This window comes from Typha angustifolia, chromosome 12 (assembly GCF_048772165.1).
Source record: "Typha angustifolia cultivar Huaian chromosome 12, ASM4877216v1, whole genome shotgun sequence".
Taxonomy (NCBI): domain Eukaryota; kingdom Viridiplantae; phylum Streptophyta; class Magnoliopsida; order Poales; family Typhaceae; genus Typha; species Typha angustifolia.
In genome coordinates, this window is record NC_133250.1 from 3185865 (window position 1) to 3330043 (window position 144179).

Genomic DNA, 144179 nt, shown 5'->3' on the forward strand with positions numbered 1-144179 from the left:
CTCATGCCGTTGGGTCCTAATAGGTTCTACGCTACCAAAAGATAGGCTCTGATACCAATGATAAGGCTACGGAACGATTCCTTCAAGATCTAGATTTATTATAAGAAGCAGTTCGTGCAACCGAGGAAAAATATTCACCAAATATTCTTCTGTAGTCAGAAAATTACGGAACCAAATGAAATAGATCTGTAATTCCCCGATCTACTTTTTTCGTATTTATGCACTTCACAAATTTGAACATCAACTAGGATGAAAACATGATATATTACGGATGATGGTGGTGATGATGGGTGGAGTGGATGTTAGGGTTATAGATGATAACGGAGATGAGGGTGGATGGTTGATGTTGTTTAAGCGATAAAGAGGAAGGGAAAGAAGTGGTCGAGATCCGAAGGAAGAGGGAGACTCGATAGACGAGGGAGATTAAAAGTTAGGAGAGACCTGATCCAATAGAATTGGCTCTATGATCTCTGTCTCCTCTAATGGCTCCGATAGAACTAATCCAACGACCTCATAATCTCCAATCTGCTCCCTCAGCAATGAAACATAGAAAACATAATACACTCTCGACCCCTCCGGCAGCTCCAAATGATATGCAACCGAACCAATACACTCTAAAACCCGAAACAGACCGAAGTAGCGATGTGCTTACTTCTAGTTTCGCATCGGACGCAAGGTCATCTGACGATACGGTTGGACCCTTACAAACACCCAGCTGCTAATATCGAACTCCTGCTCCCTATGACTGCGATTATAAACTTGCTTAATGTGGTTTTGAGTAAGTTTAAGATGGGCACGCAATCTCCTCATTGTCATGTCTCTATCCATCAAAGTTAGGTCCACCTCCGTTCGATCTGCAGATACCATTAGATCATAGGTGCGTAATATTGGAACCATGTGTCCATACACCACCTCAAATGGAGTCATGCCAATACTGCTATGATAGGGGGTGTTGTAAGACCACTCCACCCATGGTAAAAACTCCAACCATCGTCTCTGCATCTCTTCAACAAAACACCTCAAGTACTACTCAATGCCTCGATTGACCACCTCGGTTTGACTGTTTGTCTGTGGATGATAAGCCGAACTAAAGTTCAATAAAGTCCTCTGCAATTTGAAAATCTCTACTAGAAAGTCACTCATAAATACACTGATACGATTCAGACTTCGCTAATGTCATATCGAGCATGGATACACTTTAGGAGTGTCTTTGTTTCTTGTTTTAATGTTTAATTTTCAAGAAAATAAGTTTTCTGTAAGTCGCGTTCAAACGCGGGTGGAGTGCGTTCAAATACGGTTGTGAATGCGGTTGTGAACGTGGTTGTGAGAGTGTGCATTGTGCGTTTGAACTCCATGTTCGAACGAACTGTGAATGCCTGCATCGTGTTCGCAAATCCAGAGAAGTGAGAAACAGGCACGTTCAATCGCGCGTTCAAACGTCTACATGGCGTTCGCAAATACTTGCCCTAACGCTTCCATCAACCATAACCTTTCCGTCACCACTTTTCACCGGTGCCACCTCATAATTGCCGGTCCGCCTCCAACCACCATCACCTAGGATCTCGTGCCTCCATCCACGGATCCTAAACAGACCACCATGACATTTGTCCACTAATCGGACGATATCTCAAGATTCCCACATCCAATTCATTTGAAACTTGATTTCTTGGAAAGCTCTTTTATGGGGCTACAACATATCCAAATTTCACGTTGATCCGATAGCGGCATCTTTTAGGATCTTATTACAAAGTTTCGTGCCAGATCTAGTCCAGATCAGTGAATTGGAAGAGATCGAACATTAGCCTAAGGGGAGATCATATCAAGCTTAGTATCAGAGCCACCGTTCCTCAGACACATACTTCCTATGACGACAACCAGAGCCATGGCTACACGGCGAGATGAAGAAGAAGAGATTCTGCCAATAGAGGAGGGGAAACAGTTGTAGGGACTTCTACTCGCGGAACCGCCCGATCTAATCGGAATACGGAAGAACCTAGTGTTCAAGCCGTGTTGGGGTCTCTTTCCAAACAAATGGCCATCAACAACCAGATGATGATGGAGATGATGCAAGAATTACGGGCGACGAGGGAAGCCATGGCGAACGGGAACGCACCATCGACTCCACGACGCGAGTCCACTTCCATGAACCCACCGCAGCCGGTTCAGAATTTGCAACCACAAGAGTCGTTGCTGCCACCACCCTATGGGCAGAGGCAGGCAAGGATGGTTCCACCAGACCCAGTTGTAGGTGAACCCATCCGACGAGCAAACCACTATGGAGATCATCACCTTGGAGATCAAGATCCGTGGACGGGTCAATACGATCCGGAACCACAGCGAGTTAATCAAACCCGAAGGAGGAATCATCAACCTTTCATGGTGCATCCTCCCCCGGTTAGACAAGGACTTGGACATGCTCCGGCACAAGACAACGGCATCCGTCGACATGTCGTGCGTCTCGAATTTCCCAAGTTCAAAGATGGCGACCCGATCGATTGGTTGTATAGGGCGGAGCAATTCTTCGCATACCAAAGTACAGCGGAAGAATACAAGGTGACGCTTGTGAGCTTCCACCTTGAGGATGCGGCGCTTCATTGATTTTGAGCAGCCAATGCCATTGAGGCTATCGAAACTTGGGCTGACTTTTGCACCGATATCACACGGCAATTTAGAGCGTCGGGGTACGAAGACTTTGATGCTCACCTCTCAAAAATAGTGCAAAAGACCACGGTTGGGGCATACCAAGAAGAATTTGAGAGAATAAGTAGCCGATGTCATCCACCATAGGCAGATCAGCAACTTCGTAGCACTTTCACCTCCGGGCTACGGGGAGACATACAAGCCGATGTGAGGGCTTTAAGGCCTAGAACCTTAAATGAGGCCTTCGAAGATGCAGTGCTCATGGAAGGCAAATATAGGGCCATGAAGTTACACCTGAAATAGAGTTGGATGAGCCAAGGAAGCCGCAATCAAGCTCAACCAACCATAGCGGTGGAAAATATTACTAGAGTATTAAGAACCGCTGCTGCGATAGTGCCTCCTCGAGTACCCTTAAAGCCATCCCAAGATGTGAAGTACGCACCTAGAGGTCCAGGACGAGCACTCACACCTGCTCAAGTGGAGGAACGAAGAGGCAAAGGCTTATGCTTCCGTTGTGATGAGAAATTTGTACCCAGGCATCGCTACGCTAAACTAATGGGATCGGTGATGCTAATCAACAGGTTAGAGGAGGCTGAGGATGAGTTTGTAGCTAAAAATGAAGGTGTGGCTAGACATCAAGGAGAAGAAGCTAAGGAGCAACCCATGGAGGACATGATAGCCAAAATCTCCCTCCACGCTTATTCAGGGACAGCTGCGCCAAAGACTTTGCAGGTTAACGGTGTAGTCAAGAAAACCATAGTGAGAATCTTGATTGACACTGGGCCCACCCACAACTTCATCAACAAGAGGCTCCTTAGGAAGATTGAGCTCGAGTCGAAACCCACGGAAGGGTTCGATGTGACGATTGGAGATGGCACCACATTGCGAGTAGATTTTATTTGTGGAGGTGCCGACATTGAAGTTGCAAGGCCAAACTTTTACATTGGATCTTTATCCGTTGGCCTTGCGAGGTGCCAATATTATTTTAGGGACTCAATGGCTTCGAAGCTTGGGGCCTATGGCATTTGATTTTACAAGCCTCATATTGACATTTTGGAGGAATAACCAGAGAGTGCTGCTAGATGGAAGTCAATCACTGCTTGAACTTTCAAACGAAGGGGACACAAGGGAGCTCGCTTCTTTCTTGGTACCCATCTTTTCTTTCTTCTCAAATCTGCAGAGCCAGCGCAGAGGATAGTGATCTGATCCGACTCATAAAGGAGCTGAAAGAGAACCCATCAAGTCACCCCGAGTACGAGGAGCGTGGCAGGTTAGTACTAGAGCTCGGGCGAATCAAGGTACCCCGGAACGAAGAGCTACGGAGACTATTGATTGCGCACTTCCATGATACTTCTATAGCAGGTCATGAAAGGGTATTACGTACCTACAAGCGGCTGGCCCAAACTGTACATGGACAGCGATGAAGTTGAACGTGAATGCCAAATCTACCAACAAGTCAAATTGAAGACGCTCAAACCCAGCGGGTTGTTGCAACCACTACCTATACTAGAGCATATTTGGGAGAACATCTCCATGGACTTTATCGAAGGGCTGTCGGAGGTCTGAGGACAATCGATGGTGTTTGTTGTGAGGATAGGCTGAGCAAATATGCTTATTTCATAGCATTGTCTCACCTATTTTCAGCAAAAATGGTTGCTGAAATTTTTGTTCGGAAAGTGACACGCTTGCATGGGATGCCTAGAACGGTCATGTTAGACCGGGATCGCATATTCATCAATGAGTTTTGGTCCGAGTTCCTCAAATTACAAGGGACTCGAATTAACCTTAGTTCAGCTTATCACCCCGAGACGAATGGACAAATTGAGGTGGTGAATCGCAGACTGGAACAATACTTGCGATGCTTTGTGGCGGACCGACCAAAGGATTGGGTCAAATTTCTTCCATAGGCTGAGTGGTCAGACAATACCACTCATCACTCTAGCATCGGTATGACCCCATTTGAGGTGATTTATGGGTGCACTACCCCGGTCTTACGTACCTATGATAGACTTGCGACGGGAGATAGAACCGAGCTCGACTTGGAACTTGCTGATCGAGATGAAACATTGAGACGGCTCAAGACTCACCTAGCAACAACCCAAAACCGCATGAAGCAAACTCATGACAAATGCCGGCATGAGTGAGAATTTAAGGTGGATCAATAGGTGTTCGTTTGAGGTCAACCGTATCGACAATCCCCGTTAAGGCCAATTTTGAACCAAAAGTTAGGTTACAAGTACTATGGTCCGTACCGAGTGCTACAACAAATCGGTCTAGTAGCTTATCGGTTGGACATACTTGAAGGAACCAGGATACATCCGGTCTTCCATGTATTGGCATTGAAGGCCCAGATCGGGCCTAACCATGAGGTGGGTTCGGCCATACCCGAACCAATGGAGGAAGATGGCCCCACTGAACCGGTTCGAGTCTTAGGCCGTAGGAGAAGACGTCATGGGTCTAGATTAGAGACTGAAGTGCTGATTGAGTGACCTGGCAAACCTACTGACGAGTCTACATGGGAGCTAGAGTCAGATATCATGGATCGCTTCCCAAATTTCAAACCTTGAGGACAAGGTTACGGAAGCGTGGTGGATTGATACAATTCGGACTTCACCGATGTCATCTCGAGCATGGATACACTTTAGGAGTGTCTTTGTTTCTTATTTTAATGTTTAATTTCCAAGAAAATAAGTTATCTGTAAGTCGTGTTCAAACGTGGGTGGAGTGTGTTCGAACACGGTTGTGAACGTGGTTGTGAGAGTGTGCATTATGCGTTCGAACGCACTATGAACGCCTGTATCGCGTTCGCAAATCTAGAGAAGTGGGAAACAAGCGCGTTCGAATGCCTACATCGCGTTCGCAAATCTAGAGAAGAGCGAACTCGCTGCGTTCGAATACGGTCGACGAAATTGTATTGTCTAGGGTTAATTTTGAGTTTTTTTGTTAGCCTTTAAAAGGGATGTGGATGGCAACCAGAGGTCATTATTGAAGATTTGAGTTTTGCCTTGTCTCCTTCGTCTTCTTCGCTTTCGTTCTCTCAATCCACGACGACGCCGCTTCCAACCTCCCTCGACCAGCCAATCACTCTAGACTCTTAGAGGCGGCCCTCTCCTCCCCTTTTTTCCAATCTATCCAGCATTTGCCCTAGCCCTTCGATCAACCATAACCTTTCCATCACCAATTTTCACCGGTGCCACCCCACAATCTCCAGTCTGCCTCAAACCATCATCACCTAGATCTCGTGCTTTCATCCACGGATCCTAAATAGACCACCCTGACGTTTATCCACTAATCAGACGATATATCCAGATCCCCACATCCGATTCACCTAAAACTAGATTTGTTGGAACGCTCTTTTCCGGAGCTATAACATATCCAAATTTCACATCGATCTGACGGCGACATCTTTCAAGATCTTATTATAAATTTTTATGCCAAATCTAGTCCAAATCAGAGAATTGGAAGAAATCGAAGCTTAGCCTAAGAGGAGATCGTATCATACACGATCACGATCCGAGACAATTGTGCGTGGCATGCCAAGTAACCGAGCAACATCTCTAACAAAAATATTAGTCACTGACTTGGCTAAAAATGGATGTGACAATGTCGAAAAGTACGCATACTTACTCAATCTATCAACGACCACAAAGATAACGGAATAACCACATACCAGCGGAAGACCCTCTATGAAATCTATAGAAATATCTTCCTAAACACATACCCGTATAGGTAAAGGCTGTAGTAATCCAGCCGATTTCAAAATGATTGCCTTAGCCCTTTGACGGACTTCGCAAGCACAGACAAAACTCCTCATAACCCGCCTCAATCCTAGCCACATGCAACTCTGAGATATCCTCCTATAAGTCCTCAAGACACCCTCATGGCCAGCTTCTGGAGTTTGTTGGAAGTACTCCAATAATTTCTACCGCAATCCATCATTTGCGGGCACCCGAATGCATCCGCAGTTTAGTAGCAAATCGTCTCGATTCTCCAACTCTGGATGGCGCTACGGATTATCCATCACCTCCTATAACAATCTCAAAATATCTGGGTTAGATGTACATGCATACCTCAGCTTATCAAGAAAAGAAAAAGTGGGAGAATAATAGGCCACAAGTTCGGCAGTATCGAGTTGGCGTGATAATACATCTATCGCTCTATTTTCCGTTTCTTTCTTGTATTGAATTTCATAATCATACCCCAACAATTTTATGACCTATCTCTGCTGTGCTAAAGTGTGTATACATTGTCCCATAAAGTATGGAAGGTTTATTTGATTGATTCGAATAATGAATCGCCTATGGATCAAATAAGACATTCACTTTGTCACCACATGCAGAATTGCCAACATTTCTCTATCGTAAGTCGATAATTGCTGATATTTTTATTATAAAGGTTTGCTAAGAAAGGCAATGGGACATCCTCTTTACATTAGTACAGCTTCTATGCCAACTTCCGACGCACCACAATGAACTCTTTGGTGAAGTCCGGTAGCACTAAAACGGGCACCGTCGTCATTGCTGTTTTTAATTTTTCAAAGGTTGTAGTGGCTTCATCCGTCCATCTAAAACAGTGCTTCAATAAAGAAGTGAGAGGAGCAGCAATCTTGCCATACCTAACGATAAAGCGACGATAATATCCGATCAACCCAAAAGATCCTCACAATCCTATGGTGGTAGTAGGAATAGGCCAAATGATCATGCATACTACTTTCTGAGGATCTGCTGCTACACCTTCCACTGAGATGATGTGGCCTAAATATTCCACTTGTGGTACTGCCCATAGGCACTTGGACTTCTTGATCTTCAGCTAGTTTTTTTTAAACAAATTTAGCACATCTTCTAAATGCAGGCAATGCTCCAATTCCTTCATACTATACACCAAAATGTCGTCAAAAAATACCAAAACGTACCTTCGTAATAGAGACCAAAATATATAATTTATGAGGCCTTGAAAAGTAGCTAGAGTATTGGTTAGACCAAAAGGCATCACCCGGAACTCGTAATGCTCGTCCGGAGTCTGAAATACAGTCTTATGCACATTCGCCGTGTGAACTCTAATTTAATGATACCCGACCCTTAAGTCAAGCTTACTGAGTATAGTCGCCCCTACATTAGGTCCTTTATAATTTGAATGGGAATGGGATACCGGTCCTTGACGATAATAATGTTTAATGCCCGATAGTTAACACAAAAACATCATGTCCCGTCCTTTTTTGCACCAATAACATGGGCGATGAGTATGAGCTATGACTTGGTTGAATGAGGCCTTGTTCCAACATCTCGGCTACCATCTTGGAGATAACTTCCTTTTACACATGTAGATATCAATATGGCATCACTTTCGCCAATGTAGCCCTAAGCACAATCTTTATGCGATAGTCCACCGTTCTCCTTGGTGGTAACTCCTTTAGTTCCTCAAATAGATTTGTCTAATAAATTAGACAAGTCGATGGTAATATCTGGACTCATTTGAGGATCATCTCCTACTCGTCCTAACTAAAGAAGATAGGCCAAATCATTCGCATATGGCAGCCCCACCATCGACTGGGCGGAGATCGAACGCCATCAAATCGCATATCTTTGTTTCCTTACTTAAATTTCATCCACATGCTTTGGAAATTAAAAATGACGAGGCCTAAGCTTTGTAACCATTGTGTTCCTAGGACAATGTTTGTGCCGCACATCTTTGAGCCGTCTCCAATAGCCACGTCAAACCCCGTGGTCGATTCAGCTTCCAAACCCAATCTCGTCACTAACCTCTCGTCTAGAAAGTTGTATGTACTCCTGAAATCGATGAGGATATGCACACAATGCTTCCTAATGAGTTCGTCTACTCGTAACGTCATCGACGCGAAGTACCCGAATATGCATGCATTAATATTTCAACTTGGATATCTTCCTCATGGACCTCTTCTGAACACTCTCCGTCATCAACAACCTCATCATCCTCCTCGAGACCGTCGATGAGCATCACACTCTTGATCAATTTGGAACACCAATGACCGGGGGTGAAACGTTCATCGCATTGAAAGCAAAGGCCCTTCGCTCTTCGCCCCTCCACTTAGGCAGGTGTGAGAGTTCAGACAGTGGGTCTTGTGCCTCCTCTAATATCAGAAGAAGGTCTCAAAGGTGGTCGTGGTCTAGTACTCGCAGCCGCTGTCTTTGAACCCGTAGAATTTTCAGACGGTGTTCTAGGCGCAAACCGCCCATCTCGGTTGCCCTAACTTATTTTTGCTACCATCTTAAGAGCCTTATATTTTTGCTCCATCCTCACGGTCTTCTCAAGGGCTCTTCAAGAGTGGTAAGACAAAGAGCACGAACATCTGCTTGTACCTCATCCCGCAGTCCTGAAATAAATGTGCTCATCAATGTCGGTTTGGGCCAAGGTGACTTACATCGACTACTAACTCTTTCAAATTCTACTCCGTACTCCAATACGGTCGTCCTCTGAACCATCTTGCTTAATGTGGTAGCAAAATCTTTATATACCGTTGTCCCAAATCTGCGTATAATCCTTATACAAAAGTTAGCCCAACCGGTAAATCCTCCACCACGAATAACTGATCTATACCAATATAATGTCATTCCTTAAAGATAAAAGCTTGCCATCTAGACCTTGCCAAAGAAGATGGAGGACTCGACAGACGAGGGAGATTAGAAGTTTGGAGAGACCTTGCCAACGATTAAGGTGGAAGGTTGGTGAAGAGGGAGTAGGGAGAGAGAATAGATAGAAGATAAGAGGCAAGAAATTAATAATCCAATAGAATAATAAATTTGGCTCCCATCTACACCTTTATAGAGGCTAGCTAATAAGCCCTAATAACAATAACTAACCCTAATCCTAGTGGAATCCCGCCGATCAAGTTCGTACGCACCCGAGCGCGTTCAAACTCACAAAAGACATCATTTGTATTTGCAAATCTAATGCAGGCATTCATAAGGGCGTTCAAACACGACCCTTCCTGCGTTCGAATGCGACCTACAGAAATTTTATTTTAATAAAAATAAACAACTAATGCAATAAGAAAAAACTCTAACAAAGTGTATCATATGTTGACTAATTTAGTTGCTTATACGTCTTGTCAAATGTAAAGATACAATATATCTCAGTTTTAGAATCAATTATTTCATTAGTGAACAAGATGCTACAAGCACATCTAATTTGGTGATACCCGACTCTCAAGTCAAGCTTACTGAATATAGTCGCCCCTACAACCTCGTCCAGCAACTCCTCTATAATCGGAATGGGATACCAGTCATTGACGGTAATAGTGTTTAGTGCCCAATAGTCGACACAAAAATACTATGTCCCGTCCTTCTGTCGCACAAAAAGCACAGGTGATGAGTATGAGCTATGACTTGGTTGAATGAGGCAAAGGGCTAACAACCACCTTGAAACCGACGGATTACTACAGCCTTTACCTATACCAGACCGTGTTTGGGAAGACATTTCTATTATGTCAATATTTTTTCTTATTGTAAAAACTATTGTATTTTTACATTTTGTCTTATTATAAAAACTATTGTTCTTGCTCTCTATTCTCTATTTCATGCCACCGAACAGCCCGAAGAAGGCCACAAACCATCAGAGCACCGCCAGGCCAATCCAACCCTCGATCCAACTATAGGTCAGTTCCTTATGCTTCATCCTTATCTTACTCATAGTAACTACAATTTCCTTTTCTCAATATTCATAACATAACTTCTATCAAAGCTGTTGATATAGATTTCAAAAACAGAAGACAGAATGACATTGACAAACAAGTTTTTTTATGATAAATATCTAGAGTATCTTTAATTTTCTTAACCATACGAGTACTATATTTTTCGGCAAATGCTTTTCGATAAAAATAAAATTTAGCTATCTTTTGCCTTGTCATCTCCACTAAGTACTATATAGGCATAGCCTTCGATTCATGAATAATATTGTTTAAGCTTTAGGACATATTAATTGTTAGTGTAGAGTATCTTCTATCCGGAAAGCAATAATTAATCCACATACTTATATAAATTTTACTTATGTAAGTATAATGTTGACAATACTTGTGTTGCATCTACACTGTTAGATAATTGAACTCCATCTCCCTATAAACTTATGTTGCTGCTCAAAATTTATTATATTGAGGAAAACCTTTTTGAAGCATTTAAAATTTTTTGAAAAAATATAGCATAAAAATGACAACTTTTCGAAAATGCATCATTCATTGCATGAGTCAATCCCTTTTGCCTATCTAATAATATCGTTATCCAGTCAAATGACTCAATTGATACCCAAAAATTTATAAAACCCAAGTTCATGATTCAGTGTTTCAACTTCGGCCACACAAAATGTTATTAAAAAGATTTGATTATTGGCATCCAAAGTAGTCGTAACAAGTAACATTTATACTTGCCAATTAAAAAAGTAGCATTTATGCGAGCAATGGCTGCAAATGTGATTTGAATGAACACAAACATGTACCAAAAACCCAAATACGTGCTTAAAATGTCCACAGTCAGCCTATTGAAGTTTTGTTACTGTATTAGGATCTTTCTTTTTAAGCGCACAAAGGTAAACCTTACAACCACTTGTAAGATTCCTCATAGTTGTCACAAATTGTTTATATTGCCTTTTATTTAGCACAATATGCCTTATAGTAACCTACTAAAGTACCAAAATTTTTTCTCCGAGTCAATTTTAATCATCTTTGGTGTGTATGCTTCAGTATCTACTCAAGCACTTCATCGCATATGAATAAATTTATAAATTGGTTATGATCCCTCCGAGATATACCTCTTCTAGATGCATGTTATCCAATAAGATATTTTATCTTGAATGTAGCAAAACCTGGTATCATTATAGCATTTACCTCCCATGGACAATCCTTTAAACTGCATCAAACAATAATCATCTCACGATTAGTTTTAACAGGCCTTTGCAAACTCTGATGAGTTTTGAAACATCTGCTATATAAATAAATCATTTGCTACGATAAAGGTAAGGAATTTAAAAACGAATTGATACAATCAATAATAGGAAATTTTTCACCAAGATTCACATTGCCATTATGAGAGTCAATAACATTTGCTGTGACAATGTTGTGAGGATCACGTACAAAAGAATCAACCTAACTATCAGGTACATATTGTCCATTTAAGTCAAAGGACTGATCACTAAGATAATTGAGATGAGACAACCCTCTTGCCCCTAAATTATTCAAGTTAATATTACTAAAATTTGAAATAATAGACTGCTCATTAATCGAATTTTGTATTTGAATTGTCCTAAAATAAAAATAATAACCTCAAGATGTCAAATATTAAGTATTTCACCTTTCCTTAATGATAAACAGAAATTCAATGATGAATTTCACGATAGCTAGCTTTATTTAGCTTAATTCAAGGTCGACAATATACCCAAAAATAACAATAGAACATGTGAGCAAACTACTAAATAAAGACTAATTTATCCTGACATAATTATGTAAATTAATGTATTGATAGAAAAAAAATATGACTAAATCTATGAGTATATCTAATACATAATTATCAAAATATATGTATCACGAGATAAAATAAATTACCATTTAAAATTATGTAAAAAATCTAAGATTACTAGATTGAAAATAAATTAGAAGACAACAAAAGTAGAGGAGAGAAATCCCTTAGTAACACCGATTTGATTAGCTACCCGTAGTTGCTCCCCTCTTTTTTGCTTTTTTTTTTCTTTTTTCCCTTATCTTTTTCTTTCTATTTTTCTTTTTTTATCGACGTATTTTTCACTCTTACCCCAACTGTTTATTTACTTTTTTTTTTAGCATCTCATGAGTCCAAAGGCTAGATACTTGTCCCAAACCGTATTTTTCTTTGGTCTAAGCTTTAAATCATATGTGTCGCCAAATAATTATTTTAAACCAAACCCCACTGATACTTGCTCCAAACCGTTACGTTGTCGAGCTATTCCTCTAAGCTAGCTAAGCCATCAAATATGACCTCCTTGGTTATGGGGAAGGTACCTATTAACTCTACTAGAAGAAAAAAGAGGCCGAATCTCAAAATAAATATGATCAAGATTTGCTACAAGGCTAGTTGCATTAATTTGGTGCAACCGATAGCAGTGATTCAGGTGTGATCCGGTGCAAGGCTAATTAGAGGAAAATTATGCTGAACGAAAGGCAAGCCTACGCATGGACCTCCACATGGGCTCACGCGTAGGTTTGCTCGCACGTGGGCCTATGCATGGACTCTGCCAAGATCTAGTGCTGCTATGGATCTAGTACAACTGTCGCATGAAGTTGGTGCATGTGCATTCTAAGCCTAGATTTGATGTATTTATCGTCTGAGAACTTAAATTTTTATAATTCTAGAATATGTAGGTTTAGCCTTAAGCTTCATTCTAGTAGTAAAGAGTGAATTTTTATCAATATTTGAACATTAGTAAAACTTAAGTGTATAATTTACATTTTTAACAACAAAAATAACACTTATGATTTAACAATTAAACTAGTAAAAGTAATATTCTAAGGGTATTTTCATGCACTTATTACACTCCGTAACTAGCTTATTACTAAACTCTACCAATTCAAGCGTATAAAAATAAGAGAAAATCGTCAAATATATTTTAAAAGAAACTATGCAGCTTCTTGTGAAAAAAGTAAGTCTTTTTGTTATTAAAAAGTTCAGTATACATTGAGGGACTTTTTTTGGTTGGAGGTTTTTATAAATACTGTATTAATAGATACTTGTCTAACCCAAAAACCATTGTTTGGTTTCGTGTTTGAAATTTAAAAATTATATTTTAAGAAACTGGTTAAACAAATATGCAATTTTTCAGCATACATTTGATCCAAGTGGATGCCAAAAGACTGCATCTAGCATAAGTTGACTCATCTCTCTTTTCTCATTTCAACTAAAATTTGATTCTATTTTAATTGAGAATATAGTTGCAGTCTTTTGGTTTTAAGAAATACAATCAAATACTTATAATTATAATATCAAAATAGTATTATAAACTACAACAACTAAATACTTATTTACCAAATACATTATTATAAAATAGAACAAACCAAACATGTGTTTAACAAATTCAGTATTATATATTACGATCAACCAGACAATCTATATCTCTAGAAATAACATCTAAAGAAATATGTATTTCTTAATGCATATGTATTTATAAATATAAGAAACCAAAGAGCTCCTTAACTATACTTCATTAAATGCTCAATACTAATCAAAATTCACACCTTATTGCTTGAAGGTTAGAAGTGTTGTACTAAACCTTAATGTGCTAGAATTGCAAAAATCTAGGTTTTTAAAAATTAAATACATAAAATCCAGACTTTGGATGCACCAACTTCATGCAACCATTGCACTAAAATCCATAGTAACACCGGATCCTTTTAGAGCCCATGAGCAGCGTCATCCATCATCTAACCCAGTTGCACAGTTTTCCTCCAACCAACCTTGCACCGGATTCCACCAAATACATGCAAACTAGCCTTGCAATAAATCTTGATCAAAATTTTTTTTAAGTTATTCCATGATCTCAGACAAAGGTGGTTAGGCTACCATGATGATAAAGATGGATATGGAGAAGGCATATGACCGAATCAGTTGGCCAGCGGTAGTAGGCTCGCTCCGCGGTGGTGTGACTGGGTGCTTGCGTGCATCTCTTCTCCTCGCTTCACCCTGCTTATCAACGGGAGTCCAACAAACCGGATAACACCTCATAGTGGACTTCGGCAAGGGGACCCGCTGTCCCCCTACCTCTTCATATTGGTCATTCAGATTCTAACGAGGATTCTAAACGAGAAGGTGGACAAAGGGCTGCTGCAGGGATACAGGGTGGATGAAGTTCAGTTGTCACACCTGCTGTATGCAGATGACCTGCTCATGATGACCGAGGCCTCTATCGAGAACGCCCAGTGCATCCTAGCTAGATAGCCTAAGCCACTATGGGAAGATCACCAACCAAAGAGTTAACTTCGACAAGTCAGAGGTTTACCTGCCAGCGCGGATCGGCGTGGATGCTAGCAAACAATTAAGCGAGAGGCTCGGGCTGAAGGTGGCAACCATGCCATTTAAATACCTAGGGGTGCTAATCTTGGGTAAGAGGGTGAAGGCAAAGGAGCACCGAACCATGGTGGAGCGCATCGACAAGAGACTAGCTGGATGGAAAAGGAAGCTCCTCTCCCAAACTGGCAAACTAACTTTGATCAATGCAACGCTGATATCGATTCCGGCATATTGGCTGGGAAGTACCCGGCTGCCGGATGCAATTCTTGATGAGATGACCAAAAAAGCATGTGCCTTCCTTTAGGAAAGGAGCGCCGACCGCGGGCTGCACCTGCTAAACTGGGAAAAGGTCACAACTGCTAAGCGGCAAGGTGGACTCGGGGTTAGAAGACTTAGAGATGCAAGAACCGTCCATCTCGACAAGCTAGTATTCAAGGTCCTCAACAAGGAGCAGGCTCTATGGGTTAAACTCATGCATGCTAAGTACGGAAGACTGCACCCGTGGGAAACTAAGTGCCCTACTAGTGCATCTTGGGTGTGGTGAGCTTTAAGCTGCATAGTAAACCAACTAAAGATGGGATGCCGCATTCTGGTTGGTAATGGCAGGCCCACGAGAGCAGCCAATGACCCCTGGACCCACGAGGTTTCGTGGAGCAGACAGACCAGGGAGCTTACAGAGTCTTTGATGGATGAAAATCTAATGGTGGCGGACATCATTGGCAATCATCACTGGGCCACTGACAGACTATGCAGGGAGGCGGGTATAGAAATGGCTTATGAGATATCTACCTTCCCCGTGGGTGCCACCACCATTGAAGATAGGTGGATATGGTGGCTGCACCCAAGGGGAATGCAATCAGTGAAAACTATATACACCTTCCTGCAACCTCGGCAAGAGATCCAATGGGAAGGGTGGAAGACTCTTTGGCAGCTACCGGTGGCTCCGAGGATGATAACCTTCTGTTGGAAACTGTTCTGGGACAGGCTACCAACGAGAGCATACCTCCATTACATCCACATTGGAACTGACAAGTGGTGCGCCATGTGCGGGTTGTATCGCCTAGAGGTATGGGAGATACTAAGGCTAAACGAAGGAATAGAGAGCGCCTTGATAGATCAGGACTGGATAACTAAAGAATGGAAATCAAACAAATATGAAGACTTAAAGGTTAAAGGCGTGATAGCTTGCACTTAGTGGATAATCTGGACACAGCGAAATGCGGTGGTTTTTGGTGGAAAGGCAGCGCCAAGTTCAGTAGTTGTGAGAAGGGCAATAGCCTTAGCAAATGATCACAAGCAAACTATCAAGAAAAGCCAACCTAAGGCGAAGAGAGAAATAATAAGAGGTGGGAACCACCTCAGCAAGGGTGGATAAAAACTGACGGGGGTGTTCACTGTGGGAGCCTGCGAAGGAGGTGCAGCGGCAGTCTTTCGAGACACAAATGGTGATTTGAGGGTGGCCAATAGAGATTGCAGGTTGATTATTGAATCAGACTGCCAGGAGGCCATTAAAAGCTTGCACAAGGTGGAGCATAGTCCTTGGCGCATCAGGAACATGGTGCATAAATGCCTCAAACTAGGAAAGGAATTTTTGGAAATTAGGTTCATACACGTAGGGAGAGAATGTAATATTGTAGCTAACTGGGCAGCGGCTAGGGCTAGCATGTCCTCCGAATTTAGTTGTAATAATCGGTTATGACACACACCCCAAGAATTTTGTAACCTTATTGCTACCGATACGGCAAATGCGTCGACAGCTCAGTAATATATAGCTGAAAATAGCTCCTTGGCATAAAAAATTTTAAAAAAAAAATTTTGAAGTTCACAGTTTTTTTTTTCTTCTTGTAAGCAAAAAGAGTGAGGGTTGAGAGAAAAATACACTGAAAAAAAAAAGAAAGAGAGAAGGGAAAGAAAAGAAAGAGAAAAATAATATAGTAAAAAAAGAAGGAAGCAAATCATATCAACGGTAAGAGCAACTCCAACCGGACTCCAAATTTAGAATTTGGAGCCTGCTACACCTTCCAACAGGACTCTATTAGAGCATCTCCAACTAATTCTCCATATTTGGAGCCCAAACATATTCGAGCCAAGAGCCCGGTGCACTCGGACGCACCGGGGTCCATATTAATTAAAATAATAATATAATATATATATTTATATTAGTAATTTTAAATTAGTTAATAGGTCCTCTTAGTGTTATTATTTTTTAATAAAAAATATATAGTTAGCTCGTCGAGATCTTTATAATAAGACTAATATCCAATAGTTTCAGAAGTAAATTTTAAATTACTAATTTTTTAATTAAACGTATAGAAATTACATTACACAGAATAAACATCGAAATAAGCATTACATGTTATTGATTAGAAATATCAAAATTATATTATATAAAATAAGCAAAAATTAATATTTCATAATAAAAATAATAGATATTTAATAGTCTGATAAGTCATCTATATAGCCACCCATTCCGATTCCACCTCCTCTTTCTTAACTGTATCTACCTCCTCTATATTGATGTATTTTTATTTGATATATTTCATATCTGATGTATCTTATTAATATTTACATTGGGAAATATTTTTGAGTAATTATATTTTAGGACACATTGATGTTAAATAATAATAAACATATTTATTTTATAGATAATAAAATATTATACTCATTTTTATAAATAATAAAAAATTTAAAATTTAAATTAACTCAAAAATAATTTAATATTAAACTCATTTTAAATATCTCGATAAGATACTGATAAAATTAAAATTGTTAAATGTAATAATTATTAGATAAATTTAAAATTTTTAAAAAGCTTAAAACAAAATGGAGTCAGGCTCTATTTTTTTTTGTGGGGCTCAATTTGGAATTTGAAGCACCACTATTGCTAGCATTGGAGCCTGGTTAGAGCTCCACCTAGCTCCAAATTCCAAAGTTGGAGTCTCTTAAAAAAAATGGAGCCTAGTTTTATTTGTCTTTTCAACTTTTTAAAAATACCAAAATTTGTCCAATAATTATTACATTCAATAATTTTAATTCAATTTATATCTTTTATTAAATAATTTAATTAGTCAAACCAAATATATAATTAGTTTTACTAATCAATTTTTAATAAAAATAATACAATTGAAAGGTTTTATCGAGTATCAAATTATTTTTGAGTTAATTTAAATTTTAAATTTTTTATTATTTATAAAAATAACTCTAATAAATTATTTGTTTTAAAATCTAATTACTCAAAATTATTTCTCAACGTAAATATTAAATATTAAAATATATTAAACAGGAAATACATCAAATAAAACTTATATTTTTTCATTTCCCGTGCTTCCATGAGAGACTTGCCAGACATTTCCTACCAAAGCTAATATTATTTTTATTATGAAATATTAATTTTTGCTTATTTTCTGTAATATAATTTTGATATTTTTAGTTAATGACATGTAATACTTATTTCGACATGTAGTACTGTCGGAAAAGTTTCATCGAGATTTTAAAATAAGTCTCATATTAAATTATTTTAAGTTAATTTAAATTTTAAATTTTTTTTATTATTTATAAAATGAGTCTAATATTTTGTTATTTATAAAATAAATATTTTTTATTACTATTTTAAAATTAATATGTCTTAAAATATAATGACTCAAAATTATTTTCCAATGTAAATATTAAATATTAAAATACATCATATATGAAATACATCAAATAAAAATTACATTAACAATTATATTTCTTTATTCCTGTGCATCTACCATAAGTGTTTAATCAGTGCATTTCGAAACTCAACATGAGCCTCTATTTTAGATTTTCTAACCATATATTTTTTATTAAGAAATAATAACACTAAAATGACCTATTAAATAATTTAAAATAGATAAATATAAAAATATATATTATATTATTATTTTAATAAATATGGAGCCCGGTGCGTTAGAAAGCATCGAGCTATTGGCTCCATATTGGCTCCATATTTGGAGCATAGGTCGGAGATGCTCCCCTACTTAAATGTGGATTTATTTTATTTCAAAATACATATATTCTAAAAATAATGTATTTTGAAATAAGCATTGTCACCTTTAGATACATCATCGATCTCGGAGTAAGCTAAATGGAATTACCTACATGCTTAGTAAATATAAAAAAAATTCAATAAAATAGCTTTAGATTTGCTTTCATAATATAATGTTAAATCATCAGATTTTAGGGTTTGGAATATGAAACTCCTAAATTGAGTTATAAATGTTGAATTTAAAAATAGATGAAATCTAAAAAGTTTAAGAGAGCTAACTCTTTTCCGAATTTGTATTACTTGCTTATTATTTTTATTTAACTTTTTATAACAACAATAATCACTTGTATTTCATTATATTCTTTCAACATATTCTTTGCCACCCTATTCATATGGAATCAACAATTCTACTTTATCTAGACTTGATCAAACGGCCGCTGGGCCCGGCCTAAGCCCGAACTACCCATGGGCTGCACGGGCCAGCCCTGTGCTCGCCCGACCCAGCCCGAAAGCTCACCCGTTTGGCCCGCAACTAGGCCCGCCCGTTCTGCTACATACCCATTCTGCTACAACAACTAAAATTTTGGTACTATATCGTTTTACATTTTTTTAAAGCATACATTTAAAATTTTCTAATTTATTATTTTATTTTTTAAATAAAGGGACATAAATATTTTTTTAAAAATAAGCTAATAGTAAAACAAATTCTAAAAATAGCTAAAATATGGGTTCGGCCGAATGATAGGTCTTAGTACTCTTTACTATTTCAGCCAAGAAAAATAAAAATCCTATCAGAAGAAAAGAACACTAACAAGAATCAGAGTAGCTACCAAAAAATTGGTCTTAAAATTGTTGGCGGTAATAATCTAATTTCAAAAAGTCACAAAAACCTCTTTCAAAAATTAAATTAATTAATTAAATAAACTTACAGATTACAGAATATAAAATTCTGAATAATCGAGTTTAGTGTTGAACACTATATCCTTAAGACCAATTCGCCCTCCACTGATTGCTTCTAGAATAATGGACGTCTTTCTCGTAGAATACAACGACTGTCTTGCACTTGAAAGAAAACAGTTATTCAAATGCCGTATTAAACCTAAGGTTCTGAACCGTGCTGTGCGCTCTCTCAAATACAGACTCAGACTTAAGACTCAACCCAAACTTAAAAGAAATAAACCAATTTTTTGTATGTAAAATTATGTAGACTGTCAGCCTATTTATAGAATTAAACAGGCTCGACGAAAGGATGCAAATGGTCACGAATGGATACACCATTTCAGATCGAATTTAACCAACTAAATTACTGATTAATTGTTCATTGAAGGAACACACCACTTCAACTTCGGATAGGTTCAACCAACCAACCAACTCGAACCAGACCAAATTTGAACCCGTATCAGGTAAAAATTTAAAATTGGACTTGACCTATGCATGCGAACCGAACCAAGCCGAGCCGTGCCGGACGACGCACGTGTGAGTTAAGTTGCATAGTAACTTTTACCCATAAAATAGGTACCCCTTTTGGGATCCAAAACCCATAAAAAGTTTATTGTTTATATACCATACTAATATTTCTCAAATATCTAATATGATACTAAACTTATTTTTCTTTATTTTTCATTACCATGATACCCACTTTAAAGCCAATTTTCATTCACTTCTCTCTATGGATTTGACTAAGTGAATATATAACAATAAAATACTCTTTGAGCTAAATTAATTTTACCATTAAATTATCATTAATAATGTGTGGACCTATTTAAAACTTAACTCAAAGTTAATAGAAAATTTATGTCAAATGCATGGAATCAGTAACAATTTTATATCCATAAAGACTACTTACTTAGCCAAAGCATGGCCATCTGTCGCCGGTATGCTGGCCAATAACATCACGGAGATTGACCAGCTATGTGGGGGTTGGTTTCACAATGCTATATGACATGGTTATGAGTATCTAACGTGTCCAACTTAGATAATCTTAGAGGATCATCGCACCTAGATCATGTAAAGTACAGCACTACCGCAACTCTTACAATTGAAAGACTACATACTTAAAGTAAAAAAAACAATGAAAGCCATACATTACCCTTAAAATATGAAAAGCATTTGTAAAAATAAAAAAAAAACATCATATTCTCAAGTTTAATATAACAAGCATGGATGCAAACAGGGTGATATCAAAATCTTAATACAAAGTAAAAGCTTGCTGGAAAGAGAAGAGCATATTGTGCCAACGGCCAAATTGAAGGAGAAAGGAAGCAACAATGACATGAAGCATTACTTAGGTTTACTTAATTTCACTATTGTTACAAGAGATGATTCAACCGTTGGGAAGAACAGAGAACTCTAATTCTTACGGAAATATGGTCGGTAGCAAAATAGCCGTCCGATTTGTCACATAAGAAGGCTCAGAGGATTTACCAGATAGCAGCTATTCCTTCTTCTTACTACTGGGTTTGTTATTGAGCAGCTCATCTGGAATAACCTTAAGAAGCTTCCTCTGCTTCGACTTGGCGATCTTCTTCAAGGTCTTAGGGTTCGTAATCTTCTGCAACTTCATACCGGACCTCAAAATGTTCTCCTGCTTCTTCTTCTCCCTCTCCTCCCTCCTCTTCCTCTTGTCCACCTTGTTCTGTCGGATCTCCTCCTTGAGCTCCGTCATCCTCTCCCGGTACGCCCGCTTCATCTCCTTCTCTTTCGATCGGAGCTCGTACGACTTCCCACGCCGGGTGACGGCGGTGGCGGACGCCCGGTGGGCCCGCGCCTGCTTCCACTTCCGGCCGGAGACCTTGCCAGCGATCACGCCGTCGTAGGTGGGGCGACCGAAGGTGGGTTTTTCCGGGTCGTCAGCGGAGGGGAGGGCCTGCCTCTTCGCCGGCGGCGGGGCGGCGGCGGCGACAGCGGAGGAGGTGGCGTCATCGACGTCCATGGAGTCGGGGGCATCGAACTGGGGTCGCTTGCGCTTATTCTTAGCGCCGCCGAGGCCTTCGTCTAGGTAACGGAAGTCGAGAGTGGAAGCCATTAGGGTTAGGGTTTTGGGGACGGAGGCAGAGTGAGAGAGAGAGATGGGGCGATGAAGCGAGCGTTTATTAGGGTTTCGAACGGGAGTAAGTTCGCCTCTGGGCTTCTGGGCTTCTGGGCCTCTGGGCTTCTGGGCTTCTGGGCCTCTGGGCTTGTTACCGCTGACGATGACTCGAACAACTTATTAAGTTCGCTAACTTATTTTTGGATAATTAGTTAAGTACAATTACACAAGTGACAAGACCCATGAACTTTGGCCCGGTTTCACAAACACCAATATTTATGTTTGGTGACATTGACGCATTTTAACATATATAAAACCTCCCAAATGCTTCTTTTTTCCATTGGTTTAAATTTTTTTATTAAAAAAATTTAAAACTTATATATATACCATATTTTAGGGAGGGGAAGATTTTACAAGGATATCCTTTAGGGAGGGAATATTTTATATATATATACCATAAAAAAAATACGATTAATATTAGGGAGAGAATATTTTACACTGAGTTTTCTTTGCGTGCATACCCTTCAAAAATCCCATATTTACTTGAATGCCCTCTCTAAATTCGAAACTTATATATATACCATTCAGAACACATAATTTTTGCCTATGAATGATATATCTTTGAAAACCTTTTTTTTTATTTTACAAGGATATCCTTTAGGGTTAACTAACCGTTAAAATTTGAATAATTTTAGATATAAAAATATGAAATTATCCTTATTCTATATTTCATAATCTTTGTTAGTTAAAAGTATTTTTATCCTTTTTCTACCAAATTATTGATGCTTAACTTAAAAAATAACTAGACTAGTATTATTACGAATCGGTTTGATCCGATCCGTAATGGTTCTATACTAGATTGAAGATGTGACTTTAGAAGGAAGTTGCAGATAATCTAACCGTTGGATTTTTCCTAAATTTTGGATATGATGTCGCCCTTGAAAAGAGCTTTCCAACGAATCCAAGATCACAAGATTTGAATGGCTAAATCATGAGATATTGGCCGAATAATGGTCGAAGCTCAGATAAACTCTAGCTTATTAACCCTTTAATGGTTAGATAGGTGCTAGATTAATTCCTTAGTGTGAAGGGGGAGAAGTTGTTATAGAAGAGGGGGATTAAGTGTTAGAGGAAGCCGACCAAAAACTTGGGCAATGAAAAGAAGAAGCTGGGAGAGGGCTCCAATAGCTAGAGCAAGTAGAGAAGTAGATAAAAGAAAAATGCCATCTCCAATTATCAGAAAAATTTCAATTAGAATTTCCTTCATATATTATAGAGGCTCACCCTAGGAACACATCAACTAAGTTAAAAATCCTAACAAACCAAAAAATTTCGCCGCGGTGCATTGGAACGCGCCTGATCGTGTTCTAACGCAAAATTATAGTTCTCTATCATAGTGAATGTATGCAGGAATTTGAATAATCACATTCGAACGACTCGAGTCTGTTCCAATGCATAATTCGTGTTTTATGTTTTTGTGAATGTGTGCAGGCGTTTGCATAGCCCGTTCAAAAGCGGTCCCTGCGTTCAAATGCCCCCCGACAAAAATTCTTTCATTTCTTCAAACAAAAATGAACTAGATAAATAGGTTCATCCCAATAAACCCAATGTCCTAAGTGGAGCCAATATGGACCAAATTTTATCACTCCACCATCCTTCCGTCCACTGTGCATCATTGCCACTCTACCAAAATCTCAGTCACCCACTTGTCTTGGACTTGAATGCGTCGTCTGGCTAGGATCCAAACTGTAATAGGAGTACTGGGTTCGGCTTCTAACTCATCGGAATCAGTCCTTATTAGCTTGGGCGGAACAGCTCCAATCGGCTTGGCAAGGGGAACTCGAGCTTTAAGGCTTGAGACATAAAAAACTGGATGTATTCGTGCTAAGTCTAGACGATATGCCATGAGTCTAATCCTTTCGATCGCCTAATAAGGTCTATAAAAGTTTGAAGCCAACTTATGATTAGGAATGAGCCTAATCGAGCTTTACTGATATGGTTGGAGTTTGATGTAGACTGAATCCCCAATTAAGAAGGACCTCTCTTGATGCCGCTAGTCATAGACTTGTTTTATTTGATTTTGGGCAGCCGCTATGTGCATCTTGAGTCTTCTCAATAACCTTATCATGATCTCACAAAACCACATCCACCTCAGTTTGGTTGGCTTGAGTCGATGGCAAGTATATATGCAAGGTCGGAGGCGGCTAACCATAGACGGCCTCAAACGATGTTATGCCAATGGTTGAGTGAAAGGTCGTGTTGTATGACCACTCTGCCCATTTCAAATATGATAGCCACTACCGCGGTCGCTCACCAACAAAGCACCGCAAGTATTATTCTAAACATTGGTTCAGTAATACACTTAGTTAGGATCTTTTCTTATTGTATTAGGTGTTTATTTTTATTATAATAAAATTCATATCGGTCGCGTTCGAATGCAAGAGGGGTCGCGTTCGAACGCCCTTATGAATGCATGCATCAGGTTCGCAAATATAGAGAACGTATATTGTGTGTTCGAACGCCGTCGGGCAAGTTCGAACGCCCGTGTTCGAACGTTGGTATCGCGTTCGTACATCTAGAGATGGAGCTTTTTAAGTGCGTTCGAACTCGATCGGGTGCGTTCGAACGCGATCGACTAAAATCCTCTAGAATTAAGGATTCATATTACTTTAGAACTTGTTGGATAGTCTCTATAAATATGTGGATGGCAGCCAACTTTATTATGCTATTGAATTATTGATTTTTGCCTCCTATCTTCTCTCTAGACTCCTCTTTCCTCTCTTTTCACCATCCTTCCACCTCTATCGTTGGCAAGGTTTCTCCTAACTTCTAATCTCCCTCGATTGTCAAATCACCCCTCTTCTTTGGAATCTCGACCACTTCGTTCCCTTCGTCTACTTTCCTTTATCACTTCCACAATCCACCCTTATCTTCGTATCCATCCATAAACCTAACATCCACTCCACCCGTTACCACCACCATCACCCACATTATTTCATATTTTTATCCCTGCTATAGTTCGAATCTGTAAAGGGTGTAAATACAAAAGTTGTAGATCAGAAAGTTAAGATCTAACTAAATTTGTTTTGTAATTTTCTGACTATCGGAGAATATTTGACAAATATTTTTCTACAGTTGTGCAGACTAATTTCTGTAATAAATTTAGATCTTAAGGAATTAATCGTAGCCGATCGTTTGGTACAAGAGCCCATCAATTGGTATCAGAGCCTATCAATTGGTATCAAAGCTTATCAATTGGTATTAGAGCAAGCAAACCTCAAACCTTCATTAATAGTTGAAACAAGGAAGATAACATCAGCAAAGAGACCTATAGAGAGCACACCGACAAGGGAACACTCAATCCACGATGACCCTAACTGTAAGATCGATTCCTTTGGAGCGACCATGGCAGGACCTCATTCAACGCTCATCAGTTCGAATATGGATAAACTTAAAGGTATATTGCAAACATTATTGCATAGAGTTGACAACATGTGAAAGGATCACAATGAATTCAAGAAATTTGTCGTGAATCGATTGGGTTCGTCATCTCCTCAACGACAAACAGAATTTCAAGAAGGACCAGCGGTAGGACCTCATTTAACTGATATCCCACAGGTTCAAGTGCGTCATATGAGTGTCAATGATCCCCTCCTACCTATGCCTACACATCATCTTTCACCTCCGTTATAAAACCCAAAACCGACAGTGGTGAAACCTGAGAGGCGTGCGGTACCGGTGCGCTTCATCGATGAGGAGGATTGGCATTATGAGGATGAGGTTGATCCTTATGGAGAAGGTGATGGACATGCTCGAGGATTTAGAGAAGGTGATCAACATGCACAAAGCTTTAGACCTGAACTAAGGAGTTTTCGAGAACCCGACAACGCTATTTGGGGGAGAACCACATGTTTGGACTTTCCAAAATTTCAAGGCGATGATCCAACGGATTGAGTGTTTCAAATTGAATAATATTTTGATTGTCAAGGTACAGCAGAAGATGCAAAAGTCTAGATGGCAAGCTTTCACCTCCAAGGAACGGCATTGCATTGGTATAGATCGGTTATTCGTGGTAGTGGATTTATCGGATGGGCTGATTTTTATAGGAGGATTTCACGCAGATTTGGGACAGTGGTATATGAAGATTTTACTGCCACATTAAGCAAGGTGGTTCAAAGGACGACCGTATCGGAGTACCAAGCTGAGTTTGAAAGAGTTAGTAGTCGTTGTGAGCCACCTTGGTCCGAACAGATATTGATGAGCACATTTATTTTGGGGCTGCGAAAGGAGACACAAGTGGATGTTCGAGCTCTATGTCCTACTACTCTTGAGGAGTCCTTTGAGAAGGCCGTGAGGATGGAACAAAAGCATAGGGCTTTAAAGATGGCAGTAAAAAATAATTGAGGCAACCGAGATGTGCGGTTTGCATTTAGAGCGTCGGCTGAAAATTTTGCAGTTTTAAAAACAACGGCTGCAAGTACTAGACCACGACCCTTTGAGACCTTCTTCCGATGTTAGAGGAGGCACAAGACCTCGTTCGAACTCTCACACCTACCTAGGTGGAGGAGCGAAAAGCCTTCACCTTTGCTTTCGATGTGATGAGCATTTCACCCCTGGTCATCTGTGTTCTAAACCGATCGGGAGTGTGATGCTTATTGATGGTTCAGAGGAGGATGATGAGGTAGTTGATGATGGAGAGTGTCCAAAGGAGACCGTTGAGGAGGGCGTGGAGGAAGATATCCAAGCTGAAATATCGATGCATGCATATTCGGGTACTTCCGTGCCGAGAATGTTACGAGTGGATAGACTCATTAGAAAGCATTGTGTGCACATCCTCATCGATTCGGGGAGTACACACAACTTTCTAAATGAGAGGTTAGTGAGAAGATTGGATTTGGATGCTGAATCGACTACGGGGTTTGACGTTGCTATAGGAGACGGCATGAAGCTTAGAGCAGAGAGCTTGTGTCGTCGAGTGGTATACAAGTGCAAGGACACGACATCAAAGTGGACTTGTATCCGTTGGCGTTGTGAGGACCGGACATTGTCCTTGATGCTCAATGGTTACAAAGATTGGGACCTATTACATTTGATTTCCGGAGCATATTGATGAAATATATACAAGGAAACAAAGATGTGCGGCTTGATGATGTTCGAACTTCGCCGATTTCTACGATGTAGCCTATGGTGGGGCTGTTTGGTGCGTATGATTTGGCCTATCTTCTTCAGTTAGGACCAGCAGGAGATGAGCCTTAAACGAGTTCAGGTACTACCATTAAGTTGTCTAATTTTTTAGATAATTTTTTTGGACTGTTTGAGGAACCGTAGGAGTTGCCACCAAAGAGAGCGGCGGACCATCGCATAGAGATTGTACCCTAGGTTACACTAGCGAACGTAAGGCCATATCGGTATCCACATGTGCAGAAAGAAGTTATCTCAAATATGGTAGTTGAGATATTGGAGCAAGGCCTCATACAACCAAGTCATATCTCATATTCATCCCCTGTGCTTTTGGTGCAAAAAAAGAATGGGACATAGCATTTTTGTGTTGACTATCGAGCACTAAACGCTATTATCGTTAAAGATTGGTATGCATTCCGATTATCGAGGAGTTGCTGGATGAGCTTATAGGGGCAACTATATTTAGTAAGCTTGACTTGATGGTCGGGTATCATCAAATTAGAGTTCACTCGGTAGATGTGCATAAAACTGCATTTCGGACTTCGGACGGGCATTACGAGTTCCGGGTGATGCCTTTTGGTCTCACCAATGCTCCAGCTATATTTTAAGGCCTTATGAATGATATATTTTGGCCTTTATTGCGAAGGAGGTAATGGATGATTGGAAGCGCCATCCCGAGTTGGAGAATCGAGGTGGTTTGCTGCTGGATCGCGAATGCATTCGAGTGCCTGCAAATGATGGATCGCGGTAGAAATTGTTGGAGCACTTCCACCAAACTCCAGAGGCTGGTCATGAAGGTATCTTGAGGACTTATAGGAGGATATCTTAGAGTTGCACGTGGCCAAGATTAAGATGGGATGTGAGGAGTTTTGTCCGTACTTGTGAAGTCTGTCAAAAGGCTAAAGCAACAACCTTGGAACTAGCCGGATTACTACAGCCTTTACCTATACCGAACTGTGTTTGGGAGGACATTTCTATGGACTTCATAAAGGGTTTTTCGCTGATACGTAGTTATTCTATTATTTTTGTGGTGGTTGACAGATCGAACAAGTATGCACACTTTTCGGTATTGTCACATCCGTTTTCAGCCAAGTAGGTGGCTAAAATTTTTGTTAGAGATGTTGCCCGATTACATGGCATGCCTCGCACGATTGTCTCGGATTGTAATCGTGTATTTATGAGTGACTTTTGGACTGAGTTTTTAAGATTGTAGGGGACTCGATTAAACTTCAATTCAGCCTACCAACCATAGACGGATGGCCAAACCGATGTGGTTAATCGAGACATTGAACATTATTTGAGGTGCTTTGTGGGAGAGATACCGAGACGATGGTTGGAGTTCTTACTGTGGGCGGAGTGGTCTTATAACACCGCCTGTCATAGCAGCATTGGCATGACTCCATTTGAGGTGGTGTATGAACGCACGGCTCTGACGTTACAGACTTATGATCCAGTGACATCTGCAGATTAGATGGAGGTGGACTTAACATTAATGGATAGAGACACCACATTGAGAAGGTTGCGTGCTCATCTTAAACTTGCTCAAAATCGCATGAAGCAAGTTTATGATCGTAGCCATCGGGAGCAAGAGTTCGACATCAGTAGTTGGATATTTGTGAGGGTGCAACTATATCGACAGGTGACCTTACGTCCGATGCGTAACCAAAAGTTAGCACATCGCTACTTTGGTCCGTTTCAGGTATTGGAGTGTATTGGTCCGATTGCAAGGTTTCTCCTAACTTTTAATTTCCATCGACTGTCGAGTCACCCCTCTTCTTTGGAATCTTGACCACTACGTTCCCTTCGTCTACTTTCCTTAATCACTTTCATAATCCACCCTCATTTTTGTATCCATCCATAACCCTAACATCCACTCCACTCGTCACCACCACCATCACCCACGTTATTCCATATTTTTGTCCCTGCTATAGTTCAAATCTGTAAAGGACGTAAATACAAAACTTGTAGATCAGAAATTACAAATATAACAAAATTTGTTTCATAATGTTTTGACTATCGGAGAATATTTGACGAATATTTTCTTAGGATTATGCGAACTGATTCCTATAATAAATTTAGATCTTAAGGAATTGTTCCGTAGCCAATCTATTAGTACAAAAACACATGAATTGGTATCAGTGCCTATCAAAGTGGTATTAGAGTTTTTCATTCAGCACCTCAGATTGGCCATCCGTTTGAGGGTGGTTTAACTCATACGAAAGATAGTCCCTTGAATAGCAAAGAATTCCTACCAAAATTGACACATAAATATAGGATCACAATCTGAAACAATTGATTTTGGCATACCATGCATCTTGGGCATATCGCGCACAAAAACCTTCACAGCCTTCCTTGTCAGATAGGGATGCGCCAAGGCTAAAAAATGTGCATCCACGATCATGAAATGTCATCTAGCCTTGGGTAGATCATCGATGAAATCCATAGCGACATCTGCCCAAACCTTTGATGGAATTAGAAGCGGTTGTAACAAGCCGGTAGGTTTTGTCGATTTCGTCTTTGCTCTTTGACACACCTTGCAAGCCTTGACGTAGGCTTGTATATCTTTCTTCATTTCAGCATATGTGTAACTCTGGCTTAGCCATTTCTAGGTGTGCAACACCCTTTCATGTCCAGCCATAGGGGTGTCATGGAAGTGGCACACAAACTCTAAGCGCATATGGCAGTCAACTAGAACAATTATCTTACCTTTAACCACCAAGAGTTTGTCTTCCACTACAACTCCTTGCATATAGCTAGGATCTGCAACAAGATCGTCCAATATCCTCATGGTGCCCGGATCCTTCTTGTAGGCATCTTGTAGCTACTGGAAAACTCGGCTTGATTTAGGTGCCTTATAAGGCATCGGTGGTGATGTTTTCGGTCCTCTTCTTGTACATCAATTCGTAGTCGTATCAAAGTAGCTTGGACACCCACCTTTACTGTGCTGGTGTGTGTATGCGCTTCCCAAGGAAGTAAGGCGAACTCCTTTAATCGGTGCGAATCATGAAACGTCACCTGATGAGATAAGGCCTCCACTTGGTGATAGCATGGATGATGGCAAACATCTCCCTTTTATAAGTGGATAGCTGCTGTGAACGTCCGAAGAGAGCATTGGTCATATAAGCCAATGGGTCTGCCCTCTTGCTTCAAAACAGCCCCAACGCCCACTCAGGACACGTCGCACTCAATGGTGAATAGTTTGGTGAAATTGACTAAAGCAAGGACCTGGGTTGAGATCATCTCTTTCTTCAAGGCTTTAAATATTTTCTTTGCTTTGTCTATCCATGTGAATGAACCCTTCTACAGTAAGACTATGAAGGGAACCACAATATTGCCATAATTTGCCACAAACCGAAGATAGTAGCCGGTTAGGCCAAGGAAGCAGCGTAGCTTTTTTATAGTTTTGGGCAGCAGCCATTCCACTATGTTTGGGATCTTCTTAGGGTCAACTTTCATGCCATCCTTAGATATGATGTGGCCCAGGTAGTCGATCATTTGCTGCCCCCATAAACACTTAGAGTCATTGGCTTTCAATTTGTGTTATTGCAATAGGCTAAGTACCGTCCAAAGATGTTGCAAGTGCTCCTCCCATGTGCGGTTGTATACCAATATATCATCAAAGAATATCAGCATATATTACCTCAAATGAAGCCTAAAGATATTATTCATTAAGCTCTGAAAGATGGCCGGAGCATTAGTAAGACCAAAAGGCATAATGAGAAACTCGTAGTGCCCATATGAGTTCTAAACACCGCATTGTCTACATTGGATGGTTCTACTCTGATTTGATGGTACCACACCCTCAAATCTAACTTTAAAAAGTAACATGCACCCGCTAATTCATCCAGCAACTCTTTGATCATTAATATAAGATACCGATCTATGATGGTGATGGAATTGAGAGCTCAATAGTCCACACAAAACCACCACGATCTGTCCTTCTTCCACACAAGCAAGATCAGTGAAGAATAAGCGCTTCAATTTGGTCTTACCACCCTGCTGGACAACTTCTCTTAGACCATCTTTGTTATAGCCTCCTTTTGGATAGAGGGATAATGGTATGGCCTCATATTTGCTGGACCCGCCCTGGGCATGATCTCGATGCAATGGTCTTGTGTCCTAGGTGGAGACAATCCATGTGGCTACTGGAATACATCTTCAAATTCTTGCAAAATACCCTTTAAGTCAGTGGGTAAGTGCGTTGGATCGTTAATATCCTTGGCCCCTTTGATGAGTAGCATGAGGAACCTACAGCACCCCTCTAGGGACTGTAGTGCTCCCTTGGCTTCCTTGCTTGATACGGCTAGTAGCTAGATTAGTTAGCCTTCATGACTGAACTCCATCGTCATGGTAGTGAAGTTGAAGGTGATCGGTCCAAAATTCTGAATTCATTGCACCCCAAGCACTAAGTCAACTCCTCATAGAGCCAACGAATATAGATCAATTCGGAAGATATGGCTTTGAATTTGTAGCTAGACCTTGTGGCATATGCCCTCCATTCTCAACATGGTGCCATCACCGATAACCACATTGAAGCCGTTGGAAGGCTCCAACTCCGATCCCAAACGCCTCACCATTCGAAAATCCATAAATTTATGGGTGCTTCCTGAATCAATAAGAATTAGGACTTTATTCTTCTTGATCATACCTTTAACCCGAAGAGTTTTCAAAGTCGACTCGTTGGCGAAAATGTGAAGGGAAAGCTCGACTTGGATATCAAGCGGATTGTCCTTTTCGATCTGGCCACCTTCTTTCTCTTGCTGCTCCTCAAGATCTTTAATGGAATTATCCTTGATTATTTCCTCCATGAGCATGATGGCAGCAGGCTGTTTGGAGCATTTGTTGCCTGGTGTGAAGCACTCATCACAATAAAAGCATAAGCCCTTTGAGCACCAATCTTCGATCTCCACTAGTGTGAAGCGTTGTCCCATCATCCGTGGTTGTCCCCTAAGGTCTGGGGCTGTCCGTGGTGGGGGTGGCCAATTGGAGTTTAGCGGAACCCACCCCGAACATGTGCCATACCCGAGATCGATAGTCTAGGGTTAGAGCACGGATCGCTAGTTCTCCATGTTGGACAGTGTGTTGCCTTCAACTCCCTTATCTTCTTTTTAATCATTTGAGCCGCTGAGAAGGCTTTCAATAAAGTAGTAGGACGAGTCACCTTGACTTTCACTTGGATATCACAACGAAGCTCCAAGATGGAAGTGCTTTTGAGAGCTGAATTCGACCACCTGTGGACTCGATTGCTAATTCTTTCGAACTCCTCTTGGTAGGCTCTTATAGAGGTATTTTGGATTAGCTTCGTCAAGGTGGCTTGGAAGTCTTATAGTTGGAGGGTTCGAAATGCACACAAAGTGCATCGGCAAACTCCTCCCAAGTGATGAAGGAACGTGTGCAATGTGCTGCTTAAAACCATCTCATCTCTACGTCTTCAAAGTAGAATGAGGCCAGAAGCACCTTTCAGTGGTCAGGTGTCCTTTGATAGGTGAAGAATTGCTCCGCTCTATAGATCCAATCCAACGGGTCACCCCTACTGAATTTAGGAAAATCAACTCGAATGGTGTAAGATTTGTAACAACCTATCCTTAAAAATAAATAAATAAATAATAAAATAAAATAAAATTAAAATAATCATAATAAAAAAATAAATAAATATAATAATAATAATAAGTTTTTGGGCACGACGTGGCCGGCCACACTATAGCCGGCCTCGTGCCTATGAGCAGCTTGCATGGTGAGGCGCCACGCGCCCACCGCCGTTGTCGCAGTCAACCGGCTGCGACCAGCTGGCCACGACGGGCCCCGACGCCACCGCCCTTTTATCCCTCCACCGCCTCTCTTTCTCCCTCTATAGCTCTCTCTCTCTCTCTCTCTCTCTCTCTCTCTCTCTCTCTCTCTCTCTCTCTCACACACACACACACACACACACACACATACACACACCAAGCTCGAGATCGTCAGAATCGAGCCACCGACGAGAGGCCGACCGCTGGCTGGCCAGCAGCAGCCGGTGCCCTCTCTGCTGGTCGGGTCCGCACTTCCCTCCTCTTCTCTTTCTTTCATCTTCTTCTTCTTCTTCTTCCTCTACTTCTTCTCTTTCTCTTTCTGCACAGTGCTAGGCTCGGCCCAGCACTGTAGCAGGCAATGCTAGGCCGAGCCCAACACTGATGGCAGTGTTCTAATTAATTAATTAATTATTTATTTATTTTATTGATGTTATTTATTTAGGTTTTTCCTTCTTAATTAATGCAAATACATTATTTAGACATTAATTATTTTAATAATAATATATATTCTTCTATATGATTATTATTAATTATAATTTGTATAGTTAATGATTAATTAGGTATAAATATAGGTAATACTTATATTTATTTATTTATATCTCTATTAGATTAATATATAGATTTGTAAATTATAATTATCAAATTTGTAGAATAAGATACATTTTAAGTAATTCTAATAGTTTATGATACATTATTATTTTGTAACAAATAAAATACTAGGCTTATATATTTATTTATTTATTATTTTATAAAGTAATGACTACATAATCCCTAATTAATCAAGATATAATTTAATTATAATTAGGTTTTTATCTATATTTTTATTTTTATTTATAATTAAAAATCTAGCTAGTTATAAAGATAAGTAGAAATTCTAAAACCTAATAAATCATTATATATTACATGAACGGATTTAATTAGATGAACGGCTAACTTCATGCTACTTAAATATTTTTAGATCCCGAACCCCTTATGTGAGGCCCCGTGGACCCTATTAGGACGAGTTGTCGCTTGGTTGCCGGATGTGACGGATACGTGAGTTGTGTCTTCTCATCAAAAGTGAGTAGTCTTATCCCCTAGACACCTTTCTCAATTAGGTTATATTATATATTATGTACGTGCATGTTTTGACCTCCAACATTATTATATGACTTTATCTAGAGACGATTATAGTCGAACATATTTTTATCATGCATATAGTTAGGCTGATCTTGGATATGAGTATGATGATGATAAATAGAGATGATGAGAGTTGATTATACTATTATAATTTTATGTCCAATGATCTGTAGCATGAGTATACAGGTAATAGATTAGCACGGTTATGCATGTGTTGGCTATATGGTTAGAGACTATATTACATTATTTTTCTCTTGATTTCTGTTCCACCTAAATGCATGTTATGCATTGACTTGTTATTGTACTGGATATATGTATATGATCTATCATTTAGAAGGAAAGCATGACATGTGATTAATAGGATAGTTGATAGAAAGCATAAGGATACCCGAGTGGGCACGAGGGTTAGGGCGTACCTGGAGATGATTGATCACTCGACATAATCGCGATCCTGTTGGCCTTACGTCTGAGGTCGCTAGTCTATATGCGCAGCAGACATTCGGACATGCCATTCGCTAGGGCATATGTGACGAGTTATCCTCACGAGGTTTCTATCAACTAGGAGAGTGCCCGGTTTGGATGGATGTTGATACTCTAGCAGATGGCGGGGTATCATATTTGAGATACTCTTGTGGGTGACGGAGTATGCTTTGAGCCTTTGGACATGATGTTGAGACTGTGTACCAGGTGTTGACTGTGCACAGTGTTCTAGTATGATGATATATAGAGCTGACATTGATGACTAAAATATTGAGAAATGCATATAATTTTATTATCATTTGATTATCTGATTATTGAGTGGTCAATATACATCATATATGGTTACATTTGATATCATAGCATGATCATGGTTGGCATGCATCATGTGTCATATTTGAGAAAGAGTCATGATGATAGTATGACATGGAGATTTGTTTACTCATTGTCGATGATTATATACTTTTATCAGTTATGACATATTATCTATTTTTTATTTATATATTATTAAGGATACATTCATATACTCATTCATGACATGATGCTTTTTCTGATTCATATTATTCAATATATGATTTACTCTTTGTTTGGCATCACTGATTCGGGGTAAAGTCTATTTGTTGAGCCTTTTGTTCATGACTCTATTTATTTTTTTTTTAACCCTTCAGATATGTGGTACGTGATAGTGACTTGAGATATCTTGAGATATTTTAGAGCGATGATGAGGTGAGCTATAGATGCAAGATGGTATAGATGATAGTTTACATAGAAATTGAGTTTCACTCTTTTGTATTAGACGATGATTTGTATAATACAGGTCGAATCATAGTGTACTCTTGCACTAGTTATTTTAGTTGTGTCTTGATGTTTTGTTGTGGCTTGTGTGGGTTATGCTAGATTATGTAGTGGTCTAGTGTATATTATTATGGACTTAGATATTCATATATTAATAGGTTTATTTTGTTAATAGTATGATTTATTTGGTGATGGATTATGTGGTCATGGATAGGTTAGCAGGTTTTATTTGATGATGTTATGATTATATATGCACAGGAGAGTATCTGTGCATGACAGGTCCTGCCCGACGTATCGCGTGCGCGTGCCGTATGAGCACATGAGCGTGCACGTGCCTATGCCGGGAGGGGGCGTTACAGGGTTGTAGCATGTGGTCGCGTCCGTTCTCGCGTCCTTAGTGAAAGTGGCTCATGTTGCTAGACCCTTGGTTGATATGGGGGCTCTTCCCACTCCTCCCAAAGTTCCTCCTCTAAGTATAAGGCCATAGGTGTCCTCGGGTGCAATGGTGGTAAATCGGTGCGGCGCCTTTGTGGTTCATCGCATTGTTACTATGGTGCCTTCAAGATCGGTTCTCGCTGGATCCTATCTCATGGTAAGGGACGATCCTCTTGTCTTTGATAAGGCTCATGAGGTGGAGGTCGACGATTTGGTGGGGCAATAATCGGTGGTGGAGCTAGAGAAGCCGCAGCCCTGGCTAGATCTTTCTCCTGTTTCTAGGAGGGATGCTGCCTTGACTAACTTCCCCACTATTAATTTGCTTAGTGGTACGCCTTTGGCTCATGTCCACAGGTCACCTTGATCTCTAGCATTGTTTGTGCCATGGAAGCTATGGCTTGAGGTAGATCGGCTAAACCCGCTAGGTACTCCATGGAATATCGCGGACGAGGTGGGGATGATGACCTCAACGGAGCCATGTGGTCCGTCTCCAAGCCTTGGTTGCTTGTTTGCCTTGCTACCTTCGATCTTGTAGTAGCCATGATAGTTCAAGGAACATTAGCTCTGATACCAAATTGTTATGAACCGGCTTGATACGATCCGTAATGGTTTTAGACAAGATTGAAGATGTGACTTTCAAAAGAAGCTATGGATAATTTAACCATTGGATCTTCTGAAATTTTGGATATGATGTCACCCTTGAAAGAGTTTTCCAATGAATCCAGAATTGTAGGGTTTGGATCTTGAGATGTTGGTTGAATAGTGGCCAAAGGTCGGATAAACCCTAGTTTGTTAGCCCTTCAATAGTTAGATAAGTACTAGGTTAATTCCTTAGTGTAAATGGGGAGAAGTTGTTGTAGAAGAGGAGGATTAGGAGTTAGAGGAAGCTGACCAAAGACTTGGGCGGTAGAATGAAGGAGGTGAGGGGGGGCGTCAATGGCTAGAACAAGTAGAGAAAGAGATAAATACACAATATCGTCTTCAATTATCAGATAAACAATAATTTTCATCGCATCGATCTCATTCGAACGTGGAATTATAGTTCTATGTCGTTGCGAATGTGTGCAGGCATTCAAACAACCCAAGTCCTTTCGAATGCACAATACGCGTTCTCTGTTTTTATGAACGTGTGCAGGCGTTCACATAGCCTGTTCGAATGCGGTACTTGCATTCGAACTCCCGCCGACAAAAATTCTTTTCTTTCTTCAAAGAAAAATCAATTAAATAAATAGGCTTATCCCAATAAACCCAATGTCACGAGTGGAGCCAATATCGTATCAGTATCTATACAAATAACATAAATTTCAAATGATAGACATATAAATACCAATTTTAAAGGGTATATAAGTAAATAATAGATTTATTTTCCAATGTAAATACTAAACATTAAAATACATTAAACCGGTAGCTTTGGAGATAACTTACCAGACCATTAAATATTAATTACTGCTTATTTTGTGTAATGTAATTTTGATATTTTTAGTTAATAATGTGTATTACTTATTTCGATGTTTATTTCATATAATGTAATTTCGATAATTTTATTTTAAAAATTAGTAATTTAAAATTACTTCTGAAACTATTGGATATTTATATTATTTTAAAGATCTCGATGAGAGTTTTCTAACCATTTTAATATTTATTAAAACATAATAATACTAAGATGACAGATTATGTAGTTTCTATCAACTAGTTGGATACTTAGCTCTTGATGATGATGATACCCTTAACGGCTGGCTGGGTATAATTATTTGATTGAGATATCCTTAATAGTTGGCAGGGTATGCTTTAAGCCTTCAGGCTGGAATTGAATATTGACTATGCATAGTGGTCTAGTATGATGATATTATACCGAGATGTCAGTGATAATCATGATGTTGAGAAATGCATATTATTTCATTATCATTTGATATACCTAATTTTTTAGTAGACAATATACATCATATGTGGTTGCATTTGATATCATAACATAGTCATGGTCGGCATGCATTATATGTGTCATATTTGAGAGAGAGAGAGTTATGATGATGGTATGATATGGAGATTTGTTTATAAATTATCAAGAATTATATACTTTAATAAGTTATGACATAATATCTACATTTTATTTATATATTATTGAGGATACATTCATACACTCATTTATAACATAATGCTCCTATGCGATTCATATTATTTAATACATTATTTACTCTTTGTTTGACATCACTGATTCAGAGTAAAGTTTATTTACTGAGCCTTTTGCTCATAACTCTCTTTATTTTTTTTCTAACTTTCTCAGATATGTGGTATATGATATCGATTTGAGAAATCCTGAAAAGATATTTAGAGCAATGATAGGGTAAGCTATAGATGTAAGACGGTATAGATGATAATTTATATAGAAATTGAGTTGTATCATTATTAAATATTTGTACTCTATTGTATTAGACGATTATTTGTATAATACATGTCAGATTATATTGTACTCGTATGTCAGTTGTTATAAGTTGTATTTTGATGGTTTGTTGTGGCCTGTGTGGGTCTTGCTAGATTATAATCTGCTAGTTTATATAGCTATCTAATATGATTGTTATGAATTTAGATATGGATATATTACCAAGTTTATTTGGTTAATAGTATGATTTATTTGGTGTTGAATTATGTGAGCATAAGGTGTATCTGTGTATGGCGAGCCCTGCCTGACCTGTTGTGTGTGCCGCGTGCGCCGTGTGGACGTACATGTGCCCGTGCCTGGCGGGGGTGTTACACAATTATCTCTAATTCCCTTCGATTGTCGGGTCCTCCTCCCTCCTTGGGATCTCGACCAACTTCTTTTTCCTTATCCTTATCCTTATCCCTTCTGCACTTTATGACAACCAAATCCATCACCATTACCACGACCTTCATCATCATCAACACCATCACCCGCCATCTCCACCTCCATCGCAATATTGTTTATTTTAGCCCAAGAAGCAATCAAAATCTGCCAAGAGCGTGAGTATAAAATATGTAGATTATGAAGATACGGAACGATCCCCTCTAGTTTTATAATTTTCAAACTTAGAATATTCTTCTACGACTGGGTGGTTTGCTTTCCTAGATGCACAATTCATTACATAAATAATTTCAAGCCTAAATCAATTCAAACCTAAATCATGCATGATTAAACTTAAAAGTTTGATTTAGAAATAAGGCCCAATTCAATAGTGAACTTGTAAGAACTAATATAGTACTATGAGCCTTTAGATCTTAATCTAAATATTCTCAATACTATATTTATTATATATTTATAATATTATATATTATATTATTATTTTTAGTCTTATTGAGCCGAGTTTGATGGATCTGGCTCATGATCAAGCTATGCAGAAAACTAATTTCAAGCTTGGCTCACTTTTGAACCGAGTTTGATTATGCCTTAGCGAGTTGAACTCGAGCTGAGCTTGAGTTGACTTAGATTATTTTGACAATGCTAATAATAAACTAGACATAGAGCTCTCTTCCATATATATAAGTTAGAGATATGAGCCAACAATTCTAAGAAACATGCCACAAATGGGTTAAATCATGAGATATAACGGTCTACAATAATTACTATAGGTGTAATTACTATAGCTGTAATACATTTTAATTTCCTTCATGAAAAAATTTGCTCTTACATATGCTCAAATTCGTAACTTCTTGCTACCAATGGGTACTCTTCTAAAATTGTGTTACTATGATGGTTATTTACATCTTGCGAGGTTTGCCTCTCTTTAGCGAGTATAGATTATTTCATTATTAGGCCTCCGAGTATGTTATATAATTAACTAACATGGCAATTATTATTTACTCATTTTCTTAATAATTGACTTAGTATACATTGTATATATAAATTGTATATACTTATAATAAAATATGCATCAATTATTACAGAAAACTCATGTACCTAGTTTTATTGAGTTTTTAAGCAAACTAACCTCCTTTTTACTTTTTTACCGAAATAGAATATGTATTAAACTTTTAAATGTATATCAAATGGGGTCAACTTATATCAAATAGGATCTAATTCACTATAGCCCTAATAAAAATACTAAATTAATTAGTGTTTTTAAAAATGCTAATCAGTTCAATGTTTTTATTGCCAAACAAATTTTTTTCTTAACCGTTGAAAAATTAAGTTAAAGAGATTTATATATATAAAACGCTAGTCAATTCAGTATTTTAAGATCGGACAAAAACACGAAACTAATTAACGTTTTATTTAGAGATAAAATATTAATTAGTTTAAAATTTTTATTAGGACTATATTAAATTAGACTCTTAATAAGTTGAGGAGTAGTTTATTTTAGTAAAAATAAATTAAAATAAGGCTATTTGGTCCGAAACTCAGTTTTACTCTTAATAAGTTGAGGAGTAGTTTATTTTAGTAAAAATAAATTAAAATAAGGCTATTTGGTCAGAAACTCAGTTTTATATGCTAAATAAAAAAACTGAATCTAACTAAATTGCAAAATCCCCACCATAAGCCCCCTCAAGGCTAAAGTATAAACTTTACCCTTTCTACTTTGTAAAGAATTCCAAATAGGATATTGGCACGCTTCTCAAAGCACCGCAGGCCTCGTCCGTCGTCGTCTCTCGATCCCTCAATCCCCCCTCCCCCGGCCCCGTCACCCCCTCACGTTTAGCCAAATTATACCGAAGTCCGAGAAGAGAGATAAGGAAGAAGAGGAGAGATGGCGGCGAGCGAGATCAGCCAGTTGCTGGAGAAGTCGAAGGAGTTGGACCAACTCCGGAAGGAGCAGGAGGAGGTCATCCAGGACATCAACAAGCTACACAAGAAGATCCAGTCCTGTGAGTTCTCCGTTTCATATGGAAAAAAGATTCGAATTCTTTGCTGCTTTGATCCTAATTTAAGCATCGTTGTTTTTAAACATGTAGCTCTGCTCGTATTTAGTGATTCGCTGCAGGTTGTTATTTGTTGTTTTGTGATTAATCGACTAAAGCCGGTATTAGGCAATTCTCTGAAAGGGGCTCCTAGGAGTCCACACCCATTGGCTTTTAACAAATGTGCTTGCTTTTACAACCAAGTAGAGTTTTTTATTAGATGATTAGTTATTGTAGGGATACTTGCTTCTCTGCCAGGTTTTGGTTGTTGCCATGTGATTAAAGTCTGACAAGTGACTAGTTGATTAACTAACAGCACTTTGGTTGTGCGGCTGAGCAGTTTGTTGGAAAGTTATGATTTTTACATCGATTTGTTGACAAGGATGGTATGTGCAAAGTTAGGAGTTCTTGGATGATCAAAAAAGACCATGGCTTATTGTAGTCTTCATGTTAGAGCGTCTAGATTAGGTTGTTTGTGAAGACATTTATTTTCCATTGCATTGATGGGTTTTGAAAGTTCGCCTCTGGGTGTATCGTTATTAATTAAGCAAGCACTTTAAGGTGCAGGTACGAAGATAGGAGTTGTCAGATTATCTACAAATAAATGATGGTATATTACAGTCTTCGTGTTAGAGCATGTGGAATGGGCTGTCTTTAAGATCGTCATTAATTAAGCAAGCACTTTAAGATGGCAAGTACGAAGATAGGAATTGTGGGATTATCTACAAGTAGATGATGGGATACTGCAGTCTTCATGTTAGAGCGTGTGGACTAGGCTGTTTTAAAAATCGTCATTAATTAAGCAAGCACTTTAGGATGGCTAGTATGAAGATAGGAGTTGTCGGATTATCTACAAATAGATGTTGGCATATTGCAGTCTTCATGTTAGAGCGTGTGAATTAGGCTGTTTTTAAGACATCAATTTTCTATTGCACATGACGGGTTTTGAGAGTTCGCCTATGGGCAGTTGTCATTAAGTAGGCATGCAATTTATGAAACCAATTATAATTTTATATTTCATTGAAAGTGGCAGCCAGAATGTGAGGTTTCAACTTTCAAGGAGAATTCCTATCTGTTTAAGACTGCTAATTTGAGCTTCTAATGGTAGAAAAATAGATTTTAGATGAGATCTTGAATGAGGATGGAATTTGACCCACCTGAATAAAAACATGGACCTAGTTTTGTAACTTCTAGATTTAGGTTGTCCCTAGGAATATGATGTTACTTTAGCAGCTTAAATCAGCTCAAATGTTCGTCGTATTTTGGCAGTTCCATCTAGGCTGCTCATAAGACATATCAAGTACTATTTTAGAGGATTACATACACTATCTTTACCTGGGGCATGTTGACTAGGTGCTTATAAGACAAATTTTTTGCTTTCCATGTGATGGGGTTTGCAACAGAATGCGAGTTCTGCGATACCTAATATCACCATATCAGTGGGAACCTAGTAGACATTGGAAAGCATTTGTCGTAGAGGGTGGAACTTGACCCACTTGAATCAAAACATGAACCTAGTTACAGTAGCTTCAAGTCTCAGGTTCTCTTATTGTGATTTTAGCAACTTAAATGAAATAACTATGAGTCATCTTTAAGATATGATTTTCTTATTTCTACAGTTAGAGAATTAGATATATGGTATTCACCTAAGAGTGTGCTTACTAATCTGGTTTTAAGATGGTTTGCATGTCTTATGTTTTGGAGATCTTCTTGGTAGTTGTTTACATTTAAGAAATTGAAATTGTAAGTTGTGCCACTAATGACACTCTTCAATGTTGCATTGTAGAATGACAAGTTCTCAGGAAAAAATATAATATCAGTTAAAAACCATAGGTGAACTGCTGATGCCAGAAAGTTTTTTTTTTTGTTTTTGAGCAAGGATGAATTCAGTCACTTCTTGAATTAAGATGCTTTGATGAGTGTGTATTAAATTAAGATGTTTTTTTTTTGCACCTGATGGGCTTTCAGGAGTGTGCCACATGGAATTTGTCATTAAATTAAGATTCTTTCTTTGACAAAAAAGTTGTGTATTGCATCAGTATTTACTATCTTCTTTGTTTTGTAGAGGAATTTGGAAATTTCAGTCAAATTGATTAGTTAAAACCTGATTTGTGGTATATGGGACTTCACTCCCTTGGATCATATAGTAACTTCTAATTACAGATTACCTGTTGGAATAGCAGGGGAGTTAGACATCTTCAATCTATTAAGGATAATTTCTCTCTCTCACCACTATATGGATTTGTGGCTGGAGATGCCAAACCTGAACTCAACCTGACATTTTATTTGTCAAATGCGCTTTGGCTTCTCAGCAAAGCATTTACAAAGACTTATACCGGTTATTGGCGGCTTTTGCATTTTAATTGCATTGATTTTCAATTTGCAGTAATGAACTTTAACAAAATATGCATCGACTATATAAAATATATACACTCAGTTTTATATGCTAAATAGAAAAATCAAAGGCAATTAAATTGCAAAAACCCCTTGGTTATGTCCAACCCTGCATAATAATAGTAGAATGAATTTGTTACAGATAATTATTCTGTGACAATTTTGACTGAAATATACTGGATTTTTTCAAGAAAATGTGTGCTAAGAGGACAAGAAATTATAGTGAGATCAAATAAGATATTTGATGAGAGCTATTTAAGCAGTAGGAAAAGATTAACTAATGTGGCAAATTCTGTTAGTTCCGTTTTCAGATGTGCCATCATTTCATTTGCAAACAGTATGTTTCTTTTCTGTAGATCTGTTATATTCATTATACCATTGATATTTATTTTACATTTTTACCTCTGTCGTGTTATACAAATTTTCTGCTTACGAATATAGCTCCAGATGTTATTGAGAAGTCAGCAGAGAGCACTTTACACAAGCTCCGAGGATTATATGTAAATGCAAAAGAACTTTCAGAAAGTGAAGTGAGGTATGTCTCCAGAATGATGAAAAATATCTCAGTAAGTTTTCTGATGTGAATATCAATGCTGTGGTAGAACTATGCTTTGGCAGCTTAACTGCCTTTGTGATTTTGTAAGTTTTGTTTTGTTCTAGAAAATGGAAAGAAATAAAATCAGTCTACTTGAGGATGCTCGCACATTTGCAAATTTACATGCTTTTAGATTGTTGTATATTGGTTCCTTTTTTGTGCCCATCGCTCTTGTAAGTCTTCTTCTTTCATAACATGTGTCACGACCCGAAATTGGAATTCTGCCGATCATGTATCCTAATAGAACTTGAGATACATGAAACCTTAACACTACTTTTCCAAAGTCCACAATATAAAAGAATTGAATGTAAATAACTCCAACTCAATAAATAAAAACTCACAAGGAAATAAAGAGGTTCAAGTTAGACAATCAATGTCTTTAAAACAAATAATGAGACTAAAGGGGAAAATTGAATCCTAAGTAGGGGTAAATGAGTCCCGTTATGCCACGTTGAGCAACATTTGAAATGGTAAGAGCAAGGTACCAAAAATCGGTATCGGGATTGGGATCGGGATCGGTCGTCCGGAAAAACGATACGTATCGGCTGTATTGTCCATATCGGCCGTATCAACCGTTTGTATCGGATCAAACTATTTTAATTAAATAAAATTCTAAATATTTTTAAAAATATTGAGAATTTTCTAAAATTTAGAAAAAAATTATAAGAAAATTAGAAATAATAATTACTTAAATATAAAGCCTAAAAAGTAAAAAATCTCTCTTCCTTCCTCTCTTCTTTTTTATCCCTCTAACTGTTAGTCTGAGCTAACCCACTCTCTCCCCCACTCTCTCTTTCTTTTTATTTTCCCTCTCCCTTTCGCTCACACACACTCTCTCTCCCTGACTCTCTTTTCCTCTTTTCCTCTCTCTCCTTCTCTCTCTGCAGTTGCTGGCGGCTACTGTCAGCAGCCTGCTGCAGCCGCTGATTGCAGCTGTTGTAGTTGGCCTGCAGACCCAAATCGGGATCGGCTATAGCTGATCCGGATCCGTTTCGATTGATCCCACTTGGGATTGGCCGAAACTGGGAACTATGGGTAAGAGAGTTTTATGAGCTAACAACTTTAGCTAAGTTGGTGAATCTATGCAAAAGCCAACAAAACTAGATTTTGTAAAACATGGTTTAGGAAAACCAAAGCTCAACAATTGATAATAAATAGATAATATTAAGCATGTTCATAACAAGAATCATAAAGCATGAGTAATAATAATATGAGTAATAAACTAATGATATGCTCAAGTCTTATTATGTGAAGCTTCTTAATTTCAAATAATTGGTACATACCTCATTTTGGGTCTATGCCCGTGGATCTACATCAACTAAAGTTACCCTCTAGATGACGCTCGAATTTTTTCTTTGTAGTTGATCTGATTAAGGTTATAAGGAATCATTATGTGATAAATATTGAGAGATATTAGAATTAAATTAGAGAGATTTTTGTTCTAGCCTGAGATTGGTCCCTGACTCTGTTAGAGTCACCAAAATGGATTACCATATAATCAGGAATATATCTGTCCTCTAGACTTCAATGTAGAATTGAGAAGCAATAGGAAGATTTTCGATCTAGTTTGAGATTGTTTTCAAAGTCCAACATACTCATAATTAATGTTTTGCAAGATGCACGAAGAATAACATTGCATGAAGTATAATATTGCATGAATGACAAAATGGTATGAGAATAATATAGCATGAAGAATAATATGATCATATGACAACATATACATATTTTCACGAGATATGAGATGAATTAAAATGTGAGTGAATCCACTCACCTGAAAACCACATGGAACAACTCAATTCAATAATCTAGGTACTAGTAAAAATCTTCATCTTTATCCATAGCAATCCTAATCAAGATTGGTTTCGGCTTGGTATCGGACGATTCGGCCGATACCCGATTCATTTCGGGTCGGGATTGACTGAAACCAATCAAAATTGAGAGAGAGAGAGAGAGAGAGGGATGGAGGAGAATAAGAAAAAAAGAGAGAGCTTATTGGAGGGAGTGAGAAAAAAGAGAAAATATCTTGTTGGAGCTTGTCGGAGAAGAATCGAAGAGGGAGAGATCCCGAGAGAGAGATGAGGAAAAAAATAACAAGAGAGAGTTAGTGGGAGTAAAAATTAATAAGAGAGTTAGTGGGAGTAAAAATTAATAAGAGAGTTAGTGGGAGTAAAAATTAATAAGAGAGTTAACGGGAGAAAAAATTAACAAGAGAGAGAGTGGGAGAGAGTGTTTGATAAGAGAGTGAGGGAGAAAGTAAGAATTTTTTTATTTGTATGAAAGGGAGAGAGAGTGATTGGTAGAAAGAGAGAGATTGAGATTGAGAAAATAGTATTTATTTTTTAGTTTTTAGATTTTATATATGAATAGTTTATATTTATATATTATTATTTTTTTAAAATTTTAGAAATTTTAAAATTATTTTAAAATACAAACTGATACAGATGGTTGTTATTGTTGATATCGCCGATACGGCCGATACGTATCGTTTTTTTGGATGACCGATCTCAATATCAATTTCAATACTTGGAACCTTAATTGTAATTTAACAATTAACCAAAATTTCTAAAATTAAAAACTAAATGAGTTTGGGCAAAATTAAGTCCAAAAGGTTGGGCCAGGTAGTGGGCTACACATACGAATGGGTTATAAAAGAACCAAAACCAACACGGGTTATTGGGCTAAAAGAGGACCACACCCTTCCATTCCCAAATCGAAAAGGAAAGGTTTGCTGTGGGAGAAAGAAGAAAAGAAATAAAGAAAGAAAAGAATAGAGAAGAAGGTATGTCAGTTAAGGGAGGTGGTTCCAGCCAAGAAAATTATCTAAGAGATGGAGGGAGAAGATATGAGAATGATGGCTACAATGGTTCGTCGGCCATGGAATGATGAGGAAGATAAACTCCAAGGTCGGCGACCATGAAGTTGCCAACTCGGCCAAAAGTGCTACATGAGCAAGAGTTATAAACATCAATGGCTTCTACAAATGGAGGAGGTCGTGATTGGTTGAAGCGATAGGTAATGGCAATGACAAAGATCGGAAACATGGCTGAAATTGACGAAGGGTGGCTACATGGTGTAGCCACCATGAAGAGTTTTGGATGTAGATCGAGAGTACCCACACAATAAGAATAACGAGATGGAGCTGTTCAGACTGTTCGACAACGACCCAAAGTTGTCAGCCGGCAAAAAAATTTGCTGACAAAACCAAAAATACAAAAAGATGAGGCTATACACCTAGATACTCAATTAAACTAAAATTAATTATGGGAGGTGGAAGAGTACTCACTGGCGAGGCGTTGGGTGGTCTTATCTTGCTTCGACAGTTCGAATCCAATCTTAGTAAGGGAGGAAGAAGTAGTAGGAGAAGAAAGAGAGAAGTGACAATATGAGGAGAAGAGGAGTATTGTTAGGGTTTTACAGAAAAGAATATTTAGGGTTGGGCCAACGACATGCGATAATCTTGGCGGGATCATCATGATGGTGGATCTAGGGTGGTTAAGAAAAGAAAAGAGGAAAGGAAGGAGAAGGGCACATGCAATGCATGTGACCCTCCCCTCTATATATATTTTTTGTTATTACAACATGCTAAAGTGGTGAAAGTGATTGTCTCAACTCTATTACTTATTATATAAGAGGTATATCTATCCGAGTTACTTGATAGAACTTATGCAACATTGGTATCTCCAAAATCCGTAACGGCTTACAATAGCTATTCCATATTCTACATCATCTTAATGGATTTTATATTGTGGTTGAACCATTAAAGGATAAACTTGTAGAATCTCTAACTCCAAAGTTGTTTATTTGTGCATGTCATTTCTTCTTGTAATTTTCCTAGATAATTGACTTGGGGAATTATATTATTACAATTATTAAGGGATTGATCTACAGGACCTACCAATTACTAATCACTGATTTTATTTTCTAAGTCTATCTGTTCAGAATTCAAGTTTTGAAACACAATTAGGGGACTTTGAAAAATTGGTTTCCCACCAAATTGTCCCTAACTTCAACCTTATATGGATGACCCATTAAAGGGTAAATCTACAAGATATATACTTTAGTAATCAATAAGTGTACTTATTAAACCAGTCTCTTTCATTTCATATTTCTAGTAAGAATTAGGGGATACAGGATTTATTGTTTTCTTCGATTTTCCACACTTGATTCGAGTGTCTTATGATTTTGGAAGTGATCCTAAGCATGGTTCGCCACCGATCCAGGCCTGATCCGAATTTTCTCTCGCGCTTTTTCTCTCTCTCTCTCTCTCTCATTCTTTCTTCTCACTCTCTCTTATTCTCTTTCATTCTTTCACTCTTTCATTCCTTTTTCTCTCTCCTTGCCATATAATTATTGTTTTTCGTATGGAGAGATCTAGCTCCAGCGAATTCCAATAAACTTTGGCGAACTCCTGCGAGCTTTGACGGTACATAATGTTTCAATTTATTTCTTTATTTCTCTCTCAACTTTTCTAATTTCTTCCACTTTTTTCTTTTTGCTTTTCTTTTCTTCTTTTTCTTCATTGCACCATGGTTTTTCTTTTTTTTGTTTGATTTTTTTTCACTCACTCTTTTTCTAATCTCTTATTCTTTTCAATTTTTATTGCACCATAGTTTTTCTTTCTTTATTTTCTTATTTTTGGTAAACTTTTTTCTAAATTTTTAGAAGTTTTCCTATATTTTTCAATAATATTTAGAAGTTTTTCTGTATTTTTAAATAATATTTAGAATTTTACGTAATTAAAAAGTCTGGTTGGATTAAAGCGACCGATACGGTCGATACGTATCGTTTTTCTTGGAAGGCCGATCTTGATCCATACCAATTTTTCGAACCTTGATCCTAAGTTTATAAGCTGCCCTTGTCTTAAAAAACCCCATATTGGGCGAGGGTATCATGGGCACCCCCAAATTGTTGTGAATTTGGGGTTGCATAGTTTGTGCCATAACATGCCGACCTGATTGCATAGGTCGGCACAACCAATCTTTGCTTGAAATAGTTGCTTGTGCCATCCTTATTACTAGCATAATGAAAGTCAATCTTGATTCTTCTTTTGTTTTTTAGTGGACTAGATCTGATACTAAATGTGAAATATGTCAGTCTTTTATTCATGACTGCACATTGTCTGTCCCAGTGAAATAAATGGAAATTTATTCTTGAGGATTGTTCAAGTTTAGCAAAGATACTTAATAAATCTATTTTCTTATCCATGTCTGTAGTTTCCATATTGATTTGATGATAATTTCAAGTTTCTTCTCATGATTCTTGATGGTTTTGCTTTAAAGATTGGGTATCCACTGGTTTCGGTGTTGCCTCTGCATATTCCCAAGGTTTATGATGATCCATAATCTTCCTGTATACTGTTAATTTGATATTTGTGTAAATTTCTTCTCTCCTTTAGTGCTTCAACTGCATTGGTAGCTATGTTGGACGCTCTACTACAACCTGGACATTCTGTTCCACATAGGAAAAAGATAGGTGAGCATGAAATGTTGGAAGGATAATGCATCTTCTTTCATTCCAAATTTTGATTGTGTTATATTCTTTTGCTAGGAATAATAATGTTATTCATCATATATGATTTATAATTTTTGACTACACTATTAAATTTCTTGAAATTTAACCTTATACATGCGCTCATGCAGTTATAATTTCTAAAGAATAAAATGAGACAATGTTATGGTCATTAGTTGAGTTTCATGTTGTTTGTGTCTGTGAAATTAAACTTTAGAATATTTTAAACATCAATGGTCTCAATTTTCCATACCTGTTTGACGAATTTGCAATCAATTCATTTGTGGATCTATAACTTTGCATCTCTATGGTTTTATATGTCATGTAATTATATAATAGTAGTACTTCCAGAAATAAGAACCATAAAATACTAGATATAATGCCCTCTTATAGCTTTTACCATTTTAACATGATGCACATGTTGATTTATATCATGAACTTTTATCTTAACCAGGATCATTAAGCTCTTTTTTAGGTTTGAGAAACCCTTTTCGTCAATCTTCATATTAAGGGCAACATTTGATGTTCTGACATTTAAGAATTTTGACGAAAGAACTTTTGATTTGGAACATTTCCTTTGTGTCTGCTGTCAACCAAATGTTTATATCAGATCTTTCTTACTGAAATTGGGAATTTGCAGTGCTTTGCGATAAACATCATATGTTGCTTCTAAGAACAAAGTAATTTTGCAGTTCTGTGCAAAACGGAAAGAAAGTAATATATACATGGATTAATTCTGGGATGAATTTCTGTGATCCCAGTTCCAGCATATTCTTAACAATGTTACTTCTTGGAGGTCTTATGCTGAAGCTTGGCAGTATTATCTATCTTTACCTGTGGAAGAGAAACATCTATAGTTGATCATAATATCAAATTGCATAGGAGTTTCTGCTATCAATAATGTAGGAATTTCTGCTATCAATAGTGTAGGAATTTCTGCTTTCAATGAGAGCTTTAAAAGTAGATTGATATGAGAAAAATAGCAAATCTGATCTATGCAGAGTGGTGGTCTTATGTGGCAGTTGCACTCGATGTGACATGCAGACAAAAATGCTTATTTCATTATAGCCTTGAATAAGAAGATATCCACAGATTCTTTCTTCTATCTTCTATTTTTACCAAAAGAGCCATTTACTGTGCAGCACTTATTGAGGATATATTTGTAGGTTATACCATTGAATATGGTAGTATCTGCTGATGAAAATGGTCTCAGGAAGCTTAAAGCATTTATATGTTAGCAGATCCAGCATCGTCTTATTTGGAAATTTATTTAGACTATATCAATTCATTTGGTGAATAACTCCAGAATTTCTATTTTAGTATATGAACGTGTAACATAAAAATTCCAGATGAATAGCTCTGATTTTGATTTCCTAGATGGCCAGGCCTGGAATTCTAAGATCATCAACAAAATTGACAAATAGACTATCTGTTAACATTTGATGAGTAATCTGACTATTGACAACTAAGACGGTAGCATTCAGTTTTTCTCTGATTTCACTTCTGGTCTATATTTAATAAGCTTTTGTAGTTATTGATCTAGTAAAATATTTCAGGCAAAATAGTTAGGTCTGGATGAATGAAAAATGATATTATGAGTATAGCTGTGAATCCTTCAGACAAACTTCACATGCATATTGACAGTCTAACTAGTCAGAATTGTGGAACTCTTTTTTCCTTGTATTCATACTTATTAGCATATATGGTGATTTGTTGCAGAAGTTATTGAGCCAAAGAAGAAGCGGATGAAATCAGATTCAGACCTTGCACGTTTTCCATCTACTGCATCAATGAGAAGCCAACTTGACCATGCAGCTAGTCTGAAGGGAGAGCAGGTCATTGAATTAATGAACTTTAAAAGAAAGTAGAAAGATTTTTTATTTTTTATTTTTATGAAGATACTACATAACTTAACCTCAGTTTCATAATATCTATGATTAGTCGTAAACTTGTAAACATTAATGTCTATGAAACAATGTCTATTCGTGGTCATTTTAGTTAGTCGCCGCTCCTGCTATATATATTGGTTTTGGCATGTCAGAATATTTTGGTCTTTTGGCCAATTTGTCATCAAAATTTTATATATGATGGTCCTGTATAAATAATAGTTCTGAATCGAATCTCTTTAGGATCCATCAACCTGAGAAGAAGAGAGAGAGAAAGGTCTATATACAAATATTGAACCCATCGAAAGGCAGTTCAAAACTTCCAATCAGAGACATGGGAAAGTGAGGGCCTTTGTACCTTACACAGAAGGAGGTTTCACTAAAACTGAATTAGGACGGATAACTTAGAATAGAGGTTATGGTTTGGGCTTTTCAATGATTGTTCTTACATAATTTTGTAATATATTTCATACTAATAGAAAAATAAGTTACCCTGATCTATCTTTTATGCGGTATGAAGGACTAAACACTGTAGGACACTAGATATAGAAATATCAGAGGCAAATCTCATATGGTACATTATACTTATCAAATAGTTGTTTTTATACTTCATTCAAAGTATCAATTTTCCTGATAGGGAAGTGAAAGTATCTATGTTTTTGCATACTTTGGCACACTTTAGAAGTTTAGTGCACTAAATGCATCTATATCCAAAGGATAAGGTATGGTGCTTCTCAGATATTTATCTTGGTACTTCATTCCAGTGTCCATTTTTCTGATATAAAATGAAATATGAATTTACTTGGCTACACCTAGATTCTTTTTCAGTACTTTTCTGATGGGAACTATAACATTCATTAATTCTCACGAGCTCTTTGGATACAGGAGAAACTGAAGATACTTCTATTTTTAGTTTTACTTAGCTTAGAAGGATATTTTTCTGATAAATATTAGTGCTGTGAGTGTCTGTGACAGTTCTATGAGTTGGTCTCTCGTTCCCTTTTATTTAGGAGCTTGAAACAGCTTATCTTCTCCCTAGCGCATCCCTTAGTTAAGTCCAGTCCACTCCTAACCTGCCTTAACTCACCCAGTTGTCTGAACTACAGTGACTTCAATCTGAGTTCAGGTCCTGAGCTGGCTGCCTCAGAGAGGGGTAGAAACAATGAATCGAGTATATTGACTCCATTTCTTGGCGTGAGGGCCATTAAGGTAAATCCTTACTGGACTAAACAGGCAAGAGAATGGAACGATTTCATCCTTTTCATGGAGCAATCGGCCACAGGGGGGATGGCTATTGTCTCTAAATTTATTTCCATTTCCAAAGATCTAACATGCTACTGTTTGTCCATCTACCTTTTCCTTTCTTTATGTTTCCAATTTCTAAAGATACTGATACTTCTTCAGAGGCACTAATGTCACCTATGATACAATGTACTAGATAGGCCTGTAACTCCTACATAGGACTTTTACATGTGATCCTATATTATTGGACTATCAGAAAAAGCCCTCATGTCTTCTACATATTCATAAATTGACTCTTCTTTTCAAATATTTTGCAAAAAGCCACTCGTTATTTTTCTACCGTTAGTAAGAAGAAAAGTTCATCTTTTGACTAAAAACAGTACTTCTTAAGGTATTGGGACCCATTGCGATATATGATGCAGTTGGAGTGGCTCTTAACTAGAGCTACTTGAAAGCAGCTGCTTATTAGTTTGTGATAGCTGCCTGTAACTCTCCAACCATTAGCTAGAGTTCGGCATATTAACTATAACATAGGAATATTCCTTCTAAATTGATGGCGATAAATTATTATAGGTAGGTGTTCTTGCAAATTGGAAGAAGAGATTTTTTTCTCAGTTAGCCTATAGTTTAGATGCTGATATGCAAATCTTTTCTTGTAAATTAATCTATGCTGGTCGTTCTGATGCAATACACACTGGTCTGGAATATAGTTGTTTACCAATTCCAATTTAGCATTATATTGTGCTTTTGTGTTTTAAGCCTCTTCTCTTTTCCTTTTTTTCAATGATATTTGATAGTCTACAAACATGATAGAAGGGGTCTATTGAATTGCATTCATTAACCAGTAACCTTAACCAGTGGTGATCCTACAGGAACCAAGATTCAGTGATTTGGGAATGGACCTTGTATTATGACTTTTGTGAATCTAGGCATGAACCACCTTTTCTGAATGCAGTATAGTACTGAAGGCTTTCATATTGTTCTCCAAAGTTGTCCTAAAATTTGGGCCTATGAAGATCAAATGATTTCTTGGATAGGCTAGGAGCGAAATGTTTTCATTTCGCATGTGGAAAGTGGAAACTGTTGTCAAGGCTATTCTATTTTATGTTTGTTTTTCCTCCAGTATGGTGAAAGCAGCTTTGAACTTGTTCTTTTACTTTCTGCCTTCCAGGTCTTCCTAGCTAATTATGTTTCTTGTTCTATCATGGGAAGCACTTAATGGACATCAAATTGATGTGGTATTAGGATACATTAGGAGGACATCTGAATAATGCATGCCACCCCGGATTAGTAACCTCGACATTTTAAAGTGAGATATCCTTAAGACTTCCCATATGACATATCTAGATTATGAAGCTTAATGAATATTGTAACATATGGCATCTAAACTTGCTTTGGCAAACATGGGAAAATGAATTGCCGTGCCGATTGGCGCGGGTCGATATGTATCATATCAGTGAATTATTGGCACCAATATAGATACTCCTTCATGGCCACTTATCGATGTGTGCCGCTAGAATTGAGCATATCTTTCTTCAAATATACATAATTTGTAGTCTTTTTTTATTGCTTTTGATATTTCTTTGCATTTTGGTGCTTTATTTATATAAATTATATCTCAAATTTTAGAAATCAAAGGAAAATTTCAGTTTCTCTCAAGATATCTGCCTATCAAATAGGATCTAAGAAAAACTGGAGAAAATCATTAGATTAGAATTTAATTGCAAATGTCACACAATTACACTAATATATATGTTGAAGGACTTTAATTTAGCCCCCAAAATATATTTTTAGGCCGTAAAAAAGTTTAGAGATTGTTTTTCTCCATGTTAAGACTACTCAATGTGCTAACGGCACACTGGCTTGGTATGGCATGTGCTATATGTACTGTGTCGAGCCAAAATCGACGTGCTTTGTGCTACTGGAATGTTAATCCTTGCTTGAGCAGGTTGGTTGGGAACTCACGGGATCCGAATGCTGATAAACCAGAGGTTGTTACAGGTCATAATCAAATGAATGCATCAAAATTTTCCTCTAATTTATAGTTAGTTCAATGAGATAGCTTTAGTTGATGATTATGTTAAAGTTTGCATAATTTAGTGCATCAAGAGTTTGAACCTCTAGAATGAGGATCTTTATATTATTAACCATTTATACGGGAGGAACTTTTTATGAATCATGTCAGAATATAGAAGTTTCCTTGAGCTAGTAGTGTGGGTATAGTTATCTAACAAGCTTGTCAAAAAGCTCAAAGGGACTGACATGCAGAGCTCTAATTTCAACTTAAAGGGATGATGGAAAAATAATTTTGGGGGGCAATCTGTGAAGAAAAGTAGGTTAAATTTTTAGGTCTTAGACTGCTCTTAAGAGCACAGACAAGCACTTCAATTACAACCTCTTTTCCTAATGAACATAACTACCTTTTAGAGGGCAACAATATTCCTGTTCTGCTGCTACCTGTACCACCTTTTTCAGTTTTGCCGTAGTAATGATCTGAGAATCCCACTGTAACTGGTGTCTTCCCCAATTCTCCTCAAGGAAAAGAATATGATGTTTGAAAATATCCCATCTAAATTATTTCTTTATACCTTTAATGCATTTACTCAAATTTTATTTGATTATTGCGTATGTCATAGGATTTATTTTTAGAGTTACTTTAACCAATATATATTGCTTTTCAGGTGGCTGCTAGAGTAACACCTGATGATGCTGAAAAAGATGAATGGTTTGTTGTGAAAGTAATACATTTTGACAAGGATACTAAAGAGTATGTTCTTCTTCATTTATTTTTAGAATGCTTTTTTTAATATATAAAATTATGTCCTTTCATCTTTAAAACGACGATGGAACAATTACTTGATATCACTATGCATAAAGCCAATAGCTCCACAATTCTTCTTCCATTATCAAGATGTTGTTACATACTTAACCTATTTTTTATCCTGCTTATAGATCGATACATAGATATGTGCCAAATGGCTCTTCATGCTGTATATTATGACCATGGAGGTGATTCAATTCCATCTTGACTTAATAGAGTAATTAAATGATTCTTGAGCATTAGATTTTCTTGTTGCTCTGATGCATATTACTTCATGCTATATTTTGGTCTCTCTCTTCACTTTCTTCATGTGTTACATAAATTAAGCACCTCTTACAGTGGCCTCCTTATGTTATCAGCATATGGGCCTATTTGGACAAAGAAGGATTATCACCTTTCTTACTGATTGAAATGCTCATATCATCTTCAGCATTATCCACCAATTTGACTACAATCTATTACCTCATATTCTCACTTTCTGAACTGCTGTTTTTTTCTTTCTTCCGTAGTTCTCTTATGTTCTAATTTGTTGTGGTTGTTTCATAGCCCAACATTTATAAAAGCATGCATCTTAAAACACCCTACAGTTGACTCTTTATGAGGCACTAAAGTGAAAATGGACAAGCTGTTTCTAATGAAAATATATTTATGCCGTTATTTAAGATTGACTCTTCAATTAACTCTAATGTGCTCCAAGCACTTGAAATTTAACTCTTCAAACAGACAACCTGATTCTGAGTAGCTTGTACTCAGCTTGATATAGCTTTGTTGCTAGGTGAATAAGCTGAACCTCACTTTTTGAGGAAGTATGGACAGAAAAATGGTACAAATAGCTGGCTATAATCTAGGTTGATTAGCTCCATAAGTAAATTTAACTTGATCCACTTAAATGCAAATGTATTTTCCGTCAATATTTTTATTGTAATTGTTGATGTATGTACTCTCTATGTTGTGCTTGCACGGCATGTATTTTGTATACATTTCATGAGGAGAAGAGAGATTCTCTCATAACATGGTATCAGAGCCAAACTATGGCTTCCTGTCGTTCTTTTTTTATTTCCTTTCGTAGCCATCAGAGTCTATTCCTCATGTGACGTCATCTTCAATCTTATCAGTTTGCTGCTATGTGTGAGTAGTGTGTACTCCCTACCATGAATTGTTGTCATTTTTTAATGATCATGATTGCTGTTCTTGGACAAACTCAACTGTGTATTTTCACTGACCTTTTTGCGCTCCTCTCTCCTACATATGAGTCATCTCGTCATGTGATCTTCCTGATAAGTCATCCTTCCCTCTCAATCCTGGTCACAAGTCTCTGTCACACTTCTAAATGCCCCTTTTTCCATCTAAGCTTTGTGTCGCCCGCAATTGGCCATCACACTACCACAAATGTCCTTCTCTTTATCATAGCTTTCTTCGGGGAAGTTCATCTTTTGCCATATAACTGCAACTGATCTAGTCCTCGACTATTTTCCTTTCTTGGTCAACTCCATGCTTGTAACAACTATTGGTTGATCCTATTGGTCTGCTACCATGACAGTGCATTTGATGGTTGTGATCTTTCTAGTCACCTTGATAAATCCTCTCATATGCCTTCTGACATGCTGATAAAGGGGATTTGTCTTCAAGGAATATGCTGCCTAGAGGACTAGTGATCGTCTTTGTGCAGGCATCTCATTGAATCCGTTAACAAGGATTTTTGTCCTGATCTTGTCCGTTTTACCACTGCAACCAATCGGTGGCTATCTTCAATCCTGCTTTGCGGAATTCACTAATGCTCAAGAATATCACCTTTTATTTAGTGCTCTAAGCCTCTAACCACCCAACGATGTGATTGATCTATATAGAAATTTTATAGTCATATGCTACCCCTATTGGCATGAGTGTAGGCCTTATAATCTCTTATTCCTCTGCATTTTTCTAGCATATTTTTTTCCAGCAGATTAGGAGGCTTTCTGGGATCACCATTAGCCATATTATTTTATGCACGTTTTTCTCTAGAGTTTGCTTCTCTAGGTAACACTTATATTGTAGCTCTCTTCCTATCTATAGTTTGTCATGATTGAACTTGTTGCAAAGAAAACATGTCTACAAACTGTTTCGCCTAGTTAATATTCTTCTATCATCTGTCCTATCAATTGAGGTAGACACAATTCTCACTGTTGCTGTGTGTCCCTGTCTTAGTATTGGTTTATCTCGTCTGTCTTGTCAACTGAGCTGTCATCTAATTAAGAGTTGGAAGAGCCACAAATAAAGGGTCATCCTCATTAGGCTGTGCCACCGGCCATTGGGGTTTCCAACACAATATCCATACTGTTCCTGTCACTGTTGCTTCACCGGTTGCATTTACTCGTACTATTTCTCTGTTATATTTCTCAACCATGTTTGTCCTCTATGGCATTACTTGTGAGTGACATTTGGATTGTGGAGTCTAGTGTCACACAACATATGGCTCCAAACTTGTTTGCTTCTACTTTGTCTTCGCTCATATCTCAGTTACCACATATCTAGATTGCTACTAGGTTTCTCATTCCCATTTGCTAATTTGGCATTAGTATTACTACTTCTGATCCTTATTGCCACCTTACAATACCACATGTTTTACATGTTCCTCGTCTGAGCATGAACTTCTTTTCTTCTAAGCTGTTAGCAGTATTTGTGATTCCTGCTATCACATTGTATACTACTTGTGTTGTACAGGAACCACATACTAGACAAGAGATTGTAGTTGGTTATTTCCATCAAATTTCATATGATTTTCTTTGGCCTTTTTTTTTACCTATTTATAAAGATAAGGTTTAGATAATCAAAAACTAGAATTTCTTTTCTTTCTGGATAGCAAAGTACCATATACATGCCTATTTATCATATGTTTTCATGGAAAATGTATATATGGATATTTTCCTGTTTTCTACTATTTTCCAATATCTCAGTTGTTAATAAACAAGATAATTACTGAGTATAGTGTTTCAGGGCTTGAAATTATCATATTTCATAAGGAATATACAAAAATATAGTAGTATTTGTAACATGTTTTATTCATCTTCTTAAAAATACAGATTTGAAGTACTTGATGAGGAACCAGGTGATGACGAAGAAAGTGGGCAAAGGTAGGTTTTTAGGAAAAACCTCTCCTTCAATTTCTCTTTTATGCTACTTGCCGATGTACTTACTATAAGTGGAGAAAACAGTATGTAGTTGTGCACTAGTTACATGCTTGATGTACATTAGGTTCATAATAGTTCTAAAAAGAATATGCAAGATGGAATGGACAAATAAGTACATTTCAGTTCTTCTACTGCAAATTCTCAAACTTCATCCTTTGGTAATACTTTATAGAAAGGTTGTATAGCATTGTGTCGGATCATTTCAAGGTTTGAAAAATCGGGATCGGACTTCCGGAAAAATGATATGTATTAGCCGGATCGGCCGTATCGGTTGTCTGAATCGGATCGGATTTTTTTTAATTATAAAAAATTCTAAATATTTTTTAAAAATAAAGGAAAATTTTAAAAAATTTAGAAAACATGACAAAAAAATAAGAAAATAATAATTATTCACATATGAGCCCTAAAAATTAAAAAAGTACTTACTCAAAAGTTAAAACTTCGATGAATACCAAGTTAGCTCTCGTAAATCCCTGTAGTCATCTTCATCATAATCACTATAAGTTTGTAAATAATAGTGTTTAGGGACTGGTGCTCCAAAAAGTGATTGCATCAGATCATTCATATCAAATAGATTTTGTTGTCTCTAAGGTGAATAATAATCAATATATGGATCTTCTGTCTGAGGATACTGAAGATACTGAGGAGGATAATAATCAGCATATGGATCATATGATGGTTCGAAATAATGAATACTCGATGAACCATAGTCATAGGAAATAACATTTTGATAACGACGTCGTTGATTTGTATGTACATCCTCAGTTTCTTTGTCTTTAATCCTATGTCTTCTTGACTTCCCTCAGCAAATGTGGAAGGAACGTTCTCATCACTAGGTGTATTATCAGGATCATTAGGATTATCGCTGACACTAGTAGCTATACTATCTCTTGTTGCCGAACGACTTATACCAGTCTCTGCTCTAGTCGTGATCTCTCTCAATGCCTCATCTAACCATGGGTTATATCTATCATCTAATAATCTATCTTCCACTTCTCTGATCAATGGAGTTAGGGGGTCTTCATCAAAAATATGATTTAAATCAATCAATTGATTATTTTCTTTTTTTCTTTTTAAATTTCTCCCTTAATCTTATATTATAATGGCAAAATACTAATTTTTTTAATCTCTTTATTGCCAATTGATTACGTGTTTTGGTATAGATAAAGAAGAATGTAGTTCAATATCTTTCACACTGTGATGAAAATACAATTTGACTTAAGATCTTTACTATTGGTGTCAAATTTGGCGCCTCCTCCCATCCATAAATGGACCACCATTCAGCTGGATTATTATGAGATATAGCTACAGTAACTTTAGTAGTACTAAATTGGCTAGATCTCAATCTATATTTCTCCATCTGAAATATATAATTGAATTCATTTTATAAGAAATTGAATATATTGAAACTTGAAACAAATAATAATAAATTATTTAATTGAATAATATCTCATTTCTTTTTCACAAAGGATTTGCTTATGAATATCAGGTTCTAGTCTGTTATTACTTTTCTAACTCCCAACAAGACTTCAGTATCATTATTGACATTTGTAGAGAATTGAAATCTGAGATTCAGAAAATATCTTGTGGAAATTTAAAATTTAAAATTGATAAGCATTCAAATTTCAAAATATTTAAAAAATAAATTAATTAATAAATCAATGCTTACCAGCAGTGTGTATATCTCTATGTAGTTGTTTATTCCACCTGGAGTCAATTAACTTCCACCATTTTTTATAACTTTTGTTCACATTTTTTTTTGTTGACTCTTTTGCTAAGTCCATAGCCTCGTATAAGAAACCCATTTCAGACTTGTCATCACTGTCTATAAATTGTAATACCTTGATAAGAGGCTCAAATATTGCAGTGACAATTATAATATTATGCCAAAATGCATTTTTAAGAGCCATGTTCTTCAAAGCTTCACCTAAACTTTGATCTACAGGTTTCATATTCTTAATTTTTGTAGACCACTCTGCTGATGTAAATACCCGTATAATCTCATCTTTATATCACATTATGCTTTTCAATGCCAGAAAATGAGTAGCAAATCTGGTGAGGCCGGGTCTGATAATCTCTCTACCACCAGTCATTTGCCTAAGCAAATTAAGAACCCAACCATGATTATATATAAAGTTTGTTAACATCTGATCTTCACGTATTACTATATTAATTTTAGAATATTTGGTAATATCTTCCAACATGAGATCAAGACAATGTGCAGCACAAGGTGTCTAGTATAAATGTTGTCTTTTCATCATAAGTAATCCAGCAGTCTTATAATTTGCCCCATTATTAGTAACTACTTGGACTACCTTTTTTCACTAATTTCTTTTATTACCCCGTCTATCAATTGAAAAATATAATTTATACTTTTAAAATGAGCAGTAGCATCCACAGACTTTAAAAATATTGTCCACATACCTGAGTACACCTAGCAATTAATATATTTCTTCTGTTTTGTATAGTCCACCCATCACATATCAGTGTACAACTAAATTCATTCCAGTACCTTTTAAAAGCCTCAATATAAGTGTGAAGCTCATCTATCTCTGAGTCAAGATATTTAGTAGCAATATATTTTAAATTAGGAGGTGGAACATCAGGTCCTATTGACTGTATAGTATCCACCACAGTGTGATAATAAGAGCTATTAGCTACATTGAAAAGAATATGATTGTAGAAGAAAAATTTAGAAATAGCTCTATCAATATATTTCTTTGTATTTTTTATCCTTTTGAGAGCTGTCTTGATAGTAGTTTGTGTACGACCCTTTTTTCTCTGAAGATATATATCCATCGGTCTAGTATTCTCAGACTCTGCTATAAAACGCGTAACACCAGGAGTTCCAGAACTACTGCCTCCGGATTCTCTTTCTCCTTGTATATGAACTAATCTAGATCTTTGAAAGCTACCACCAGGTCCACCACTATTTCTTCTCATCTCTCATTCTGTATTTCTGTTTTCTTTCATTGCCTCCTCATCTGTCTCTCCTCATCATCCTCCCCGCTGTTCACTATTATTATCATCAATATTTTTATGATCATGTATCAATTCTTGACGAATCATTGACTCTCTTTTTTGTGCAGTTTGTTTATCCTTTTTTTTACCTATTAGATGACCCAATATTTCTCTTTTGACTTCCAAACTAACTAGAGTGTAAGCTGCTACATTTTCTTGTCTTTCAGCCAAATGTTTTTTCAAATGGCCGACACCGTCATTCATTTTTTTTCCACACCGGTTGCATTTGACATGCTTTCTGTTTTGGCTAAGAATAATACAATATTGCCAGCCAATGTCTGTATCTTGTGACTTTTCTTTTGGAGCTATTTTAATTTTAATGTAAATACCTACACAGAGATCAAATTAAAAATATAATTTAGCAAATATTTAATCTCAATTTCAGCAAATTAAATAATTCAGCAAATATTTAATCTCAATCTCAGCAAATGCAAATATTTAATCACAATTTCAGCAAATTAAAATATTAAGCAGATATTTAGTTTCAATTTCAGCAAATATTTAATCTCAATTTCAGCAAAATAAATAATTCAGCAGATATTTAATTTTAATTTCAGAAAATTTAATAATTCAACAAATATTTAATCATAATTTCAGGAAATTAAATAATTCAGTAAATATTTAATTATAATTTTAGTAAATTCAGCAAAGAATAATTTGGATTTTAGAGAGTTATTATGTGGAAAAAAATCTGTAAACAGAAGAAAAAGAAGAAGAGATTAGAGAGAACATCAAAAGAAAAAGAGATTAGAGAGAGAAAGGAATTATGAAAAAGAAGAAGAGATTAGAGAGAGAGAAAGAAAACCAAAGAAAATAAAAAATTATGATGCAGTGAAGGAGAAGAAGAAAGATAGAAGAAAAGAGAGAGAGAGTAAAAGAAATTAAAAAACTGAGAAAAAAATTTAAGAAAATTATAAAATTATATACTGGAGTTCATCGGAGTTTTCATCAGAGTTAGATCTTTCCGTTAGAATTTAGATAAAGTGAGAGTTTGAAGAAAATGAGAAAGGAGTGAAAGAGAGAAAGAGAGAGAGAGAGTGAGAAAAAAATAAGGTAAAGTCGAAAAAAGGTAAAATTGCCTGGCTTGGGTTGGAGGTATTAATAATTGATGTCTCCGGGTCGGATCCGGGTCAGATCCATTATGAATTTGACCCGGTTTAACTAAAACAGGCCGATCTTGGCCGATCTGGATCGAGATCAGCCTTGGATCATTCTACTATTCTTCAAGTATTAGGTGAAATGACCTTTATATGGAACATAATGTAAATATTCATCCATATGTGTACGCATGAGGGGGCTAACCCATAGTTTGCAAATGTAGTAGATACAATAAATTATTATCTGTATTCTCTTTTTACAGATTGACAAAACCTAAATTACCAAGAGTTTTCTACTAAGATACTGAAAGTGCATGGACCATAGGTCTTTTGTGAAGAAGTCAACAATCCGCTCTATATTTTAGTGGGAGGAGTAAAAGATAAGTAAAATCAAGTTGGCAGTAAAAACATGGTTAGAAATTGAAAATGCATGTGACATGGTTATTTGCAAGGAATATTGTGAAATCTTCTATAGATCAAGAAAAGAGTAGAAGGATAAGTAAGACAATGCCCGCAATAAGTTTCTGTCTCCTTTTTTCATCAATGTTCAAACAGTTTTTCATTTTGCTGGTACTATTAACTTTCAGCTATATAAATCAGGTTATCTTCATTCTGCATTGTTTCCCGCGTTTGGGATTTCATACCTTGTTATTACACCTGATTTAGCTCCTATATATAACAAAATTGGATGGGAATGTATGCTTTACATTAGCCATCAAATTTTTAATACAATTTCTATGGTTACTTTGTTCTCCCTGTATATTTGTGAGATAATTGATGGAAGTGCCTAGTTATAAGTTTTGATTTAACCAAATACAATTTTTTGATTCTTTATAATTTAGTTTATGGATTATCATTCAGTCAAGCTTTATTCTCTATCTAATATTTATCTTCCCATTTCTAGGAAGTACAGGCTTCAAATGTCACACATTATTCCTTTTCCAAAGAAAGGGGATCCTTCTAGTGCACCAGATTTCCCCCAGGGCAAACATGTCTTAGCTGTTTATCCTGGAACCACAGCATTGTATAAGGCAACTGTTGTCAATTCTCATCGTAAGGTATAGTAAGTTTGTGCATGATCTGGTTGATATGTTCTATTATGTGACCATTTCTCATTTATGCTTGTCATGTCAGTATAAGTTACTATTTGTACTGTAGCTGTCTGCCTAATTAGCATCGCTGTTGATATTCTTTCTGGCCATTGATGCTGTGCTAATATTACAAACTCTGCAGGATCTTTTCTTTTCCAACCTACCTTTTGGACTCAACCTTTTGAGTTGTTTTTTCACTTATAAAATCAGTCTATTGGAAATCTCTTGCACAATCTGTTTGCACGTCCATCTTGTAACTAAGTTTTGTTGATTTATCTTGCATATCTTCCTTAGGGTTTTGAAAAACGTTTTTGGCGGCCGCCTTGGCGGGGCGGCACACCGGCCGCCCCGTTAACCTGGTATGCACCATCCATACTAGGGGTTGACTGTTCCTTGGCGAGCTGATTTGTCACCTGATGGGCCGATTTCACCTCGTAGGCTAACTTGGCAGGCTTTGTGGGTTGGGTAGAGAGAACGGATTGGGCAGAATAGTTAAGTTCACTAAAAAAAAAAACCTTTCTTCTCCATTCAATCTCCGACGAGCCCTAAATCTCTAATTTCTCTCCATCCCTTCTCTCTTAAGATCTTCCTTTTCCCAACATTGGATGGCAAACAGCGGGCGTTGAGTGGCATATGTCTGCGAGTATCGCATGATGACGACTGGCGCATGACGGTGAGCAGCGCATGAGGGGTGGGCTAAGGAGAGCGATGGATGGGGATTGGCTAGCCAGCAAGTGTCTTTCTCTATTCTCTCTCTATTCTCTCACTCTCTCTCTCTCTTAAGCTTGAGCTCTTGGTCTGATCAATATCTTCGGCTAGGTTGAGAAGAGAGATGATGTGGAGTGAAATAAGTGATTAATGGCCCTTTCTATCTTGCTATTGGAGAAAACGCCCTCACATTCTTCTTTAATTACTGAGTTTGCCATCTTAATAGGATGCTGCCTAAACTTATCTGCTGTATAAGTGCTGAATAGTGTGAATCTAATAGTATAATTTAATTTGATAAATGTGAATTAGACTAATAAAATTTATATATAATATATATTATATCATATATAATTATTTTAATTTTTTATATATTAAAAATGCTAGATCACCTTGTTGTCCGCCTTTTGCCTAGGCGCTAGGTGGTGGGGTCACCGCCCACTACCCACGGGGCCGCCTTTCAAAATATTGATCTTCCTAGAGTTTATTTATTGGTATTGACACAATGGCCTAGCTAAATCACTTAATGGAATGCTATCGCTTGATATATATATGATCTCCTATAACTCTTGTCTAGTTTAATCTCTTCTCACAACTTCGTAGCAAGAAAAAGCATAAGGTGTCTACAAGAAAAGGATCTCCTTAATTTGTGAAGTGGCAGGGGACATGTTGATACTGGCTCAGCACAGCACAGCCACAGCATGTGTCATGTCGAGTAGGCATGCCCTAGTGTCGCTGCTCATTGGCGCGTCCATTAGGATGCACTAAATTTAATATTAAAGGTTTAGTAGAGCTTTAAATAGGTTTCAAAGTCTAGAGAAAATATATTTTAATACCTAGATATTGATGTAACATCCATATTTTCTTAGAAATATGTCATGAAGCTAAATTTGTTTCCTTAATTTGTCATGAAGCTAAAAGTTGCATATCTGGTTAAATCAAATTAGAGGATAAATGTTGAAATTTCAGGTAGATCCATCCTATAAGAAGATCAATTTAAATCATATAACAATTATAATACAATTTGATGATTTTCTCCATTTTCTTTTTTTCTTCTTAGGATTTGTTCTCAAATTAGCAAAGAAAAAAGTTAGATAAACCTTATTATGTATTTGTGACTTCAATTTCAACCAAATGTTAAATTTACAGAAGAAAACAGCCCATATGGAGTAGATCTACTTGGATTGTACACCAATTAGACTCCAATTTCATGGTTTCAATATTTTCCGCGCTTCCAAAATTAGGGTAGAAAATTTGGGGATAATTGTCATTTGATAAATATTGGTGAAATTTCGGTAAATAATTGCAATTGTGTCGAGTTTAATCCATATGTAGATCTACTTAAACCTATAACTGTTGAGCTCCAAATTTATGGCTTTTTAATTTTTAAAATATTTCTTAACTAAGCTCGATAACTAGTGGTATCAGGAATATTTTCAGCATGCCCTTGTGATTCTTGCTAATACTCCAGCATGACAACCCTAGGTGTAAAGAAATTAGTCAAAAAGAATATTTTCCTATAACCATGTATCTTATGCATATTATTATAATCTATAAGCTTATAAAATTAATGTTCATTCTTTTACTATGATAAGTAAAAGCTCATAGATGGTAATGAAGTTCTGCAAATATGTTTGAACATACATGGGCTTGCATCTTCTTTATACTCTTCTTTCCTAGTCTCTCTGGAGAAAGCTCTTCATGTACTTTTTTCCTTTAGAATTTTTTTTTTGCAAAAATTAATAAAAAGTAAGTTTTCATCTCTTTTTTTTTTTTTCCTATTTGAATTTTGTCAATTGTATTGAGTATTCTCCAAAATTGGCTGAAATTGGCCGTTTAAGCAAAGTTGCTCTGCATGCCATGCATCAGGTCTAATATTGAGAGTAAGATAAGAAAATCAATCTTGTGTTGCAGTATATATATATATATATATATATATATATATATATATATATATATATATATGTATGTATGTATGTATGTATGTATAAAGAGAGTATGGCTGAGGTTGCTTACCTGTACTATTTTTTTGTGATGCAAGGATTCATTGAAGTTGAGTTGTGCTTTTAACCTTTTTTAGTCCTTATACCATGGAATAATGTTTTCCTTTTAATTGTTTTATTGTATTGTTAGTCACACATGACATGCTGGGGTGTTGAGTAAGTTTAGTCCAAATAATAATATAAAGACATCATATGGTGATTGAATGGATTGTTGAAATTTGAAAATCTTGGAAGAATTAAGATGTGCCAAAGAGTGATTCTTCATAAATTTAAAAAGGACAACATATGTTTTAAGTTCATGACAGCAGGTTGAATGAAACAATGAGATGATGTTGATTGCTTTTATTTCTCTTATGTGTTGTACCAATATATGGTATGAGGCCTTCCTCAGGTTCTAGGTCTTGATAGAGTTTAAACTTTCGGTTGGTTTCAGTTTTGACCACTAGAGAAAATGAGAATTTTGGGCAGACATAGATTGGCTTTAGCCAACTGTGGTCCATAACAAAGGTGAAAACCAGAAATCTTGAGTGTCAGTATAAGTTTCAGCATCTAAACATAAAACCTTTACTTTCTTATATTGTATTTTGTTATTTTCTTTATGAAATACAGTAACCATGACTTTTTTCTATTTCATCATTTTTATTGTTACAACAATTGCTGGACCTCTAAAAATCATGGTCCTTGCAGTTGATGCAAATGACCTGTTTTCATTTCCTTTGAAGTTTCTCAACTTCTGTTTTACATTTTTAGTGAAAACTCTGCTCTTAATGAGATTGTAGCAATACCATGAGTTTGCTTCAGCTTCCTAGTACATCCTTTCCTTCATTACATCAGAAGCCTTTTCTTGCCGTAGTGGTTATGCATGATTATGTGTTGGAAATTTAGCAGCTGCAGTTTATGCATAAAAGAATTACTGTGAATTGTGAAGTACTCAATCATGTAATATTTTTTTGAGTTTGTTTTTGAAGCCCAACCATATGCGTATGATCTTGTTGCATACATTAGTAAATACTTGTTTTTCGAATCTTGTCTGACATTTATATATTTTTCTGCCTGCATACACCTCATGAAACAGAATTTCTCTATCTTCTTTCCTTAATTTCTTCTTTTGGTGTGCTCTGATATACTGACTAACTTGTATGTGTTTTTTTCATCTCATGTGGTGCTTCAAACTTGTCTGCTAACTTCAGAGGAAATCCGATGAGTAAGTATTTTATCCTTATTTTGCTGTAGTTCACCTTTAGTAGTCAATATGTGCAAACTAGTTGGCTTTGTTACTTTGCAGTTGAACTTGTAACTTGTAAGCTTCTGATGTTCTTGACTTATGAATAGACACATAATGTTCTGTGCGGATAGCACCAAGTGACCATCAGTTAGCTTCTGAGGTTCTGTACAGTGTACATCACAACTTCCACTGTTTAATGCCTTAAATGTTGTTTCGGGACTGTACTTTTGAAATCATGAATCATCCATTATTTCAGCCTTATTAGGGTAAGATCTGCTAAGTATTATATCCTTATCTGTTCTGTGAAGTTTCATCCATTTGTATTACCTCCATCTTCCGATTGATAACTCTGGCAAATATTTCTATCTCAGTCAAGCTGAAAGCTTTGCAATAATATCTGAACAGTATTTTGTTGGTTGTTGATGTACTTATTTTGCACTAGACTTTCTTGTTCTACCAAAGTTTGCCCAGCTTCCTACATCTCTTGTTGCTTTCTTTTCTTTCTCTTTTCTGTCCTTTATGCCCTTCTACTGCTCTTTAGCTTGAGATTATGTATTTAATACCATCTTGCAGACCCTTTATTTGCTGTATTCAGGATAACATAGTTGAAGCTAATTTAACAGTGACAAAAAGTACTAATATAGGTTTTCTTGTATACATTCTCTGGATAACATTCTGTGTCTTGTATAAACTAATTCAACAGTGGCAAAAAGTACTAATATAGGTTTTCTTGTATACATTCTCTGGATAACGTTCTCGGTCTTGTATAAACTACAGAATATGCATAACGGAAACACCTCTTGAAGTTATTAGATTATAATTACAAGAGCTATGAGCATATGTAGTAACTCATTTAACAGTTCAATCATGATTAGCTGCTACTTGGTTTTTCTGTTACTGTTTCTGTTTCTATTTCTTTTTGTTTCTTCTCGTTTCATATATTTTTGTATACTTTGTGGCTATGACTTGTTGACATACTTATTTAACTTCGTCGGGCTGCACCTTAAGCTATTGTTTCCATCTATTGTGAAGGTAACTTAAGTATGACCATCTGATATTCTTGTTCTGATCAGCTATGTGCTCGAGTTTGATGATGATGAAGAAGATGGATCTTTACCGCAAAGGAGTGTACCATTCTACAAGGTTGTTCCCCTTCCGGAGGGTCACCGCCAATAAGTGAACACCATTGCTTTGGGCTACTATATGAACCAATGGATCCTGACAAGTTATTAATAAAATTCTTTTATGCACCTTCACGGTTCACAATATCTTGTAACTTAGATCTCTAGGTAATACTCTTTTATGTACATATGTTGTAGAATATCTTATTTAATCTGATATTTGCCACGAAGCAACATATCTTGTGAAATTGATTATGACCATCTTGATCTATAATGAGTTTGATCGTGCTGTTTATGAAAAATTTACGTGCGATAGCATATTAATGTCTAAATCTATGTCTATTGTGAAATTTGGGCAGAAATCATTATTGAAGAAATGTGAGAATATTGAGTTTAACACGAATCTCTGAACTTGAAGGTTTAGCATTAACAAGAAGATTGAGAAAAAGAGGAAAAAAAGAGATCTTTTCATCTAGTGAATTATAAGGATAAGGTGATGCTTGTCCTGGAATTCTTAGGTTATAGAATGTTGTTGTCAATGTAGTTGCTTATTGTGCTTAAACGCTTAGTTTTATCCAAAAGCAATAGGGGAACCATAGTAGAACTATATGCACTGTGATCTAATAAATGTTTTGCTAGATCATTTTCTTTCAGAATAAAAACATTTGTTTTTGTGATCCCCATTATCCTCAAAAATTCCTTCAAAAGTTTTGCGGTTTTGGTTTCAAATTTTAGTGCTATAAGACTGATAATAAAATCAATACCCCTTGGATCTTGTTTGATAATTAATAAAGCAGCAACCGATAAAGATCCAATGATTGAAGATTTTATTACCCCCTCATAGTACTTAAGATGGTTGAAACCAAAATTGCAAAATTTTTGGATGACCTTGGGGATTTTTATTTATTTATTTATAATTTTTAAGATGCTGAGAACAGCTAGAGGCTACAAAAGGAGGTCAAATTAAAACTCTCTATCTTGCAGGAGAATGACATCGAAATCCTTTGGCAACAGAATTTTCTTACCCTAGCTCACATACCACGCAATATTTTGCCGAACTCTACTTACCCTATTCACCGCTTTATTACCCTCTGTCAATGTGTAATTGAGCTCTACATCCCTATATTGACGCATCAAGATCCCACATTTCTCTATAGTGCCCCTTAGTTTCCATGGCATCGCTAAGTCACCTCATAGAATCTTGACTAAATTAGCTGCATTGATTTCTACTATAGCTTTCACTCCGTAACCTCGCTTTTCTCGGAGGCCCAAGAACATTGCTTGGGCTTTGCTAAACAAAGGGGATTCATTAGCTATGGCTTCAACAATTGCCTTGATTAATTGGCCCTTTGCATCCTTGATGACTATGCCCCCTTGATATTCATTATAAGCAAAGCCCCCATCGGTATGGATCTTGACCCAGCCCATAGTTGGAGGCACCCACCTCACATCTGTAGTTGGCCTTCTTGATCTACTTTGTTGCAATTTCTTCGCGCCATATTTCATAGTCATATAGACTGCTATCACTGTAGCAATCTCTCGGCTGGCCCTACTTCCTTCGAAGATCTGCTCGTTCCTCACCTTCCAGGTTTATCCAACTGGTCATTGCAATAGCTACTTTAAGGCAGGTGTCTTAATTTGCTAACCTTATGGTATTAATCCAATCTTTATCAATCCGCTCACACATATCACAACTGACATTAAGGAGGCCCACCACATTCACCCAAATAGCCTTTGCGAATCTGCACCCATAGAATAGATGCTCTACCATCTCGCATGCCCTCACGTGTGCCTTGACGTCCTTCCTTATCCTGGCCCATATACAACTATAAGATAGCCTCTTGTAAGTCCTTAGAATACCTTCATGACCTACTTCAAGAGTGTTGTGGAAGTGTTCTAGCAGTTTGGACCGCAGCAATGCATCCACGAGCACTCGGATGCACCCGTGATTAAGCAATAAACCGTCTCTGTCCTCCATCTTGGGATGGTGCTCCAGATCAGCTCAAATCTCCTGCAATAACCCTCTTATGCACGGGTCAGCGGCACCTACGCTCCTTAACTCCTTGAGGAAGGGAAAAGAAGGCATGAAAAAAGCCGCCAATTCCGCTCCAATCAGCTGGCTAGCATGAAAGAGCATCCGTCGCTCAATTCTCCGTTCCTTTTAAGTATTGTATTTCATAGTCATACCCCAAAAGCTTTGTCACCCAGTGCTGCTGCGTCGGTGTGTATATCCAATAACTCATAAAATATGGCAAACTCCTCTGGTCAGTACGGATGATGAAGTGACATCCCACCAAATACGACCTCCACTTTGTCACAGCGTGAAGAATTGTCAACATCTCTATCTCATAAGTTGAGAGCTATTGTGATCTACTGGATAAAGCTTTACTTAAGAATGATATAGATCTGCCCCATTGCATTAGGGCAGCGCCTATTCTCACTTTGGATGTGTCATATTCAACAACAAACTCCCTTTGGAAATCTGACAACGCCAAAATTAGGGCTGAAATCATAGTAGATTTTAATTTTTCAAAGGCTGCCATCACCTTATCGCTCCATACAAAGGAATCCTTCCTCAAAAAGACGATAAGTGGTGCTGCAATTTTACCATATCCAGCCATAAATCTGTAGTAGTAGCTTGTTAACCCAAGAAACCCATGTATCTTGTGAACATTCCTCAGAATTGACCAATCGGTCATACTCTTCACATTGCTTGGATCGACCGCTACACCTTCTGTTGAAATGATATGCCCCAAATATTCCACCTTTCTCTCGCAGCACAAACATTTAGACATCTTGACTTTTAAAGAGTTTTCTTCTAGCACCTATAGCACTTCATATAAATATTTCAAATGATCTTCAAAATTTCTACTATATACCAAGATATCATCGAAGAACACCAACATATACCGGTGCAAGAGTGGCCTAAATATGTCCTTCATTAAGCTTTGAAATGTTGCCGGAGCATTGGTCAATCTGAAGGGCATGACTTGAAACTCATAATGGCCGTCATGAGTTCGAAAATCTGTCTTGTGCATGTCTTCGGGATGAACTTGGATTTGGTGATATCCAGCTCTAAGGTCCAGTTTGCTGAAATAAGAAGCCCTTGTCAATTCATCCAATAACTCTTCTATCACCGGCATTGGGTATCGGTCCTTGATAGTTATGGTGTTGAGTACTCTATAGTTGAGATAAAAACACTATGAACCATATTTCTTGCGCACAAGAAAAATCGGTGAGGAGTAAGCACTATTGCTTGGTTGAATGATTCCTTGTCCAAGCACCTCGGCAACCAGCTTTGTTATCTCTTCTTTTTGTATATGAGAATACCGATAGGGATGTTGATACATTTAGTTAGGATTTTTTTTATTGCATTAGTTATTTATTTTTATTAAAATAAAATTCCTGTAGGTCACGTTCGAACGCGAAAGGGGTCGCGTTCGAATGCCCTAACGAACGCCTGCATCAGGTTCGCACATACAGAGAATGCCTTTTATGTGTTCGAATGTGATTGGCGGAAATCTTCTAGAATTAGTGTTAATAATTATTATTTTGGCTTGTTGACTAGTCTCTATAAAAGTATGGATAGCAATCAAAATCATTATGCTATTGGATTAATGATTTCTTGCATCCTATCTTCTCTCTATTCTCTCTACCCTAATCTCCCTCATTCTTCTTCACCAACCTACCACCTCTACCGTTGGCAAGGTCTCTCCTAACTTCTAATATTTCTCGTTTGTCGAGTCCCCCCTCTTTCTTTAGGATCTTGACCACTTCTTCCTCTTTGTCTTTATCCCTTAAACAACATCAACCATCCACCCTTATCTTCATTATTATCCATAATCCTAACATCCACTCCACTTGTCACCACCATCATCACTCACACTAAATCGCAATTTTGTCCCTATTGAAGTTTGAATCTGTGAAGAGCATAAATATAAAAAACATAGATCAGGGATTATGAATCGATTCCACTTGGTTGACGTAATTTTATGACTATGGGAGAATATTTTGTGAATATTTTCTTGATTGTATGGATTGCTTCCTATAATAAATCCATTTGAAGAAATCATTTCGTAGCCTTATCATTGGTATTAGAGCCAGGTGAACCTCAGAGCTTCATTAATGGTTGAAATAAGAAAGATGACGTTGACAAGGAGACCAATGGAGAGCACACCGACAAGGGAAGACTCAGCCCACGATAACCCTTACCTTGAGGCCAATTCCTTTCGAGCGACTACGGTAGGACCGAGTCAACCAACATCCATGGGTGTGAATATAGGCTTGGTGGATGAACTTAGGGGCATGTTCCAAATACTGCTGCATTGAGTTGATGCAATGTAGAATGATCATAATGCTTTAAAGGAATATGTCATGAATCGATCAGCTTCGTTATCTCCTCAATGATGATCGATGTCTCAAGAAGGACCAGCGGTGGGACCACATCGAACCGATAACCCATAGGTCCGGGTGTGTCATGTTAGTGTCAATGATCCTCTTTTACCTATGCCTACACATCATGCCCCACCTCCATTACAAAACCCAAGATCAGCGGTGGTGGAATCTGAGAGGCGAGCGGCGCCGGTGCGCTTTGTCGAAGAGGAGGATTGGCACTTTGAGGATGAGGTTTATCCCTTCGGAGATGGTGGTGGACGTGCTCGAGGATTTAGAGAAAGAGATCAACATGCACAAAGGTTCAGACCTGAACCAAGGATCTTTCGCGGATCTGACAATACTATTAGGGGGAGAACCGCACGCTTGGACTTTCCAAAATTCTAAGATAGTGATCCAACGAATTGGGTGTTTTAAGTTGAATAAAATTTAAATCGTCAAGGGACAGCAGAGGACGCAAAGGTCCAAATGGCAAGCTTTCACCTCCAAGGAATGACATTGCATTGGTATAGATCAGTTATTCATGGTGGAGGATTTACTAGTTGGGCTGACTTTTTTAGGAGGATTATACGTAGATTTGGGATAGCGACATATGAAAATTTTGCTGCCACATTAAGCAAGATGGTTCAGAGAACGACCGTATTGGAGTACCAAGCTGAATTTGAAAGAGTTAGTAGTGAGCTACCTTGGCCCGAACTGACATTGATTAACACATTCATTTCAAGGCTGTGAGATGAGATACAGGCGAATGTTCTTGCTCTTTGTCCAACCACTTTTGAACAGGCCTTTGAGAAGGCCGTGAGGATGGAGTAAAAATATAAGGCTCTCAAGATGATAGCAAAAACAAGTTGGGGAAACCGAGATGGGTGGTTTGCGCCTAGAACGCTAGCTGAAAATTCTACGGGTTCAAAGACAGCAGTTGAGAGTACTAGACCACGACCACCTTTGAGACCTTCTTTCGATGTTAGAAGAGGCACAAGACTCCCTGTTCGAACTCTCATGCCTACTTAGGTGGAGGAGCGAAGAGCGAAGGGCCTTTGCTTTCGATGCGATGAACATTTCACTCCTGGTCATCTATGTTCCAAACCGATCAGGAGTGTGATGCTCATCGACGGTCTCGAGGAGGACGATGAGGTTGTTGGTGAGTATTCAGAGGAGGTCCATGAGGAGGCCGTTGAGGAGGGCACGGTGGAAGATATCTAAGCTGAAATATCGATTCATCCATATTCGGGTACTTTCGCGTCGATGACGTTACGGGTAGACGGACTCGTTAGAAAGCATTGTGTGCGCATCCTCATCGATTTTGGGAATACACACAACTTTCTAGACAAGATGTTAGTGAGAAGATTGGGTTTGGATGCTGAACTGACCACATGGTTTGACGTTACTATTGAAGATGGCACGGAGCTTAAGGCAGAGAGCTTGTAGACTTATATCCAGTGGCACTGCGAGGAGCAGAATTGTCCTAGGCACACAATGGTTACAAAGATTGAGACCCGTCACTTTTGCTTTTCGGAGCATGCTATTATGTGCAAGTGATTTGGCCTATTGGTAAGCTCTGATACCAAATCGATGGGTTTTCGGTACCAAAGATAGGCTACACAACGATTCCTTCAAGATCTTGATGTATTATAGGAATCAGTCCGTGCAACCGTGAAAAAATATTCATCAAATATTCTATGGTAGTCATAAAATTATGAAATGAAGTGGATTAGATTCATAACTTCCTAATATAGAACTTTTGTATTTATGTCCTTCGCAGATTCAAGCTAAAACTAGGACGAAAATATAAAAGAATGTGAGTGATGGTGGTAGTGACAGATGGAGTGGATGTTAGGGTTATGGATGGGTATGGAGGTGAAGGGGGATGGTAGATGTGGTTAAGGGATATAGACGAAGGGAATGAAGTGGTCGAGATCTCAAAGAAGAGGGGTGGCTCGATAAACGAGGAAGATTAGAAGTTAGGAGAAACCTTGCCAACGGTAAAGGTGAAAGGATGGTGAAGAGGGTGGAGGGAGAGAGACTAGAGAGAAGATAGGAGGCAAAAAATTAATAATTCAATAGCATAATGAATTTGATTGCCATCCACATATTTATAGAGGCTAGCTAACAAGTCCTAAAATAATAAGTAACCCTAATTCTAGAGGATTCTTGCTGATCGCGTTCGAATGCGGTCGATTGTGTTCGAACGCACAAAAGACGTTCTCTGTATGTGCTAACGCGATCTAGGCGTTCGAACGTGAGCGTTCGAACTTGCTCGACTGTGTTCGAACGCACAATATATGTTCTCTGTATTTGCGAACCTAATGCATGCGTTCGCAAGGGCGTTCGAACGCGACCCCTTCTGTGTTCGAACGTGACCTACAGGAATTTTATTTTAATAAAAATAAATAACTGCAATAAGAAAAGATCCTAACTAAGTGTATCACTTATCTTCTTTAGTTAGGACCAGCAGGAGACGAGCCTCAAATGTGTCCAGATACTACCATCGAGTTGTCTAATTTATTAGACAAATTTTTAAGACTGTTTGAGGAACCAAATGAGTTGCCACCAAGGAGAATGGCGGACCATCGCATAGAGATTATGCCTGGGGCTGCACCAGCGAATGTGAGGCCATATCGGTATCCACATGTGCAAAAGGAAGTTATCTCCAAGATGGTTGTCGAGATGTTGGAGCAAGGCCTCATTCAACCAAGTCAAAGCTCTTACTCATCGATCGTGATATTAGTGCGAAAGAAGGATGGGACATAGCATTTTTGTGTCAACTATGTGGCACTAAACGCTATTATCGTCAAGGACCGGTATCCCATTCTAGTTATAGAGGAGTTGTTGGATGAGTTTGTAGGGACGACGGCTATATTAAGCAAGCATGACTTGAGGGCCAGGTATCATCAAATTAGAGTTCATCCGGGGGATGTGCTTAAGACTGTATTTTGGACTCCGGACGGGCATTACGAGTTTTGGGTGATACCTTTTGGTTTTACCAATGCTCCAACTACTTTTCAAGGCCTCATGAATGATATATTTCAGCCTCTATTGCAAAGGTATATTTTGACAACATTTTGGTGTATAGCAGGACTAAATTGGAGCATTGGAGGCATTTGGAGGATGTGCTGAATTTGTTGAACCAAAACCAGCTGAAGATCAAAAAGTCCAAGTGCCTATGGGGAGTACCATAAGTGGAGTATTTAGGCCACATCATCTCAGTGGTAGGTATAGCGGCGGATCCTCAAAAGATGACATGCATGGACTGCTTGGCCTATTCTTACTACCATCACCGGATTACAAGGATTTTTGGAGCTGACCGAATATTATCGTCGCTTCATTGTCACGTATGGCAAGATCGCTACTACTCTCACTTCTTTGTTGAAGAAGGACTCTTTTAGATGGATGGATGAAGCTACTACAGTCTTTGAAAAACTAAAAACAATAATGACGACGAGGCCCATTTTAGCGCTACTAAACTTCACCAAAGAGTTCATTGTCGAATGTGATGCATCGAGAGTTGGTATAGGAGCTGTACTAATGTAAAGAGGACATTCCATTGCCTTTCTTAGCAAAGCTTTATCATAAAAATCTCAGTAATTATCGACTTACGAGAGAGAGAGATGTTGGCAATTTTATATGCGGTGACAAAGTGGAGGACTTATTTGATCAGTAGGCGATTCATTATCCGAATCGATCAAAAGAGCCTTCCATACTTTATGGGACAGTGTATTCACACTCTGGCATAGCAGTGATGGGTCACAAAATTGCTGGGGTATGATTATGAAATTCAATACAAGAAAGGAACGAAAAATAGAGCGGCGGATACATTATCACGCCAACCCAATACCACCAAGCTTGTAGCCTATTCTTTTCTTGATGAGCTAAGGTATGCATGTACATTTGACCCAGATGTTTTGAGATCGTTACAAGAAGTGTTGGATGATCCAGAGTGCCATCTAGAATTAGAGATCGAGGCGATTTACTGTTGGACTGCGGATGCATTCAGGTGCCCGCAAATGATAGATTGCGGTAGAAATTGTTGGAGCATTTCCACCAAACTCCAGAGGCTGGTCATGAGGGTGTCTTGAGGACTTATAAGAGAATATCTCAGAGTTACACGTGACTAGGATTCAGGCCGGATGTGAAGAATTTTGTCCGTGCTTGGGAAATCTGTCAAAGGGCTAAGGCTACCACATTGAAACCGACCAGATTACTTCAGCCTTTACCTATACTGGACCGTGTTTGGGAAGACATTTCTATGGATTTCATAGAGTGTCTTCCGCTAGTACGTGGTTATTCTATTATCTTTCTGGTGGTTGATAAATTAAGCAAGTATGCACACTTTTCGATATTATCATATCTATTTTTAGCCAAGTCAGTGGCTAAAATTTTTGTTAGAGATGTTGCTCGATTACATGGCATGCCACGCACGATTGTCTCGGATCGTGATTGTGTATTTATAAGAGACTTTTTGATAGAGTTTTTCAGATTATAGGGGACCTGATTGAACTTCAATTCGGCCTACCATTCACAGATGGACGACCAAACCGAGGTGGTCAATCGAGACATTGAGCAGTACTTGAGGTGCTTTGTTGGAGATATATCGAGACAAAGGTTGGAGTTCTTATCGTGGGCGGAGTGGTCTTACAACACCGCCTACCATAGTAGCATTGGTATGACTCTATTTGAGGAGGTGTATGGACGCACAGATCTGACAATACGTGCTTATAATTCAGTGGCATCTATAGATCAGACGGAGGTGAACTTAACTTTGATGGATAGAGACGCCACATTGAGGAGGTTGCGTGCACATCTTAAACTTGCTCAAAATCGCATGAAGCAAGTTTATGATCGCAGCTATAGGGAGCAGGAGTTCGACATCGGTAGTTGGGTGTTTGTGAGAGTGCAACCGTATCGACAGGTGACCTTGTGTCCGATTCGAAATCAGAAGTTAGCGCATTGCTACTTCGGTCCGTTTTGGGTGTTAAAGTGTATTGGTCCGGTTGCATATCATTTGGAGCTGCCGGAGGGGTCGAGAGTGCACATGTCTTCTATGTTTCATTGCTGAGGGAGCGGATTGAAGATCATGAGGTCATTGGATCAGTTATACCGGAGCCATTAGAGGAGATAGATATCATAGAGCTAGTTCGTGTACTTGCTAGGCACCGACGATGACATGGTAGTAGATTAGTGATACGATTCGGACTTCATCGAGGACGTCTCGAGCATGGATACACTTTAGGAGTGTCTTTGTTTCTTGTTTTAATGTTTAATTTCTAAGAAAATAAGTTTTCTGTAAGTCACGTTCGAATGTGGGTGGAGTGCGTTCGAACGCGATTGTGAACGTGGTTGTGAGAGTGTGAATTGTGTGTTCGAACGCACTGTGAACGCCTGCATCGCATTCGCAAATCCAGAGAAGTGGAAAACAGGCGCGTTCGATTACACGTTCGAACGCCTACATCGCGTTCGCAAATCCTACATCGCGTTTGCAAATCCAGAGAAGAGCGAACTCGGTGCATTCGAACGTGGTCGGGCGCGTTTGAACGCGGTCGGTGAAATTGTATTATTTAGGGTTAAGTTTGAGTTGTTTGGTTAGCCTCTAAAAGTGATATGGATGGCAGCTAGAGATTATTATTGAAGAATTGAGTTTTGCATTGCCTCCTTCATCTTCTTCGCTCTCATTCTCTTAATCCCCGGCGACGCTGCTTCTAACCTCCCTCGACCGGCCAATCACCCTAGACCCTTAGGGGCAGCCCTCTCCTCCCCCTTCTTCCAATCTATCCAACACTTATCCTAACCCTTCCATCAACCATAACCTTTCCATCACCACTTTTCACCGGTGCCACCCCACAAACGCTGGTCCGCTTCCAACCACCATCACCTAGGATCTCGTGTCTCCATCCACGGATCCTGAATAGACCATTCTGATGTTTATCCACTAATTAGATGATATCTCAAGATCCCCACATCCGATTTGCCTTAAAATTAAGTTTTTGGAAAGCTCTGTTCTAGGGCTACAACATATCCAAATTTCACATCGATCCAACGGCGGAATCTTTCGAGATCTTATTACAAAGTTCCATGATAAATCTAGTCCAGATCAGAGAATTGGAAGAGATCGAACCTTAGCCTAAAGGGAGATCGTATTAATTAGAGATGGAGATTCTAGTCGAGTGGCTTAGCAAGCCATCCGATGAGATGACATGGGAGTTGGAGACTGATATTTTGAAGTGTTTCCCAACTTTTCACCTTGAGGACTAGGTGAGGGAAGCGTGGTGGGCTGATATATTTAGTTAGGATTTTTTTCTTATTGTATTAGTTATTTATTTTCATTAAAATAAAATTCCTATAGGTCGCGTTCGAATGTAGAAGAGGTCACGTTCGAATGCCCTTGCGAATGCCTGCATTAGGTTCGCATATAGAGAGAAAGCCTTTTGTGTGTTCTAACGCGATTTGACGCGTTCGAATGCGATCGACAAAAATCTTCCAGAATTAGGGTTAAGAATTATTATTTTGGCTTATTGGCTAGCCTCTATAAGCTGTGGATGGTAGCCAAAATCATTATGCTATTGGATTATTGATTTCTTGCCTTCTATCTTCTCTCTATTCTCTTTACCCTAATCTCCCTCCTCTCTTTTCACCAGCTTACTACCTCTACCATTAGCAAGGTCTCTCTTAACGTCTAATCTCCCTCGTTTGTTGAGTCCTCCCTCTTTCTTTGGGATCTTGACCACTTCTTTCCCTTCATCTTTATCCCTTAAACAACATCAAGCATCTCCCCTCATCTCCATTATCATCCATAACCCCAACATCCACTCCACCCGTCACCACCACCATCACTCTCACTAAATCATAATTCGTTCCTGTTATAGCTCGAATCTGTAAAGGGCATAAATATGAAAAACGTATACTAGGGAGTTACGGATTGATTCCACTTAGTTTCGTAATTTTCTAATTATGAAAAAATATTTGGTGAATATTTTCTCTTGATTGCGTGGACTGCTTCCTATAATAAATTCAGATATTGAAGGAATCGTTTCATAGCCTTATCAGATGCACATTAGCCCGGTCAGCTCCCGGTACAATAACTATCTTGTGGTCTGAATTTCTGCATGGCGGTAGTTCTTGTGGCTCTTTAAACAACATAGAGAATTTAGATAATAATTATAACAATTCTTGGGGTTTACTCGAGCTTAAGGGAGGCTCCATTTTTACTGGAGACATTTGAAAATAACAGGCCAACTCCCTTGGCTGTGGTAACCCTACCATAGGTTGCAATTTGGGGTTAAATTGTGTTTTCACCCCTATTTAGCCGTACCACCTTGCCATTTCGTCGAAATGTCATCCACATGTTGCGAAAGTCAAATGTCACCGGTCTTAGACTTTGTAACCACTGAGTACCTAGGACAAAATTAGCACTCTACAAGGCAAGTGGATACAAACTGTCAGCTTTCAATTTTGTTCCATAGCAAATTGCTACATCGAATGCATTGGTTGGTTCAGCTTCCAACCTAATCCTCCTCAGCAAGCACTTATCTAAGAATTTATGCGTGCTCCTCGAATCGATGAGGATGTGCACGCAATGCTTCTTGACCAACCCATCTACCCGAAGCATCTTTGGTGCAACAGTTCCAGAGTAGGTGTGCGTTGAAATTTTGGCTTACATATCCTTCTCTTCATACGCCTCCAGGGCCTTTTCAAGAAGCTCTTCCACAACCTCATCCTCAGCCAATTCCTCCTCTGGATCATCTTGCCCATCAATGAATATGACGCTCCCTATCGCTTTAGCACACCGATGACTAGGTGTGAAACGTTCATTGCATTTGAAGTATAGGCCTTTTGCCCTATGCTCTTCCACCTAAGCAGGTGTAAGAGTTCGAACAGGGGCTCTATGATTCCCTTCACATTAGTGGAGGGCCAAAGTAGAGCTCTTAGTCCTAGATTTCCAGCAGCCAACCTCGGGGTTGTTGTTGCAATACCAATTGCTTCAGCTGGTTAGTCAGGCTGTTGTGGTTCTCGGATAGACCATCAGTTTTTACCTTGGTTCCTCAAGCCCTAATTTCCTCTCCATAATGATGGCATCCTCATATGATTCCTCTAAGGTTCTTGGACGCAAAGCTTCAACATTTGCCAGCAATTTACTTCACAGCCCGGCTAAGAAGTTAGATTTCAGCAATGTGTCTAGCCATGGTGGATCACAACGTGCACTAATTCGATCGAACTCTTCTTGGTACGCTATAACTGTAGTTTGCTGTATCGTCTTGGTGAGAAGAGTATCAAAACCTTCATATCTAGTAGCCCTAAGCCTTTTCACAATTCCCCTTGTAAGGTCCGCCGCCCATGTCCCAAGCCACCGTTCCTTGCGTCGCCCCAATACCAATGAAGGCTTGACCCTTCAAAATAGAAGCTTGCTAGCATCACTTTGAAGTCTTCTGGCATTCTTTGGAACTCAAAAAATTGCTCGGTCCTATATATCCAATCAAGAGGATCACCACTTTAAAATTTTGGAAAATCAAGACGTACCAATTAACCCTGTACACCGAAATCATTATTAGGATTGTAGCCTTGATCCGGCCTAGCCGTGGAAGGGTTTTGTTGTCGATATGCACCCCTTCTCCGTTGCATGAAATCACGCTGGTGTTCCACCTCATCATACTCCACCCATTCCTTATTATCTTCATGTAAAGTTTGCACCCAAGCCATAGGGTTCTCCTCGGGTTGCACCGGTCTAGGGATAACTGGGGCCTCTCACGCCATGGAGTGTGGAAGAATCGGCTCGTTGTGGTGGATGACATGTCCAACGGTAGGGCTAGCTGGACCTGATGGTTGACGCCGATATGTTGAGGTCTCACTGCGTTCCAAAATCAATCCATGAATTGCTTCACGCATGGCGCGGTGGTTTTCCTTGTTCTCGTCACTAGCCTTCACCAACCTTTCTAAGATTATGTTGGTTGGGGCCAAGGCAGCCATCAATGCAGACACGAGGTCTTTCGTAGTCATTGGACTTTTTGAGGAAAGATCCGTTCTTCATGCTTCATGCCTTGGGGTTTCATTGTTTGCGCCTTCCTCTCTTACATTTATATCTTCCATTTGTCGTCTAGAAGCCATCACTCGAGTCATTGTCATCAATGATATGTCCGAGGTCAGGCTGGCTCTGATACCACTTGATACGATCTAGGATAATGATGTTGCAACAATTTGAAGATTAACCAATTCTTCTTAGGGCAGAACTTTCGAGGAGATCTGTGGGAGATCTAGCCGTCCAATAGATCTGTAACTTTGGCAGGTTGTTCCTCTTGAAGTGAGGAATTCAAAGCAACCAAAGATCACATTGATATTATGGGAAAAATACTGACTGTTGGTCAAGTGGTAGCGTGGGTGGCGTGGAGGACGTGAGTAATGGAATAGGAAAATAATGATTAGGTTTCGGGGAAGATGATGGTAGTGGTGGTGGGGTAGAACATTAAGCTAGACGAAGGGGGAGAGAGTGGACCGATCCTTGAGAGGCAAGGGGTAACGATCAGATTGAGGGAGGAAAGAGATGACGTCCAAGGTTGGATGCCGTTAAAGGAAAGAGATAGGGTTGGGAAGGAAAACACTAATATTTCATCAATAATCCTCAATTAGGTTGCCTTCCACATATTTAGAGGCTAACTTATCAAACAAAATAATTAAAAGATAACCCTAGAACCATATAGTTCACCAGTTACGTTCGAACGCAGTTATTGCGTTCTCTGTCGACGCGGTCGAATGCACTAAACACATTCTCTATTTTTGCGAACGTGTATAGGTATTCGATAGTCGCATTTGAACGCGATTGCCAGAAATCTTATTCTTCCAAAACAAAAGTTATTTCTAAAACAAAAGTCATAACTAGCTGAATCATAACAAGCCACTACAGTGGGAAGCTACCCCTATGACGAGGTGGCTTTGTCGCGGCTTTTCGCCATTGTCGCTCCCCTGTAGTGGGGCCACGGGCTCCTTCCGTAGCTGCTGAGGGCCGGTGGACTTACCAGCGACACACCATGGCCGCTGCTGCACCAGCTTGAGCTTGACTCGAGCTCGAGTTCGGCCTTCCTCCACCGCTTGCCACCATTCCACCGCCGCGAGGACCAGCCAGGGGTTGATTGCCAGCGACCCACTGGAATGTCCCCGCCTGGCATAGGCACATGTATGCCGACGCGCCCACACGGCATGCGCGGCATACGCGACAGGTCGGGCGGGGCTCGTCACGCACATATACTCTCCTGTTCACATATAATTATGACATCATCAAATAAAACCTGCTAACCTATCCATGATCACATAATCCATCACCAAATAAATCATACTATTAACCAAATAAAACTATTAACATATGAACAACCAAGTCCACAATAATATACACTAAACTATTACATAATTTGGCAGGACCCACACAAGCCACAACAAACCATCAAGATATAACTAAAACAACTAATATAAGAGTACACTATGATTCGACCTTTATTATACAAATCATCATCTAATACAAAAGGGTACAAATATCAAATACTAGTACAACTCAATTTCTATATAAACTATCTTCTATAGCTCACCTCATCATCACTCTAAAATATCTTTTCAAATTATCTCAAGTCGCTATCACGTACCACATATCTAAGGGAGTTAGAAAAGAAATAAAGAGAGTCATGAGCAAAAGTCTCAGTGAGTAGACTTTACCCTGAATCAGTGATGTCAAATAGAGAGTAAATCATGAACTGGATAATATGAATCAGAAAGAGCATTATGTCATGATTGGGTAAATGAATGTGTCCTCAATAATACATAAATAAAATATAGATAACATGTTATAACTGGTAAAAATATATAATCCTCGACAATGAGTAAACAAATCTCCATGTCATACTATCATCATAACTCTCTCTCAAATATGACACATGATGCATGCTGACCATGACCATGCTGTGATAATGCAACCATATATGATGTATATTGACCACTCGATAATCATGAAATGAAATGATAATGAAATCATATGCATTTCTTAATATTTCAGTCATCGATGTCAGTTCTATATATCATCATCATACTAAACCACTGTGCATAGTCACATTCAGTATCCGATCTCAACATCATGTCCGAAGGCTCAGAGCATACTCCGTCACCCGCAAGAGTATGTTAAATATAACCATACCCCAACACCCGCTAGGGTATCAACATCCATCTAGACCGGGCACCCACATAGTTGATAGAAACCTCGTGAGAATAACTTGCCACATATGCCCTGACGAACGACATGTGTCCGAATGTTTGCTGCGCACACAGACTAATGACCTCAGACGTAAGGCCAATAGGATCACGACTATGTTGAGCGATCAATCATCTCCAAGCATGCCCTAACCCTTGCGCCTACTCGGGTATCCTCACGTTTTCTATCAACTATCTTATCAATCACATTTCATGCTTTCCTTTTAAATGACAGATCATATGTATATCTCTAGTATGATAACAAGTCAATGCATAATAGGAATTTAGGTGGAATAGGAATTAAGAGAAAAATGATGCAATATAGTCTCAAACTATATAGTCAACACATGCATACTCATGCTAATCTATTATTTGTATACTCATGCTATAGATCAACTAGATATAACCTTACAATAGTATAATCATCTCTCATTATCTCTATTTATCATCATCATACTCATATCCAAGATCAGCTTAATTATATGCATGATAAAAATATGCTCGACTGTAATCATCTCTAGATAAAGTCATATATAATCATATTGGAGGCTAAAACATGCATGTACATAATATATAATATAACCTAATTTGAGAAAGGCGTCTAGGGGATAAGACTACTCACATCTGATTAGAAGACCCAACACACGTATCCCTCACATCTATCAATCAACCGTCACACATCACTAGCAAGGTCCCCGGGGTCTCCAATAAGGAGTTTCAGAGTCTGAAAGTGTTTAAGTAACAAAAAGTTAGTTGTTTATCCGATTATAATCTGTTCGAGTAAAATATGATATTTTATTAGGTATTAGAATTTCTACTTATCTTTATAACTAGCTAGATTTTTAATTATAAATAAAAAAAATATAAATATAGATAAAAACCTAATTATAATTAAATTATATCTTGATTAATTAGGGACTATGTAGTCATTACTTTATAAAATAATAAATAAATAAATACATAAGCCTAGTATTTTATTTGTTACAAAATAATAATGTATCATAAACTATTAGAATTACTTAAAATGTTTCTTATTCTACAAATTTGATAATTATAATTACAAATCTATATATTAATCTAATAGAGATATAAATAAATAAATATAAGTATTACCTATATTTATACCTAATTAATCATTAACATACAAATTATAATTAATAATAATCATATTGAAGAATATATATCGTTATTAACATAATTAATGTCTAAATAATCTATTTGCATTAATTAAGAAGAAAAAACCTAAATAAATAACATCAATAAAATAAATAAATAAATAAATAATTAATTAATTAAAACACTGCCATTAGCGCTGGGCTCGGCCCAGCATTGCCTGCTACAGTGCTGGGCCAAGCCCAGCATTGTGCAGAAAGAGAAGGAGAAGAAGCCGAGGAAGAAGAAGAAAAAGAAAGAAGAAAGAAGAAGAAGAAGAAGAGGAGGAGGAGAATAAAGGAGGAGAGGAGGGAGGGGGTTGCGGACCCGGGTCGGCGGAAAGGGCATCGGCCGCTGCTGCTGGCCAGCCAGTAGCCGGCGGCTCGACTCCGACGAGCCCGAGCTCGGGTGTTAGCACACGACGGTTCCAGGTGAAGTGAGAGACCTCATCGGTGGCGACGGCGGTTCCAGGGGTGGTAACGTCGGCTGGCAGGCCGATAGGGCGGCAACGGTAGTAGTTAGAGAGAGGGAGAAAGAAAGTTTGAGAGAGAGAGAGGAGAGAGAGAGACCGAAAAGGAGAGAGTGGAGAGAAGTAAAAGAGAGAGCAAGAGAGGTGGTGGGAGAGGGAAGTCGGTGGTGGCGGTAGGGTGGGGCTCGCCATGACCAGCTAGCTAGGCAAGTGACGCATGGCGCCTTGATGCTGCATGGGTGGCGCTGCATGGACACGAGGCCGGCCATATTGTGGTCGGCCACGTTGTGCCCAAAATTTAATTTTAATTTTTTTAATGTTGGGTTGTTACACCCACAATCGAACCTAGCCACCACCGCCCCGCCACCCATGCACCTTACAACGGTGCCCCTAGGCCAAATTCCAAATTCAACCCTAGGATTAGGGTTAGGTTATTAGAATAAAGGTGACAGAGTGCATGATTTTCAAGGTAGGCCAAATTTTTCTGAACCGATTCAACCACCTCGTGTGAACCAGTTTGGAACCCATGAATATGACCCCAAGCATGAGTAAGAGCCTGAGGATGAATGGAGGAATGACTTGGTGGGCCCGCGTCATTAGACTAAGCCAAACCTGCGTGCAACCCGGGTACGACATGAGCCGAACCCACGGGCCTATGAACCATGAGACCAACCTCGACACCAAGGTCACTTCGCCCGTGATGATAGACCACATTTGGAGATCCAACCTCAGACCGTCAAGCTTGATTTTTTAAAATTCTCTAGAGGAGATCTTTTAGACTAGACCTATCTAGCGGAGCAGTTTTTCACATATCATGGCACGCCCAACCACCAGAAGGTCTTGCTAGCCTCATTCCACTTGGAGGGCATGGTGATTAGGCGGTACCACTTAGTTAAGGGGACTCAACCATTCGAGTCTTGGCAGGACTTTGCGAATGCGACTTGTGCTTGGTTTGGTCCTATCCAGTACGAGGACTTTCAGGCCATGTTGACTAAGCTGACTCACTCGGTCAATAATAGTTTCAGCTTATCGGGAGGAGTTTCGCTTGCATTCATTAGTGGGCTCCGGCTTGGCTTGACATTCAGGCTAAGGTCAAGTTAAGGCTTTGAGACCCACTACTTCTGATGAGGCCTTCCCTTTAGCTATTCTGGTGGAGTCCAAGTTGGATCAGCTGAACTAAATTCGCAAGGAGGAGAGAAGAAAGACGGCCCAAGCCCACAGCACACTAGAGAAGGCATCTGCCCCGACTTAGCCTGCACCAACGGTTTAGCCTAATCGATAGATGATTATGCGCCTCTTTGTACGCAACGACTTGGAAGAGCACCAAAGAAAATGCTTGTGTTTTTACTGTGATGACCGATTTACCCCTAATCATAAATGCAAGCGCCAGCCAGCCCACGCCATGTTCCTAGGCGAACTCGAGAAAAAGAACTCGAATCCACTAATTGGCACGACATGTTGTATGAGCACAAGGATGTGAGAGACTAGTCACCTTGAGGACAAGGTGTCAAAAGTGTGGTGGATTGTTTCAATCCCACCACATAGGTTAAGTTGAGTCAAGTTGAGTCGAGTCAAGTTAGTTACTTAGCTTTTTCTTATTATTTTGAATTTTAAATAAATCGGATAATCTGCATGTGGATCTGATCTGCTAGGAATTTTACTGCTATAAATAGGGGTGGATATGTGTTGATAAGAATCATTGAAGAAATCTGTGTTCAGCCAAGTTATTATTTTCATCATTATCTTTTATCGTAACCATTAGATCGCTTTATCTTTCTATGAGTAAATCATAGAAGTATCTCGATATTCCAAACCCTAGCCACCTCCTAGCTCCAGCAACCACCCTACTATGTGGCCATCCACCACCACTCTTGGCCATCCGCCACCCTCCGACGACCGTCGCAACGTCGAATATCTACCATTTCTCTATTCTGATTTATCTCCACTATTTTATTTTTAACTTGTCATCCTGACCTTCGATTTAGGTGAAATCAGCGGCATTAGAACCCTAATTCATGAGGCTACTGCCAGCTAAATTTTTATAATTTTCTTACGTTCGAATCAGTCCTCTAGTTCGTAACAGGTTATGTGAAATTGAGCTAAATTATGGGTGTAAAGTATAATTAAGTCTACATTTTAAGAATATACATATCAAATCCTCTTTATAAGTCATGTATATAAAATATGAATAAATCCTATAAAGATTCTCAATTCATTTTTTTTTGAAAAATATAATAAAGAATACATTCTATTTTCTATAAATAAAATATTATAATAAAAAATGTCTTCTTATATCTTATATGCAACCCACTTTACATTTTGTTTGCATGTCAGGCTTTTTTTTTTGCTATTATTCAGTGGTCAAGAGCGATATAGTTTGACCTTTTTTAATAAATTGCACTATCGTGTCACTTCAACCTCCGGAAAACATGGGAAGTAATAAAAAATTGCTTTCTCCCTCTCACACATATTTATGTAATATATTGAATAATTACAAATTATGTTCTGCAATTTAGTCGGGTTTTAACAAATTGTATTATTTTGTCATTTATGCCTAGGAAAAATGTGGGAAGTAATAAATATTGCTCTCTCTCACATATATTTATGTAATCTATACAATAACTGTGAATCATGTAAATAATTATGATTAAATTTTACGAATTAGTTTGACTTTTTTTAAAATGTAATATTATGTCATTTTTTGCCTTAGGAAAAAATGGGCAGTAACAAATATTTATTAATTAATATAGGTAAAATTATAAATTATGTAAATTAACTATGACCTATACCCATATAAATTAGGAACTAAGCAAATTAAATATGAAATTTGCAGAAATACAACTATTCAATAATTGTGAGCTACGAAACAAAAAAATACAAATGTTCAATATGAATGAATTACTTACTAAAATTGCAAAAGTTTGCAAAAGTATAAATATTCAATAACAGAGAATTACGTAATAAACTATAAAGTCGCAAAAGTATAAGTGTGGAATTAATAAACATTAACTTGTAATGCGATTATGTTCAATAATTACGAACTACCAAATTAAATACTGCAAAAATTGTCAATTAACTGACAATAAAAATGTACGAACTATGAAATCCATAAACTAATTGTCAATTAAAATAATACAAAAGTAAAATCCTTATATGTATTTTGCACCATGAAACAAGAGTCAATTCATTGAAATCACCAAAAACACTAGCGAGAATTCTTGTCGTATATGAATTTTGGTGCTGGATTTGGACTGCCATAGCATTTGTTTGAATCCGTAGAAGGTAGCGAAACTGTAAGGCTTGACGTACATGGCCATTATCCTAATAGCGAAGTAGAGTTAATTACATTTTTCACCTGCTCAACTATCACTTTATATTATTTTTACTATTTAAAAAAAAATACATACATTCCATAAATTATGTAATTGCATTAGTAAACTCTCTATGTTAGAATTTTTGTTAGAAAAATTATTAAGAAAGTTAGGTAACTAATTAAATGGATAAAAATGTCCTTACTTTCTCTTCCCTTCTTCTATTAGAAGATTAATTTAAAATTTAATAGGAACAATTATACTTAACTCCCCTTAAACTATTACAATTTTTCACATACACTAATTAAACTTTTTATTTGGAATAATTCAACTTAGACCTCTTGAACTTCACTAATTTTCATATACACTTTCTAAAATTTTTTATTACCCGTATGCAAACTCTAAATTAAGAAAAGTATATATATATATATATATATATATATATATATATATATATATTTTTAAACTAAGAAAAAAAAGTAACTACATGGATCTCTAAACTAAAAATATTTTGATTCAGAGATTGTATCTAGTAAATAAAAAATTTAGGAAGTATATATAAAAAATAATAATAATTCAAGGATATAAAAGGGAAAAATCTTTTTTTATTATCCACGCAGAACCTCTGAACTAAGAAAAATGCTCAACTTAAAAAAAGTGTCTACAGAGAGACTCTGAATTAGGTGACGAAGTCTATGCGGTAAAAAAAATAGTTTAGGTGTATATGGGTCAATTTAATGGTTGGAAGTTACCGTATAGGACACTGAAGGATGAGATGGAATAATATGGAACGAAGACGGGGGGGTATTTTATCCATCTCAGTCAAAATTTCAAAATTATTTATATTAGAATTTTTAATGAACCGAGAAGGCTTAGTTATACATGTAAATAATTTATGAGGGGTATGTATGTCTAATTTTTTTTCGAAGAGGGTGAAAGTGATATAGAGTAATAATTGAGTGAGTTAATGTAAGGTGAGACACAAGGAAGACATAGAGTTTAAATCTTTTTCAAATCATTAGGCACGATTTACTTGAGTTTTGTCTATTATAAATGTGCACACTAGACATGTTACCAAGTAAATGAGTTATAAATTTATTTACATATTAGGTAAAATCTAGCCCACGTGTATGTCACATAAGATAACTTGCACACATCAAAAATCAATATTTGAATTCCTAGTTTTATTTAAGAGAAAATTATACTTACACCTCCTAAATTATTATTATTTTTCACATACCTATCCTTAACTTCTTTTTATGACACATAAATAACATAAACTATTTTGGATGTCTCATCCCTCTAATGTCATAGACCGAAAAACTAAAAAGGACAAAATCTCTTCTTGAGAAGCTAAAGTAAAGATATTTTGGTAAACTAAAATTTTTGTTTTTTTTTAAATATAAAGAAAAATTGTCTGGATCAGATCTGGATTGATTCAGACGTAAGAAAATTATGAAAATTTAGGTGGTAGCCTCATTAGATAGAGTTCTAATAGCTTTAGTTTCATATCAATTAGATGTCTGGATGAAAAGATATTATTAAAATAGTAGAGCAATGTCAAAACGGGGCAAAACGGTAAATATTTAACGTTGCGGTAGTCGTTAGAGGGTGGCAGATGGCCAAGCGAGGTGATGGACAATCGTAAAGTAGGGTGGCAATTAGAGGTGATGGTAGCTATGGGTTGGAGCTAGAATTTGAGTTTCTAACTTAGATCTACTCCTAGGAAAATAAAGACAATCTAACGGCTATGATAAAAACGGTAAATATGAGAATAAAAGAAACTAAACTTAATTAATTTTCAATATTTAGATGCTTGGATGAATAAAGCTTAGCCCCTCTATATATAGAGGTCTGGTACAATGAGTCTAATACAAATCGGGTTAGATTGGATCACATCAAGGGGAGATTTGGCTCAATGGATTAAGTCTAGTTATCTTATATGCTTATTTGCTTTAATTAGAGTCTTATTAAGTTAGAATTTATTAGTTAACTAATTCAACTCTATGTAGTTTCGGAAAAATATTCGAAGGATATTCCAAAGACGACCAAATATTATGAAACCACTTGAAGAAGATCAATGACATCCTAATCTACAACTTTTAAATTCGAGGTTTCTCCAGATTCAGACTCTATCTATGGGAGAACGAAGAATCATTCCGAGAAGGATAGAGAAGGCTAATTTAGCTAAGTCATATTTATCTCGTGAGGCTACTACCACCTAAATTTTCATAATCGTCCTACGGACGGATCGTTCCAGATCTAGTCCGTAATAGAGTCATACTTGGATTTAGTTCAAAGGCTTATATGACTCGAATTATGACTTATCTTAGAGGTTTACATAACTTAATTGAACTTGCCTTGGTGGCTTACATGAATTAACTAGGCTTGCCTTGATAGTTTACATTAAAGATAAACATGACCTAAAAATACACATGACTTAGTTAAATCAGCTTTACTTATCTTTCTCGAAATATTTCTTCATTATGCCACAGATGGAGTCCTATGCTGAAGAAATTGTTGAATATGAAAGTTGTAGATCAGAACATCTTCGGCTTCTCCAAGTAGTCTCATAATATTTAATCAACTAATGAATATCTGCAGAATATTTTCCTAAAACTATGCAGAAGTTAATGAACTTAGCTAATTAAATAAACTAACCTACTTAGAGTCTAACTAAACTATATAAGCAGAATAAATAAGATAACTAGACTCAATCCATCAAATCCAATATCTTTATTATGTGATCCGATCTGACCTAGATCGCATCAATTCACCACGCTTCGGTCCATCTTGTCCTCAAGGTGTCTATGATGGTTTTCAAATCTTTGTTTGCTCTCGAATTTTATGTTCTCGATCATTGTATGGATCTTATCTGTGATGTAGAGGAGGGGTCCATGGTGGATTCTACTCTAAGGCCTATTTGTTCGAGCCATAGTTTGTCCTAGTCGCAGTTGGCTCAAACAAAATCCTAGCCATGGGTGGTTCAAGCCTGGGTTTTAGTGCACATAGTTTAGGCCATGGCTTGAGTGTAGATGGTCCAAGAAAGAGAGTTGTCGTGACGGCTTGGACTGGGAGCATCTAGATAACCGTCAGTGGAAAGGTAGGATTTTCGGCCTTAGCTTCCACCATGGTGATACACTTAGTTAGGATTTTTTCTTATTACATTAGGTATTTATTTTCATTAAAATAAAATTCTTGTAGGTCACGTTCGAACGTAGGTGGAGTCGCGTTCGAACGCCCCTGTGAACGCCCACATTTGTGAATGTCTTGTGAACAACCGCGTTCGAACGCCTTGTGAACGCTTGTGTCACGTTCGCAAATACAAAGAAGAGGCTTTTTGAGTGCGTTGGAACACGATCGGGCGCGTGCGAACGGATCGACGAGAATCCTCTAGAATTAGGATTTCATATTGTTTTAGGACTGTTGGCTAGCCTCTATAAATATGTGGATGGCAACCAACTTCATTATGGAATTAGATTATTGATTTCTTGCCTCCTATCTTCTCTCTAGACTTCTCTCTCCTCCCTCTTCACCATTCTTCCAAATCTACAGTTGGCAAGGTTTCTCCTCGCTTCTAATCTCCCTCGATTGTCGAGTCACCCCTCTTCTTTGGGATCTCGACCATTTCATTCCCTTCGTCTACTTTCCTTAATCACTTCCACAATCCACCATCATCTCCACAACCATCTATAACCCTAATATCCACTCCATCCGTCACCATCACTATCACCCACGTTATTCAGTGTTTTCGTCCCTGCTATAATTCGAATCTACGAAGGGCGTAAATACGAAAGTTGTAGATCAGGAAGTTATGGATCCAACCCAATTGGTTTCGTAATTTTCTGACTACCGACGAATATCTGATGAATATGATACACTTAGTTAGGATCTTTTCTTATTGCATTAGGTGTTTATTTTCATTAAAATAAAATTTCTGTAGGTCGCGTTCAAATGTAGGTGGAGTCGCGTTCGAATGCCATTGTGAACGCCCGCATTTTTGAATGCCTTGTGAACGACTTGTGAACGCCTTCATCGTGTTCGCAAATCTAGAGAAGGAGCTTTTTGAGTGCATTCGAACGCGATCAGGCGTGTTTGAATGCGATCAATAGGAATCCTCTAAAATTAGCATTTCATATTGTTTTAGGACTTGTTGGCTAGCCTCTATAATTATATGGATAGGAACCAACTTCATTATGGAATTGGATTCTTGATTTCTTGCCTCCTATCTTCTCTCTCGACTTCTCCCTTCTCTTCACCATCCTTCCACCTCTACTGTTGGCAAGGTTTCTTCTCGCTTCTAATATCCCTCGTCTGTCAAGTCACCCCTATTCTTTGGGATCTCGACCATTTCGTTCCCTTCGTCTACCTTCCTTAATCACTTCTACAATCTACCCTTATCTCCAACCTCATCCATAACCCTAACATCCACTCCACCCATCACCACCACCATCACCCACGTTATTCCGTGTTTTCGTCCTTGCTATAATTCGAATATGTGAAGGGCGTAAATACGAAAGTTGTAGATCAGGAAGTTATGGATCCAACCCAATTGGTTTCGTAATTTTCTGACTACCGACGAATATCTGATGAATATGATACACTTAGTTAGGATCTTTTCTTATTGCATTAGGTGTTTATTTTCATTAAAATAAAATTTCTGTAGGTCGCGTTCAAATGTAGGTGGAGTCGCGTTCGAATGCCATTGTGAACGCCCGCATTTTTGAATGCCTTGTGAACGACTTGTGAACGCCTTCATCGTGTTCGCAAATCTAGAGAAGGAGCTTTTTGAGTGCATTCGAACGCGATCAGGCGTGTTTGAATGCGATCAATAGGAATCCTCTAAAATTAGCGCATATTGTTTTAGGACTTGTTGGCTAGCCTCTATAAATATGTGGATGGGAACCAACTTCATTATGGAATTGGATTCTTGATTTCTTGTCTCCTATCTTCTCTCTAGACTCTTCCCTCCTCTTCACCATCCTTCCACCTCTACCGTTGGCAAGGTTTCTTCTCGCTTCTAATATCTCTCGTCTGTCAAGTCACCCCTATTCTTTGGGATCTCGACCACTTCGTTCCCTTCGTCTACCTTCCTTAATCATTTCAACAATCTACCCTTATCTCCATACCCATCCATAACCCTAACATCCACTCCACCCATCACCACCACCATCAAACACGTTATTCTGTGTTTTCGTCGTTGCTACAATTCGAATCTGTAAAGGGCGTAAATACGAAATTTGTAGATCAGGAGTTACGGATCCAACCTAATTGGTTTTGTAATTTTCTGACTACTGAAGAATATTTGACGAATATGATACACTTAGTTAGGATCATTTCTTCTTGCATTAGTGTTTATTTTCATTAAAATAAAATTTTTGTAGGTCGCGTTCGAACGTAGGTGGAGTCGCGTTCGAACGCCATTGTGAACGCCCGCGTTTTTGAATGCCTTGTGAATGCCCGCGTTCGAATGCCTTTGTTGCGTTTGCAAATCCAGAGAAGGGGCTTTTTGAGTGCATTCGAACGCGATTAGGCGTGCTCGAATGCGATCGACAGGAATCCTCTAAAATTAGCATTTCATATTGTTTTAGGACTTGTTGGCTAGTCTCTATAAATATGTGGATGGGAACCAACTTCATTATGGAATTGGATTCTTGATTTCTTGCCTCCTATCTTCTCTCTAGACTCTTCCCTCCTCTTCACCATCCTTCTACCTCTACCGTTGGCAAGGTTTCTTCTCGCTTCTAATATTCCTCGTCTGTCGAGTCATCCCTCTTCTTTGGGATCTCGACCACTTTGTTCCCTTCGTCTACCTTCCTTAATTACTTCCACAATCCACCCTCATCTCCATAACCATCCATAACCCTAACATCTACTCCACCCGTTACCACCACTATCACCCACATTATTTTATGTTTTTGTCCCTGCTACAATTCGAATCTACGAAGGGCGTAAATACGAAAGTTGTAGATCAGGAAGTTACGGATCCAACCCAATTAGTTTCATAATTTCTGACTACCGAAGAATATCTGACGAATATGATACACTTAGTTCTTAGTTAGGATCTTTTCTTATTGCATTAGGTGTTTAGTTTTATTAAAATAAAATTTCTGTAGGTCGCACTCAAACGTAGGTGGAGTCGCATTTGAACGCCCTTGTGAACGCCCACGTTTATGAATGCCTTGTGAATGCCCGCGTTCGAACGCCTTTATCGCATTCGCAAATCCAGAGAAGGGCTTTTTGAGTGCATTCGAACGGGATCAGGCGTGTTCGAATGTGATCGACAAGAATCCTCTAAAATTAGCATTTCATATTGTTTTAGGACTTGTTGGCTAGCCTCTATAATTATATGGATAGGAACCAACTTCATTATGGAATTGGATTCTTGATTTCTTGCCTCCTATCTTCTCTCTCGACTTCTCCCTTCTCTTCACCATCCTTCCACCTCTACTGTTGGCAAGGTTTCTTCTCGCTTCTAATATCCCTCGTCTGTCAAGTCACCCCTATTCTTTGGGATCTCGACCATTTCGTTCCCTTCGTCTACCTTCCTTAATCACTTCTACAATCTACCCTTATCTCCAACCTCATCCATAACCCTAACATCCACTCCACCCATCACCACCACCATCACCCACGTTATTCCGTGATTATGTCCTTGCTACAATTCGAATATGTGAAGGGCGTAAATACAAAAGTTGTAGATCTAGAGTTACGGATTCAACCCAATTGGTTTCATAATTTTCTGACTACCGAAGAATATCTGACGAATATGATACACTTAGTTAGGATCATTTCTTATTACATTAAGTGTTTATTTTTATTAAAATAAAATTTCTATAGGTCGCATTCGAATGTAGGTGGAGTCGCGTTCGAACGCCATTGTGAACACCCGCATTTTTGAATGCCTTGTAAATGCCCGCTTTTGAATGCCTTTGTCGCATTTGCAAATCTAGAGAAGGGGCTTTTTGAGTTCATTTGAACGCGATCAAGCGTGTTCGAATATGATCGACAGGAATCCTCTAAAATTAGCATTTCATATTGTTTTAGGACTTGTTGGCTAGCCTCTATAAATATGTGGATGGGAACCAACTTCATTATGGAATTGGATTCTTGATTTCTTGCCTCCTATCTTCTCTCTAGACTCTTCCCTCCTCTTCACTATCCTTCCACCTCTACCGTTGGTAAGGTTTCTTCTCGCTTCTAATATCCTTCGTCTGTCGAGCCACCCCTCTTCTTTGGGATCTCAACCACTTCGTTCCCTTCGTCTACCTTCCTTAATCACTTCCACAATCCACCCTTATCTCCATACCCATCCTTAACCCTAACATCCACTCCACCCATCACCACCACCATCACCCACGTTATTCCGTGTTTTCGTCCTTGCTACAATTCGAATTTGTGAAGGGCGTAAATACGAAAGTTGTAGATCAGGAGTTATGGATCCAACCCAATTGGTTTCATAATTTTTTGACTACCGAAGAATATCTGACGAATATGATACACTTAGTTAGGATATTTTCTTATTGTATTAGGTGTTTATTTTCATTAAAATAAAATTTCTGTAGGTTGCGTTCGAATGTAGGTGGAGTCGCGTTCGAACGCCATTGTGAACGCCCACGTTTTTGAATGCCTTGTGAACGCCCGCGTTTGAACGCCTTTGTCGTGTTCGCAAATCCAGAGAAGGGGCTTTTTGAGTGCATTCAAACGCGATTAGGCGTGTTCGAATGCGATCGACAGGAATCCTCTAAAATTAGCATTTCATATTGTTTTAAGACTTGTTGGCTAGCCTTTATAAATATGTGGATGGGAACCAACTTCATTATGGAATTGGATTCTTGATTTCTTGCCTCCTATCTTCTCTATAAACTCCTCTCTCTTCTTCACTATCCTTCCATCTCTACCATTGGTAAAGTTGATTCTCATTTCTAATCTCCCTCGTCTGTTGAGTATCCCTCTTCGTTGGGATCTCGACCACTTCGTTCCCTTTCACTACATTCCTTAATCACTTTCACAATCCACCCTCATCTCTATACACATCCATAACCCTAACATCCACTCCACCCGTCACCACCACCATCACCCACATTATTCTGTATTTTCGTCCATGCTACAGTTCAAATCTGCGAAGGGTGTAAATACGAAAGTTGTATATTAGGAAGTTATGGATCCAACGCAATTAGTTTCATAAGTTTCGGATTACTGGAGAATATCTGACGAATATTTTCCTACAATTATACGGACTGCTTCCTACAATACAACCATAGTGAGAATCTTGATCAACACCGGGTCCACTTAGAACTTCATTGACAAGAGGCTTCTTAGGAAGATGGGCTCAAGTCGGAACCCACGAAAGGGTTCAATGTGATGATTGGAGATGGCACTACCTTACGAGCAGATTTCATTTGTGAAGGTGTGGAGTTGAAGGTGCAATGCCAAATTTTCACATTGGATCTTTATTCGTTGGCCTTGTGAGGTGCCAATATTTTCTTGGGGACTCAATGGCTTCAAAGCTTGCGGCCCGTGACATTTGACTTTACAAATCTCACATTGACATTTTGGAGGAATGACCGGAGAGTATTGCTAGATGGAAATCAATTATCTAAAACTTTGAAGTGTAGATAATGCAATTATTTGAAAGTCGTTATAGTGAAAAGAAATTCTTTTAAGTGGTGATCAGTGGTTCTTATTGTCATAAAGTGAGTTCACCAATTTATGGTTAAGGTGTGGCCGCTTCCCTTAATTTGTGGGTAGCAAGTATAAATCTTCTATTGGTAGAAAGTATAATTGACCATTATTTCAAAGATTCAAACTATTAAGGACATGTTAATGATAAATTATTGTTGTTGGTAGACAGGGAGATATAATTAAGTTGTAAAAGTAGACTTTTTGTCGCAAATTGTTTGGGTTACCTTGAATTCGGAGAGAAGTATAGATCTTGGTTTTATTAGGATAAACTTTATGACCATTAATTTAGGGTGTTTCAACATGGTTAATTTTGGGTGATACCGGATGATTGTGAATCCTTGCCTTATCTAGTTGGCCTAATAATCTTAATCCTTAGATTCTCATCCATGGTAAAGGAATAGATTGTTTTGTCGATGGAATCCGAGTAAAACCTTATAACTAAAGCCCTTATCATCATAATACCTGGTCATATGATATCCTAAGCTGGGCGGCATAGGATAGTGAGTATTCGTGTGCAAATTCGATTTTTGGGGATCTAGAGCTGAGACTCTATGACCTTTGAAGTACTAGGTAATGATATGTAATGTAAGAGTTTTAATATGGTACATTTAATTCTTTTGCTATAAATGGTTCTTCTAAACGATGATTTAATATTGATAAGTCGATTAACTCGTTAACTCAGGAGGTTAGTTATTAAGTTTCTGGTTTTGGATTTTGTTAGTCAATCTTGTGCCATACCCTTTCCCCATCCCTCTCTTCTTCTTTTTTCCTCTTCTTCTTCCTTCTCTTCTTCCCCTCCCCCCCTCCCCCACCCCCCCATGCAGCCAACATTTTTCCTAAGTGCCATCGGAGCCAGTCGATCCCATTATTCGACTTATCGGTAAGTCTCCTTCGTGCCTTCCCATGCTGGACCCGACAGCTTCACCTCAGCAAGGGGGAGTAGATGGATGTTTGTTTGAGCTCAACCGTACTGGCAATCCACATCGAGGTCAATTTTGAACCAAAAGTTGGGTTACAAGTACTATGGTCCATACTAAGTGCTACAATGAATCGGTCCTAACCATGTGGTGGGTTCGGCCTTACCCGAACCTACCTAAAGGAACCAAGATACATTCGGTCTTCCATGTATCGGCATTGAAGGCCCAGATCGGGCCTAACCATGTGGTGGGTTCGGCCTTACCTGAACCAATGGAGGAAGATGGCTCTACTAAACCGGTTCGAGTCTTAGGCCATAGGAGAAGACGCCATCGATCTAGATTGGAGACTCAAGTGTTGATCGAGTGGTTGGGCAAACCTACTGACGAATCTACATGGGAGCTAGAGTCAGATATCATGGATAGCTTCCCAAATTTCAAACCTTGAGGACAAGGTTGCGGAAGCGTGGTGGATTGATATGATTCGGACTTCACCGATGTTGTCTTGAGCATGGATACACTTTAAGAGTGTCTTTGTTTCTTGTTTTAATGTTTAATTTCTAAGAAAATAAGTTTTCTGTAAGTTGCGTTCGAACGCGGGTGGAGTGCGTTTGAACGCGGTTGTAAACGTAGTTGTGAGAGTGTGTATTGTGCGTTCAAACGCCGCGTTCGAACACACTATAAACGCCTGCATCGCGTTTGCAAATTTAGAGAAATGGAAAATAGGCGCATTCAAACAGCTGCATCGCGTTCGCAAATCCAGAGAAGAGCGAACTCAATGCGTTTGAAAGTGATTGGGTGCGTTCGAACGCGGTCGGCAAAAATGTATTGTTTAGGGTTAATTTTGAATTTTTGGTTAGCCTCTAAAAGGATGTGGATGGCAACCAGAGAGTCATTATTAAAGAATTGAGTTTTGCCTTGCCTCCTTCATCTTCTTCGCTCTCATTCTCTCAATCCCCGACGACACCGCTTCACCTTAGACCCTTAGGGGCGGCCCTCTCCTCTCCCTTCTTCCAATCTATCCAACACTTGCTCTAACCATTCCACCACCACTTTTCACCAGTGCCATCCTATTAACGCCTGTCCTATGACGACAACCAGAGCCATGGCTGCACGGTGAGATGAGGATGAAGAGATTCTCCCAATAAAGGAGGGGGAAATAGTTACGGGGACTTCCACCCGCGGAACCGCCTGATCTAATTGGAATACGGAAGAACCTAGTGTTCAAGCTGTGTTGGGATTTCTTTCCGAATAAATGGCCATCAACAACCAGATGATGATGGAGATGATGCGGGAATTACGGGCGACAAGGGAAGCCATGGCGAACGAGAATGCACCATCAACCCCACGACGCGAGTCCATTTCTATGAATCCACTGCCGCCGGTTTAGAATTTGCAACCAAAAGAGTCACTGCCGCCACCATCCTATGGGCAGAGGCAAGCAAGGATGGTTCCAACAGGCCCAGTTATAGGTGAACCCATCCGATGAGCGAACCACTATGGACATTACCTTGAGATCAAGATCCGTGTGCGGGTCAATATGATCCAGAACCATGGCGAGTTAATCAAAACCGAAGGAGGGATCATCAACCCTTCATGGTGCATCCTCCTCCGGTTAGACAAGGACTTGGACATGATCCGGAATGAGACAACGGTATTCGTGGATAAATCGTGCGTCTCGAATTCCCCAAGTTCAAAGTGGTGATCCGATCGATCGGTTGTATAGGGCAGAGCAATTCTTCGCATACCAAGGTACGGCGGAAGAATACAAGGTGATGCTTGCGAGCTTCCACCTTTGAAACAATATCGCTCATCACTCTAGCATTGGCATGACCCCCTTTGAGGCGGTTTATGGGCGTACTCCCCCGGTCTTGCATACCTACGATAGACTCACGGCGGGAGATAGAACCAAGCTCGCCTTGAAACTTGCCGATCGAGATGAAACATTGAGACGACTCAAGTTTCACCTAGCAACAGCCCAAAACCGCATGAAACAAACTCATGACAAAGGCCAGCGTGAGCGAGAATTTGAGGTGGATCAATAGGTGTTCGTTCGAGCTCAACCGTACCGGCAATCCACATTGAGGCCAATTTTGAACCAAAAGTTAGGTTGCAAGTACTTTGGTCTGTACCGAGTGCTACAACGAATCGGTCCAGTACCTTACCTATTGGACCTACTTGAAGGAACCAGGATACATTCGGTCTTCCATGTATCGGCATTGAAAGCCCAGATCGGGCCCAACCATGTGGTGGGTTCAGCCTTACCCGAACCAATGGAGGAAGATGGCCCCACTGAACTGGTTCGAGTCTTAGGCCATAGGAGAAGACACCATGGATCCAGATTGGAGACTCAAGTGCTGATCGAGTGGCTGGGCAAACCTATTGATGAGTCTACATGGGAGCTAGAGTCAGATATCATGGATCGCTTCTCAAATTTCAAACCTTGAGGACAAGGTTGTGGAAGCGTGGTGGATTGATACGATTCAGACTTCACCGATGTCATCTCGAACATGGATACACTTTAAGAGTGTTTTTATTTCTTATTTTAATGTTTAATTTCTAAGAAAATAAGTTTTCTGTAAGTCACATTCGAACGCGGGTGGAGTGCGTTCAAACGCCATTGTGAACGTGGTTGTGAGAGTGTGTATTGTGCGTTCGAACGCCACGTTTAGCTTATCACTCAAAGACGGATGGACAAACCGAGGTTGTGAATTACGGACTGAAATAATACTTGCGATGCTTTGTGACGGACCGACCAAAGGATTGGGTCAAATTCCTTACATGGTCTGAGTGGTCATATGATACCGCTCATCACTCTAGCATCGACATGACCCCCTTTGAGGCAGTTTATAGGCGCACTCCCCCGGTCTTGCGTAACTATGATAGACTCGCGAAGGGAGATAGAACCGATCTCGACTTGGAACTTGCCGATCGAGATGAAACATTGAGGCGGCTTAAGATTCACCTAGCAATAGCCCAAAATCGCATGAAGCAAACTCATGACAAAGGCCAGCGTGAGCGAGAATTTGAGGTGGATCAATAGGTGTTCGTTTGAGCTCAACCGTACCGGCAATCGACATTGAGTCCAATTTTGAACCAAAAGTTAGGTTACAAGTACTATGGTCCGTACCGAGTGCTACAATGAATCGGTCCAGTAGCTTACCTGTTGGACCTACCTGAAGGAACCAGGATACATTCGGTCTTCCATGTATCGGCATTGAAGGCCTAGATCGGGCCTAACCATGTGGTGGGTTCGGCCTTACCCGAACCAATGGAGGAAGATGGCCCCACTAAACCGGTCCGAGTCTTAGGCCATAGGAGAAGACGCCATGGATCCAGATTGGAGACTCAAGTGCTGATCGAGTGGCTAGGCAAATCTACTGACGAGTCTACATGGGAGCTAGAGTTAGATTTCATGGATCGCTTCCCAAATTTCAAACCTTGAGGACAAGGTTGCGGAAGCATGGTAGATTGATATGATTCGGACTTCACCGATGTTGTCTCGAGCATGGATACACTTTAGGAGTGTCTTTGTTTCTTGTTTTAATGTTTAATTTCCAAGAAAGTAAGTTTTTTATAAGTTGTGTTCGAACGCGGGTGGAGTGCGTTCAAACACGGTTGTCACGATTGTGAACGTGGTTGTGAGAGTGTGTATTGTGCATTCGAACGCACTGTGAATGTCTGCATCGCGTTCGCAAATCTAGAGAAATGGGAAATGGGCGCGTTCGAACGCCTGCATTGCGTTCGCAAATCTAGAGAAGAGTGAACTCGGTGTGTTTGAATGCGATTGGACGCATTCGAACGCGGTCGGCGAAAATGTATTGTTTAGGGTTAATTTTGAATTATTTGATTAACCTCTAAAGGATGTGGATGGCAACCAGAGAGTCATTATTGAAGAATTGAGTTTTGCCTTGCCTCCTTCGTCTTCTTCACTCTCGTTCTCTCAATCCCCAGTGACGTCGCTTCTAACCTTCCATCAACCATAACCCTTCCACCACCACTTTTCACCGGTGCCACCCTATTAACGCCTATCCTCCACCAACCACTATCACCTAGGATCTCGTGCCTCCCTCTATAGATCCTGATCAGACCACCCTTATGTTTGTCTACTAATCGGACAATATCTCAAGATCCCCACATTCGATTCGCCTAAAACTTAATATTTTGAAAAGCTCTTTTCTAGGGCTACGACATATAAAAATTTCACGTCGATCCAATGGTGGTATCTTTCGGGAGCTTATTATAAAGTTCTGTGCGAGATCTAGTCCAGATTAGAGAATTGGAAGATATCGAACCTTAGCCTAAGGGGAGATCGTATCAACTCCCCTCGACCCCCTCATCCTTTTAGCATGGGTCTTTCATTGATCTTTCGGTGACTCGCCGATCCGCTTCCCTCGTCGCCATTGAGCTCTCCCCACACTATCAATCGTGCTTCCTCATCGGTCAGCACCTCGTGTGACTTTTCCCCTAGTCAGAGAGAAGGGCCAGCAGGTTAGTGGCCGACTGTCGATGTCGACAATCATCGACAGCCACTCCCTTCCTTCCCGGCATGCCTCAAGTGAGGATGGGATGGTAGCTGTGAGGTTGGGCTGGGTGCGGCCCAGTCCATCTCGGGCTTGGGTTGGGTGCGGCCCAACCCAAGTGGTGGGTTGGGCTGCAGATAGCCCAGCCCATGTTGGTGGGTTCACTTGGGTTGGGCCGCAAATAGCCCAGCCCATGTTGGTGGGTCAGGCTGCAACCCAGCCCATGTTGTTTGGGTTGGGCTGCAGTCTAGCCCAAGAGGCTTTAGGTATTACAAGGTTAGTTCCTTTAGGGCCTTGGGCCTAATGTAATGGACTTGTGTTGGACTCTTGGGCTTTGAGATAGCCCAAGTAGAGTAATTACTCTTTAATTATTTTAAATTACTTAAGTCATGTTGGTTATTTATTGTTGGCAAAGTTGAGCCTTAATATTAATTATCGATAAGGAATAGTATTGTTAGATATAGTAATTGCCATAAATTAATATTAATAAATGAGGCAATAGATGAGAGTACCACTACGAATTGCTTTAATAGGAATTTATCTCTAATTGGAATTTGATAACTATATTAGATGTGCGGCTATATTCAATAATGTAAATTAACCCAATGAGGTATATTTTATTTACTTCGAATCGACAATAACTAGTGGAACAGTAAATATGATGAGAATTATATTAATAACCATTAATGGTGTGTCAGATTGTCATAATTAATATACCCACTCTATTGGATTAATAAAGGTAAGGATTTTCAGATGGACCTACTCAAACCTATATCGGATGTCAGTAGGGTTATTTAATTTATTAGCGATAGAATTGTTATGCTCATATTTTATTACTTTCATTATCGAGGTTGATTCTGTACTATGCAAGGATGATCCATGGCGCGATTGAAGTTGATTAACTTGGAAACTTGTTAGGTAAGTAAATTTTCTATAGTCTAAGAATAGTGTAATATTGATGTGATGTTGACTTTATGAATTCATGATACACAAATCACATGTGTGCAAATAATTTATTTATTGCTCAACATTATCATATTTACTTTACTGCTTTATAGTTATTTACGGATTGTTAGTGCATATTTGAGTATGATAACTTTGATGTACATGACATATGATTAATAATGTGATCATTGCACTACTTGCATGTATTACCACGTAGTTAAGTCCAGACTAGGCAGAGCCCTCACTAACTCAACTCGGGGATAAGAGTAGAGTTCATTATATGGTGCCTATGAGATAAATGGTTTACGCCTGAGGTCGTTAGTCTGAATGGCATTCAGGCGATCACACTGCCTTGTCAGAGACTAGATCATGTTGTTATGTATAACAATGGATGCATTATTATGATCATGTTGTTATACATGCATATTTTGTGACATCCTTCCTTACACTACTTTTAGACTATACAGGAATATACTTACTGGGCTTTATGCTTACCACCTTTGGTGGAAATGTTTTCAGATTAGTTGATGACCCCAAGTTTGCAAGGAGTTGGTGAAAAGTTGTTCATAGTCTCTTTTATCTATTTGACTGTGGTACGTAGGTATTTACCCTATTTAAGTTGTATGGATATGTATTTTGGGGCTTGTTATGGCCTGTGGTATTTTAGTTTTCTTTTATTGTATTATTTATAGAAATGTGGGGTCTTTATCTTGTTATCATGTGGAAACTTGACCAACAGGTCACATGGAAACTATGTGGGTTCCACCCACGTGGGGGGCCACGTGTATTTGGTGGTGGGTGTTTCACTCATGGTGTCCGGATCCTTCTTGTAGGCCTCCTATAGCTGTAGGAAAAAAAATCGGTGTTGAAATCGCAACCAACTCAGCTAGATTCGAACGCCTTGATAAGGCATCGGCGGTGCTGTTTTTGGTCCCTCTTTTGTACACTAACTCGTAGTTGTATCCAAGTATGTTGGACACCCACCTTTGTTGGGTTGGCGTGTGTATGCGTTGCCCATGAAAGTATGTCAAACTCCTTTGATCGATGTGAATCGTGAAGCGACGCCCGATAAGATAAGGCTTCCATTTGGTGATTGCATGGATAATGATGAGCATCTCCCTTTCATAAGTGAATAGTAGCTTAGAACGCTCTGAAAGAGCATTGCTCATGTAAGCTACGGGTCTACCTTCTTGCAACAAAACTACCCTAATGCCAACTCTTAATATGTCACACTCAATGGTGAACGGTTTAGTGAAATCAGCTAAAGCAAGGATCGGGGTTGAGATCGCCTTCTTCATGGCTTCGAATGCTTCCCTTGCTTTGTCCGTCCAAGTGAATGCACCCTTCCGTAGTAAGTCCGTGAGGAGTGCCTCAATCTTGCACTAGTTTGCCACAAACCGACGGTAGTAGCCGGTTAAGCTAAGGAAGCTGCGTAGCTCCATAGTAGTCTTAAGTAGTGGCCATTCCACCATGCTTTGAATCTTCTTAGGGTCAGCCTCCATGCCATTTTTAGATATGATGTGGCCTAGGTAGTCGACCCTTCACTGCCCCCATGAACACTTGGAGTCCTTAGCTTTTAATTTGTGTTGCCGTAATAGGCCAAGTACCGTCTGAAAATGTTGCATGTGCTCCTCCCACATGCGGTTGTATACCAATATGTCATCAAAGAATATCAACGCATATTTCCTGAAATGAGGCTTAAAGATGTCATTCATTAAACTCTGAAAGGTGGTGAGAGCATTGGTAAGACCAAATGGCATAACGAGGAACTCGTAATGCCCATCATGTGTTTGAACGTCGTCTTGTGCACATCGGATGATTCCACTCTAATTTGATGGTACCCCACCCTCAAATCAAGCTTTGAAAAGTAGCATGCACCCACTAATTCATCCAACAACTCCTCGATCATCGGTATGGGATACCGGTCCTTGACGGTGATAGAATTAAGAGCTCAGTAGTCCATGCAAAACCGCCACGATTCATCCTTCTTCCACACGAGCAAGACCGGTGAAGAATAGGCACTTCAACTTAGTCTTATCACCCGACTGAACAATATCTCTTAGACCATCTTAGTTATAGCCTCCTTTTGAATGAACGGGTAACTGTATGGCCTAACATTTGCTAGACCCACCCCGAGTATAATCTCAATACGATGATCTTGCATCCTAGGTGGAGGAAATCCATGTGGCTGTCAAAATACATCTTTAAATTCCTACAAAATAGCCTTTAAGTTAGCGGGTAAGTGTGTTGAATCATCCACGTCTTTAGCCCCTTCGATGAGTTGCATGAGGGACCCGTGGCATCCGAGTTTCGGCAACCCTTCTAGGGACTACAGCGCGCCCTTAGCTTCCTTGCTTGATGTGGCTAGTAGCTGGATCGATTGGCCTTCATGGTTGAACTCGATCGCCATGGTGGTGAAGTCGAAAGTGACCGATCCAAGATCTCGAAGCCATTGCACCCCAAGCACTAAATTGGCCCCTCATAGAGCCAATAGATATAGAAAGATATGGCCTTGAATTTGCAGCTGGACCTTGCAGCATATGCCCTCCATTCTCAACATGATGCCATCACCAATAGCTACATCAAAGCCGTTGGAAGACTCCGACTCCAATCCCAAACAGCTTACCATCTGAGAATCCACAAAATTATGGGTACTTCCTAACTCAATAAGAATTAGGATTTTATTCTTCTTGATCGTACATTCGACCCGAAGAGTTTTAGGAGTCGTCTTGCCGACGAAAGAAAGAGCTCAGCTTGGACATCCAGCGAGCTATCCTCTTTAGTCTGGCCACCTTCCTCCTCTTGCTGCACCTCAAAATCTTCTATGGGATCATCCTCGATTATCTCCTCCATAAGCATGATGGCAGCGAGCTGTTTGGTCCATTTGTGGCCCGGTACGAAGCGTTTGTCACAATAAAAACATAGGCCCTTCAAGCGTCAATCTTTGATCTCCACTGGTGTGAGGTGTCGACCCATCATCCGTGGCTATCCCCTAGGGTCTAGGGCTGTCCATGGTAGGGGCAGCCGATTGGGGTTTGGCCGAACCTACCCCGAACGCCCACATCCGAGATCGATGGTCTAGGGTTTGAGCACGGGTTGCTAGTGCTCCATGCTAGACAGTGTGTCACCTTTAACTCTCGTATCTTCTCTTCCATCATTTGAGCCATTGAGAAGGCTTCCAACAAGGTTGTAGGACGAGTTGCCTTGATTTCTGTTTGGATATCATGACGAAGCCCGAAGACGAAGGTGCTTCTAAGAGTAGAGTTTGACCAGCCATGGACTCGATTGCTAAATTCTTTTGAACTCCTCTTGATAGGCTTTTACAGAGGTTTTTTGGGTTAGCTTCATCAAGGTGGCTTGGAATTCTTTATAGTCAGAGGGTCCGAAACGCACAAAAAGTGCATCGGAGAACTCCTCCTAAGTAGTGAAGGTGCGCGCGCGATGTGTTGCTTGAGACCACCTCACCGCTACGTTTTCAAGATGGAATGTGGCCAAAAGAACCTTTTGGTGGTCAGGTGTTTCTTGATAGGTGAAGAATTGCTCCGCCCTATAGATTCAATCTAACAGGTTGCCCTTGCTGAATTTAGGAAAATCAACTCGAACAGTTCAGGGTTGTAGCATTTGATCGCGTCTGTTCTCACTCCCTCGGTGAAGTGGCTCATGTTGCTGGACCCTTGGTTGAAATGGGGCCCCCTCCCACTCCTCCCAAGGTTCCTCCTCTAGGTATGGGGCCATGGGAGCCCTCGGATGTAAGGGTGGCAAATCGGCATGGTGCCCTTGTGGTTCGGCGTAGTGCTGCCATGGTGCAACCAAGATTGGTTCTTGCTGGACCCGATCTTGTGGTAAGAGACGATCATCTGGTCTTTGATAATATTCACAAGGTGGAGGTCGACGATCTGGTTGGGCAGCCACCGGTGGTGAAGCCACAAAAGCCGCAACCCTAGCTGGTTCTTCCTCATTGTTTATAGGCAGGACGCAGCCTTGATTATCTTCCCTACGGTTGATATCAAGTGTATGCCTTAGAAGATTTTGGTTCATGTCCACCAAGGTTGCCTTGATCTCTAACATCGTTTGTGCCATGAGCGCTAGGGTTTGCGAGAGATAGGAAGGGCCTTCTGTTTGTCCTTGTGAACTCTATGGGGATGGTGATCTTGACGGAGCCAAGTGGTTTGTCTCCATGCCTTGGTCGCTCGTTTGCTTAGCTGCCTTCGATCTTGTAATAGCCATGACGGTCTGAGGATCATTAGCTCTGATACCAGTTGTTACGAACCGGCTTGATCCGATCCATAGTAGTTCTAGACCGAATTGAGGATATGGCTTTTGAAGGGGACTCCAGAGTATCTATCCGTTGGATCTTGCTGAATTTTAGATATGCTGTCACCTTTGAAGAGAGCTTTCTAATGAATCCGAGATTGTATAGTTTGGATTGCTAGATCTTGAGATATCTACCGAATAGTGACTGAAGGTTTGATAAATCCTAGCTTGTTGGCCCTTCAATAGCTAGGTACGTGCTAGAAAAATTCTTTTAGAGTGAAGGAGGAAGGGCTACTACAAAAAAGGGGGATTAGGAGATAGAGGAGGCCGACCAAGGACTTGAGCAGTAGAAGAAAATAGGTAGGGAGGGCTAGGGGTGTAAACGAGCCGAGCTTGAGCGAGCCGGCTCTAGCTCAGGCTTGGCTTGAAATTAGTTTTGAGCCTCATAATGTTGCTCAGGCTCGGCTCAGCTCAACCCGAGCCGAGCTCGAGTTGAGCCTAACCGAGCCTGAGCCGAGCTCGAGCAAAGCTCGGGCTCGATTAGAGGATGAGGCGGTGGCGACGTGGGCGGTGGCGATGTGGGCGGTGGCGACATGGACAGCAGCTTGTCGAAGGAGTCGGAGACGGATGGAGGAGGCCAACAGAGGAGGAGGAGGGGGAGGAGGCCGACGTAGGAGGAGGCTGACGTAGGAGGAGGCCGACGGAGAGGAAGGCGTGGCGCCATGGTGGCGGCTTGCCGTCGTTGCCGATGGAGGCCGACGGGGAGGGAAGAGGTGGCGGCGTGTGGGGTGAGGTTAGGAGTGGTGATCGGGTGGATGAGGGTGAGAGTGAAGGTGAGGGTGGGGTGGGGGAATTGAGGATGGGGAAGGTGATGTGATGGGAAAGGTGAAGTAATTAATGAGGGTGGGGTAGGTGAGGGTAGGTGAGGGTGGGGTAGGTGAGGGTGATGAATGTTGTGTTACGGGTGAGAATGAGTTAGTGAGGGACACGTGGTAATATTTCTTTATGCCACGTGTCCTTAGTCATAGGGAGTCAGACTATCGAGCCTATCGAGTCAAGCCTGAGCGAGCCAGCTCTAGCTCAGGCTCGGCTCGATATTAATTTCGAGCCTATTATGATGGCTCGGGCTCGGCTGAGCTCTGATCGAGCCGAGCCGGACTCGAGCTTCACCCGAGCCGAGCCCGAGCTGCTCGTCAAGCCTGACAGCCCTAGGGAGGGCGCCAATAGCTAGAGCAAGAAAGAGGGAGATAAGGGCAACAATGTCGATCCAATTATCAAATAAACTCTAATTAGGGTTTTCGCCATATATTTATAGAGGCTCACCCTTTTGACCAAAACAACTAAATTAACACTCTAATAAACCAATAGCTCTCACTGTAGTGCGTTCAAAGCGCTTGATCACGTTCGAACGAGCAAATACCATTCTTTGTCGTTGCGAACGCGTGTAGGTGTTTGAATGGTTGCATTCGAACGGGCCCGTGGTCGTTCAAACAGTCGCGTTCGAATGGGTCGTGGCCGTTCGAATGCGCAAATCTCGTTCTCTATTTTTATGAATGCATGCAGGCGTTCGCATGGCTCGTTCGAACGCGGTCGTTGGCGTTCGAACACCCCTCGGCAAAAAGCATTATTTTCTCAAGCAAAAATCAAACTAGATAAATAAGCTCATCCTAATGTACCCAATGTCATGAGTGGATCCAATCTAACTGAGTCATATCACAATACATATGAACTATATTGGATTATAGCAGAAAAAGTACCCGGGTATCTATAAGGAACACTAGACTTTTAGTTTGTTTTCATCAACCATCAAAGTACTTTATTAAGTTCCTTTTGCGACTTTGATTGCAAGGGAAATCCAGATGATAGGTGGAGTACTAGTGGTTTTGGAAATTTTCTAGGTCATGATCTAATATTGGACTGCCAAAAAGCAAGTAGTTTCAAGATCTACTACAATGACCGAGTATAGATCCATGGGCTTAACTACTTTTAGGTTGTAGTGGCTAAGAATTCTTTTCAAGGAGTTACGAATTATACTAATTACATTCTACCATAGATGTGATAATATTGACATTGTAGCATTAACATCTAATCATTTCTGTGCTAGGACAAATCATGTAGGTAGATTATCACTTCATCAGAGAAAAAGTGGTGAATCATGACATAAACGTAAAATACGTTTTCACAGGATACTAGATAACCGATGTGTTCACCAATGGCATACATGTCAATAGTAGAGTAATATTTGCAGTTTAGTTCAGATCACAGAGAGTTAAGTGCTCTAAAATAATAAGAGAGTTTTATGTAATTAGGCTAACCCATAAGGTAGTAAAGTGCAATTTTCTTACTTTAGTAATAGTAAGATTAAGTTCTTATGCGCAATCTATTAGTGCGCATCTAGTGAAAAAAATAAATGTACTAAGTTTTTAAGAGTCCAATCTTACTATTGCTAAAACTTATGATTTTTATTGCAATGACCCAATATATTCTTTTACAACCAAGTATTAAAAAAAATATTTTTTGTTGGTATATTAAGACTTAATTAATTATTTAAACGATGATGACTCAGAACCTCAATAGGGGTATAATAGCTACGCCTCACATATATAGTTCCTGGACAATCCCATTATAAAATGGGTGAGAAGGCAGAAATCCTAATTCTCCCCACACAAAGAAATGTCTATAAACTCTAAAAAAATGGCAATCCAGTTGGCCGCCTAATAATGTTGTTGAAGTTTTCCATCAACTTTACAACCTTTTATTTTACTCTTCAGTTTCCAACGGCAGATATCAACTTCAGCAGAATTATAAGAACTTTGGAATCTGTCTCAATGTTTATATTTTGGATATTCAAATTTTGGGCCTTTTTAAATCCCTCTCTTAAAGCGCCTAGCATTTTCTATACTTTTGAAAGTACTCCAAGGTTAGGAAGATGATATTCCTCCATATTGCATATATCGTTGCCTCTTTGACCAGAAAACTAGAGTCATGTGTTTTTTATCCTAGAGCTACTGTTAAAGAACATCCGATCTCCAGTTGGGCAATACCCATTAAAAGATAAATAAATTCCAAAGACAGACATGGTAAGATATTTCAAAACTGAAGAGCAACAACACATTTCAAATGCTGCACATTGGGTTAGTAGAGATATTATGTTTTAGAATTTTGATTTTGGTTGGAAAGACTGTTCTAGACTTCTAGGCAAGTTTCCCAATACCGACAACTTCTATATTTGAGCCCATTATGATGGTAATCTAGCCGCTCTTTTTTTTTTTACCAAACCCTTGGAAATCGGTGCTTCAGTCGACGATTTTTAAATTAAGTATGGAGAAATTTTTTTATATAAAATTACTTTGCGATTCAGCTATTTTTATATAATTTTTTTTTCTTCTGACTTTACAATTTTTTTTGAATGATTTGAAATTTTCATAAACGACTTAAGTTTAAAAACTACTTATTAAAAATTATAATTGAGACATCGATTTTAAAATGCATCTAGCCGTAATTTATATTTGGGGAGGGCTAGTTTTCCTAGAATCTCGATAAAGGTGGAGCTAACCAAGGATAAGCAGTAGAGCGTTCTTCCACTCAGCAATGCTTTCTTGCAGGTCCCCAGGGTCGATTTCCACATCATCTGAAATTTGAATAAAGTTTGTTAATGGTGGCACAAATCATAAGAGGGAAGTAGAAAGAGGAGATTACTCTCCAAAATCCAAATTGACATATAGGAAAGCATTGGTAACATTCACCCTTTCAGTACACAAGTTTGCTTACAGAGAAAGGGATTTATATTAAATAAAACTTTTTAACTGAAGCTGAAATAGTAGCTCACCTATTGAGATATATTGCTTGCAGTTAAAAAAAAAAACTCAAGTTGAAAAATCTAATTTCCCGAGTTCGGAGAAGTGGGGGATGGCATAAATTTATGTAACTAGTCTGGCTCTGGAATGACGAAAACTATCATCCAATTCCACATTTATAATGCTGTAGGCATTAGAAAAAGAAGAGAGAAATCACACTGAATGTTGATATTTTTGTCACCAACAACCGTTGCCTAAAGAAGAAAGAATCATGAAATACAAACAATATTGTTACAGAGATAGATAATAGATGTATATACAGCATAACTACACATTATGAGCTGTATAAGCTATGAATGCAACTTAAACCCTTTTCCGTTCTTTCCTCAAACGTCAACTGATCTAGTTTTATAGACAAGTATTCAGTCAGCAGCATAGTTAGAGTGCAGATGGATCCACGAGATCGCGAGTAATGCTTCCATGATGCACCCTGAGAAGCATATCCTCCATCCATTTACATTCCTCAAAAAATGGCTTTCTCTGAGCTCCAAGAGCAGTGCAAATACATCCGTTCAGGAAGAACACTGTATCCAATTTCCCTAACAATGAGAATAGATACCAACAAATCTGAGCCACTTTTTCTAAAGGAGAACCCCCTTCAGATTTAGAACCTTTGTACTATTCCAGAATATATTCATAGGAAAGCTGGCCATACTGAGATTATAATGCCCCAGATTGTAGGTTACAAACTATGATGGAGAAAAGTTGCAAGCTTCTGCCCGACTCTCATGGACTTTCAAGCGGCACCTATCTAAAGTTTTACTGCGAAGCTCAGGTGGTAAATCTTTCAAATTTTCTTCTATCGCCATTTTGTGTTTCCTTTTCAACTCAGTAAGTTCGCTTTGCTGCTGAGCTAACAAATGCACTATTTTCTGGTAAACAGATTTCATGTCTTCAGGCTCATTTTTTAATGAAAGAGAACTAACGAGAGAAGTGGTTGAAAATTCTCTTTCAAAGGTATCAGTATGTGGCCCATAGTGTTGTGTTCTATTTTCATTAGTTGAAAGCCTGACTTCAGAGTTGTATTCTCTTTGGTTCTCATTGTTCAAGTAACCGTGTAAGTTCAATTCAGAAGATTCATTTGACTGGGTATGTGCAGTAGGAGAGTCTTCACTGGTTCCCTTCGGAGAGTCTGACCAATACTTTCTTCCAGAAGGAAGCTGTTCTAGGACAAAACCACTACTAGAGGTAACATCTGATTCATTTGGCAAAGCAGAAAGTGCATCATCAGCTTCAGAGCCTTCACTATTTGAGACTGTTATCTCATCAGCATGATCATCAAGAGGTTCTTCTGTAATCCACTCTGGCATATGGGCCTGTATTTCTGCATCTATCACTGCTGCAATGGCTGTGACATCTTGATCTGTAAGATCTAATTCAGAAACCATCTCAGTGGCAACACTTATTGAAGTGTCTTCTTGCGTGTCAAATGGGAAGTGTATGTTTCTGACTTGGCCTGTAATTCAACACCAATAGCCCAATTAAGTATTAGAAGATCGTTATGAAGTTGACATTTTAATAAACATATATTCTGAATTTGAATTATGGTAAACCTGTAGAATCGGCAATTCGCAGCTTTAAGAATATTGTGTTTATGTCCCTGCGTTGACCTTCCAATGTGAAATCCCGAATAACTATAGGTGGTTCTACATTGTCATTTGTGTAACTGGTGCTTGAATTGGAATGACCAACAATATCTACATTGCAATCTAAGATTATGAGCAGAAGCAAGAACCACAGAACTTGGCATCTCTATGTCACAAGTACTGATGCAAAAAATACAATTATTTACCTGTATGCTCAACATATGAATGCAAAGAGGGGCCTAGTTGTTCATTCTCAGCATCTAACTGGAGAAAAGGATCCATCAATAGTTCCATTGCAGACAATCTCTCAGAAGCATTGGCAATGCATTTCTCTATGAATAGCTTTACTTGGGGATTGTTGACCTTAGCTAACGATGCAGGTTTGACACCCTATTTACACCGATAGCCAAATGGAATATTATAAAGCTTGAAGAAATGTTTGTAACACAGAAAATTCAAAGGTGGATAACTTAAGTCAGTTCCAGAACAAGCTACACCAAATAATATGATAACATAAATTGAAACTATAAGCTTATAAAAGTCAATAAATAGAATCTCATCACTGGTGACATGCACTGCAGAAAAGTTCGAGAAAGATTCTTTTGACATGCCAACGTAACTATGAGGCCCTAGAGTAACAGAACTCAACTAGAGTCATTGGCAGAGGATAAACCTAAATTGATTGCTCAAGGTCTAAGAATCCAATTGCCAATTAGACTCCTTTCACCTCATATTTTTCTGAAAGTTTAGAGATTATGTGAATATGGAAGCATAGCATACTAACACATTAGAAACTTTAAACACAGCTGCCACGAAAAACAAGTTATAAAGATCTTAGACATTCTGGCATGAGATTGCTGTGTTCTCACACCAACAAAAAGACAAACTATTTTCAAATTTAAGAAGCACATGCCTTTATAAAGAACAAGAAAACCACTCCGTAGGCATGTCATTTTATTTATACGGAATTCTTCCAAAAGATGACTTGAATGACCAGTACAATTTTCACAAATGAGAAAACAGTAGAACACAGATATAATAGCTTGTCATAGTTAGGGCTGCTAAGTAGGTCAGATTTAATCCTACCCAATCCAATTCTATATCCGAATGTTGCCGGATATGGGTTGAAATTTTCCTATCCATTTATCCAAATTCATATTCGCACCTGGATAATCTATGCAGATATGGATATGGGGTTGAGGAATAATATCCAAATCAATAACCGCATATCATTTGGTTTAAAGTATTATGATTATGATAATAGTGAAATGAAGACTTTTTAATACTTTTATAGAAATCACCAATCTAGTATTTGCATATACTTACTGATTGTCTATAGATTTTGGTAATTATATTACAAATTTGTATACATTTAGAAAAATGTACTTGCATATCCAGATCCATATCCCAAGAAAAAATATAGATACAGATATGATTTTACCACTATATGATCTGTATCCGATCCTTTTTACACCTACTGCCGAGTCAACCCAAGATTGATAAATCTACAATTAAAACACAACAGCTCTTATCAAGTTTCTCTACTGTTTTACAACCTAACTCTAGTGTAGGTCATGTGGCTGTACAATAGAACCACTCCAATTGTAATGAATCTTCTCTACTGTGCTCCAATGTGAACTCTACTGCAGGACTCTACATATCTATTTCTGGTCACAACCACCAAACCCATCCCCACAACTTCCTTATTCCCAACTGCCCCAAAAAAAGTAAAGAAAAAGAATTAGGCTTTATGCTTCTGTTTCTTACTACAAGCATCCTAGACTGCTCCCTCATCAATTAATATAAAACACTAAATTCACAAATAACCAATGCAAACAAGTAAAGATTTAATATGGAATTTTGATAAATTCTATTGCTGCACCAATTTCACTCATCTCCTCGCTTTATTAACTTCACACAAGTTGTTTCTAACAACTCACATCCCCAACACCCAAACATAAACAAAAAAAAACCACTTTTAATGCTCTCCTAAGTGTCCTTTCTGCAAGGCTCTTTTATATTTAGTACTTAAAAATTGTACAAATGTCTAATTTTTTGCTAGATTATGCTTCTCTTAAATGCCATTTAACAGACATTTAACACAATTGGCTCGAGATGCAGTTTTACAATTTGTTAATATTAAACCAAGAGGAGAAAAGATGTGAATTTCAGTCGTAAAAACAACAAATAGATAAGAAAAGAGAGAAATGAACACAAGGGGAAATCTATCAGATAAGAAATCTAATTGAAAAAAGTTTTGTGCAATTAAGTACCCTGACAGTATGTAATAGGACCACAGTCCTAATTAAAGAAATAACAGCAGAAAAATAGAGAATGATAGAAAAAGGATGATCACTTCAAGGGGACTGACCTCGAATTATATTAACTATGATAGATTAGAGCTATAAAGCCTTGTAGACTCAAATACCTGGATCTCTAGAAAGCAAGGTGCCCAGTTTCTGGGGTTAACGGCCGAAACCCGACCCGTTTCGGCCGATCCTGATCGAAACGGGTGGGAACAGGTCGGATCCGACCTGGGGAACATCAATAACACCCCCCCACCTACCTCTCTCCCTTCTCTCTCTCTCTCTCTTTCTCCTTTTTCCTCTCTTTCTCTCTTTTCCTTCTTTCTCTCTTTCTTATGGATCTCTTACTCTCTTTCTCACCGGCGACTGAGTAGTGAGTAGATCTTCGTCTCTTCGATGACCTCGACCTCCGGCGACGTTCTCCGACGACCTCGATCTCCGGCGACCTTGGATAAGTTTTTTTTTCTCCATTGTGCAGCAGCAGGTGCAGCTGCTGCTGCTGCACTGCTGCAGCAACACAACCTGCAGCAGTTGCTGCTCACAGTAACACAGTGCTCACGGCAGCAGCAATGCTGCTGCAGCAGGCCAGCAGCGCACTACTACTGCTGCAGTAGAGACTTCTCTGCTTCTGTGCTGCAAAGAAGCAGTAGCAGCTTCTCTACTGCAGCAGTACCTAGTACTGCTTATGCAGTTATGCCACATAAATTTTAAATTATTTTATATTTTATTTTGATTTTTGTTTATATTTTTTAGTTGCAGAGCTAAAATATTAATGGCTTCAAAAGAGAAGTCATATGATACCGACATTGGATGGTAACATTGCAGCACTATTGGGCAAGATAAAAGACGCGTTAAATGCAACTGGTGTGAAAAGGAAATGAGTGGTGGTGTCAGCCGTTTGAAAGAACATTTAGTTGGAAGACAAGGAAATGTAGCAACTTGCACTCAAGTGTTTTTGAAAATTAGAAAGCAGATGTTGGCTCATTTAATTGGCAAAAAGAAGGATAAACAATCTGCACAACAAAGAGAGTCAATGATTCGTGAAAAATTGATGCATAATCCTATACACATTGATGATGATAGCAGTGAGCAAAGTGAGGAGGATGAGGAGAGACAGATGAGGAGGGCAATAAAAGAGAGCAGAAATATGCATAGAGAAGAGGAAGAGATAAGAAGAAGCACTGGTGGTAACTTTCAGAGATCTAGATCAGTTAATATACGAGGAGAGAGAGAATATGAGGGCAACAGTTCTACCCATAGGACTTCTGGTGTTACAGTAGAGTCTGAAAATATTGGACCATTGGATACATATCTTCAGAAAAAAAGGGGTCGTAAACAAACTTCCATCAAGACAGCTCTTAAAGGAATTAAAAATGCAAATAACACATTGGTAGAGCTATCTCTAAATTTTTTTTCTATAATCATATTCCTTTCAATGTAGCTGATAGCCCTTACTATCACACTATGGTGGATGCTATACAATCAGTAGGGCCTGGTGTTCCCCCTCCTAGTTTAAATGATATTGCTACTAAATATCTTGACTCAGAAATAGATGAACTTTATACTTATATTGAGACATTTAAATGGTATTGAGATGAATTTAGTTGTACACTAATGTGTGATGGCTGGAGTACATAAAACAGAAGAAATATAATTAATTTCTTAGTGTACTCTGGTATGGGGACAATATTTTTGAAGTCTGTGGATGCTACTACTCATTTCAAAAATGCCGATTATATTTGTCAGTTGATGGATGAGGTATTACAAGAAATCAGTGAAAAAAGAGTAGTCCAAATGGTTACTGATAATGGGGCAAATATAAAGCTACTAGAAATTTATTGATGATTAAAAGACCTCATTTATATTGGACGCTATGTGCTGTACATTGTATTGATCTGATGTTAGAGGATATTGCAAAAGAGCCTGAAATTGACATGGTCATATGTGAAGGTCAGAGGTTAACAAATTTTATATATAACTATGGTTGGGTTCTTAATTTACTCAGACAGATGACTGGTGATAGGGAGATCATCAGACCATGCGTCACTAGATTTGCCACTCACTTTTTGACCTTGGAGAGCATCATGTGCTACAAGGATGATAATATATGGATGTTTACATCACAGGAGTGGTCTATGAAAATTAAGAATATGAAACCTATAGATAAATCTTTAGGTGAAACTTTAAAAAATATGACTCTTGGAAATACATTTTGGGATAATATTACAATTGCCACCACAGTATTTGAGCCTCTCGTCAAAGTATTAAGACTTGTAGACAGTGATGATAAGTCTGAGATGAGTTTCTTATATGAGGTAATGGACATAACTAAAGAATCAATAAAAAAAATGTGGGCCAAAGTTATAGGAAGTGGTGGAAGATGATTGATTCTAGATAGAATAAACAACTACTTAGAGATATACACGCTGTTGATAAGCATGCTTTTAAGTTTTAAGTTTTAATTTACTTTTATTTATGAATATTTAAAAATTTGAATGCTTACAAATTTTAAATTTCTACAGGATATTTTCTTAATCCAAGATTTCAATTCTCTAAAAATGTAATAATGATAGTGAAGTCTTGTTGGGGGTTAGAAAGGTAATCAGCAAGTTTGAGCCCGATATTCATAAACAAATCCTATGCGATAAAGAAGTGAGTTATGATTCAATTAAATAATTTTATTATTATTTGTTTCAAGTTTTAACTTTCAATATAATTAATAAGCTAATAATATATTTCTGATTTTAGATGGAGAGATATAGATTGAGAGCTGGGCAATTCAGTACTGCTAAAGTTGCTGCAGCTATATCTCATAACACTCCAGCTGAATGGTGGTTTATTAATGGATGGGAAGAGGCACCAAATTTGACGCCAATAGCAAAGAAGATTTTAAGTCAAACTGTGTCTTCATCACAGTGTGAAATAAAATTGGACTACTTTCTCCTTCATCCACACAAAAATACGCAACCGATTGATAATGGAAAGATTAGAGAAGTTAGTTTTTTGTCATTATAATATAAGATTGAGGGAGAGAAATTTAAGAAGAAAGGCAGAAAATGAACAACCGATTGATTTAAATCATGTTTTTGATGAAGAAGACCCCTTGACTCCATGGATCAGAAAAATAGATGACAGGTTATTAAATGACAGAGATAACCCATAGTTAGATGAAATATTGAAAGAGACCACGACGAGGGCAGAGGCTGGTACAAGTCATTCAGCAGCGAGAGATAGTATACCTACTAGTACTAGTCATAGTTCTGATGATACATATGGTGGTGAGATCGTTCCATCTACATTTGTTGAGGAAAATCAAGGAGGCATAAGGAGTGAAGAGAGAGAAACTGAGGATATATATACATATCAGCGACGTCGTCATAAGATGCATTTTGGTTCCTATAATTATAGTACATCGAGTATTTATTGTTTGGAGTCATCACAAGATCCATATGCTAGTTATTATCCTCAGTATCCTCAGTATTCTCAGGCACAAGATCTAAATGCTGGTTATTATCCTCCTCAAATGCAAGTCACATAACAAGATCCATACAATATGACTAGTACGATGGAATCATTTTTTGAAGCATCAAGTCCCAGACATCAATATTTACAAACTTATGGTGATTATGATAATGAAGACTATAGAAATTTACAAGAACCAGCTCGGTATTCAACAAAGCTTTAAATTTTGAGTAAGTAAATACATTTTTTTAAGTTTTTAGACTTCATATGTAAGTAATTTTTGTTTTCTTATTTTTTGTCATTTTTTTCTAAATTTTTCTGCATTTTTCTGTATTTTTAAATAATATTTAAAATTTTATATAATTAAAAAATAGTCCGATCCGATACGAACGGCCGATACGACCAATACGTATCGTTTTTCTGGACGGCCAATACCAATCCGGATCCCGATACTGGGAACCTTGCTAGAAAGTAAACAATTGGACTCCGACTAGGAAAGTGAACTCTGAGAAAAGTAAAGCAAACAACTAGACTTTGACTAGAAAAAGTAAACTATGATAAAAGGGAATCAAGGAAAGGAAATAAACTAATAAAGGAAAGGAAATAAATAGATAATCTCTATTATACAAAACCATTGATATTGTATCATTCTCCCATCCTTAATAACAACCTTATTCTCAATGTTGAGAAAGAATAAATGATGCGGACAGCAGTGACATATTAGACAGACATACGTATCAGTGCAGTTTCTCCTTTAAAAAATTAGTCTTAAATAAATTATTTTTATTATCTATTTGTTATTTATGGTGTTTAGGGTTATATACACTTTTTTTGTAATTGTTTAAGGTATTATTTACTTATTGTCATTTGTAAGTCTATATATTGGCCAGCTTTTTATTCAATTAGGATAAATAAAGATATAAAATATTTTGAAATTTATCTCTAATGTAAGTTTTAGGTATAAAACCCTAGTTAAGAAAGCAGATGTGAAACTCAATTCTTTTTCTCTTTCTAATCATTATCATTCCTAGAATCCTAACGATCCCGTCATTAATAAACTATGGAAATATTTCTTTGATCAAACAATAGGGTTCCCGAGTGGCATCCTCAAAGTCTCAAACTAGTTTGACCATCAATAGTCTCTTCTGCTTAAAATGGTGTCCCTTATTCTACTTCTCATCACAATACCAACAAAGACTTTTTGCTATTCATTCCTTAGTTGTTTCAGCTATGCTATATAATTTTGATTCCTGTAATATGGCAATTTTCTTGGAGAAATTCCCATAGGTTTAGAGAAATAGTTCTTTAACATCTGTCGACTCTCATATGTCATCTGCTTCTCTTGCAAACATGTAAATAAGATTGCCGCAATAATTATTCGAGGTTGGTACATCTTGACCTTACAACAACTTTTAGATTTAGCCCTTCTACAAATGTTCCACCAACTAATGCTTGGACAAATCTTGAGCATGATTTGCTAAATGCTCAAACCAGCTTTGATATTCTAACATGGTCAAAATCTGCTGAATTTTCACAAGCACCTTATAAACATTATCATAACCACTCGACCCAAACCGAATTATCAATTATCAACCCATCTACGAACTCTTCTTGGGTAGGAATATTGTTGGATAGATTCAAACCAGTCATACCACTGGATAGCCTCGCTTGCTAAGTTGTTGGAAGCAATTTCCACCATGTGCTATCTTCATCCGCAAGAAGCCGTGATCATGATACAACACAACGACATCAGGGAAACAATGAGTCTTTCGGATAGATCTACAACTATAGAACCAGTCGGATTTGACATATGCTTTTGGTCCTTCAACAAAGGTAATAACATACCAAAAAGCAAACCAAGTTTTCTTTCTAATCATAGATAAATCAGCTTGAACCTTTTCAATGCTCTCTCCATGCTTTAGCAGCACCTTCTTGTGACCAAGGTTCGAAAAATCGGGATCAAAATAAAAATTAGCCTTCCGAAAAAACAATATGTATTGGTCGTATCGGTCGCCAAGATTAGATCGGATTTTTTTATTACGTAAAATTCTAAATATTTTTTAAAAGTGCAGGAAAACTTCTAAATATTTAGAAAAAAGTTTGCCAAAAATAAGAAAATAAAAAAAGAAAAACTATGGTGTAATAAAAATTAAAAAGAAGAAGAAATTAGAAAGAGAGTGAGTAGAGTGGAATAAAATCAAACAAAAGATAGAAAAATCATGGTGCAGTGAGAAGAAGAAGAAGAAGAAGAAGAAGAAGAAGAAGAAAAGAGAAGAAAAAGGGAGAGAGTGGAAGAAATGAAAAAAACTAAAAAAAATAAAGAAAAAATTAAAAAATTATATACCAGAGTTCGCCAGAGCTAGATCTCTTCGTAAGAGAAATGATAGTTATATGGTAAGGAGAGAAAAAAAGAAAGAAAGAAAGATAATAAGAGAGAGTGAGAAGAAAGAGTGAAAGAGAGAAAGAGTGAAAGGGAGGGAGAGAGAAAAAGAGAGAGAGTTCAAATTGGGATTGGATCGGGATTGGGTTCGACCGATCCGGCAAACCATGCTTGTGACGATTGATTTGTTCATCATTTTCTGCATTCGTCTTGCATAATCATGGTGCTATAGTACTAAATGATAGGGCACCAATCTTAATCATAGAAATCACAATAGAAAAATTGGAGAATAATAGAAAAAGAATGATCACTTCAAGGGATCGACCTCCAAAGCCTAAGGCAAATTATATTAACTCTAAGAGATTATGGTCATAAGACCTTACAGATTAAAAAATATAGATCTCTAAAAAAGTAAACCAATTGAAGTTCGACTGGGAAAGGTAAATTCTAAGAACAGAAAAACAATCAACTAGACTCTGACTAGGAAAAAGTAAACTGAGAAGGGAAATTAAGGACAAGAAATAAACTAACAAAAGAAAGGAAATAAAATAACTAATCTCCAATATACGGAATCATTGATATTGTATTAGTAAATTGCTATAGTTATTGGTGGTGCGAAACTGCTACAGTACCAAAACCCCAAAAAATGACTGAGCAATAAAAAATCGAAGGGAGCATAGCAAAGAGAAGCAAAGAAAATGATACGTAGAGAACAAATAATGAGAAAACAATAAATTAGTTCAAAAGGATTACTACCAGACTCACTCTAGCTCATTGAAATCATATCAAAGATTTGGCATTACAGTGATCAACACTTCACTTGAAGGAAAAAGAAGAAGAAAGTTTGTTTTCTTTATTTCTTTGAAACAAAATCATAGCAATTATTAAAAAGTATCTCCATCCCGTTTTTCGCTAAAGGGTGTATAAAAGAACACTAAACATACTCATTCCTAGTTAGATTAGCTCAAAAGAGACCTTACCTATACAATACCAATAAGACCTAACCAAATAGTAAGTTTTATTGACTCAAAAGGCCTCAAATTGAGCCCAAATTAGCCCCAAATATAAAATTTATGGAAATGCATACAAATATCCAAATTAATGACGAAAATAGAAAAATAACCCAAATGAACTTAATGCTAATTAGACTTGACTTGATAAAAGGACCCAAAGTATAACTATGACTTTGTAACCTGTAATATGTCATTGGCCTTTTATGCTCCTTCATCAAAAAGTGTTAGGATTAAGTTTTAGTGGGGTCAAATTAAGTTTTCTGCAGGGAAACCTAGACTGCAGTTAAGGAAAGAGAAAACTCAGAAAAGAAAGAACGAAATAAAGGAGAAAATAAGGGGAAAAGAAGTGAGAAAAGAGATAGGTGATGGAAAAGGTAACTACCAAACATCATTCAAACTAGTCCGAATCACATTAGAAAGTGGTTGGCCTCACCCAATAGGAGAAGATGAAGAAAGCTCCTCTTTTCTTTATTTCCTAAAAATAAAATCATAACCATTGTCACAAGAGTTCATCCAGTCTGTGAACCTGACCAATATAGGTATCATAATAACCAAACAATATACTTAACCACAATACCTTGATCAAAGACTTAATCAAGCATAAATGCAGAAGACCAACTGGACTTGAAAATAGGAAAAAGACTCAAATTATTCAATTCTAACCGGACTAGAAAAAATTAGGACATCAAAAACTAGTTGACAACTCGAAAATCTAGTCTTTATACTCGTGCATCAGAGATACTTGTGTTGGTGGACAGAACTATGCACAACAAATATCAAATCTACACTTTTAGTCATATTGACTTTTGATAGATAAATAAGTTTCAGTTTCTCATTTCTTAATCACGTGGCAGTGAAAGGGTGTGAAACAATGGGATCGTTACAATTCTAAAAACAATAACGGTTAGAAAGAGAAAAAGAATGGGATTTCATATATCCATTCTCAACTAGGGTTTCACACCCAAAACTCACAAAATTTTATTTCATCATTTACCTTGATTGAATAAAAAGTTGGCCTATATATAGACCTTAAAAATGATAATAAACAAATAACACTCTAAACAATTATAAAAAAACAAATATAACCCTAAACACTATAAAATAAGAAATATATAATAAAAAATAATTGACTTAAGACTAATTTCCTAATGGAGAAACTGTATTAATACACATGCCCGTGTAATATATCATTGATGTCCACATCATTATCCTTGAGTGAGAGAAAACTTGACTCTATCAAGTGTGTCCTATACAGCATTCATATTGTTCTTGTCTCACAATTTTTTGACACTCTAAGTCACTTCGTTCAAATCAAATATCATCAAATTCGGGGATAGATTTTATACCTCCACCCTCAAGCAAGGGTTTCACACCCAAGTTTTTCTAATGATGAGACTTGTTCTTAGAAACTTTGAGTAGTGGATTGAGACTTTCCTCATAATGCTCTAACCTATCAGGCTCTGCCCATTTCAAGTCATTTCAGTCAAGCCAAGTATCATCATGCATAGGGATAGATTTCACACCTTTCACCTTCAAACTAGGTTTCACACCTAAATCTTCCTAATACCAAGACTTGTCCTCAGTTTCAAAAAGGGCATCGATTATGGGGACGAGAGAAGAAGACGATGAGGACGCGACAGCTGTGGATAGGAGTTGGCGGCTATAAGCAATTGGTAAAGTTCAAAGAAAATGGCGTTGGCAGTGGTGGAGAGCAATGCTAGTGATTTGGCCATCAGTGCAGAGAAACACTAGCAGTAACGACATTAGTGAAAAGCACTGCTGGCGGCGACAATGTTGGTGATATGTTGAGGTTGAAGATGACTTAAGACTGATAAGTGAGAATGGGGTTAGGTTTAAGGCTAATGGCTCGAATTGGGTTGGGTGCTAATAGAATTAGATAGATTTGAGCATGGTTCGCTATATCGGCCAATCCTAATATGGATTGGTCGAACACGATCCCGATCCAAACTTTTTCTCTCTTTCACTCTTTCTTTTTACTCTTACTTTTTTTCTTTCTTTTACTCTTTCTTTCTTTTTTTCTCTTCTTACATATAATGATTGTTTCTCTAACAGAGAGATCTAGCTCCGGTGAACTTCGACAAACTCTAGTATATAATTTTTTAATTATTTTTTTTATTTCTCTCAATTTTTTTTATTTCTTCCACTCTCCCTTTTTTTTCTTCTCTTTTCTTCTTCATTGCTGCATTTTTTTTTTCGATTTTCTTCCACTCACGCTCTTTCTAATCTCTTCTTCTTTTCAATTTTTGTAGTTTTTCTTTTTTTTCTTTTCTTATTTTTGGTTTTTCTAAATTTTTAGAAAATTTCCTACATTTTTAAATAATATTTAAAATTTTATGTAATTAAAAAGTCCGATCCAATGCAAGCGATCAATACGGCCGATACATATTATTTTTTCGGAAGACCAATCCCTATCCAGATTTTTCGAACCTTGGATTTGAGTTAGTGAGCTGAATTGGTTTGGGTTTAGGTCGTGGGTTTGAGTTTAATAGGTTACAACAGAAAGTGAGGGAATTTTAGTGTTTTGGAGGAGGAAAGTTAAAATTCGAAAGTTTGGTAGATATTGGTAAGGAAGAAAAGAAAGGAATTTTGATATTGGAGGGGGGGATTTCGAACTTTGGGATAGGGGTGGGTTAGGGAAAATTTCAAACTGAAATTCAAAAATTTGAAATTCTTTATTTTTTCTTTTGCTCACCTATGTGGGAGAAGAAGATTGATTTAGGTGATGATGAATTATTGAATGATGCTCGAACACTCCACATCTAGTCAAATATCTTGCTTCGCGATTTCGCAATGATGACTGATTCTTTCCGTTCCTCCACAACAATAATCTCTCCATGTAAGTTGAAACTCATGTACTCAACAAGCATTGGGGTTCATGATGATCCGATATTCATGATGCAAGTGTGATGCAAATATAGTATGAATGCAATGTTTTGGAGAACAATCGACCCAAACAAGTAACTAAAATAAAATATAGTAAACAATAACTGATAAGAAGTTAATTGATTAAAAGGATCACTACTAGATGGAAAGAGAGAAAACCACTCAGATAAGGCAGTAGCTTCCTTAACTCTCAAATAGGTACATTGATAGTAGAATGGCCTAAAATATGATATAAGGAAAGACTTTAAAGTTTAGATTTACCAATAAATGGAATAGTAGTGCTTTTACTTTGAAACCAAGTCCTCCTCTTTACATCCGGGCACCCAAAGATCCTCTTTCACTACTAGAATCTTCTGGACAGCAGCAGTAACCAACGAAAAAGTAGAGATTGAAGAAGAAGAGAGGTTTAGAGAGGAAGTAGAAGAGATTAGAGAAGAATCTTAAGACAGAGTAGGAGAAAGGGAGAAAAAGAAAGAGAGAGAAGAAGACCGCAGGAGAGAAAATGAGAGATTTCAAATAATTCTTATTCCAACTTGTCCTTCTTTCTCATGCAATAACCCTTAAATAGGTTAACAACTTTGATTCTAACTGATTCTAATAGAAACTTATTTCCTAATAGGACTCTAATTGATCATCTTACCTAAATTGACTAACCTAATTTAGATAATAAATCAATGTGGACATCCCCCACATATAAGCTTACCATAACTATCAATTGAGATTCTAATAGGAATTCATTTCCTAATAGGATCCTAATTGATTAAGCCTTACCTAAATTGACTAACCCAATTTAGGTAATAACTCAATACGAACATCCCCCGCATATAGGCTACCATATCTATCAATTGACTAATTCAATTGATTATTTGAATTAAAAATCAACAATTAGATCAAAATTGGACTGAAGCAATTTTATTTTAGTCAAATTGAAGATGATGCCCACATCAAAGTGTCGAACAAAGAACAATTGTAGAACTACATAGAACCTAGAAGACGAGTCTATAACCGATAGAATTGGTGATAAAGGTTGGGTGAGAGTAGCACAGGTAAATTAATGGGTGATGGTGATAAAAAAAGGTGGTTTGAAGAAAATTTGAATCATAAAAAAATCACTGCTTTGATACCAAAATGATGTGAAACAACATGATCGTTAGGATTTTAGGAACGATAAAGGAATGAGATTTTACACCTCCATTCTCAAATAGGGTTTCATACCCAAAACGCACATTGGAGATAAATCTCAAAAAATTTCATTTCTTTATTAATCCCGATTGAGTAAAAAGCTATAGACATTACAAATGACAACAAGCAAATAACACCCTAAACAATTTCAAAAAAGTAAATATAATCCTAAACACCATAAATAGCAAATATATAATAAAATAATTGACTTAAGACAAATTTTCTTAAGGAGAAACTACACGTGTTTGTGTAATATGTCACTAATGTTCGCATCAGAAAGTATCCATTGTGATTACATGTTAAACAACACAAGGGAAAGTTTCAGATTCCACGGTATAAATCCTCAAATGGATTTGGATTCCTCCAGCGTGCATAGTACACAAATATAAGAATATTCTGAAGAAAATCAAACCCTATTTTGCTGATAGCTCAAGTAAGTACCTTAAAATGCTTAAATACTCGTAACCACTTAAAAACATAAATCATGTGCATGTATATATTAACACAAATCAATCATTGGTTTCTCTTTACATGGTCATAAAAATAGGAGTCCAGCTTCTTTTATGCAAGCTAATTAATTGTAAGGAAATAGAGCATCAATCTACTCGCATAAGCTAACTTGATCATCTTCCCCCTTGTAATCAACATAAGGAAAGTATTATAAGAGCTGCCACAGACATTTTCCATGTATGGTTATACACACTATGGATGGACAATATTGTGTTGTAGACGCACTAGTTATGTTCCAAATGTAGAACATATCCAAATGATTCAAAGAAATGTTCTAACAAAATGCATGTGAATCTTCAGTATATGATATCCTATAATACAAATCAGATGATGTGTATAAGGTTAATGATGTAAAGGAGAAGATTTTCAAATTCTTTTTAATTATAATTTTCAATATCAACAGGATTTATCAAGTGGAATGAGAAGATAGTTGGACCAGAATATTCAGAGCGAAATCTTATGATAATGAAGTAACAACTGCAAATTTGGGTAATCCATAGTTGTTTGTGCTGTCATAGAAATACCTGGATAATAAAATCATAAAGTCCATGTTTGCTCCAATTTTAGTGTTAATTGAAATCTGATTCTGAGAAGATAGCAATTTTAAGATACTTTCTTAAACTTTAATAAACCTTTATATAAACCAAGTTTACAACATGATCAATATCAGTATACTTTCATGTATAAAGACAGAACAATCAGAATAGGACTTTGAAATAGTCAAAACATAGAAGATGGGTTAATATGTATATAAGAAAAAAAGAAATCATCCCAGCAAATAACAAAATTGAATATATAAGACTGAATAAAAATGAGCAGAGAAACGGCATATTGTTTAAGCAACAGAACAGAAGAAGAAAGCCAAAACATCTGAATAAAGTTTAGCAGCCTCACCGATGTCACTTTCTTGTATATCTGTGCAGCATTAGTACATTCAACATACGGATACTCAAATGTAACGAGCTCCAGTAGGCACATGCCAAATGCATAGATGTCTACTAGCTCATTATATTCTTCCTCATAAAGTTCTGGAGCCATGAACTCCGGTGTGCCTACAATAAACAGAAGATGAGATAAGAAATTCCTTAACCATCAGGAAAACCTACAATCTAAAATGCAAAAGATATAATCACCAATAACACTGTGTGCCGATTGAGCATGACGAAGAATGGCCGCCAATCCGAGGTCACCAATCTTCACCTCACCCTGGTTTCCGTTCACAAAAATGTTGTCGCACTTCAAGTCTCTGTGAATAACTGGCGGATCATGACTGTGAAGGTATACAAGGCCCCTCAAGATCTGCTGGGACCATTTCTTGACAGCTCTTAAATCCACATGCTTATGCTTATTTCGATACCTAAATCAACAGAAACACAGAATTCACCCAAGGGAACACAATGCTAACAAGATATTAAACTAAAGAGATTGGGTAATGCGAGTGGACTAACTGTCGCAATGTCCCGGAGGTGAAAACCTCGGTAATAAAATTAATGTTATCATTCTTGTTATCGACCCAAGAATTGTAGAATTTGATTATGTTCTTGTGCTTGAGAGTCTTGAGCAAGTGGACTTCGGATTTGAGTCGCTCGAGGTCTTCGACATTCCGCAACACATCCGCCATCTTCACCTGATTCCAAGCAACCTCTATCCCTTCTAATTCATCGAATGCCTTGTATCTAATTATTCAATCCCAAAGTTAAGGATCCCAAATAGGTAAATCTAATAACAATTCGTAGTCTAAGATAAATATTTCACAAAGGATACACCGTCTTGAAAGCACCCTTTCCCAGTACCTCCCCGTACTGCGATCGCGAGATCCATAGGATGCAAAAGTTAGAAGGATGGAAACTGGCGTCGAATTTGAAACGAAAGGAATGCGAAAAATTCGAGCACTAACCCGGCCGTAGCGCCCGGTGGGATCGACCTCGATGAACTCGGCGTTGGGGTCGTCTTGCTGCTCCGGATCCGGCGACGGATCTGACTGCATATCTACTCCCGAATCGGGTAAAATTGTCGCGGTCGAGCTAATGCTTCCAAACTCGAAGGTAAAGATCTCGTCGTCGATTCGAGAGAGCGGCCGAGAACGACACGAGAGATGGAGAAGCCGACGCGAGATCTCCAGAAGCACACGGAAGGGTGGTCGTTATCTAACCGAGAGAGAGAGAGAGAGAGAGAGAGAGGGGGGGGGGGGGGGGGGGGGGGGGAAGGGGGTCAAACTGAGCGAGGTGCCACGTTGGTCGCTCCGGATTCTGCTGATGCGTTACTCCGAGTCGTGTCCAGAAAAGTTTACTATATCCGTATTAGAAGTACATCACCATGAAAATCTCCAAAGACTATGCGACAGTAGACATAATTCGTCGGGACCGGGGGAGGATTTCTTTTTTTTTAATTACAAATGCATTATTGATCAAAAGGCCCGAGGGAGTTTTCTTATTTTTTGCTAATTAAAAGGTAGAGACCTTAAAATAATTACACATTGCTCTACAAAATGCCAGCAGCATTAAGCCAGAATGGATGTGATCTCCGCTATCCGAGCAATCCTAAAAATAAGAAGGATAATCTAATATGGTTTGCTAATCACTTGGCAGTAAAGTTTTCTAAATACATCATTAAAAGTGAAGTCGTTAAAAGTAGCTTTAAGTTGGTGTATGTTGTTGAAGATATTCTTTAGGTTCCAATCACTAGAATGGATAAGGTATTGAAGATAATCTTTTGGCTTGCTTTAGCGTCTCTCTTAAAGCCTAGGCTTTGGCAAATAGAGCTGTGCCACAGTTGACAGCAGCTTCACTTGTTAACAAAATATGAGAATCAATATCTCTAAAAGGCCATCCTCCTCTATTCTTATCAATGGCCGAATTAATAGACTCATCTCAATTGAGTTTAACTCATTGTGAGTGGGTGAGGACCAACCAATCGAGGGTGGAGGAATTTGCTTTTCCAGAATATTAGCTCTCATATCACTGATCTAAAATTGTCTGAGGGCCATACACGAATCCCTACCAATGTGATGCCAATGCTTTCTATAAACTCAAAATAGAAGGTTTAAAGGCCTAGAGATTTGCCAAGGGTTATACTCCAAAAAAATATTTTTAATTTCTTTATCAGAAAAAGGTGTAGTCAACTCATCATGGCAATCAGAGAGATTAGGAGTTAAACCCTAGTAGTTCTAATTAGTTGTAGTAACATCATCAAAACTAGCTTCAGAGTAAAAGTTTAAGAAATCCTATTTAATTACTTCAAAATCATTAACCCATTCACTAGAATTAAGCAATAAAGAGTAAATAGTAATATGTCTATGCTTAAACGAAGTGGATAAATGAAAGTAATGAGAGTGAGTTCCAATCCCCTAATAAATCCAATTATCTCTAGACTTGGTCTAGCATTTATTTTCCAGCAGCGAAGAAGGGCAACATGCTTTCCATAAGGCAAGTAAAGGGAGGGAGGAGCTCACCTGCAAGATCAGTTTTCTCAAGCTCGGCAATTTGGTAGTTAAGGCATCAATATGATTCTCAAGCTTATCTAGGTCAAAACAGTTCCGAATTCCACCTTGTGCCTAATATTAGTAAGCTTGGAAATTGATGGGTTACGGTATCAAAAGAAAGGCTACGGAACGATTTCTTCAATATCTGAATTTATTATAGGAATCAATCTGTGCAATTGTGGGAAACTATTCACCAAATATTCTTCTATAATCATAAAATTACAAAACAAAGTGGATTAGATTCATAACTCCCTGATCTACAATTTTCATATTTATGCCCTTCGCAAATTTGAAATACAACTAGGATGAAAATATGAAAGAACCCGAGTGATGGTGGCGGTGACGGGTGGAGTGGACGTTAAAGTTATGAATGATAATAGAGATGAAGGTAAATGGTGGATGTGGTTAAGGGATATAGACAAAGGAGAAGAAGTGGTCGAGATCCCAAAGAAGAGGGAGGACTTGACTGACGAGGGAGATTAGAAGTTAGGAGGGACCTTGCCAACAGTTGAGATGGAAGGTTGGTGAAGAGGGAGGAGGGAGAGAGAATAGATAGAAGATAGAAGGCAAGAAATCAATAATCTAATAGCATAATGAATTTGGCTGTCATCCATATATTTATAGAGACTAGCCAACAAGCCATAATATAATAACTAACTCTAATCCTAGTGCAATCCTGCCGATCGCGTTCGAACGTGTCTGGTCGCATTTGAACGCACAAAAGACGTTCTCTGTATGTGCGAATGCGATGCAAGTGTTCGAACACGATGTTCGAACGCAACTGACTGCGTTCGAACGCGCTCTTCACGTCCTCTGTATTTGTGAACCTAATGTAGGCATTCGTAAGGACGTTTAAACGCGATCTCTTCTATATTCGAACGTGACCTACAGAAATTTTATTTTAATAAAAATAAATAACTAATGCAGAAAGAAAAGAACCTAACCACGCTTCCCCCACCTTGTCCTTAAGGTGAAAAGTCGGGGAAACGCTCCAAAATATGTCGCCTCATCGGATGGTTTACCAAGCCACTCGACTAGAATCTCCATCTCTAATCTGGTACCATATCATCATCGGCACCTAGCAAATACATGAACTAGCTCTATGATCTCTATCTCCTCCAATGGTTCTAGTAGAACTGATCCAACGACCTCATGATCTCCAATCCGCTCTCTCAGCAATGAAACATGAAAGATAGGATGCACTCTCGATCACTTCGGTAGCTCCAAACGATATGCAACCGGACCAATATGCTCTAACACTCAAAATGGACCAAAATAGCAATGTGCTAATTTTTGGTTACGCATCAGATGCAAGGTCACCTATCGATATGGTTATACCCTCACAAACACCCAACTATTGATGTTGAACTCCTACTCCCTATGACTACAATCATAAACTTGCTTCATGCGATTTTGAGCAAGTTTAAGATGGGCATGTAACCTCCTGAATGTGGCATCTCTATCCATCAAAGCTAAGTCCACCTTCGTCCGATAATAGATGTCAATAGATCATAAGCGTGTAATGTCAGAGCCCTGCGTCCATACACCATCTCAAATGGAGTCATGCCAATGTTGCTATAGTAGGTGGTGTTGTAAAACCACTCTGCCCACGGTAAGAATTCCAACCATCCTCTCGGCATCTCTCCAACAAAGCACCTCAAATCTTGAGAGCCTTATGTTTTTGCTCCATCCTCACGACCTTCTCAAAGGCCTCCTCAAAAGTAATTGGACAAAGAGCACAAACATCTTGATGGGTTCTCGGTACCAAAGATAGGCTATGCAATAATTCCTTCAAGATCTGGATGTATTATAGGAATCAGTCCATGCAATCGTGGGAAATTATTCTTCAAATATTCTTCGATAGTTAGAAAATTACGAAACTAGATGAATTAGATATGTAACTTCATGATCTACAACTTTTATATTTATGCCCTTCACAGATTCGAACTACAACTAGGATGAAAATATGAAAGAACGTGGTTGATGGTGGTGGTGATGGGAGGAGTGGATGTTAAGGTTATGAATGGGTATGGAGGTGAAGGAGGATGGTGGATATGGTCAAGGGATGTAGACGAAAGGAATGAAGTGGTCAAGATCCCAAAGAAGAGGAAGAACTCAACAGATGAGGGAGATTAGAAGTTAGAAGAGACATTGCCAATGGTTAAGGTGGAAGGTTGGTGAGGAGGGAGGAGGGAGGAGGGAGAGAGAATAGATAGAGAAGATAAAAGACAAGAAATCAATAATCCAATAGCATAATGAATTTGGTTGCCATCCACACCTTTATAGAGGCTATCTAATAAGCCCTAATACAATAACTAACTCTAATCCTAGTGCAATCCCGCCGATCGCATTCGAACGCGCCACATTCAAACGCACAAAGACGTTCTCTATATGTGCAAATGTGATGTAGGCATTCTAACTCACAATATGCGTTCTTTGTATTTGTGAACCTGATGTAGGCGTTCGTAAGGGCGTTCGAATGCGACCCACCCCTCTTATGTTCGAATGCGATCTATAGGAATTTTATTTTAATAAAAATAAACAACTAATAGAATAAAAAGTTATCCTAACTATGTGTATCAGCTCACCACGCTTCCTCCACCTTACCCTCAAGGTGAAAAGTCAGGGAAACACTCCAAAATGTCAGTCTCCAACTCCCATGTCGCATCATCGGATGGCTTGCCAAGTCACTCAACTAAAATCTGCATCTCCAATCTAGTACCATGTCGTCTTCGGTGCCTAACAAGTACACGAACTGGCTCTACAATTTTTATATTCTCCAATGGCTCCAGTAGAACTGATCCAACGATCTTATGATCTCCAATGTGCTCCCTCAGCAATAAAGCATGGAAGACAGGATGCACTCTCAACCCCTCTAACAGCTCCAAACGATAAGCAACCAGACCAATACGCTCCAGCACCCGAAATACACCAAAGTAGCAATGTGCTAACTTTTTGTTACGCATCGGGCGTAAGGTCACCTGTCGAAACGGTTGCACCCTCACAAACACCCAACTGCCGATGTTGAACTCTTGTTCTCTATGGCTATGATCATAAACTTGCTTCATGCAGTTTTGAGTAAGTCTAAGATGAGCACGCAACCTCCTCAATGTGACATCTCTATCCATCAACGCTAAGTCAATCTCCGTCTGATCTGCAGATGTCATTAGATCATAAGTGCGCAACGTCGGAGCCATGCATCCATACACCACATCAAATTGAGTCATGCCAATGCTGCTATGGTAGGTGGTGTTATAAGACCACTCTGCCCACGGTAAGAACTCCAACCATCGTCTCGACATCTCTCCAACAAAGCACCTCAAATACTGCTTAATGTCTCGATTAACCACCTCGGTTTAGCTATCCGTGTGTGGATTGTAGGCCAAACTGAAGTTCAATCGAGTCCCCTATAATCTGAAAAACTCAGTCCAAAAGTCGCTTATAAATACACGATCATGATCTAAGACAATCGTGCATTGCATGTGATGGGATCTGGAACCAAAAAATTGGCTATAGAACAATTCCTTAAGATCTGAATTTATTTCAGGAATCAGTCCGCACAACTATAGAAAAATATTCGTCAGATATTCTCTGACTATTAGAAAATTACAAAACTAATTGGGTTAGATCCGTAACTTCTTAATCTACAACTTTTATATTTATACCCTCTACAGATTCAAACTGTAGTAGGGACAAAAATATGAAATAACGTGGGTGATGGTGGTGGTGACGGGTGAAGTGGATGTTAGGGTTATGGATGGGTATGGAGATGAGGGTGGATTGTGGAAGTGATTAAAGGAAGTAGACGAAGGGAACGAAGTGGTCGAGATCCCAAAGAAGATGGGTGACTCGATAGACGAGGGAGATTAGAAGCGATTAGAAACCTTGCCAACGATAGATGTGGAAGGATGGTGAAGAGAAAGGAGTGAGGAGTTTAGAGAGAAGATAGGAGGCAAGAAATTAAGAATCCAATTCCATAATGAAGTTGGTTGCCATCCACATATTTATAGAGGCTAGCCAACAAGTCCTAAAACAATATGAAATCCTAATTCTAGAGGATTCCCGTCGATCGCATTCGAACACGCCCGATCGCGTTCGAACGCACTCAAAAAGCCCCTTCTCTGGATTTGCGAATGCGACACAGGCGTTCACAAGGCGTTTAAAACCGGGCGTTCACAAGGTGTTCACAAACGCATGTGTTCACAAGGCGTTCACAAGCGTTCACAAGGCGTTCACAAGGGCATTCGAACGCGACTCCACCTGTGTTCGAATGCGACCTATAGGAATTTTATTTTAATAAAAATAAACACCTAATGCAATAAGAAAAGATCCTAACTAAGTGTATCAGGTTGCACGGACTACTTCCTATAATAAATCTAGATTAAAGAAATCGTTCCGTAGACCCTATCATATATTAATAACCCTTACTAGTATGTCAGATCGTTGTAATTAATGTACCAACTATACCTGATTAATAAATGTAAGAATTATTAGATAGACCTATCCAAGCTTATAGCTGATGTTAGTAAGACTAATTTATTATTTAGTTATTATCGAGGTGGACTCTATACCATGCAAAGATAATCCCGTAACACAGTTACAACCCTTTATCTAGAAAGCGGTATTAGGCAAGTGAAACTCCTATATGCTAAGAATAGCATAAAGATTATGTTTTACTTTAAGACATCATCAATTCATATCATGTATGTGCATGTACTTATTTACTGTTATTGATGTAGGTAGTTCATGTTAACTTTACTTCCATGTGACATAATTACATTTATCATGACTACTATACATACCCATGGTATGATTATGTGTGATAGCATATAATACATGATAATGAGGTGTCTTAGTATACTCGTTATGCTATATGATATCATGCCACTTACATACATGCATAACCATAAAGGGGTGACTGCTTAATCTCGATAGCACCCGACATCTAGGTTAAGGGTGAGAGATATAATTATACGTATATATTAGGGTCCAGGGTTGAGGTCTCAATCTATCGATCATAGATAATTAAACAACCATTTCACCAAGTGATGGGCGATTTACTATTGATCGACGAGAGCTGTACTCTTTAAAGTATTTATGTAATAACCCAGATCTAAAAAAATAAAGTAATAATAATAATAATAATAATGATAATAATAATATATAAATTAAAATTTAAAAAAATAGACAAAAAGAAAGAAAAAATTAATTAAAAAATTAGTGTTGCATCGCACGAGCTCGTGCCATGCAAGTTGTGGGCGCACATTGAGGATGCCATGTGCGCCCACAACCGCCGACCTGGCTGCGACGGGCTCTCGAGTCAGCGCCATCGTAGCCATCGTCGCCTTTTCCCTCCTTGACCGCCTCTCTCCCTCTAAATCTCTCTTTCTCTCTCTCTCTCTTATTGACACCAGTCGGCCGTCGTCCTTGGAACCTATCGTTGCCACCTCCACAAATGTCGGTGAGCTCTTCTCTCTCTCTTCTCTCTCTCTCTCTCTCTCTCTCTCTCTCTCTCTCTCTCTCTCTCTCGCACACACCCGAGCTCAGGCTTGCTAGAGCTGAGTCGCCGGCGAGAGGCCGACCATTGGCTGGCCAGCAGTGCTCGATGCCCTCCCCACCGACCCGGGTCTGCACTTCCCTCCCTTTCTCTCTCTTTCTTCTCTTCTTTCTTCTCTTCCTTTTTCTTCTTCTTCCTTCTTTCTTCTTCCTTTCTTCTTCCTTCTCTTCCTTTCTCTTGCTGCAACAGTGCTGAGCTCGGCCTAGCACTATTTGCTATAGTGCTAGGCCAAGCCCATCATGGTAGCAAAGAGGATTGTTTTTTTTTCTTTTCTATTAATTATATAACTATTTTCTAATGTTAGGTAAATTAGTTTATTTAGATAATTAATTATTTTGATAATTTACCCTCACTAATATAATTTGACTAAGTATTTTAGTATAATAATTTATTAATTATAATTATAAATGTTGCCTATAAATTTATTTATAGTTTAGTTATTATTTATTAAATTAATACTTGTAGTCGTATTGATAATAATCTTATATTTATATTTTATATAACTATTTTTAGTATCTATTAGTTTGTATAAAATGGAATACTAAGCTTGCTTATTATTTTTGTATAATAGGATAATGACTATTTTGCGTATAATTTATGATTAATTAAATAAGAGTAGACATTGCAAAATAATTATTAGCAATATTATTTTTATAATTATATTTTTATTAAATCATATATATTTAGTCGTTGTTGGTTATTTACAAAAAGGAGATAAATTAGTATGTACTTGTTACTTATTCTACAATTAGCAAACTATGATTTTTAATAAATAAATATAAATTATGGTAATAGCATATTAATATTATCATAATTAAATTTATCCTATGAATCTAATTTATTTTAAACCTAATAAAATATTATATTTTACTCGAATAGATTATAATTAGATAAATAACAAAGCTTATGTTAAACATTTTCAGATCTCGAGCCTCTTACGTGAGATCCTATGGACCTTGTTAATGATGAGTTGGCATTCAGTTGTCGGATAGAAGGGATACGTGGTTTGTGTCTTCTGATAAGATGTTAGTAGTCTTATCCCTTAGATGCCTTTTTAAATTAGGATATGTTATATAATTATGTATATATATGTTTTAGCCTCCAGCATGATTATATGATCTTATCTAGAGATGAATTCAGTCGAGCATATTTTATCATTGATGTGAGTAGATTGATCTTGGATATGAGTATATTGATGATAAATAGAGATGATTAGAGATGATTATACTATTATGACTTTATATTGAGATGATATGTAGCATGAGTATGCAGTACCATTGGAGATTTCATCAATCATACATTTCTTTTGACTCCTCTTTCACCTAAATTCCTGATGTGCATGACTTGTTATAATACTAGATAAAATGCATATGATTTATCATTTAGAAGGAAAGCATAAAATTTGATTGAAAGGATAATTAGTAGAAAACATGAGAATATCCGAGTGGGTGCAAGGGTTAGGGTGTGCCTAGAGATGATTGATCGTTTGACATAGTCGCGATCCTGTGGCCTTACATCCAAGCTTAGTAGTTTGTATACGCAGTAGATATTTGGACACATGCCGTTCGCTAGGGCATATGTAGCGAGTTATCCTCATGTGGTTTCTATAAGCTAGTTGGGTACTTGGGTCTGGATGATGATGATACACTTAACGGTTGGCAGGGTATGATTATATGATTGAGATACCCTTAATGGTTGGTAGGGTATGCTCTGAGCCTTCGGGCTTGATTATGAGATCGGATATCGGATGCAACTCTTCTTCCTAGCCCCAACCGCAACCGCCACCTCCCTTTTTACTCAGCACTGATACCACTTCCCGTTGCTAACTCAACTTGGCAATCTCCCTTTCCACTGCCGACCATGATAGTGGTATTAGAGCCATCCATCCTCGGCCATGACCACCACGTGAACCACGGCGAGTAGGCCAGTTGCCGCGAAGCTACCGGTAGGGGAAGAACTTCCAGCCACCAATGTGGTGGTTCTAACAGAGGCCGAAGCCTTCTCGAGTTCACCAAGCACCCCGCTAATGAGCAAACTTCCTTAGCACGAACCCGTTGCAATGCTCCTCCTCCAATGGCTACTCGAGATCCAAGAACGATCCTAAGAAGAAATGAAAGGGTTGAGAGCATATCTGAGGTCATTTGTGCTCAGCAACCACCTATAGGAACCCCCTCGGCCACTAGAGCCACCATTGTCGATAGTAGTGGCCTAGGTCCCATCTCCTTCCACCGGTCCTCTTCTTCCTCACCTACTCGGCATGAGGGGCCTACAAACCTTTGGCTTGGCTACCCATGACCTAGAGGAAGAGGAATTGAGTAGAGGGCTTGACATGCTGACAGGCTTATAGCTGCCCACGACCTATATAATACACTTAGTTAGGATCTTTTCTTATTACATTAAGTGTTTATTTCATTAAAATAAAATTTCTGTAGATCGCATTCGAACGTAGATGGGCTCGCATTCGAACGCCCTTGTGAACGCCTGCATTAGGTTCGCAAATACACAGAATACATATTATACGTTTAAACGCGGTCGGGCAAGTTCGAAAACCCATGTTCGAACGCCTGTATCGCGTTCGCACATTTAGAGATAGGGCTTTTTGAGTGTGTTCAAACGCGATCGATGAAAATACTCTAGAATTAGGGTTTCATATTGACAACATGTAAAATGATCACAATGAATTCAAGGAATATATCGTGAATTGATTGGGTTCGTCATCTCCTTGACGACGAACAGAATTTCAAGAAGTACCAGTGGTGGGACCCCATCGAACCAATACTCTATAGGTCCAGGTGCATCATATGAGTGTCAATGATCCCCTCCTACTTATGCCTTCACATCATCCCCCACCTCCGTTACAAAACCCAAGACTGACGGTGGTGGAACCTAAGAGGTGTGCACCGATGCGCTTCGTCGATGAGGAGGATTGACATTATAAGGATGAGGTTGATCCCTATGGAGATGGTGATGGACGTGCTCGAGGATTTAGAAAAGGTGATCAACATGCACAAAGGTTTAGATCTGAACCTAGGATCTTTCGCGAACCCGACAATGCTATTCGGAGGAGAACCGCACGTTTGGACTTTTCAAAATTCCAAGGCGGTGATCCAACAGATTGGGTGTTTCAAGTTGGACAATATTTTGATTGCAAGGTAGTGAAAGATGCAAAAGTCCAGATGGCAAGCTTTCTCTCCAAGGAATGGCATTGTATTGGTATAGATCGGTTATACGTGGTGGTGATTTATCAGATCGGCTAATTTTTGTAGGAGGATTACATGCAGATTTGGGACAACGGCATATGAAGATTTTACTGCCACATTAAGCAAGATGGCTCAGAGGACTACTGTATTGGAGTACCAAGCTGAGTTTGAAAGAGTTAGTACTCGTTGTGAGCTATCGTGGCCCGAACGAACATTGATGAGTACCTTTATTTTAGGGTTGCGGGATAAGATACAGGCGGATGTTCGTGCTCTATGTCCTACTACTCTTGAGGAGGCCTTTGAGAAGGCCGTGAGGATGGAACAAAAGTATAGGGCTCTAAAGATGGCAGCGAAAACTAATTAGGGCAACCGAGATAGGCGGTTTGCACCTAGAACGCTGGTTGTAAATTTTGCAGTTTCAAAAATAATGGCTGTGAGTACTAGACCACGACCACTTTTGAGACCTTCTTTCGATGTTAGAGGAGGCACAAGAACCCTCGTTCAAACTCTCACACCTGCTCAGGTGAAGGAGCGAAGAGCGAAGGGCCTTTGTTTTCAATGTAATGAGCATTTCACCCTCGGTCATCGGTGTTCTAAATCGATCGGGAGTGTGATGCTTATCGATCGTCCTGAGGAGGATGATGAGGTTGTTGATGATGGAGAGTGTCCAGAGGAGACCCATGAGGAGACCATTGAAGAGGGCATGGATGAAGATATCCAAACTAAAATATCGATGCATGCATATTCAGGTACTTCCGCGTCGAGGACGTTATGAGTAGACGGACTCGTTAGAAAGCATTGTGCCGCTGAGTCGGTATACGGGTGCAAGGACACGACATTATTGTAGACTTGTATCTGTTGGCGCTGTGAGGAACGGACATTATCCTTGGTGCTCAGTGGTTACAGAGTTTGGGACCCGTCACATTTGATTTCCGAAGCATGTAAATGAAATATAAACAAGGAAACAAAAATGTGCGGCTTGATGGTGTTTGGTCTTCGCTACTTCCTGCGATGCAGCCTATGGTGGAGCTGCCTTGTGCGTATGATCTGGTCTATCTTCTTTAGTTTCCATTGAATTGTCTAATTTATTTGATAACTTTTTTGGACTGTTTGCGGAGCCGCAGGATTTGCCACTAAGGAGAGTGGCAGACCATCTCATAGAGATTGTATCCGGGGCTGCATCGACGAATGTAAGGCCATATTGGTATCCATATGTGCAAAAAGTAGTTATCTCAAAGATGGTAGCTGAGATGTTGGAGCAAGGCCTCATACAACCAAGTCATAGCTCATATTCATCCCCTGTGCTTTCGGTGTGAAACAAGGATGGGACATGGCTTTTTTGTGTCGACTATCGAGCACTAAACGCTATTATCGTCAAGGATCGGTATCCCATTCCGGTTATCGAGGATTTGCTGGACGATCTTGAAGGGGCGACTATATTTAATAAGCTTAACTTGAGGGCCGGGTATCATCAAATTAGAGTTCACCTGGCGGATGTGCATAAAATGTATTTCGAACTCCGAACGGGCATTACGAGTTCCAAATAATGCCTTTTGGTCTCACTAATGCTCCAGCTACCTTTCAAGGCCTCATGAATGATATATTTCGACCTCTCTAGGGAAGGTATGTCTTGGTATTTTTTGACGATATTTTGGTATATAGTAGGACTGAATTGGAGCATTGACAACATTTGGAGGACGTGCTAAATTTATTAAAGCAAAACCAATTGAAGATCAAGAAGTCCAAGTGCCTACGGGGAGTACTAAAGGTGGAGTATTTAGGCTACATCATTTCAGCGGTTGGTGTAGTGACGGATCCACAAATGGTTGCATGTATGACCGCTTGGCCTATTCCTACTACTACCACTTGATTGAGAGGATTTTTGGGGCTGATCGGATATTATCGACACTTCATCGCCGGATATAGCAAGATCGCTGCTCCTCTCACTTCTTTGTTGAAGAAAGATTTTTTTATATGGACGGATGAAGCCACTTCAGCCTTTGAAAAATTAAAAAACAGCAATGAAAGACTTCATTGTGAAATGTGATGCGTCGAGTGTTGGCATAAGAGCTGTACCAATACAAGAAGAACATCCCATTGCCTATCTTAGTAAGACTTTATCTCAAAAATCTCAGCAATTATCAACTTATGAGAGAGAGATGTTGATAATTCTACATGTGGTGACAAAGTGCCTTATTTGATCAGTAGACGATTCATTATCCGAACCGATCAAAGGAGGCTTCCATGATATGATTCGGACTTCACTGATGTCGTCTCAAGCATGGAGTCATTTTATGAGTGTCTTTGTTTCTTATTTTAGTGTTTAATTTTTATGAAAATAAGTTTTCTATAAGTCACATTCGAACGTGGGTGAAGTGAGTTTGAACATGGTTGTGAACGGGGTTGTGAACGTGAGTGAAGAGTGTGTATTGTGCGTTCGAACGCCCCGTCCGAACGCACTGTGAACGACTGCGTCGCGTTCACAAATCCAGAGAAGTGGAAAATAGGCGCGTTCGATCGCGCGTTCGAACGCTTACATCGTGTTCACAAATCCAGAGAAGAGCGAACTCAGTGCGTTCGAACTCGGTGTGTTCAAATGCACGATCAAATGCGCTTGTCAGTATTTGCGAACGCGATGCAGGCGTTCACAGTGCATTCGAATGCATCGCGTTCGAACACACAGTGCACTCTCTTCACCCACGTTCACAACCCCGTTTACAAACCGCGTTCGAACTTACTCCACTCGCGTTTGAACGCGACTTACAAAAAACTTATTTTAATGGAAATTAAATACTAAAACATGAAACAAAAACACTCCTAAAGTAAATCCATGCTCAAGACAACGTCGGTGAAGTCCGAATCATATCAGTCTTCCATGTTTCATTGCTGAGGGAGCACATTGGAGATCATAAGATCGTTGGATCAGTTCTATCGGAGCCATTGGAGGAGATGGAGATTGTAGAGCCAGTTCGTGTACTTGCTAGGCGCCGACAACGACATGGTACTAGATTGGAGATGGAGATTCTAGTTGAGTGGCTTAGCAAGCCATCTGATGAGGCGACATGGGAGTTGGAGACTGATATCTTGGAGCATTTCCCTAACTTTTCACCTTGAGGGCAAGGTGGGGGAAGCGTGGTGGGCTGATACACTAAGTTAAGATCTTTTTTTATTGTATTAGGTATTTATTTTCATTAAAATAAAATTTCTATAGGTTGCGTTCTAACGTAAATGGAGTCGCGTTCAAACGCCCTTGTGAACGCCCACATTCAAACGCGATCGGGCGAGTTCGAACACCCGCGTAACGCCTGTGTCGCGTTTGCAAATCCATAGAAGGGCTTTTTTGAGTGCGTTCGAACGCGATCGGACGCGTTTGAACGCAATCGACGAGAATCCTCTAGAATTAGGGTTTTATATTGTTTTAGGACTTGTTGGCTAGCCTCTATAAATATGTGGATGGCAACCAACTTTATTATGGAATTGGATTCTTGAATTCTTGCCTCCGTTCTTCTCTTTAGACTCCTCCCTCCTCCCTCTTTACTATTCTTTCATCTCTACCGTTGGCAAAGTTTCTTCTCGCTTCTAATCTCCCTTGATTGTCGAGTCACCCCTCTTCTTTGGGATCTTGACCACTTCGTTCCCTTTATCTACTTCCATTAAATACTTCCACAATCCACCCTCATCTCCATACCCATCCATAACCCTAACATCCATTTCACCCGTCATCACCACCATCACCCAAGTTATTCTGTATTTTCGCCCCTGTTACAGTTAAAATCTGTGAAGGGCATAAGTACAAAAGTTGTAGATCAGGAAGTTATGGATCCAACTCAGTTGGTTTTGTAATTTTCTAACTACTGAAGAATATCTGATGAATATGTTTCCACGGTTGCGTGGACTACTTCCTATAATAAATTCAGATCTTAAGGAATTATTTCATAGCCGACCTTTTGGTTCTAAATCTCATCATTTGGTACAAGAACGCATCAATTTGGTATCAGAGCCTAACAGTTGGTATCAAAGCCTATCAAAGGGGTGGAGTACAGACTTGACTAGAATCAAGAAAAAGATGTCATGGCGGTAGCCCCTTGGTTGAACCAAGAGGACTTCGGGCTGCATCGCGATAGGGCAGATCGGATGTGGTGTGACCTAGAGGTGTATATCCTTCATCGACCCATGGTCAAGCCGAAAGTGGCGTATGATCCCAACTATGACAATGGCATTCATGGGCGCTCAACCAAGCTCTACTTTCTGTCATTCCAAGAAAGTAAACCCTTAGATTGGATTTTCCAAGCCAAGCAATTTTTTGAGTGCCAAGGCACAACAGAAGACGTTAAGGTGTTACTGGTGAACTTCCATTTAAAAAAGGGCATACCGACATTGATACCAATCGGTGAGCGTCTACCTACTGTTTGAGACGTGGATAGAGTTCATCGAGGGGCTCTCAAGATGGTTTGGGACATTTGGCTTTAAGGACTACCACGATACGCTCTCCAAATTGGTTTTAGTGGACATCTATGGCCGCATACCAATAGGAATTTGAGCGCGTGAGTAGCCAGTGTCAACCTTTGAGGCCGCAACAATTGTTGATCAGCACATTCATTTTCGAGCTGTGTGAGAAGGTCAAAGCCAACGACCTTTCCTTACGATCTTGAACCTTGAGCAAGGTCTTCAAGGATGCCACGCAGATGG

General features: G+C 38.5%; 3 protein-coding genes across 5 annotated transcripts; 1 reads left to right on the forward strand and 2 right to left on the reverse strand.

The window, feature by feature from the left end:
- Positions 1-20781: 20781 nt before the first annotated feature.
- LOC140772079 (uncharacterized) lies at positions 20782-21725 on the reverse strand. The gene has a single exon (XM_073113964.1). The coding sequence runs from the start codon at positions 21668-21670 to the stop codon at positions 21080-21082; it is 591 nt and encodes a 196-aa protein (XP_072970065.1). The 5' UTR covers positions 21671-21725; the 3' UTR covers positions 20782-21079.
- Positions 21726-40027: 18302 nt separating this feature from the next.
- Positions 40028-68445, forward strand: LOC140771733 (SAGA-associated factor 29 homolog A-like). Of its 2 annotated transcripts, none has more exons than XM_073113379.1 (9): positions 40028-40281; positions 43156-43243; positions 48699-48775; positions 50531-50646; positions 54621-54706; positions 57820-57870; positions 62950-63103; positions 67035-67048; positions 68143-68445. In XM_073113379.1, exons 1-9 carry the CDS (start codon positions 40164-40166, stop codon positions 68243-68245), a joined length of 807 nt encoding a protein of 268 aa, XP_072969480.1. In that variant the 5' UTR covers positions 40028-40163; the 3' UTR covers positions 68246-68445. The 2 variants fall into 2 exon arrangements, with proteins under 2 accessions (XP_072969480.1, XP_072969478.1); XM_073113377.1 differs by having other exon boundaries at positions 40033-40281; positions 43150-43243.
- Positions 68446-111950: 43505 nt separating this feature from the next.
- On the reverse strand, positions 111951-129431 carry LOC140772331 (probable serine/threonine-protein kinase WNK2). Of its 2 annotated transcripts, none has more exons than XM_073114354.1 (8): positions 129150-129431; positions 129017-129054; positions 128701-128928; positions 128386-128609; positions 128147-128304; positions 113702-113885; positions 113463-113606; positions 111951-113365 (listed from the first exon to the last, which is right to left on the reverse strand). In XM_073114354.1, exons 1-8 carry the CDS (start codon positions 129237-129239, stop codon positions 112599-112601), a joined length of 1833 nt encoding a protein of 610 aa, XP_072970455.1. In that variant the 5' UTR covers positions 129240-129431; the 3' UTR covers positions 111951-112598. The 2 variants fall into 2 exon arrangements, with proteins under 2 accessions (XP_072970455.1, XP_072970454.1); XM_073114353.1 differs by having other exon boundaries at positions 113463-113618.
- Between the last annotated feature and the right edge of the window lie 14748 nt (positions 129432-144179).

Bases quoted from the DNA above. Each gene is read 5' to 3' on its own strand.
- LOC140772079 (XM_073113964.1), bottom strand. From the start codon at position 21,670: ATGGCTTCCACTCTCGACTTCCGTTACCTAGACGAAGGCCTCGGCGGC.
- LOC140772331 (XM_073114353.1), bottom strand. From the start codon at position 129,239: ATGCAGTCAGATCCGTCGCCGGATCCGGAGCAGCAAGACGACCCCAAC. The intron at 129,055-129,149 runs GTTAGTGCTCGA...TCGCGATCGCAG, and splicing joins CCACCGGGCGCTACGGCCGG to TACGGGGAGGTACTGGGAAA. The intron at 128,929-129,016 runs GTATCCTTTGTG...TTGAATAATTAG, and splicing joins AAGGGTGCTTTCAAGACGGT to ATACAAGGCATTCGATGAAT.
- LOC140771733 (XM_073113377.1), top strand. From the start codon at position 40,164: ATGGCGGCGAGCGAGATCAGCCAGTTGCTGGAGAAGTCGAAGGAGTTG. The intron at 54,707-57,819 runs GTATGTTCTTCT...TTAAAAATACAG, and splicing joins TTTGACAAGGATACTAAAGA to ATTTGAAGTACTTGATGAGG. The intron at 57,871-62,949 runs GTAGGTTTTTAG...TCCCATTTCTAG, and splicing joins GACGAAGAAAGTGGGCAAAG to GAAGTACAGGCTTCAAATGT.